The sequence below is a fragment of the Centruroides vittatus genome, unplaced genomic scaffold (genome assembly GCF_030686945.1).
Source record: "Centruroides vittatus isolate TY-2023 unplaced genomic scaffold, ASM3068694v2 contig_846, whole genome shotgun sequence".
In the NCBI taxonomy this organism is placed as follows: domain Eukaryota; kingdom Metazoa; phylum Arthropoda; class Arachnida; order Scorpiones; family Buthidae; genus Centruroides; species Centruroides vittatus.
In genome coordinates this window covers 542,054-676,264 of record NW_027122551.1, presented here as the reverse complement: position 1 = coordinate 676,264, position 134,211 = coordinate 542,054, and the positions used below count along the sequence as shown (strand labels likewise).

At 34.0% G+C, this 134,211-nt stretch overlaps 3 protein-coding genes across 6 annotated transcripts; 1 reads left to right on the top strand and 2 right to left on the bottom strand.

Annotated features, from left to right (window-relative positions):
• Positions 1-15,457: 15,457 nt before the first annotated feature.
• On the top strand, positions 15,458-72,644 carry LOC136982481 (ras-related protein Rab-37-like). Of its 3 annotated transcripts, XM_067278973.1 has the most exons (9): positions 15,458-15,800; positions 23,671-23,781; positions 48,453-48,563; positions 49,917-49,958; positions 50,044-50,110; positions 57,422-57,474; positions 60,301-60,423; positions 60,495-60,571; positions 71,477-72,644. In XM_067278973.1, exons 1-9 carry the CDS (start codon positions 15,657-15,659, stop codon positions 71,580-71,582), a joined length of 834 nt encoding a protein of 277 aa, XP_067135074.1. In that variant the 5' UTR covers positions 15,458-15,656; the 3' UTR covers positions 71,583-72,644. The 3 variants fall into 3 exon arrangements, with proteins under 3 accessions (XP_067135074.1, XP_067135075.1, XP_067135076.1); XM_067278974.1 differs by lacking the exon at positions 48,453-48,563; XM_067278975.1 differs by lacking the exons at positions 15,458-15,800; positions 23,671-23,781 and adding an exon at positions 47,486-47,747.
• Positions 72,645-72,647: 3 nt separating this feature from the next.
• On the bottom strand, positions 72,648-89,292 carry LOC136982480 (MIF4G domain-containing protein). 2 transcript variants are annotated; one of them, XM_067278971.1, is made up of 7 exons: positions 89,103-89,292; positions 87,812-87,983; positions 87,522-87,627; positions 83,083-83,400; positions 82,894-83,012; positions 74,081-74,431; positions 72,648-74,009 (listed from the first exon to the last, which is right to left on the bottom strand). In XM_067278971.1, exons 2-7 carry the CDS (start codon positions 87,899-87,901, stop codon positions 73,776-73,778), a joined length of 1,218 nt encoding a protein of 405 aa, XP_067135072.1. In that variant the 5' UTR covers positions 87,902-87,983; positions 89,103-89,292; the 3' UTR covers positions 72,648-73,775. The 2 variants fall into 2 exon arrangements, with proteins under 2 accessions (XP_067135072.1, XP_067135073.1); XM_067278972.1 differs by having other exon boundaries at positions 83,083-83,289; positions 89,103-89,291.
• A 1,156-nt stretch (positions 89,293-90,448) lies between these two features.
• On the bottom strand, positions 90,449-130,113 carry eIF3d1 (eukaryotic translation initiation factor 3 subunit d1). The gene is made up of 14 exons (XM_067278964.1): positions 129,913-130,113; positions 129,753-129,798; positions 118,511-118,647; positions 112,237-112,325; positions 101,431-101,619; positions 101,197-101,329; positions 92,759-92,857; positions 92,636-92,684; positions 92,424-92,554; positions 92,134-92,346; positions 91,885-92,027; positions 91,622-91,814; positions 91,466-91,544; positions 90,449-90,596 (listed from the first exon to the last, which is right to left on the bottom strand). Exons 1-14 carry the CDS (start codon positions 130,036-130,038, stop codon positions 90,556-90,558), a joined length of 1,668 nt encoding a protein of 555 aa, XP_067135065.1. The 5' UTR covers positions 130,039-130,113; the 3' UTR covers positions 90,449-90,555.
• Positions 130,114-134,211: the final 4,098 nt, after the last annotated feature.

Sequence of the window (134,211 nt, the reverse complement as noted above, 5' to 3'; positions counted from 1 at the left end):
CAATAAAAATCGATGAAGAGAGGTCGAACGTTTAATCAAAATCCCGATTTAAATCCGATAGGGATTACAATTTTTCGGGATCGAGCGATCGATAAACCTTAACAGATCGGAAGTAAATCGATTATAAAAGTTATATTCGAAAGTTATCGTGTTTTTCCTCTCCCAAAGTGACTAGAACAATCGTTCGATAGATAATCGTCAATAAAAATGTAACAGGAGTACGAAAATAGCCGAAATCTAGCCAAATCCAAAAATTCGTTCGTTCAAATTTAGTAGACGAATTTTAAAGCAAACGAATTACGTCAGTTAACCGAAATTTGCAAGAAATATTTGTATGAGCCCTTTCAGAAATTTGGCATTTTGAATGAAAATAACAGGCTGAAATCAATGGAATGAAAGCGGAAAATTTCAAGGACATTTTGCAAAGTAGAGAAATGCCAGAATGGCCGCTCGCCGTCCCGAAACAAATAGTATTTTTTACACTTTCGGACCGTTTATTTCCATCGTCGCCGCATTGTCTCTGTATTCCGACACCCTAAGCTGGTCCGGCGGCCAATCTCTAGTCACGTGATTATCTGCGGGGTCTTTACCGCCCGTTGGTAGAAGGGGATGAATCATCGGAACTTTTACAGACAAATCGGCGCTGATAAAAGATTCGCCGGCAACTATTATGCTTACGTCTTCGTTCCTCCCTCTAACAGATTTCCTTAGAAAGAAACGAGGCCTCTCCGCCATATTTGTTTTACGTTTATGGACTGGTTGAAGCGAAGAAAATAAATTTCGATACGCCATGTCGAGTCGAGTCGAGTCGACTGGGAACTAGTGGACTATAGCGGAAGAAATTCGTTTAAACCCAAATAACGCACGGTTCTCTTCCAAATCGGCGTTATGCTAAAATCTAACATCTCGATATAACGCCGTCGCCGCCATTAACAGCATTCTCCATCAAATTTTTAAATTTCGTGATTCTCGGCGATAGAGAGTCCAACTTACAGGGACAGAGCAGAAACGTTAAAGCGGGAAGCGTGGCGCCGTCGGAAGAGGGAGACGAGGCGACGATAAAATAATGCGGTTGGTTCAATATTCCTCTATACCCTCTTCCTCCATTCTACCGTCTTTTTCTTCGGCGTACGAAGGAAATTTATGAAGGAAAAACGAATAAACCTCTCTTTCACAGGCAGAGGAAGCATTCGAGCAAATTCCTTAACGAATGAGCCAAAATTTATTTTCTTAATTTTTCTTTTAATCCGTATTTCTCGGGCATTTTTTCTTAACAACAAGATGTTATCTTAATGCCAAGGAACGAGAAAGCCAGCCGTTCGTTTTCAGTTCCTTTTCATCCAGATAACATTTTGTTATCCAAAAAAAAAAAAAAAAAACCTCAGAAATTCCCTGATAGGGTTTACCTGTTTCTAAGGACGGGAAGACGCAAATTTTATCAGAAAAAGGAAGAATCTCGCTTTTCAGACAGCCAATCTTCATATGACTCCTCGAGAATTCCGTTTAAAAAGTTTAAAGTAAAATAAGAAACTGTTACGTTATTTCGGAAAAAAATTCGTTTTTTTAAACTTCGCCCCCTAGTTTAATTTCTATCACGCGTTTCTATCCATTCGTCCTTCGTTACGCGAGTTCTCCCGGTGTAACGCATGCAATTAGCGTAACTTCTACTCGAGAAGGGAGAATTCGAGTTAGGCTATTCGGACTGACGAGAACATTTAAACAAGAGGATGGCGTTACGGCGTCGAATTCCCTTAAAAGGGCTTATTTATGAGACCCGATTAGTATCGACGATGATCGGTTACGTCATTCCGTCGAATAGGCTGGGAGGGGAGATCAAGACCTATTTTCTGTGTGGGTGCACGGCGTGGCCAAACGCTCTTTTGCAAAAGAGAAAAATGGGACTTAAAAAAACGAAACTGTCCAAATTTTGTTGGTACACTTTTAAAATGTCGAGATCTATAAATATTTACCAAATTAAATTGGGCCTAAATTTGTTTAAAATTTCCTCGTTTAACAATTAGTACCGATATTGAACTTCGGCCGAGAACAAAGGAGAATATTAATTTTGTTAATGTGATTTTATAAGAATTTCTTTCGTCGAAAATTAAATAAACATCGATTATTAAATTATCAAATTTACACTTAAATTTTCTTTTTATCTCTCTGTTAACAAAATTTACAAAGTATCCGTTCAGAAATTCCGAAAGATTGAAATGATGGGATAAAGCAAACTCAATACGTAGGCGATCTAGTACATAGGAATGCCTTCCTGGAGGACTTTCTGTAGGAAACTGACTTGTGTTTAGGTGTTAAACGCTCGAATTAAACCCGGAAAACTCCACGTGGTTGGGCGCGAACCCGCGATCAATCACTCAACGCATTCTTGCGATGTGGACCGAAAAAAATGAGCTCGAAAGTGAAAATTCCAACTTTCTACGAATTTATTTCGTAAACTAAAAACCCAATTCTAAACAATTATCTGAAAATATCCAGAAACCTAATTAGAAATCGAGACGTGGACAGTAAACATATTTTTAAAAAAAGTGATTTCGTTTTTTCGAATCGTTATCTTCGGGAAATCGCTTCCTAGTTTTTTCTGCTTACAAGACAGAATGATAATCGCAGTTTCAATATTAATGACAAATAATACGTCATAAAATACATCGTAAACACGCGCCGGAGCAATAAGAATTTCAGTGGAAAGCGCGATAATAATTTCGCGCAAATTGGAAAAACGCGTTATTGTTATAAATATTTAATCCAGGACTTTCTACTAAACGAAAATAAAACACAATTTTAGCCAACCGAAGCGGATGTTTGTCTCCCTTTTTACATACCGCAATTGTTATTACAATCTCCATTTATAAATGCTCATTTCCGTCTTACCCCCACGAAATTCCCCATATTTCCCTTTATGCCAGCGATAAAATTTGAGTTTACGTCGGCAATTTTATTATTAAGAATAAAAAAGTGGTTATATATCGAGAAAGATTCTAGTGAGACAATAATCAGAGTACAAAGTTCCGATTAAACGCGGACGAAAGGCAAGCGATCGTTTAGAATCTCTAAATACTGTTTAAAACTATCTTCGAAACGATGTTTCTATATAAAATCTGTCTAAAGCGGAACTCAAATGAAACGTAAACCTATCTAAAAGGAAAAAGTTTCGGAACAGAGAGTTTTGTATGTTAAATCTTACCGTAGGCCGAAACCTGTGTAAAACGAAAATTGTAATTTAAGCCGAATAAAGAGAAAAATTAAGATTGCACTTGAGGTCAAATAAGTAAAATCGCCTCTAGATATAACGGTCACCACAGAGAATAGCGCATTGTATTCAAAAAACATGTTCGAATCTTTTCAGAAAAACGGAGGTCACGTAACGAGGGACACGTGGACACAAGGTCCTTTTACTAAAGGACACTTTGTCATAGAATTAAACAGGACAGAATCGAATAGTTTCCGAGTTTCCGAGAACAATTAGTTGAAAACATTAATGGTAACACGTGCTGTCAATTTTTATCCTATGGATTTCGGAGTGGTTAACAGCAAACTAGTACCGAGTAAGAAAAAACTTATTAAAACCTGTTCAAAACGGAAACTTTCTAAAGCTGGATAAGATTCGCTGCGGTTCAGGTTCACTGTACTTGCTTTAAAATCGACAATTAATCTTTTTTTATCGAAACATATATCGGTTTTAATGAATAAATATTTATATTTACAATCATATTTGATGAAATAAACGATTTTTTATTCGGAAGAAAGTTTCGTTGGCGCATCTTTCAATTGGGATGAAACGATTCGAGCGCGAAACATTTCGTTATTTATACGTCATTGTTCTGGTTACTCCATTAACTTGGACGTCAGAGCGATGGGCGCGACCGACGCCATCGTGGACACAATTCGTAAGGAAGGATATTTAAGGGTCAAACTCGGAGAGAATAAATCTCTCCGAGTTTGGCCCTATGAAATTTTTCAATCGGTAGTCTAAAGCCTAGAGCAGAGAGTCTGAAGCCGTGTATACGCTAGCCAGCGAATGTGAGGACATCAGATTATGGCGTTTCTCGCTCTCGCTAACATTGTCATGCAATAGAGTGATTTTCTCCCTTTCGTTCGACACTGTAGAAAGCCGTAACCGAATTAAATTCCCTCTAAGAAAACAAGGTAGGGAACTAATGCGGAAGCCAAGTATAAAGAGAAAACGCGATAAAAATCAGTGCGAGAGCGAGATTTTTCTCTCTTGCCAGCAAGATATTCTATTTCTTTCGCTTTGAGAGAGCGACTTGGCTACAAATTTCTCGCGTCTATATGGCCGCAGCTTTAATGTTATTTATTTCTCACTTATCCCCACCTTTATCAAAGGACAAAGGGATGACGTCGGTCGGTCAAACTCAAATTTTTTCTTAATTTATTTAAGATTATTTGCGAAGGGAAGGGAGACGGGTCTCCTGGTTACGCTACTAGTGACGAGATCCCCATATTTGCTCGTTATGGGCTCGGATATTAACAAGATTTGAAGTGCAAATACAGGAATTAGACGAGTGGAATTTCACAATAAATAAAAATAACTTTATTTTACAACATTATCATTGAAGTTTTCAATTAAATAAATAAATAAATTATGGCCAATCCTCCGAACTATGGTCACCGAGGAAAACGTAAAAAATGGCCTTTATTTTTGGTAGTTATTTTGTATACACTTTTGTTCAAAAAGAAAAAAGTTCCTGAAAAATAGCCGTTATTGGAGGTTACTGTATTTCGATTTAAGAGCAGATAGGTCAATTTAAACCTATTTAATTTCTGTGAAATTATGTAATAAGTGTGGTTTAAGACAACTTTTGGTAAACAATCTCTTATTTAAGTAATTGATGCAATTTTATCAATTTGATTAAAATTACACAAAATGTATCTCGTAATTTATCTTATCAACTTTCCGACGACGACGAATTTATCAATTTTTTTGTGGTGGTAAAACCTGATAATAAATAACTACCTTATCTGACCTTGTTAAAAGGAAATTTATATAAATAAACAAATACACAATTATTCGAGGAAGAAAAAAATAAGCATACGGTCGAACTTTCAGGCAACGGCCACCTCCGTATAACGGCTATTTTCTCAGAAACTACTGTATTTATTTTGGAACAAAAACTGAATACAAATTAACCTCTAAACCAAGGCCACTTTCGAATAGCGGTCGTATTTTCAAGAACTTCTGTTTTTTTTTTTTTTTTTTTTTTTTTGGTTTTGAACAAAAATGAATATAAAATAACCCCAAGACAACGGCTATTTCTTACGCTCCCGGATTTTATTTCTATTATAGAAATAATCTTGAAACCCATTTTCCGTTCCAAAATTATTTCTAGAAAAAGAAAAAAAAAAAAAAATGTATATATACAATCAGAGAAATATCCTCTGGGGTAGAGAATTTCGCTAAACGTGACCTCATATACAACACATTTATTTCAGTCTATTTTCCTTTTCAAATCTCGTTCGCTATTTTTACTAATCTCTTAATATAGATGGACAAAAATGGCGTCGTATTTACTCTAATATTAGCAAATTTTTATCATTTTTATGAATTCAAACGTTTTATTCTAGTTTAATTAATAAATCAAACACGAAAGAGTTGTAAGGTGACGTGGCGTTGACGACTAATTCGCTTATCTGGAGATCCGTATGACGTATTTTTACACGTCATACGGAAAACCTGTACTTGACGGAATTTTATCGATTTTAATGCAATAAACTGTTAAAAAGAACGTGATACGCTCTGAACTTTAACGAAAGTCAAACAAGTTATAGAAAAATATATAAAATTAATTTCCGGATAACCTTCGATTCGTAAGCATATATAGTTACTTAAATTCGATTCCTTTCAAATCATGTTAATTTGTTTAAAATCGATTCGTTACGAGTTGGTGGGGAGAGGAAGGTCGAAAGGATTTGGGTCAGCGAAGAATAATCGCGTCCTCGATTCTACGTCCTAGACACGCATCCCCCATCCTTTTCACCTTTACTCGCGACTACGTCGTCCTACTAAACGGCGCGCCGCTTTCCCCTTTAGATACTAATTAAAAGGTGTTCGACCCCTATGGATCGACCTTTCACCTCTGTTTTCCGATCGGTTCCTTTCAAGTTTCAAGCTAGGACGGACAGGCGTTTTAATAGAAACATACTTTGACGCCGAAAAACTAAAGATGCGTTCAGGCTCTACTTACGTTACGTTACGTCACGTCTGGCCATTCAAAAAATGTCATTTAAAGCAGTGATTTTTAACAGGGGAGCCGCGGCCCTCTGGGGCGCGGGAAGCATAAGAAGTTTGCCGGGGGCTGCCAAATTATGCAAAATTTCCTTCAGAATAAAATAAAAAGAAAATTGATGTATAACCGAATATCGTATTGAAAAGTGAAATAAGAAAGAAAAAGTTTTCCTATTTAGTTTTATTTATTTATTTTTTATTTCTTCCTACATACAACTTTGTTAGTACAAGAAGAAATAAATGCAAATATGCTACTTACATCGCAGTATTTACTTCTTTTATTCCATACTATTAATGCTTGGAATTTTAAAAATAATTAGGAAAAATAGTAGGCTTTGTAAATTTAAATATTTTTGCAAAAGATATGCAAAATCCTTACGACAAGTTGTGGGTGTTTTAGTTTTACTTTAGTTTTAGCATCGACTTTAGATCGATTTATCGAAGTGTTTCTTATTTTATTTTTTGTTAAAAATTAATGAGTTTTCATGCTTAATTGTGAAGTTTGAATGCTATTTAAATACATAATGAAATAATAAAGTTATGATTTACATTTATTATATAAAAAATAAAGCAATAATAAAAAAATCAATTAATTATAGATAATTTAACAAATATAAATTATTATTAAAAAAATTGGGGTCACAAAAAAATTATGAAATATTTGGTGGGCTGCGAGTATAAAAAGGCTAAGAACCACTGATTTAAAGCGTTACAAATAATGTCTTCTTTGATTGGCCAGACGTAAAGTAACGTAAGAAGAGACTGTGTGAACATAGCATAACGGACGTCGTAGGCTAAAAACCAGTGTTTTAAGGCACGTTTGTTCTAAATACACTTATGATAACGTTAAATTAGGTGTACACACATATATTGTGTACCCCGTCGACAACATTCGCTAAAGTAACGTCAGTCGCCTTTAGGACATGGTAATTTACGCCCAGATGTTATAGGGAAATACTGATTTGAACCCTATTGTTAGAGGGCTGTAGATTCCGGATAATGAATTTAACGATGATTATACTTAGTTTTAGTAACTTATTTTAATATTTACCTCGTTTATCGATTCCAATGCCGTTACGCCGTTCAAGACTCTAGAATAATTTTATTTAAAAGGGAAAACTATTGTTTCGCATCATACAGCAGAGACTATTACACGAAATTGGAATCGAAACTGTAATCTGTTGTACCGTACTGTACGTAACAATGTGGTGTCGAAGAACCGAGTGACGGGAATAACAATGCCAAATAAAATATTGCGCGCGGGAAAATATAATAATAGTAATATTATTACACTCTCCTCATATATTTATGCTTTAATGGGGAGAATTAGTTACTCTTCCGTTCGTCCTTTAATTCGATTAATGTATAATAAAAGATAGTTTGTAAGATTTTAATAATTAAAATTCAAATAGCATAAAAGATATTATAATAATTAAGAATATCAAAGGTGCCAATTTACGACATTATATATCATTTTACCGTCCTCGACCTAATTATATTATTTCTAAGCAGCAGTCATATTGATTCTCTCCTTCGCCCGTCTCCAAGTTTCCAAATTTATTAGACCTTCCGGACGAGATTAGGCTATGTTAAGCTTAGTATAACGAGTAACAGCTAATAAAACAACAGAAAATACATGCGACTTATAATGAGTAGGGTGAATCGAACAATACTAAATTTATAAAGATTCTGTTAGAACCACAAACCCAGAGCGAAAGTCTGTCTGTACAATTACGCTCATTAACAGAGTTCAATTGTGCCTCAATCACGTGATAATTAAACATAATTATATCTTTTATAATTTACTCCCCTCTAGAAAAAGTGTTAAGTGGACGGTAGCCCGAAAAAGAGCCCTAAAATTTAATAGCCTCGAGCTATAAAGCTGAAGATTTATTGGTCTGTGGATATTCGAAAACGGATTCGTTTCGTTCTTAAAACAGGATAATTCTACCCCCACATCGTTTACTAACATTGTCTCATTAGAGGGCTTCCTATTTGTAGAACGATACTCCCCCACCAATGCAGAACGTTGGTCCAAATGAATGGTAATTTACAATTCGTGTTTTTATGTTGATCACATACCAAAAAGGAGTCCAATAGGACCAATCTTAAAGCACTGACGGTAAGAAATCTGCACATTATACAATAAAAATGTCTTCGGAGTGAGTCCTTCTTACATGCGCGCTCGACGTAGTTTCATTTACCGTCGACGGTTTGTTCTACTATTTTGCTTATTAATTACAAAATAATGAAATTTGTCTCTCGATATTGCGCGATTTCATTAGATGTGCTCAATAACGAAATTCGCCTTGTCCGAACGTCTTAGAAAATCATTGACTCCTCTTCCGAGAAAGATGCGCTTCTAGTGTTAGAGCAACACACTTTTTTTATACACGAAAGGTAATTTTTGAAATTTAAACAGTTTTAGATAAGATTAGAGTATTTTCTGGTGTCGAAGAAGACACAAACCATGTATAACTGTTTCGCTTATGGCGAAAGACTAATAAACATTTTATCATTAAAATAAACAAGAGGGGACGACCCGCGATTTTTAACGCGTACCGGAAATGACCGGGACTCTTTCCGGTCGCACGTCTTCTCTGCATGCGCGCGTCGACGTCACAAATGTACGCGAACATTCGGAAACCCGCATTGCGTCGTCTTTAACTGTTAAATCAATACGTCATCTTTTGTAGTGTTTGCGCTTTCGAAAACTACGTCACATAACGTTTACGGAAAGGTAAACAGTACCCCCTGTCGGTCGATACGACAAATAAAATATATATACAAGCGCGCGCGCGAAAATAATAATAATAATAAATAAATAAATAAAAAGAAAAAAGAATGCGAATAATAGGATTTATAAAATAATTTTAAATTATAATACAGTATTCTCATTATTATTATTATTTAAATTTACGCTAGAAACGGAGGGGGGAGCAAAAATTTCGTGTTATATTCTCGACGGAGTTATCCTCAGACGTATCGATTACGATCGTCAGCTAAAAATAAATTTCTATTTTTTGATATTTTCTTAAATTAAAACCGATAAAACGTAAGCAAGACTCCCTCGCCATTTTTATTATTATTTTACAAATTTAATTAAAAATATGCATGCGTCTCCCTGGCCTCATTCGTTGCAGTTGCAAAGCGTCCGTAGTTTGTTTAACCGTAAACAAAATTAAAATTGGGGAAATTCTAACGGAGTCGAGGATGAAAACCGGAGAAGTTGCCAAAATCCCGGGCAGCGTCCAATTTTACATCCCCATTTGCATACGAACGTCGAGGTTTGCCGCGCGGTTCTTAATTGCTAAACTCTTTTCCGGGATCGACGGGAGGCGTCCTACTTCTAGCCTCGGGTCAAACAAAACCAATGACGTCAAATCCGGAGTAAGACTGCGGGTGGCGCCTCCTCTTCCTCCCGAATTCCGCCGTGTGGCGCGTGCGTCTTTTAATTATCGCCGGTAGAATAGGTAGGAACGCTATCGACCGACGGAACAGTAGCGATAGAAACCGCGGTTGGATTTAACCTTGACAGTGACCTTGTACGCGTACACTTGTTTACGTTTCTACCATTCGATCGACGAGCGCGCGCGCTCGGTGCCGCGTACCGGGTTAATTCTTAAACGCTAGAGGATAGCGACCTTCGGCGGCGTAACCCGACCCCGAGGAGTTACGGCCGCCGACCTATATACCGTACGTTCGCGCCCGACACTCGACCGAAGGTCCTTGACACCGAATTTATTCCTTCCCCGTGGTTACGTTCTTGCTTTTGAGAATCGCCGTTAAGATTTCTCTGCTCCGCCGTGGTAACGAACCCCGATATACCGGTACTTCTTTTTAATAATTAAACTTAACCTTTGGCTTAAAAATTGTTTCCGAGCCGCGTTTCTACTTTTATAAGGTGTGCGGGGGAACGCTTTAATAGCCCTAAGCGTTACCGGTTACAATCGCGTGATCCAATGATACGTGGCCGTTGCTGCCAAGCTCGAAGGGTCTTTCGTAAGCGCGCGTGGATTACGTAAGAGAATGGTCGACGAGAAAGTTACGGGTTTGGGCCAGAACAGAAGCGGTTATAAAAAAGAAGCGCGAGGGTTTTCGCTCGTTAACCTTCCGTCGCCCGACTGCCGAAACCAAGGACGACCTTGGAAGACATGTGACCGGTCCGGCAGCTTTTAACGTACGGAAAGCTGTTTTAACTATATCATAATCCATATATACCTATGTGAGTCCTATTTAATGGCAAGTGCGCGCGCGTTTCTTTTATTAAAGAAACTTTTCCCAACTCTCGACTAACGAAATCGTTATAAGAATTTAATTTAACAGGGAAATAAAAAATGCGTTAAAGCTATGTACTGTACCCTCCGGGATTTTCGATTGCGGCGTTTTGTTTGGGGGTAGAATGCATCCGCATTCTCGTCCACCGGAAAGATCCCAATAATGTATCGAGACGAAGGCGTCGGTCGGTGGCGTCAGCAAGCGCCCCCCACACGGAATTTCGGGAAAACTTCTTTTCCGGTCTGGCCGGAGGACAAGCTCTAAACCGACGTTTGCTCGACATCTTCTCGGATCGAATTACATTTAATCGGTTCAGTCGAACGGAAGCTCGATCCGATTTTCGGACGGTAGCCCGGAGACGTCACCTAATACTTTTTTTTTGAAAAGAATGTTACCATCGTGGCGCTATTTGGATTTCCGACGAGGAGACACCAACACTAACTCGGACCCTTATGCAAATTCGATATGAGTTCCAAAATCAATTATTTGCGAATTTTTTTAGCCCATTTTTGAAGGAGAGAGAATACAACGAATTAGAAGATTACAACGAATCGAAGCGAAATTAAGGCCTTGACCGATAAGGGAATTTTCACTTTCCATCTCCACATAGACGGAGAAAAGTATCAAATTCGATAACTTCCATCCGAATTATTTATTTCTTGCATAAATTATTATCGAAAAAGGAAATAATCGCGCCGTATTGCTAGTCGTTCAATTAAGAATAGTCCCTTTCTACTCGGTACCCCCATTTACGCCAGTTTATTTACTTTTTAGCCACTGGAGCCAGTGACGTCACCGGCCTAAAGAGCGAGTGACACGTGGCGTCAAATGCGTTCTATCGTTTACCGAATCCAAATTCGTTCCGTTAAATAATAAAGGGGCGAGTGGGACGCGAGCGAACTGCGCCGTTCCCTAACGAATTTCCGAGTCTTCCGTCCCGCCGACCAATGGCCCGACTGGACGAGAATCACGTGAGACGACCATCTGCGTTGGTCGAGCCACCATCTGGGCGCGCAGGGGACGGCCGTTGCATTGTTAGTGGCAACGGAAGCCCAGGGCACAAAGAATTTATTCGGCCGCGGATTACGGTCACATCTGTCCAAATATTCTTCGTAAACAAACCTCGGATGCGCGCGCCTTGCGCCGCGACGCAACTTAACCGAGACCCGTCGATCCCGCAAAAGCCACTCATGTCAATCAATACAAAACGGAGCGCATTACTTCAATCGTAAAAAAACGGTCGAAGCTTTTGCCACCAGGCGGCGACAAGCGTGGCTTTCCTACGTTATTTATAATGGAAATTACGTTTCGATCATCGGCTCTACATTTTTTCGCATCAAATCGAGTGTTAAAGCAGTTTGAACGCGCCATCTACGGTACAAAGTCGAAAATTAAATGCCATTCCACATTCGTTGGCTGTACTTTTAAAAACCGCGCGGCCCGATATTTAAATACAAACTCCATCGGATGGGAAATTTCGTGGCCCAGTTAAGGGAACAGACGGTAAAATTCCGCACGAATTGAAATAATTAAACGATAGTAAGAGGGAACTCTTCCTACCTCGCGCGTGACGTAATCGATGCCACCGGATCGTCGAGAACACTCTAATTGCTCGCGCATCGCGCTCTGACGTAATCGAGCGGAATAACGTAGCCAGCCGCAGCGTGACGAGTTGCCAATCTATCCATCCACACGGGAAACGATTCGAAAAACTAACCGCCAAGTGATGCTTCGAAGGGAGAACTTTCTTCAAATTCGGCGGCGTCAGCGCTGAGAAATGCCGTAAAAACGGTTTCGAATCGGTCAGCTCATCCATCTTCCCGTCCAAAAGTTAACGGAACTTTTCTGCGGTGTCCGACCCATATAAAAAACAAACTTGCAATTCACGAAAGGGCTAAGATTACTAGAAGACTCCTCCCGCTTCTAACAATTGTTTTGTGACTTGGAGATAACTCCACAATAACTCTACGGATAGGCTTGGTCGCGGTTATGTTTTACAAAGGGTAGGAAAGAAAAAGTTTTTGGAGATTACATCAATGTTTAACGGAGACGGGAAGAAGGTTCTCGGTCAGGTGTCGAGAGATAAAAACGATCACTTTCTCTCCGCACAAAGTCTTCCGCCACGTACTCGTCACTTCCCGTTAGTAACGAAGTTAGTTTCTTGACGCGCTTGGAAAAAAAATAGAATATTTAGAATTATGGATCATTCTCGAGAGAAATAAGTTTTGGAGAAAGATCCAAATCGAAAGCGTGAAAGGAAGATAAATCCAGACTGTAAGTGTGTCTAACCAAAATTTTATGAGGAGAATTATCACCACGGTTATTGGAGATGGCCCAGCGTAATTGGCCGAGAAGCAACTTTTCTAACCCATGTAAACGGGATTAAGTTTCGAGACATTCGTACTTACATTTAATCAATCAAATTAAACGGAAGTTTATCATCGTCATTTATAACAGGTGATACCTATTGATACAATAAGACTTTGCAATTGTATGTTGGTAATTTGCAACTTGGTAATTTTTGTATTGCTGTTACGGGTATTGGTTAATGGTATTCGGATTCGGTTACGTTGTTTCTCCTGTTATTAATGCAGGCTGATTGTCGATATTTGAGGACCACGGTACAATACAGTTTATTAGTGAAAACTTAACTTACATTAACGGGATACCATGTCAATAGCTTCTTTCGGGTCCCAAAAAATTAAGAAACAGTGGTAGGTATACATAAACATCAGAGTAGATAAAAACCGTAGTAACATTCTACGGCTACGGTAGCGAGTGTCGTTAACACAGTGATGAAAGTACTGTACTTGTTACCGTTAGTAACGCGCAGCCCGACCAGAGAGAAAAGTTTGGTGGATCCAAGATGCGGAGAGAGTCCAAATTTCTTGATATCGATTAATAATTAGTAATCACGGAATAATCCTTCGAAATAATTTCTTTCGGCTCTTCAATATTATTTTCATTTAAATTCATTATTCGGAACCGCCTCCGATTTCAGTTGACTGAATTTCCCGCCAAACGCGTTTACTTTCAGGACGATTCCAATTTCGATTTCCTTGATTGTTGCCATCCCAATTCCAAACCGTTGTCTCGTCATTTTTTGGAGATGACAGCTTCGACGTCTGGCTTTTCTTTTCTTTTTCGCGCCACCCTACGCCTTCGGGATCGAATCCGCCCTGGAGTAGAGAAATCTAAGACATTTTCCAATACGATTGGAGACCCGGATGCAAAATTAACTTCCGTATGAATAAAGAGTTTCTAGAATAGTGGTTCCATCTAGGGACTATATCAAATCTGTTTTCGGTGGTGGAATTTGGATTTCGAAGCGAAACCAATTCATTGGATTCTCGATTTTCTTGGTTTAAAAGAGTCGACATTTGCCCCAGAATTTCGAACGAAAGCGATTTTCAGCAATTTTGATAGAGACGTCACGATTAGGACCAACCCGAAACGGCCGAAAATATAAAATCGACACTTTTTGTCAATCCCTTTTCAGTCTAAAGTTACACCTATCAACTCTCATAGATCGACTCGGAATTGTTTCCGAGGATTCTAATTCGGTCACATTATATCGAGATTTCCCTTTTCCCTTTGTAATTCAGTTTCAACGTAGGATCAGAATAACAGCAGTGCTTCATATGATGAATGATTATTTTTCGTAACGTTTCGGCAATTTTTTTCTCGAGAAAACACGGGCATACTCTTAATACACAACATTAACCCATTAGCTTTGTTTTCGTTCATTACATCCGAGCAGGTACGACCTGACGTCATAGCTAAACCTATCCATTAAACAAAAGGCCGTCTTTTCGCGTTCTTTCAAGTCGGAGGCCCGATGTCTCTAGGTGAATCCGTCCTGGAATAGTTACAAGCCATCAGAACTCGAATCCGAATTTTCAGTTGTTATTACGAGACTTCCGTTTAACCGGGACTTTTCGATAAAGTCTTACAAAAATTATGAAAATAATGATTAAAATTTTGTAGAAAATGACTCTTTTTTCGAAAGGAAAGGACAGAAAGAAAATCGTAGAAATAAGTCGTGGCAAAGAAACGAATATTTAATAAGGAATAGGATGGAAGGCGTCGTGGTCACCTGTTCCTTCCTCGCGGAAGAGATCGAAAAGGACGACGGGACGAGGACAGGTGCGTTCCGATGCTATTTTTTGTCCTTTTCGGGAGGTGGAGAGATCTTTCGGCGCCGGGACCCACCGGCGCCGCGGGCCTTTCTCTCTCGTTGAACCAGCTGTCGCCCGGCATCTGCTCTTCTCTTCTTCTCCTCCTCCTCCGCCTCCTCCTCTCCGTTGTTGTTGTTGTTGTTGATATCGTCCGGGCCGCCTTTTCCGGCCTCCCCCGACACCTGGTCGCTCTACCACCCGCCGGATGCGTCGTCTTCCGATCAATTATTTATATACTTTTTAAAATGCCCACTTCTTAGTTTTCCAGCGATACAAATAAAGTCGCTTGGCTGAAATTTTTCGAAATTCGACCCCTCTTTATCGATATAAGTAAAAATGAATAAAAATGAAATATGTAATAATATTTAAAATTTACGAAATTAATTAAATTTCCGTTCTTGTTCGTTTCAGTATTTAAAAAAACCGCAGAAAAATAAACCCGCGAAAAAGCCATTCCTTTCAAATATATGCTTCCATCTAGTGAGAAACAAAAGAGTTACGAGTTTTTTCTCCATCTGTCATCTGGAAAGCGCTTTCTTCGTTTTTTTCTATAGTATTTAGTACGTAACGTGCGATAGTTTTTGATTTGGATAATATTCTCTCGGTAAATATCATAAAATCTTCACATTCTATTGACGAATTTCTATAAAAAAGTAATAGAATTTTCGGTAGCGCAACAATTTACCAGATGGCGGTAAGAATGGGAATTGGTACTTTCGTCTGGCGCCAGATGGCGGTAAGAATGGGAATTGGTACTTTGGTCTGGCGCCAGATGGCGATGAAATAAATAAGTTGTGTCGGATCGGGGAAAATAGGAAACGTAAGAAGACCGGGATATTTTTAAAAATTACGAGGAAAGAGGGGGGAATGGTCGGAAGGTGGAGGGCGTCGGAGGTTGCCCTTAACCAGCATTTTGCCCGAGCTTAGCGATCGATAGAAAGATGGCGACGACGGAAACTCGACCGGCAGAGCAATACGGACTGCGTATAGCGGCCGACGGAAGAGAAAATGCCAAATCGCCGATTAATCCGGTGAGCAACGCTTACCTGGATGACAAACCGGAGCACGAGGATCTTATTCATAAGGTGAGCATCTCTCTGTCCCACCAACCTCCTTTCTCTTCCGCCTTTTGTCAAAATAAATTGGATGAACGACCGCGGACATTCCGACTATCCTTACTTGATCAGTCGATGGACGAACGACGTATTTTCCATTGATTTCCGCCCATAAAATCTAGGTCAATTACGTACAATGGTAAGCTTTTTCCTTCCGGGACATTCTTAGATTTTGTTTTTGGTCGTAAAGATTCCGAAAGGGTTTGGAAATTCGTTGGGATTAATTATGATGTGGCGATTCCGACTAAATCCGCTCGACCAGGTCGACCGCCTACGCTCGGTAACGCTTAGACCGTCGAATTTCCCAGTGGAAGAGAGAAATATCCTCTCTTTCGTCAAATCTTAAAAGAAAGCAGAGTCTAACAAATTGATTACCGCCTTCTAACCACGCTTATTTGACGTTGGTGTTTATTACGTCAAAGTATCCAATCGATAATATTCTGTCGTGGTTTAAATAATTGTAACACCCAATGCGGAAATAACTCCACACTTCCGGTCAGCCGATATTCCACCCTACCCTCGGTCGATTGAATTTCCTTTGCCTTTCCGGAGATATTTCCCTTCGTGCCCTAGGAACAATGGTTAAGTCCGTCACTCGGCCGAGGGATGGACTTAATCGACGCCACCCTGGAAGTCCATTTCGGGGTTCGTTGTCCCGGTCGAAATGGAGGACCGGGAAGATGGGCGTGGCCGGGAAGCGAATCCGAATCGCACCTATTTCATCGGACTTCCGTCCTTCTTGGCGTTGGGTAAGTTCTAGTTTCCGGGAAGAACGGAAGAGGCGCGCTGATGTCACTAGTAACGAGCGCGAAATAGGAACACGATGAATTTAGCGCCCGTTACTAGTGACGTCAACGGGCTTGGACGAAATCTTGTTATGGGTGATTTCGTTTCTTAATCTCGCAATTGGGCGTAAATTCATGCAAATTCATCTATAGCGCGTTTCTTTTGTTTATCAAAAGCCACTTTCAAATTTTGAATATAATCCTGTGACTTAATTTCGCTTCCTATGACTAACTCTTTTAACGTTATTGAGATAAAGTATCCTTGTGTCAATTGTATGGCCTTAGAAAATTTTCTTTTCTGCGCTGGATTCATATTAGAAAAGTATCTTTCGTTGTTTATTGCAAAATGTAAACGGATGGTTAGACGAGAGTGATTAAACGTGATTGGAAATTAGGTTGACTTTATATTGCTTATTTCGTGTCTGATGCCGAGATTTGAATTACTTTTTTCGATTCATCGATTTAAATTTTTCCATTATACGAGTATTTGGATTTTTCCAACAAACGAATCTCCAATTTCCTGTAATCTTTCCAGTAAGTAGGTTACTCTGAACTCGATCTCTGTTTCTACCACTATCGCAATATGGTTGACATACATCAGAATGTTAAATCTAGTCTCATTAATTTTTATTCTCTCGTTTAAATTTTCTAGTGTAATACATTGAATAATTTCTTATCCATAAAGATCCACAATAGCCGAGCCGATAAAACCACTAAACGCTGGTAGTTGGGCACGAGTTTGCTTCTCACCAACAGGCTGGTCACGTGGAGTTTTCCTACTTTTCTTTACGTGTCTAACATCTAAATAGCAGACATTCTCAAAGAAACCTCCCGGGAGGCAGCCTATTGAAAGATCGCCCAAGTGAAGAGTTTCTCCATGTTTTTAAACTTTCTGATTTTAAAACGTACCTGTACTAGGCTGTCTTTAAAAGCAAAACTGAATATCATAGAGTTATTTTTCATTTTTTTCTCTTATTCTTAGTTTCTATCCTCAAATCAATAAAGTCTCCGAGTCACCTGAGTCAGTCACTGGTCAGAAATGAATCCTTTTCACATTTTGGGGCTTTTCACTGTAACTCAATGCAACAAATGAAGTGAAATAATTTGTGACACTCCTTCTTTAGGCACAAGTAATATAAATTGACGAAAATCAAGTCTGTAAAATGTAAAGATCTTATGAATATTGTCAAAAGTAAAATTATGAGTTGGTAGAATATAATATGCTGTATTTTGTAGGCTATAAGTTTCGTTACGTTTCACGCGACGTTGATAAGGTATGTCATAAAAACACCGCTCAAGTCCGTAATGACCACGGCTCGGACTGACAGCCACATCCTGACGTATGCATTATTTATTATTTCATCACAGAAGCTTATTCTTTGGTAGCATTATCGTTTTGAAACTTTTTGTTTTTTAATACGGAGATAAAGACAGTAGAAAATCTGGAATATTTTGTTCACCATGCATTCTGTTTGAATCCTCTGTAGTATTTCCATTCCTCTTCTATCATGTCCGACATTTTGCTTTTGAGATTTTCTCTTTAACTTTATTAGGATCTCCGTTTCTTCTCTTGAAATGTCTAAAAATCTGATCCCGTGTTTGTTAATTTCATTTTTTTTCACGTTTTTTTTAATCTGCACGTAAAGTGTTGACGTAATCTTTTGTTTTTTTTTCTTTTTGTTTTAACACTTCATTTTGCTTCGTTACGATATTATTTCTGTCATCTCTTATTGTTCTAATCCAGTGAATTTTTTTCCTGTCCAGAAATTAGAACAAAGTACTGAAGTTAAACAACAAGGAAAAGTACTAATCATTGTACATCTTTTTGCAGAAAAAACGTTAATACGGCATGTTACCTCCTGCAGGCGCACACGCTGCACAGCGATTGCCATACTGGTTATAACGTTGTTTATCTGCCCTGTCGAAAGTAAAATGACTTCTCGAAGCTCCTGGAGTTTTCTTGCTGAAGGCTGAAGGAATGTAACTCGTCTTCCGAGATCATCCAACACATATTCTGCAGGATTTATAAGGTCTTCCCAACCATTCTACGCGATGAATATCTTCACTGTCGAAAAATTCATTCACGAGTGCATTCCTATGTGAGCGACATTAGCATTAATGTTGGAAAAGTTTCATGGGTTCCAAAACCTCGTCTCTGCACCTAATTGCACCCCTTGCAGAAACGTACAGCTCAATGCGGCATTTAAGAATAATACTGCCCCAGACTATAACACTATTCCATCAAATCGGGCTCTTCCCACGATATTCATGGAATTACATCGGGTTTCCCGCTTCTCTAGGATTTAAGCCAACGAGAATCATTCTACAGACTATACCTGGACTCGTCAGTGAACGGAACATTGTCCCATTCATTCAATGTCGTTGTTTTTGACATCATCTTAAACTGACTCTTCTATGCACGGGGTTCAATTGAACGCAACATATGGGAGTCTGGCAAAAAGACCATTCGCTTAGAGCCTTCTGTAGATAGTTTGTCGTGAAACTTACATCAATGGCTGTAGACGTCTCTGTAGAGTGCTATCTACTAGACGCGTTGCTAACGTGAAATAGCGGTGCTGTTGCGAGGTGGTAACTTTTAGATGTCCATTTTCCGGGTAACGTCCATCATATTCTCTCTTTGAAGTCTGACTCAAATGGCCTGTATGTGACAAAAATTATCTACGTGTTGTCTTTGTGACATTATCATTGCCAGTATCGTACAATAAAACATTTAAACCACAACAGAAACAATGAACGCGTTGTCTGGTAAAGCATCTGTGGCTCACCAGTGGCCGAGTAGATAAAACCATTGGTATTTGATCGCGAGTTTATGTTTCATCAGCGGGCTGGCCGCGTGGAGTTTTCTGAAACTTCTTCGCGTATTTAAAACCTAAATAGGAGCCAGTTTCCCCATAAAAAAGTTTTCCCAGGAAGCATCTCCTTGTCATATCGCCCGCTTATATCCCATCAAACTAAACTAACTTTTCTATCAGGTCGTAAAGGCAAAATTTAGACATTTCGATTTTTTTTACTAGAAAGGACTGGAAAAAATGTTTCAGGACGTTCGATATGGGTATTTAAGTAGAATAGCCAAGGGTAATTTCATCACATATTTCATTAGAAAAAGACACATTAGTAATGTCTGACAATATAAAACTTTCGAAACAACACATTCGCGCGCTGTTGTTCTATCATTTGTCACATTCTATCACATATCATCAAAAGTGACCAGAACCTAACGAAGACTCACGATCTCATCTGCAAGGCATTTGGGGAGAATACAGTCAACAGGCAGACCTGCTACAATTGGTTTTTCTTCCATATAGCTCATCCAGGCAGCTATTCCACCATTGATGATGACATTATCCTGCAATAGATAAACGCTAATCCATTGTTGATCGTCAGAGAATTAGCACAACTTGAGTGTCCCATACACTCCAAAAAGTAACAAAGTCCGACACCACCACGATAGAGAACTAATCTAGGCTGTTTGTTCTGCCTCATCCACCTTAGAGCCCAAACTTGGCGCCAACCAGGGGTGGGCGGAAGCGGCGGTCTACCCCGTACGGTATTTTTTTCGGTTCGGCATGTTTGGCATTAAAATTTTTTAAACACTTTTTTTTATAATAAGAAGAGTAAAATTATCAACTATTCCGAGAGTCAACAATTACAAAAATTACTGACTGTTGTTAAATGTGTTGTCTAATGTGACAATGCCGGAGCTGTCCCTATGCTTCGGCACCACGGGACCGAAGGGTCGACATCGCGTCGGCGAAGACTGCAATGATTAATTCGTCAGGACTAGCACCACTGTCTTCTGGGTAGACACAGAGACCGTTACGTTCGCCTTTACGCCCGAGCAGTCGCGTCTGTGGGCGTTTGGACTCGGGATGGAGACCGATTAGGCAAAAAAAGTGCACTTTACAAATCGATTATAAAAAATAATACCCGTTTATTGATTATATAAACTAGTTACACATATGCTTTAAGCGTTTACAAACGTTCGCGCGTGGTATTTACCTGAAGATCGCTCTTTTGATTTGGATCCTTTTTCGGTGGAGGCACTATAGTCCTCGGTGGGTACTTGGGGTCATCGGCTATCGGTGTACATACACGACCATCTTTCGCAGACGGACGAACTTTCGATTCGGACGAAATCCTCTGTCGGACGAACTTCTCTGACGCGTCATCGGACCTTCTCTTTTATTTGGGGGTCCTCCCCTCGCAACTCTTGTCCTTTTTGGATAAAATCATCTTCCATGTCCAATGGCGATTTTAGCATTTGATTCCTGGTGACACATTCGATGTGTCACCCCCAAACAAGGAAGCAAGTTCGTGAGAAAGGATATAATCATATCCATAGCGACCTTTCTTTTCTTTCGAAAAATTTTTGAATAAAATTTTTTTGTCAAGTCCGATCTCTCACACTAATGTTCCTAATCCGATCAAACAAAATACTACTGTTTAAATTTATCTTTGTATACTAAGTACTGTACATTTATCAATTAACAGGACTTATTATACTAGAAAATTATGGATGCAGATATTTAGTTTTACTGATCAGAAATCAGTTTTATTTAGTTCAGGTGAACTAAATAAAAAATACAGGTGAACTAAATAAAAAACATTGTTTCTGATCAGTAAAACTGAATATCTGCATTCATAATTTTCCAGTATAATAAGTCCTGTTAATTAATAAATGTACTTAGTATACAAAGATAAATTTAAACTATGATAAAGGACACAAAGGCATAATAATTGAATTAAAATACTACTGTTGATGATGTTATAGCCACGGAGCACGAAGTGATGGAGTGATTATAACAGTGTTTCTTCGTCAAGGTCAAATGTCTCAGAATCTCGGGGGCATTCGTCGCAACTCTCTTTTGTATGTTGCACTGTGCGTGCAACTCCTTATGATTAGAATACAATCACTTATAAAACACCTTAATTTTATGTTTTGTTTATATGGTGATGCAGTCGATTTCTTCTTTTCGTTATTTTCTTGTCAGATGTCCTCCACATACGAAGCCTGTGAGGATTTTTTTAAACCAAGTATTTATAATTTATTCATCATTTCTCTGAACTTCATTTGGAATACGGTAGACTCCCCCTATAACACAGTAGATACGTTCAGTGTTATATGAACCCGTATTATAGGGGGGTCTACTGTATCTTAATCTATAATTTCTTAATCTATAAAATTTCATGTGGTAGGTATAAGAATAACTATAGAACTATATCTTTAATTTTCTGTTTTCTTCAATATTTTATTATAATACACAATACCTAATTATTGTAAATTATTTTCCTTACTTTCGCCGTAACATTTTCTTTTTAAAATGAAACGAATATGTGGAAAGATTATGTTTTTATCTTTTCGTTAAGGTTTACAAAAAACTAGTTGAATGACAGTAGCTACAATCCTGCCAGCAAAAAAGAAAAAGTAATAATAATAAAATTTAATTAATTAATGGATTGTTTATATCTGTTCTGAGGAAACATGAGACCAACAAAAAATGTCGCTGAAAACTTCAAATGTTTTCAAGTTTTCACGTTTATAGTCGTATTTCAGTAAGTTCTTACAAACAACAAACGTTTATAGTTCATTCGAAAATTCGATTGGATTGAATTGATGGAGTAAGACCAAGCAACACTTGGCAATCTGTCAAGAGGGATGCTTTCCGGGAAGACTTTCTGTGTGAAAATTGTTCCTATTTAGGGTTCGAGTGGATAAAATCACGAAACATAGTATTTGGTCGTGGGTTCGCGCTTCGCCAACGGACTGGCCACGTGGAATTTTCCTGATTTTATTCACATTTGTAAACGTAAATAGGGACAAGTTTCCTCTCGTGAGGCATTTTCCCCTTAGCAGATCGCCCATGTGTCGTGTTACCATAACCAAATAAATCAAACGAAAAATATCTCGTCATTCTAAAGTTATTCCCAAAGTGGAAGAGATTCTGAATTTGGGGAACGAGAGGGTTTTGGACATGGACAAGGAGGGTCTATAATTTTTCAGGATCTCTGGACAACAATATTATGCTGGATGGAGAAGGGATGGAAACCATGACGAACGCATTAACTAAGATGCTCACGATAACTTAGGAAATGATTGTTTAAGGAGTGGGTCCGACTATTTCAGTAGATACTGTGGGACAAAGATATTGTGGCACAACTTTATGTAAAAATGCACTTTATATTTATACAGTATAGGTAAATTTCTTTTTCAGTCTTTTAGATATGGTTTCAGCTTTTGACATACCGAACACTAAGATCTACTGAATGCCATTCGTTATGATGAACACTCTCGTTTCCATGTATTTCTATCAAATAGTGTCTTCGAACGTTTTAAATATATTAATTTTCTGATAAGTATAAATTGTTTCGTGTCTCAGCCGGGAATCCTCAAACTTTGTTAACTTTCGACCCCCGTTTTTCACGGACCTTCTATTGACTCTCTCATTTGTTTTTGCTAATGAAGTTAATAAATAAATGAATCAGAGCCAGTAGTAATCTACATAGCGTTTACACAAAAAAGTGCTACTTAAAATGTGCAAATTTATAACATTCTGAACTGTCATAGTAATGAATCACTCCAGGCGATCGGTGTATTCGGTAAACTACACCGGCGTTGGAGAAGAAATTTGCACGGTTTTACGTGGTAACTGCTGACACTCAACCCTCGCGTAAAACTAGAGCAAACTGTATTAATTAATAACAACTTTTGAATATTTATTAATTATAATTATTTTAAGACAAGAAACAGAGCAAAGCGGATTCTTCTCGCGTTTCAATGAAACGATTTTGATGTTCTCGCTTTAAATTTATTGCGATTTGTAATATTTAATTTAAAATAGCGCGTTCGACCATTTCTCGAAAAATAAAACTAAATTTCATCCGCAGTAGCTAAATGAAGTAAACATGGCGGCGTCGTTACTCTCGTTCTAACTTGTGGTACCGGGTTTAATTTCGTAACGATTTTAGATTTTGTAATTTATATCGCGTATATAATATAATTGTGTAAAAATATATAAATGCTGTTATAATTACAGACAATTTTGGTAGGAGACAGTGGAGTTGGAAAAACTTCTCTTCTAGTTCAGTTCGATCAAGGCAAGTTTCAAACTGGATCGTTTTCTGCCACCGTGGGAATAGGATTTACGGTGAGATCTTTTGTCGTTTATTAAGAAACTTTATATCGATAAATCGTAATTTTCGCTTTTATCATTAATTGAAATTTTTCATTGTAATTTTGTAAAATTCCGTACTTTTTGTTGGTCATCTCGAACACTATTTCCAGGAGCGTAAGTTTATTTATAAAACCGAATTTTTAAAAAACGAGCAATTATTCATTGTTCTTATTCATTAAATTTAAGTAAATTTAAATGTAAAAGTATGTAATACTTTTCCCGTTAACAATGAAGTCATGCAGTCATGTATCTAACTCTGTTCAGGAGAAAGTGTTTGAATTGAAATAACGCGACTTTCGGCCCAAAATGGAAGTTTGTATATGGTTTATCGGTGGCCTCCTGTCCCTAAGTTTTCCATGTATGGTCTTCACTTTCATCTATCTAACACTGTTTTCGAGATTAAGGACAGACAGACGACAATGGGAATTTATAGGTTGTTTTCACCAGCGCCGCCCTAGCTTTTGGGGCAAATCTGAACTTGCGGAGCCCTTTCTAAAAATAATTAGTTAGCAGTAATAAAATAATAATAATTAGTAAAAAATCTAATAAGTAAAATAATTAACGTTAACTGTTCAAAAGTTTATTTAAACAAAATTGCGGAAATTATAAAACAAAAAGTGTAAAAAGAAATATTTTTTTAAGATTGTATGTTTGTTTTTATTTATTTTTATCTTAATTTTTTTTTAAATGAACCTTTCCCACTATTTTATGTAATATTAATTTTGCGGGATTTTATTTCAGCAAAACCTTTTATTAAATCATCGCATTTAATTTTTCACATATTTCGTGCTCAGTAGATAAAAGTGTCAGATTTGTTAATCGTTCCTGTGACATTGTTGTCCGTAAATAATTTTTAATTAGTTTTAATTTAGAAAAACTTCGTTCTGCCGATACTGTTGAAATCGGAATTGATGATGATAATCCCAAATGGCCAGATTTGGAAGAGAGTCGTGCCTATTTCTCAGCATATTCAAGCACTGTACTGGAGTTGCATTTTCACCATTAGTACAGATCGCACAAAAAATTTAATTTCTTCGTATAAACCGGCTCCATTTAGATCACAATTATCATGCCTTAATTTTAATTCTAAATCCGTGCAAAACTTTTTAAGTTGGTCGTCTTCCATTGTTCGTAATAGTGGAATATTGAAAAGAAAACCGAAAATATTAATATGGTTTTCAATTTGTTCAAATCTTTCTTGAAATGAAGATATGGCTTGATCTGTTATTGCTAAGAAGTAATTTCTGCAGAAGTTTCTTTCTGGATCATTTACACATTCATCTGCTCTTTCTCCTTCGTAATCAAATAAACGTTTACATTTTCTTATTCTTACGGTTTTCAACTTGTTTGAAATATTAGTTTTTTCACAAATATTATTTGCTTCCATTTTAGATTTTAAAAAATTTACTAATGCAAAAGATGATGTTGACAATTGGTTAGGACATAAATAGCAGTAAAAACAAAATACCTTATCTTTTAGTTTTGAATAGAGAAGAGAGTTTCTGCAATCTTTTTCTCTGTTTAAATGTACTTTTGTATAATACGATGCATTAAATTTTCTACCTAGTTCATCTATGGGAAAATCGTAATTTGTTATTTGAACAATGTTTTTATTACTTAATAATAATCTGATTTTCTCAGAGGGGTGTGATGGCCATGTTCCAGGATCGTCTTCCGATATGGTTGATAATTCTTTAGTTTTCTCGTTTGCGCTAAGAAAAAATCTTCTTGACCTTCTTCATCATTTATAGCTCCATCTTCATTCAATAATGAAGGTAATTCTTTGTATATAATTTGTAACTCTTCTTTATTTTGTACACTAGTGCTAGCTATAGCCAGATCGTTTTCTTCGTTATCAGTTTTAAAATATTTTAAAAGACTATGTTTTTGACGACTTTCTAAATCTTTTTCATTTTTGGCACGTTTTCATTTCTGTTACCACTTAAGTAATTTGTATTTTTATCACGATCTTTATAAATTAAAAAAAAGTACCATTAAGCAGCATAAATTTGTTCAATTAAAACATTTTTTAGCTTACAATATGCTCAAGTGTATAAATGTCCTATGCTATGCTAACTACACCAACCTGACTTGGCGCCTAGTTTTGTTGGTAGGTTACATCTGCCAACTTACAATTTATATTATAAAAACTATTTTTTTCTTTATTATTATTTTGATTAATTTTAAGGTAATTATTCTTTTATAAAAAAACTACTAATAGAACACTAATAAAAACAAATATATTTGAATTTATACATTAAACAGTTATTCTTTTTGTAGATCATAAAATTAATTAGTAGCAAAGTTGTATCAAGAAACCAAGATTTGTGAGATTTTTCCAGTGTACCCTACAATTATACTTTAAAATGAAGTTTTACTTTGAAATACAAGTTGTTACATTTTAATTATAAAACGTTATTATGCTGCATCCTCTTAAGCGCGGGGCTCAGAGTGGTTGCCCCAGTTGCCCGGCCCTGGTTTTCACTATCATTAGACTGCAATTTTTTTAAAATGCAGGCCAATGATGATGAAAACGGGACCCTACTGTGTAATACGTTACGTGTACACACATTTAAACGCATGGTGTAATTAAATAACATAAATAATCTCTGTGAGATTTATGTTTCACGAATATATCTGGAATATTCAATATTTTTAAAAATTCGATTTAATCGATATTAGCGGATAGTAAGTAATGAAAACAAAACTCATATCTTTAACACATTACAAAATTTCAGTTTAATATCGTCTCCTTCGTAAGACGTATTCGTTCTCGATGCCGTTTTATTACAGTTATGAGAGTTTTTCGGAATGATTATTTTCTCCGCATTGGTCGCAACTTCGAGCCTTACAAACAAGCAGTTTTCCGGGCTTTCTTCTTAAATGGGGACCATTTAATAATAATAATATTATTACTTTTTAATCTAAACAACGCGTAAATAATCTTAAGAACTGATGAGGTAAGCTATTGAGAGAGCCAAGAGAGCATATGCACAATCACGCCCTACAACTCGACTTAAATTTATAAATGTTCGAACGCACGCAAGCTGTTTGCAATTTAAAGCTATGCTCATAATATGTTTAATTCGAACATTTGTTTGTTTCCTATTTGAATATTGTTCGTAATAAACAGTAAAATAACGTCGAATGGCTGAAAAATTATTAAACTTGTTTCTTTCGAATTTAGACTGCTGCTGAAGTTGAAAGCGCATCTTTACGTTGGAGGCAAGTACTGATCATGTGATCAAAACAATGTTGCCAGAAACTTTTTCATTTTTAATTAAATAAACTAGAAAAATTCTATCGAAATAGACGATTTTATTTAATTAAAATATAATAAATGAACTCATTTAAAATTTGGTGTTATACACAAAAATCATTACAGTAAGTTCACGTCAACCTGTTCTCCAGTGCCAAGATGCTTCTTTTAATTTTGTATCTAATTCAATCCTTTTTTTAGTGTTAAGATTCCTGGCCAGTATGACTACAGCTCCGATCTTTAATGTTTACTTACAAGGTGGAAATCCATTCATTTCAGTGGCGTGCAGAAATTCTCAGTGCATGCGCTCATTCCGGTCATTGGAAATAATGCTGTCTGGGCTCAAATACGTTTTCTCTTCTCCAGACGAGCGTCAATAATTTTATCATTTGTCTCTACAGTGCAATTTAGTCTGTATTTAGTCTCTAGCTACAACCTCTATTATTCCTCTCTCTACAGTTCTTTGGACACGAAATGGTTCGACACCTCATTTAATCGAGTGTTAGTAAGTTGTTTGAGCTAAAAATTTCTTCTAAAAAGATCGCTTTGAAACAGCATGTGGACATATGCTTGATCTTTAATCATTACTTACTCTTGTTCTTGCTGCTCAACCTCTACAATCATTCTGTAACAGCGTGCTAAGGACCTCTGCAATCGTGTCATGCACCATTATCATCGGATCTGGATTGCGAGTCTCATTTCTAGACATACGGCATCAGTCCAAGATCGAGATAAGTTGGTTGAACGTTCGGGTCAAGGGTTATTTTGAGAAGATGGAGCCTTGCGTTTGTGGCTAAAGGAATGACTCAATCTCGCCCGCAAAATCAGGCACAGTCTAAAACAACAGCTTGCAGTAATGTCTGAGCGGTTCCAACTTTAACCTATTCTAGAGTCTCTGCGGTATCAAGAATTTGCGTTTATCGAGAAGAATCAACGACATCTTCAACCATTGTTGTCATAACGTATGTTCGCTCGATTTTGTTCTTCCGATTTCGGTTGAGATCTCTAATACGGATAAAGCTTTTTCTTTTTCACTTTCTTGCCTGTGGAGTTTCGTCATGTTGAACTAGAATAAGTTTCATTTCACTCTCCTGTCTAAATGTTGAGGGTCGCGAACTGTTGGTTCTTTTGTTCGTGTTAAATAAGAAAATGAATCGTTAAATTAAAAACATGCTAATTGTAATATAATTAGTATGATAATTAATATTGATAACTCACCTTAAGGTAAAATTATCGATTATATGACGAGAATAATTCGAAAAAAAAGAAATAGAAAAATAAAAAGCATGTTTATAACGGTCAAAATAATAGTCAGAAGTGTCTAACAATGGCAGCATTATTATAATTATCCCATAGACTTAATTAACATTGTACAGTATCTTTGCCTCTCCGCTACGCCTGAACCATTGCAGCTTTCTCAAATCTCTTTTCAGAGGAATCATGTACAGGAGGGTAAGAGTTTTAACTTGATATTTGAGCTATATTTTTAGCTCCAGCCGTTTACTCAAACTACATTGGACAAACTGAAACACTTAATTAGTATATGAACGAATTACGCGTTCTTACTTCGTTTTACCTTGTATGGAGGCATCATTGTCGACAAGTTTTATTTTGTTGTTGGACGCTACTTTCTGGTCCAATGTAAACAAAAGACAATTTGATCATTGAACGACACACTGTCATATTAATGTGTCGATTATCCTTGCCATATGTTAAGCATCGGATCTGGTTAATTCTCGGTGATGATAGCAGGAAAATAGTAATATTTCAGTATGTTATCCTAAGCAACACAGCATAGCATACGTAATATGAACCTCACTGTTAAAATAGCGTATTAAAGTTAATATACCATTTAACCAGGCACGGATTAGATGGGGCATAAAGGGCACGTACGGGACACTATCGTTTAATATATTACAAATGCATTGATGCAACCTAACTTTATAACTTTTTTTTTTTTTTTAAATTAGATTTTAAAATTGGTCCATATTGAATAGAATTACATATTCTAAAAATATGTCGTTTTCTTCGACGTATCTTGTTCCCATTTGCAGTTCTTTTCGATTTTGGCATTTGTTTTGGTGATTCGATTAACGAAGGAAAACGAAAGTTTTTGTATTTAAAGTTAAAATGATGAACGAAGACGAAATCATTTGCGTAACGAAAACAATTATTCATCTACATTCACAGTGGTACGGGTTTAAATGCAGGTTTGCGCGTTTTAATTCGGGCCTCCTAATATCGATTCTAGTTGCGCTACTGAATTTAAGCTTTAATAGGAATACGTTCGTACCTGTTCTGTGCGAAGCTGTAACAAACAATTTTGTTTTAATTTTGCAAAAAAGTTTTTAATCTTAACAATATCGGAAATTTATTCATAATATTGCCAGTTGAATACTTCGAACAGAATTGCATGTATTTTTTTTTTTTAAATTTTAGCCAAAGGTGGAGATTTATCTCTTAATTGATATTTAATTGCGCTTTTATGTCGTCATGTCACAGAACATTTCGAGTTAAACATCTCGTTTATATTTTAAACAATTTCTTTTGTTTTTTCGACGAAAATTCATAGATTTGTAACTGTAGTCTTATAATTCTAGTCTGGATGTATAATAGACGAACAATTATTCATTGTGACATCGTCACAATGCCGGGCTGCAATTTTTAATCATATTCTCAATTTAAAATAGATGTTTTCCATCTCAAATTTGTAGCATCTTGCCCCTGTACATTTTACTTTTTCTGATAAGAACAGAGCCCTACCGGTCATCTATGTAACTCCATTTAGGGGGAAGTTTTGAATTGAAATAACAGTACTTTACGGTTGTATCGGAAGTTCGTATATAGTTAATTGGAGCCTCCTATTCACATCTGGTCTCATCTTTCATCTATGTAACTTCGTTCTCGAGATTAAGGAAGGACAGACGGACGGACGACAATGAGAATTTATAGTTCTACAATTTTTTTTTTCAAATTTCAGCCCAATAACGAATTGTTCACAAACCACGTACTCTAATAGTTTGCAAATTTTGACTCCCGGGAGTATTCTAGTGATTCTTTGTGGCCAGACAAGTGATCCTTAAAATATGCAGTCTAAAAGCCGGGTCCTCAAATACTTTTATTTATTTTAAACACCAAGTAGGAGAATAGCAAATTATTTTTGCAACTCCCAAATAAATATAAAAATAGACAATAAAACACAGACACACACACACACAGATCAGTTACAAATAACAATTGTAGTAGTCCGAAGATGAGTGGCTAACGGTTTTACTTTCCCGACAGTTATAACATAGCACGGGAAAGTATTATAATCAATCTGAAATTTGACTCCGGATTTTTGCTAATTTCTGTTTTGAGGCTGTATGAATCCAAAAAAAAAAAAAAAAAAAAATCAGAAAACTGGGAAAAATTCCGGTGTTTGCATGTGTTCACGTCTATTTCATTTAGTATCTCAGGATGTTGTGGTAACTTGTATTTAAGGGACATTGATGCTATTAAATTTTGTGGTACGGAACTCGAAGGTTTGGGAGATAGGTTCACGTGTCAAATCTCGAGTGGGGTTAGACTTAATGAAAATTTTACTTGTTATTTGCATTTACAATATTTTAAAAATTCCTCTCTACCTTCAAAATTAAGTTTTTTTTTGCCTTTTTATAATAATTAATAATATAAAAATGAAAGTTATTTTTAAATATAATTTTAATTTAACTTTATTATAACGCCACCCACAATTATAACTTTGAGCTAGTGTCATAGTTTTTTTTTAAACTTAAATATTTTTTAAATGGAGATTTTTCTACAATTCAACAAATTTATTCTTTTTGAGCTTTTGTTATTTCTTAAATTTTATATTGTACTATAATTGAATATTATTAGATTTCCTAATGGTCCCCTTAACCAAGCTCCTCTTGGTCATCCTCTCCTACAATTTTTTTTTTTTTTTTTTTTTTGAATGTTTCGAATAAATACGTTGATGGCCATAGGGTGAGGTGGTCAAGGCGTCAGTACACCGCTCTAGGACACTCGTGATCTAATCCGGCCGCAGAACTGCAGAAATTTTTAATTGGCGGTCTTCGTTCCTCACCAGCCGGCCGTCCCATTGCGGGCTTTCTGAACCCACGATGGTATGATTGAATATACCCTCTTAGTGCTCAAAAATGAAAAAAAAAATAACTGGTGGGAAAAAGGTAGGTAGCCAAGTTTTAATTGATTTCTTTCTTTCTAGCGGTTTTATCCAATTCACCACTAGTGAATTGGATAAAACCGCTGAACACTAGTAGTTGGTCATGGATTCGTGTCTCGTCAGCGGACTGACCGAGTGGAGTTTTCCTCGTGTTTTCTTATGTTAACACCTCACGGGAGGACTTTTTGTGGGAATTTGTCCCCTATTTAGGTTTTGGACAATTAAAACCTAAAACCTAAATAGGGGACAATTTCCCACAAAAAGTCCTCCTGTGAGGTGTTCCTTGGCAAATCACTCGTTTGTTGTGTTGCCAATCCTATCAAACCAATCAACCAACCTTCTTTAACTGTTCAAAAAACATTATTTTCAGTTTACTTATTGAAATAAATCGAATTGTTTTTCCTTCTTCCACACACTATCGAATCCAATCTAATATTCGAAGTAAACTTCGACTGTCGGTCGCCGTTTTAACACGATAAAGTCTATCGTCTTTTTCTTTCGTCGCCTAACTTGTTAAACTGTTCAAATTTAATTTTATTCTTGTAAATAAAATTAAGCGTGACTAATTCAGCGAGAAAAACACAGTAAAATAGTCAGAGCCGTGTCCAACAGTTTTGGCGCCTGAGGTGAACCTCATACCTGATGCCCGTTTCAATGTTAATTACATAAAAATATATAATTAAGCATTACTTACGCATGATTTTTCAAACAAATTTAATCGCATAAACGTTTAGAAGTAATAACAAAAAAACTAGAATAAAAAATACTTATGAATTTTTAATAGAAACTTTACACTTTTTATTTATAAGACAATTGTTACAAGTTAGAGTAACAGCATGCTATTTGAAATGTTCTAATGATTAATCTATTAGGTTAGAAACTTTAATTATCTCTTTTTAAAGTTCACTTTCACCAATATCTCCATCCTCATTCTTAGTCTTACTTCCATCTCCAGTCTTACGCTAAATATAGGTCATTGCAATATTTACTAAGAATACTGTAGACTAAATATTTGAATTTATAAATATCATATACAAAGTTAAAAATTCTGATATGTTAATTGATTTAAATCCCTTGCCATCTTGCAACGTCATACTTCCGTTACGTTGTGGAAAAACAAGTGATGTCACGGCCATTTTTGTATTGTTGTTACGATCGTCCATAGAAAAATAATGTAACACCTAAAAGTTTCCCATAAAAGTCCTCTCGGGAGGCAACCCCTTCGGAAAATCTCCCACGTATTGCGGTGCCGTAAACAAATAAACCAAATAAACAAAAATAACGAAGTATTATAGCTAACTTTTCCGTGGTTATTTATTTGTCATTAGAATACATTTCTCAGTTAAACTTATGCATTTGTATATTGGCAATTTATTGTATATATAGAACCATAAGCGACTAATTGTGAAACCAAAATTTTCAGACAACGGGATTTGAAAATTTAATATTTTACGTAATTGTTTGGAATTTTGTACATCTGTTTACGGTCCCAAATAGAATGTGCTGGATATACATTAGTAAGAATGCTCTATTATTGAAAAATTTTCAAATTTTGAATTAGCCGCTTATGGAAAGGTCGGATGACCGAGAGGTTAAGATGGTAGCCTACTGCTCGGGGAGATCCGGAAAATTCCAGGAATTTTTCCGGGGAATGGTCTGTCCGGATATATCGGGCCTCAACTCTCGTCACCCGGCCACTATTATGGGCCGAATTCATAATGGGCTTGCTAAAAAGGTCCTCTTAGCGCCCACAGAGCGGAAAGAGTTTTGAAAATGCCGCTTATGGTACTGGTACTTTACCCATAAAATAGCTATATTTATTTTTAGTAACTCTAACCAATATCATTGTGTCATAGAGAAACATTGACTCGTTTTTCTGATACTTTTTTTTTTACAGAAGAACTAACCTCAAACTGTCTAACCGGTTATTAGGACTATAAATAACTTCCCGAGCTTCTAGTTTCAGTCATGTAACAATTAGTTTCTATGAATGTATGAAATCGAAAGTTTAGTCGCCCTTTTTGACGTTCTCTAAGTTCTGCCATTTGAAGCTGTTGCCTCTTTGCCTCCCCTAACGACACGGCACTGAACATAGCCATGAAACTTTTCGATCGAGCTGAACATTTTTCGAGAATAAGTGGTAAAACCAGATTCGTATTGCCCATTCATTTTTTTTTTTTTTTTTTTTTTTTAAAGAAAGAGATTTCGGACAAAAGAAGTCGAGAGTTTTCTCTACTCCAGTTCTGGTCAGTGTGGAAACGTCTAGTGTAAATAGCAAACAGTTCAATTTCTGTACATAGAATCCCAGGATTATTTTGACGAAATTTCATTAAAGAAGTTTTGCTTCAAGTCGCTGGCTGTTTTGTAGTTCCTGGACTGGAATAAAAGGATATTAATAGGCAAAAGTACTCAAACTTTGTTTTGTATAGTCTAAATTTTCATTAATAAAAGTTCAATTTCTGTTTTAATAGCTATAATATTAGCTTTTCCGGGCTTTGAACAACTCCGAATCTGTTATATTTCAGGAAAAAAATCTCATGTATAAATTTATATGAATTATCTTCAATTTCTAAGCAAACAAATGAAGAAACCTAGTTTATATTTTTCAAAAATAGTTAATATTTTTAACCAAAATATTTAAATTTTGGTTGTTCTATGGAGCGGAGAAGGGAGATTGTTGGATGAGATTTTATTTTTTAAAGTTCTCACGATTTCTCTGATAAATTGGTGAATAATAATATATTATTCTAGAATTTACGAATGAAACCATGTGGTCTCTTATCTTCTGATTAATCGTTTAGAAACATGAAAAACGACTTTGAAAATAACACACAACGAGAAATTTTTAAGAAGCGTTTTAAATTGTTTTTTTTTTAAATGTTTAATGGATTGGATTGATGGATTAAGACAGTGTTTATCAGTTTTCTAATAGGTAATCTTTTTTCTTTGGCAACCCTACTTCTTTATCACCGTAGAGTTACTGCGCTCTTCGTACTTTTAGTAATACACGTAAGAAGTGTTAGTGCTATTTTGTTACCCTGTAGTGACTTTGAGCACTTCCATCGAAAACCATTCGGTTAAGGTAACGCGAAACGCAACATATGGACGATCTACCAAAAGAGAGCTTTCTATGGGAAACTGGCCCTATTTAGGTGTTATACACGTTAAGAACTTCTGGAGGTCACATTGGTAAGGCTCGAACCCGCGAACGGTTGTCAGTGGTTTTTTCCAATTAGATCGTTGGTGACTCTGACCGAAAACATTACAACTTTAATAAATCGAGAATTTGTTTATTGAACAAGTAGTTGATTTATCGTATTTTTATGTGTCAAATCATAATTTAGGTTATTTTTAAGATACGTAAATTGCGTTTATTCCATCTTATTGTTATAGCCTATATTAGTCGAAAAGAAATAATTTTTATGAAAACGAAAAACTTCGGTTTGACATGATTAATGCCACTATTTATAACCAAGGATCATAAATTTAATATTTTCATAATAATTATTATATTTTATGTAATTACTTTTACGTTCAATTTTTCAAACTGTTGAATTTATATTAAAAGTGTCATATTATTAGAATAAATTTATACATTATAATTCAGATAATTTTTCCGACTAATAAGTTGTTGTTTGGGTCCAGGATTGTTTGTCTTTTGATTATGGGGTACGTTCGTAAAGTCAAAAGAGTTAAACGCCTTAGTAACGAATCGTTCGAAAAGTAGTAGTCTCGCTCACTGCGCATGCTCTGCGGTGATGACGTTTCGAACGAAACTCTAACGAAGCTCACGAAGGAAAGAATTAGTTTACTTCGTTAAGAAAATGGCGCCCGACGATATCGATGTTTCTAAATCTACTCGAGTGCTTAAATTGTGAATTAAAAGGCGAAATGATTGAAATAACTGTCCACCCGAAGCAATCTAAGAAAAATATTTCGGATAAGGCTGCACTAGCAACATTCATAGCTTCGATTTTAGAAACAGCCATTTAGTTATAAACGAATCGTTCGAAAAGTCTAATGAAATACTCGTAAGAATGATGCCATTCTAGTTTAACTCGTTCGACTTTACGAACATACCCTTAATTAGGACAGTCGCAGATAACACACAACATTTTAAGTACAAGCTGTTTAGAAAGTACTGTAATACTTTATTTTACTTCTGCATTTATATTCTACTCCGCGACTTTATCAAACTTACAGCAACATAAATTGTGTGTGTACGTACTGTACATTGCAATTTTTGAAGCGTTCTCGCTTCAGGAAAGTCTTCCTGTAACTGTTATTGTCTGACATCGGTCGCATCTAGCCCCGATAAACCAGCCAATTATAATTTCATATTGACTGGTATCGTGCACGACGTCATCTTTAGCTGTGAAAAAAGCACAATGATTAGTATAAAAGAATGGAAATGTTTAGAGATACCCGAGGGAAACAGCATTGATAGATTTTATAAAGTTAATAAGTGAATTATATCACGTGCAGTTTTTAATGCCCGATTTGGCGTTCATTTAGTGCATTACTAACGTGAAAAAATTCGGAAAAAACTCCACATGGCCAGACCGTTGGCTAGGAGTGAACCCACAACCAGTGTTTAGTGGTTTTATCCACTCCGCCACTGATGGGCTGTTCACACAACTTAAGTCGTACGCAGTAGGTCTATATTTATGCCCGTTACGGCAAATAGCATATGCATCTTATCAATACTCAATCTTCATTTCAAAAATTTTGCAGCGTGTTCGGGACCTTAGGCACTGGTCGCAGATTTGCGCCTGACCACGTGGATTTTCTTCACAAATGAAAAAAAGCGACGTTAAAGAAATCCCGGAAGATTTTCTTCGTGAATTTGCGATATTCTCGGAAGAACTTGCGTTTAATTAAAAGACTTCTCTTTTGTAAATAATAATTACTTCGTATTACGTAATTAGCATATTATCTAACCATCTATAGAACTTTTCGGTATTAAATATTAAAATGTTAAAGTTGGAGGAGGAAATAAAAGATAAAATTTAATCTGTAAAATATTTTTGAAAATCTTCGTCTTGGAGATTTTGTTTAAAATGTAATAAAAGCTTTTAAGGAAAAGAAAATGGAGAGTTGAAAGCTTTCTAAATATAGTAGGTCACTCGACACCGTATCGGATAAAATAACGAAGAGATAAACGTGCCTCCGCTAAGTACGTTTTTTTCCCCCTCCAAAAAATTAAGTAACTAAACATGAATTTGTATATCAATGTTTTCTAATAAAAATTATTTTGCGCAACGCACTTATCTTCGAATTAACATCGATGATTTATACAAACGATTGCAAGATAAACTAATAATTTATTTTGCGTAAAAATCGCTAAATATTTATTTCTTGAAAACTGTTGATTTAAAAATATTGATCGGTAAAATGGCTTGTTTCCTCCTTTTTTGCCTATCTGCTGAGTGCAGGGTAGAAAGAATTAAAAATCGCTTGGCAATAGAGCAGGGCTCTCCTCAAACTTTTTTGATAATCGGCAAATGTCATGGATTCCTCGACATTTTATCGCCTCCTCTTTTCTGTTTTGTTAATACAGTTAGGATAATACTAATGATGATAATGTTAAATGAATCTGATTAGCCAGTATTAACCTCTGCATCGCATCATAGAAAAAAATGTGTTTACAGTGTACAAATTTGCATTATTCCGAACTGTCATCAATGGACTAATAATTTCTGATGAGCCGTTTTCAATCGATCCTGAAAATGCCTTATCGACCACTTTGGTAGCCTCTATAGAGTAACGAATTCAAAATGTAATTCACTGTTTTGAGGTATATTTACGAAACACAATGTTGTTTTTATCTGATTTTTTAATAATATAAATCAGCTTTAGTTTAGGTATTTGATTTATAATGTAATAAGTTAGCGATTTTGCCATCGATCATTGGGGATGCAAGAAAACCGAGATCGACGTATTATACATGTTTAGTTGGACAAAGATTACACCAAGGGCACCGGGCGTTTATAGTATCCCGTTAAGAGACCACAGATTCCAAAGGGACCTAGTATATATTGGTTCTACCAAGAGATCCCTCCAAAAAAGGGTTTCTGAACATAAGAATGACGTTGCCAAAAAAAGGCACACCACCGCCCTGTCGACGTATGCCACGGACCCCGATGTAAAAGCGGACTTCGATAACGCCACCCTCATTAAGAAGTCGTTCAAAACGGACCACATTAGGGCATTGGAGACCCTGGAGATTTACAGAGCTACCAAATCGGGGAAATGCATTAATTACAAAGACAGCAACGTTTTATCGTACGCGTGGCGATACATCTCGGAGGTCAATCCACGATGGTAGACATGGTTTTATTTCCTGCATTGATATTTTGCGACGTTACGTTAGTAGACTCAGGTCTATTATATCAATCTTATGTTTTGCATCGTCATCGCACGCTGGAGATGTTCGATTTTTTGAACTTCAAAAGAGTTCTATTCTCATGACATTCCATTAACGAACCTGAGGAAGATCTCGATGGAGATTCGAAAACGTTAGTTTTTTCTGTTAATTTTCGTCGTTTGTACCGGAAATTTAAAGGTTGAAGTTGCTGGATTAGACTTTATATGTACCGGTAGTCACGGGTGAAGTTTGTTTTCGATTACACCAAGTTTCTTAAGAATATGTGCCTATTTGTTAATTTGGGAAACAATCTCTTTTGACAATAATTGCCTAAGAAAATAATTGATTTTATTTATCTCGTATTGCATGGTAGTGTTTTCGCCTGGGTCGACAGTCATCCGAGTAGAAGGCATTTCCACTCGCAAACGCATTTCTATTTTGAGAGGCGAATAAAGTATTAAATCGATATCTTCTAACGCACGAAAGCGGGTATTACACGAAAGAAAACGCTTTAATTAAACACTGGTTTGTTCTTTTGCCTACAATCTTTGTAAATGCTTTCTTCTCTCTCGCACTTATTTATTTTAAATTATTTAAAGTAAAATCTGTTGTCCAGACGAGATAATTTTCGGCTCGACTGCGATCGTAATTCGACGTCACTTTAAAGATAAATATAATACGGAACTTACATTCCCAATGAAAAATTTGGAGGAATATGTGCGAGAAATGATTAGTATTTTCTAGAATATCTTAAGAATACCTACAAGTAGATCGATGTTTTGAATGAAAATCATTTATACGTATGGTGGTTTGATGAAATAAGACAACGCAATAAGCGATCTATCAAAGGGGGAATGCCTCCGGGAAGATTTTCTATGGAAACCGGTCCCTATTTAGGTGTTAGACTCGTAAAGAAACACATGCGGCCAGCATATTGATCGGACGACAACCAGCGACCAACTGTAGTTTTATCCACTCTGCCATTCGTGGTAATTCATACGTATGAATCGCTTTTGTAATGTTTCGATGTAGTTTCATTAATGAAAATATTTTGTGTAGAAGACATTGGACTGAAATTTATTACGAATATTTCATCGACATTCTTAGATATATACCACATATCGAGACTTAATCTTTTTTCAATATTTACGGATACATGTTCCATTATTTTGTATCATCATTCAACTGATTGAAAAAAGGATAGAAGTGAAGCGTATTCTTTCTACGGATATTTTCTGAAATGATGTTTAGAGACTTTACAAAATGAAAAGATTAAGTTTTCATTTTATTACATTTTAATTTGATTTTCGTAGCATTTTTTATGTCGAAAATTTCTAACTTTTTTTTTATTTTTAACAATTTGTGGTGTGAAACAAATGAAAGTAAGTACCGGTCCGATTTTAAACATTTTTACTCGTATTTAGAAGTTGTTTTTTATTGTCAGAATATATGAACTTCAGTATTTCCGTAATCAATTTTCGTAATAATTTTCTAAAATTTATTTGTTGCGAATCTGTTTTTATTGGAACAATGTTAATCCACAACTTTATGATAATTGTATCAGTTGTAATACTGAATCAAACCGCTGAACACTGGTTGTTGATTACAGATCTCGTCACCCCTCGCCAACGAGCTGGCTGCGTGGTTTTTCGTGTTTTCTTCACATGCCTTCCAGTTTCACATAGAAAGTTTCCTCGGGAGACGTCTCCCCTTGGTAGATCGTCCATGTTTTGCGTTACCTTCTATCCTTCCATTCCACTTGTTTTCCTCCTGGTGTTTATTTTCCTGGTTGTTATATATAGCAGAGGGCGATCGATAAAAATGACCCCTCCAAGATTTTTACATTTTTGGGCTCAGGGCAGCTTGAAACGTCGATAAACAGAAATTTGGGTGCTTTTCTGTGTGTGTATGTATGTATGTGTGTGTGTATGATATAATATGATTTTGTTCATCCACTTTGACGCTTAAACTCCTATGTTTTTTTGTTGAAAATTTCTGAAATTTTGCTGGAAAGTTTGTGTATTTGGGAGACTGAAGCTATTAAATTTTGGTGGTTAAAGATCGAGGAGTGGGGAGAAAGAGGGAGATAGCGGAGTCGTATGCCATATCTCGAATGGGATCGGACTTAATGAAGATTTTACTAGTTATTAGCATTTATAATTTTTTTTTTTTTTTTATAAAACACATCTCTACCCTCAAAATCAAGATTTTTGCCATTTTGTTATAATTAATATAAAAATTTTAAAATAAAATACTTTATACTCTTCAAAGACTGCGTTAATTTACACTACAGACTCTTGTACACCTTTTAAACACAGCCGTTTATTGCTATCATTCAAACGTTTTTGGTTATTTTTAATAACCTTTCTCAAGAACGGTTCTTGAGAAAACGTTTGAATGATAGCAATAAACGGCTGTGTTTAAAAGGTGTACAAGAGTCTGTAGTTTAAAATAAAATGCCACATATGGCGCCACACGAAATTTTAAATGTTTTTGCCGGAAAGTTACGCAACTCATTGATGGATTTTCTTCATTATTTTTCTTTTGTAAGGCAAGGATAATGCTGGATTCTACATTTGTGTAATTTGCAGATTAAGAATTCGTTATTAAATAGAGACTATGTATTAAACATACAGTTAAAAATAAATCTGTAAGAAATGTACTGTACCTGTATTAAAGAAAACTTCCAATGAATTAAGATAACGATCGGTTACTTCCGGGATTCATAATTTTTATGAATCGGTAGGCAATAATTGATACGGATATTTTTAAAGGAATACAATAACAAGTATTGAAATATTTAGACCTGTTTAACAAGTACAGTCGAATCTCCAATAAGGCCATCTTTAAACGGCAGCCATTTTTTATGTTCCCGTCAGTAGCCATCATTCGTAGATTCGCAGATTGCTATTAAATCTGTAGTACTTATTTGAAATTGGGCCAGGCACAAACTTAAGTTTTTGTGCCTGCCCCAATTTCTTAAGTTTGTGTGCAAAAATATATTTAAACTATTTTTGTGCAAAGCACAAAATAGTTTAAATGTATTTTTGCACACACTTAAAGTAATACAATAAAAAATACAATAGAGCAAAAATACACTTAAAGTATTTTTGCTCTATTGTATTTTCTATTGTATTATGTGTAATTTTGCTCTACTAAGTGTTTATTCGCTCTATGATACTTTGAATTTCTATAGCATAACCCTCCCTAACTGATATTCTTTTGAAATTCGAAGACAATAAGTTACTATTTAATAAGTTTTTAAGTGATAGACTATAAAAAATATAACAAATGAAATTAGGCTAATAGATACAAATGTTACTCAATATCTCAAATAACTAAAACTCACAAACAGATGAAATAAACAGGATACAAATAAATACGACATGTCTCAATAATTCGACTAATTAAACACAATAATGAACTTGGCTTAGTATAGGATTGCTCAGTATTGATAACTCATAACTAAACACGCTATGAAATACGATGATTTCACTCTATTTTCCAGTTCTTCAGGACATAGTTTTTATATTATCTCGTGAATTTTAACTGAATAAAACGATATAACATGTTATATAACGGAAGATCAGATCTTGTTCAACAAGTTTAATCTTCCAGTTATAAAACGTTTCATTGTTAGAAAGTTAAATTAATTTGAGAATAATACGTAACGTGACCAGTAAATGTAACTCTTAAAGATAGATGCAAATTGAAAGCGACATCGAGCGTCAACCATGGTTCTCCCTTTTCCTTGACAATTAAAATGGGTGATTGCTTAAACCTGCCGTTGATGTTAAATGCCCCCTTAATTTTGCCGCCCGTGTGAATCAGCCTTTAAACGAATTAGATTAGAGAAGTAATTAAGTAATATAAGAAAGTTTTTACTCGAATTTAAAATAATAATAGATTCTCGCCTCGAATTATCAGTTGATTAATTTATAAAATTTAAAAATTATTTAAAGGAATTACGTGTCATTTCGATCTGAATAAAATCTTACACTGAGAAAAATATCTTTTATTTCAAACTTCCACTGACTCATCTACATTGATATGGATTTCGGGATTCGGGCTCTATTCAGTTTGTATTTAATATAAACACATTAAATTGAAATCAATTTTTAATATATACGATGCTTTGAGAATTTTTATAATTATAAAATCGAGTATTTTACACTACTAACTCGGTAAATGCTTTAATACCTTCATGCAATAGTGTAACTAGAACTGATATTAGGAGGATGGCCCGAATTACAACGTGCGAATTATGCTCATTTCTGTACCAATGTGGATGTGTAACCCCTACAGCAGCGTTTCTCAACCTGGGGGTCGCGGTGATATTAAAGGGGGTCGCGAGACAATAATGAAATCATTTAATGAGAAAAAATCATTTATTATATAAACTTATAAACGTTTTACTTACAATAAGTACACATGTAAAGAAAAGAAATTAATGTGATGGTTGCATTTGTTTTTCATTTAAAATTTTCTCCATATGTGGATCAAATTACAAAGAGCACACACACATCAAATTGGAACTTGTAAATTGCTCATGTACAGTATGTACACGTCATACATGCATGTTCATTCCTGTCGCTATAAACGCAGCAACATAAAATAATAGGAATAGCTGTATTACATTTTTTATACTGTCGATATTTTCTTAATGTATAAAATTAGTGCAATGTGATTATATAATATTTTAAAAAATTTACATTTATAATTATAGTCAAAATTCAATTAGTAAAGGCTTACTGTTATTATTCCTTTGGGTGGGGGGTCACGAAATATTAATTTTATTTATATTTAGTATTTACTATTTGGGGAGTCGCAGAGCTAAGAAGGTTGAGAATCGCTGCCCTAGAGCTATGGATGAACAGTAAACTCTTAGATATTGTATATACCAGTGTACAAGTGCATATACATTGTTGTACTTATTTAACTTTTTCTTCATTATTTATTTACAAAAGGTATGGGGAAACTGCCTTTATGTTACTTTTTCTAAATTTTTAATATTCAATTCACTGAGTAGCATCAATTTGTTACAGACTAAATTATTATTTTCTCAGTTGTTATGACGTAATACGGAAAAGTATTGTAAGCGAGTCAAATTTCACTCTCCGTATATATATATATATATATATATATATTATATATATTTTTTTTGCAAATCTCGACGTTTGGAGACCCATCTACCCAAAAAACGGAATAAAATCCGTGGATATATATAATTATAGATATATATATATACTTTTATATATATTTGTACGTGTGTGTTGGCGTCTATTTCATTTAATATCTCATGAGGGGATAAAGATTAAGAAACGAACTTTGGCATGATATAAAAGAAATTGAGGCTATTGAATTTTGGAGCACAGAACTGCAGAGGATGGGCAGATAGAGGAAATTCTTATGTCATATTTCGAATGGACTTAATGACAATTTTACTCGTTATCGGCATTTACAACATTTTAATAAAGTCATCTCTACTCTCAAAAGTAAGTTTTTTTTGTCTTTTTATAACAATTAATAACATAAAAGTTATTTTTAAAATAAAGTCTCATAACAGATGGCGCTTGTTTTTTTCATATCCCACCCGTTTTAAATATGATTAAAAATTAAAATATTTTAAACTGTAGACTAATAAACAATTAAAAATTAAATTGTTTAGTAGTCTATTTATTCATGAGGAAAAAATTTTCGAAGCCATTCAAAATGACGTAATTTACTAAAACAAATTTCTCGTAATGTCTTAATATTGAATGTAGTCTACGAGGATTTAATAAAACAAAAAAGTATGTATTAATAGATAAAAAATATATGAGTTTAATATTAATTACTAATTTTTGATGCAAATATAATAAGGAGTTAGAATTGAAATTGGTTAATTTCTGGAGAGACGAGTTGTGTCGAATTGTCAAAAATACCAGATCACTAAATGCTTTGTATTTTCGCATAAGTCGTTACGTTATATGCGATCCGAAACGTTGCAGACAATGCTGTACACTTTGTACCAGGGCATGCTGCTGTATGTTTCTAATGAGTTCATGCCTATAGGTGATACAGTGCATGTTTATAGTGTTAAAATCGATCGAAAAACCTGCAAAAACATTAATGAGCACTTTATTGCACAAAATCCACATTTGCAATGATTCATGTGCAAATAATAATTTTCCAGATATGCAGTCTGCTGTTTCCGCCTGGACATTTAATGCACCACGTGCCCAAATTCCGATTAGCGCAATATTAGTGTGCCGGATGGGTACTTTTCATAGAGCAAAAGATTACACTGGACAACAAAAAAAAATGTTTTTGAATGTTTCCTTTATTTCATGAGTGGAATCTTACTAATTTTGGGGTGATAAAATCGAATATGACAAAGAAAAATTTTTATTAGCTCTAGTTTCTGTGATATACAAGAGGTGGCAGTATGTGATTTTAATGGCTTAAGAAGAAACGACACATTTTAATTACATGTGTTAACAACATTGAAAGTGCTTTTGAATTTTTGAAAATGTTTGAATTTGAAATTCAAACATTTTCAATAATTCATCAAGCCATTAACGTCACAGCAAACAACCAGATTGTTTTTCTTCTCAAAAAAAAAAGGAATCGGATCCCTCTGACGTTCTCTGTACTGTGATATCCTGACATCACGTTGGAGAAGATTCCGTTGCTGTAGTCTTAGACCCTAGAAGTTCCGCTTTATTCTTTGACAAGACTAGATCTTGAATGAGATCACTCAATTTCGCTTAATTCAGTCTGCGGCGTATCATCTTTTATCTCAAAATCAGGGTCATAGAATGTGGAACGCTTGTTGGGTTCTTCTTCTCTCACACTTTCTTCATTTTCTACTTCAAGCTCATAATGTTGGAATGGAGTAGGAACTGGTAAACTATCTGAATGTGGAATAGGTCAAATTGCAGATGGAATATTTGGGTATTGAACTGTTTCTTTTTTCTTCATTGACAATCCTGCCTTTATAAGTGAAGTCAAGCAGAAATAGCAGTCATCTGTATGGTTTGTAGGCTCCCGCCAAACCTTAGGCACGGCAAAAGCCATAGATCATTTTTTATTTTTCAGTTATTCTCGTAGTATAACTGAACAAGAGTTGCAACGTGGAGCCCATGACTTATCCTGCCCCTACCTTTATACCCAAATAATGGTGATAGGCATTCTTCAGAAGAGGCGTCAGATTGTGTTTCTGTGATGAAAATGTTATTTCACTACGAATATAACAAAAATTGTTTACTAAATTTACACATTTTTGTGGCATTTTGGTATAACCAGTATTACAGTTCAAAAGTACTCCAAAACCAGAAATTTTAACCAAGAAAAACAGAAGCAATATTAAACTCAAAGTTATAGCTACATTTATTATGTTTATAACCTACAAACATATGGAGAACGTTTTGCTATTCAGTGTGAGAGGTGTGACAACTCCCAAAAATTTTCTCCAAAATACAAATGTAGACTTTAAAAAATAACATATCACTGTATCTCTAAAGCAAGAGCTAATCGGTCATTTTTATGGAGATTTTTGAATTCAGCAGATGAAAATACATAAGAATATGCTAATTTTGAGCCCTAAACAAAATCATTGTTGTCCAGTGTTATCAGACATTCCGGATTATCAGGTCCCGGATTAATGATCTACTCTATTTGGAAAGACATTTATCAAGTAATGCATTAAAAATGATGTAAAAGCAACTGATGAATTGATTATTAAAATCAGTAGCAAATACTTTAAGATATTAAAACATTTCCTACTCTCTCGTTTAATATTAAGAATTTTATAATTAAAATTTTTTGAAATGTTGCGTAACCTGTATTATGTAAAACTAATTTTAAGCTGATATGAAATTAAAATGGGTAAAATCTTCCCTAAGAACGCAGGAGACTGTTTTAAAGAAGTGGAAAATGTTGCAAAGCACATTTAGTACGAAAACGGATAACAATCTTTTTTAGGAATATAGCTTTTAATGATAATCAATCAAGATGATGAAATTAAAGAAAATTATAACTAATATAATGTTTTATATTATGGGGATTGCCTTCCGGGAACTTTCTACGGGGAAACTGGTTCCTGTTTAGGTAATAAACACATGAAAACTTGGAAAACTCCACACCGCTAGTCGTAGATCGGGCACTACTGCCGACTACTAGTGTTCAGGTGTGGTTTCCGGGTTTTCTTCAGTTGTGTAACAACTCAATAGGAGCCTGTTTCCCGAAGAAAGTCATCCCGGGAGGTAACCTATTTGGCAGATCGCGTTACTTTATTCCATCAATCCAAAGTAAAAAAAAATCTCAACGAATTTCACAAAATAAGTATCACATCGGACACACTGAGAGTCCATTTGATGCATGCAGGTTATGTTTTTAAACAAATCATCAAAAAGACGCAGATAATTATATCTTTTGCGAGATGCGATAATATTGTCTCGAGTTATTATATATTGATTAATGTTTTATCCGTTTTATAGATTATCAAAACTTGACCCTTAAGAGATAAAGCAAATTTCGTCAATCGACAAAGATGTTTAGAACCGCTGAACTTTGACAGTCGGTCGCAGGTCCGCGCCTCACCAATGGGCTGACTGCTTGGAATTTTCCGGGATTTTTTTTTATGTATCTATTACCTAAATAGGGGCAAATTCCCATAGTTAGTCCTCCCAAAAGGTATTCGTCTTTGGCAGATTGCCACTCCTGTCGATAATAATCGTAGAGAATTTTACTCCCAAAACTTGTTTCATGGTTTGGTACATAGGACAATGTAAGGTCGATCTGCCAATCTCACGAGGGTTTTACATGGAAAACTGGCTCCTATTTAGACACGTGGAGAAAGCCCAAAAAGTTTGATCCATTCGAAGGCTCTTTAAATGTCAATGACAAAGTTCAGAGAAGTGATTAGGACTGTCGAATTATTTATGTTTTAACTTCTGTTCGTTCTTTCTATTAATAATTTTCTGGATGTTGCAATTAGGTGTAGTCCGCTGGTATCCGAGTAGATAAAGCCAATGAACGCCGATCACCGACAACGTGGGGTTTTCTCGGTTTTCTTCACCTGCCTAACATAAATTGGAACCAGTTTGTTTCCATTAGAAGTGCTCTCAGGAGACGGCTTTCCTTCGTTCGAAAGGGCTTCGTTTCTAAGTGATAAAGTTTTACCTTTCTGAATGAAATAAATTGAAAAATTATTGTAATTTGAACTGTGCATGGCGGAAGCGTTGCTTGATAGAAGTGTTTGTAATTATAAACTTTAAGAGTTAGAAGGCGTCACTTAAGTATCAGCAAGTCTATCTGTACAGCAGAGGTAGAGTACTACAGTTACGTTTACGGTGAAGCCTTTATAATCAAGATAGTGTATTCACTTACAGATTTGCCTCGAAAAATGCGTACCTCGGTTAATCGAGACTCGGAAAATCGGATTTCTACTGTGTATAATCGCGAATGAATATAAAGTATTTTCCCGTTTTATTTTATCCAAAAACTCCGAAAATGTTTAAAATTTGTTAACCAATTTAAAATATTTATTATTTTATTAATTGTCTATTAATTTTTTATGTATAAAAATAAGGTTTGTTTTAAATATTTTTAAAGGAAAAAACAAGTTATTACATCTGTAATCAATTAAAAGATAATTATTTTTTAAGGAAAGATAAAGGGGGGAAAGTCTGTTTCTTAGAAGAATTTCACAAATTTTTTTCGTTTTGCGAGAAATTTTTAAATTAAATGAAGATATAATTATGAAAAGTTCGAAAAAATGGAGAACGAAAAACGACGAACAGAATTATCAATTTTTATCAATTTAAAATATTAAAGATAAATTATCGACAGGTAAAATTCCAGATGGCGCTAGCGAAAACGAAACTCTACTGTTTTAATCCCCCCTCTTTTATCTTGGAGCAATGTGTGATTTCTCGTAGTTTGATTATTAGTGACGTCGCCGTTGTACGGAGTATCTTTTCTAAAGAGAGAAGGGTCGAGAAATGCCCATATTAAAGAATAACAAACGCGCCAAAGAGCAGGAGTATTGCGACACGTGGCCACCGGAAAGGCACTCCTTCCATAAAAATGGTTACGTCAACAGTCCCTTTCAGAATTCAGAATTGTTTGACGTTTCTTTTAAGGTGAGTTTTTATTCCAAACTTTGACTTTTCCGTTGCTGTTTTCTTAATCCATCGAAGTTGACGTAAAACATTCTCCCATTTGCAGCGATATTTTACTTCCAAGAAAATTTTACTTTTTAATTTGTCTCCATTTTATCTGAGTAACTTTTATTGTGCAGTGTTGATGATACTAAAGTCGGCAAAGAAATTTGGAACAATTTTTTAATTGTTTAATTGAAAAAAACCACGTTTCGACCGTTGATACATTGCAAATTCAGTAAAATGTTTCAGTTAAATTTTAGGAATTCGATTACGGAATGCCAAGTATTTAATTATTGTTTTATTTGGATTTTTTGTGCTTAAGTTTACGTGTAGACGTATAAAGGTCAGATGAATCTGACGATAGCAAGCAGTGTGCGTATCTCTAATAGCGCTTTAATTAATTAATTAATTAATAATCAATATCTTTAATTCGTATCATTAATAAAAGGAGAGAAATGCCGATTTTGAACGAGTTTGGGGATTTATCTTTGACAATATTATCTAAAATGGCGAAATCTAACCAAATTATTGAGTTTAACGAGAATGATTTACGTCAACGATTATTTTCTCAGCTGTCTTTGTTTAATCTTTTATTTATCGACGAAACGGGTTTCGATGTCGCAACATTTGTTACGATAAGAGCATAATTTATTTTTTCCATATAATAATATAAAATTTTTTCAGGTGATGTTGGTGGGCGATTCGGCAGTCGGAAAAACTTGCATGTTAATTCGTTATAAAGACGGCGCGTTTTTGTCTGGAGTCTTCATCACCACCGTCGGAATAGATTTTAGGGTGAGCAATAGGAAAATAAAAGCGGTCGATCCGTTGGAAAATTCATCTCTCTTTCATTAAATATTTTTTTTATGACACTTTATCATGCACTGCAACAATACTTGGACTCTTCGAATAATTGGCCAGGATTCGCTGCTATGGAAACCGTAGAGAAAATCAAATAGCTGCTCTAGAAATTCAAAAATTTCATTTTAACTTTATAAATTAACAAGATTTATAATCAATGTTGATTTTTATTGTATTTTGTCTCTTCTTACACAACCAATCTCCAATATCGTTACTTGTATGTTATCAGATGTACGGATTCATTTGTATTTATAATCCGTGCTGAATATATTATCGCGGTTGACCTAGTATATGTAAATGTATAAACTATATTTCCTTTCTTTAATAAATTGAAATATGTATTGTAGCACGAAATACTTAATTACATAATTTTTACTGTTGCTGAGTAAGACATTTAAAATCGTTCCTTAACACGTGGACTTGAAAATTATAATTTCTTTTCCGAATTATATAATCTTCAGAAGTTTGAACTTAAATGTTCTTTAGTAATCTTAACTAATTCTATTTAATATTCCGGATTTTTCGGAAAATTAATTGCTTTCTGCATTGATTATTTATATACAGTGGGACCTATAAACCTGGAACCATAGGAGTTTTGTTGATCTTTGTTTATTCTTTTGCAGCAAAGCATGGCGTTAAGTAGAGAGGAATGAATTCGTTATTTTGATGGATTTCGACCCACAGTTAGCGAGAAGTCACTGAAGAGTTTAACAGACTAAATCCAGACTTCCCACCAATCTCACTGTATGCAACTTGTTAGACTCTTCGGCAACTTTATGCCTACCAGTGGCCAAGCCGGAAGTTCCGTTCCCTGAACAATGGTAGTTCGGTCGTGGGGTCGCGCCTGGCCATGACGTGGAGTTTTCCTGGTTCTCTCCACTCTTGAACGCCTAAATAGGAGCCAGTTTTCCTTAAAAAGATCTCCCGGAAGGCACCCCCTAGACAGATCGCCCAAGTATTGCGTTGCCTTAACTAACAAAACAAACAAAACATTTTTCGGCAACTTCTCTCTGATTTACAGGTTCCCACCATCAAAATAACGAATTCGTCCTCTTGACGCCATATTTCTCTTGTTAGGAGAATAAACAAAGGCGACATAACTCCTATGGTTAGACTTGTGGGACAACCTAAAAACAGTATAGAGAAACCACTAATACACTTCTATTAAATACAATAAATGGATAATAATACGTATTATACTAATTTTATATTAGTATTATAATACTTTTATTATTTTAAGAAAAAATAACTATAATTGTAATTCGCTTTCAAAATGATATATTGCAGAACAAGATTGTAAACGTAGACGAAACCAAAGTAAAATTACAGGTTAGTAACAAACTATTATCATTTACATAAGAAGTAATAATATCCGCTATAATAATAACTAACAAATTGATTTTATTGTGCTAAGATATGGGACACTGCCGGACAAGAAAGATTTAGAAGCGTAACACACGCTTATTACAGAGATGCACACGGTGAGTAAATTATTTTTGTCTCGTTTTTCATATATTGCGAACACTTATGTCATATTGTTTGGTTAGATTAATCTTATTATCGGTGCCTATACGTTAAATATACTAAGACTTTTCTTTTAAATGGACACGTTCTAAACTCCGTTTAAGTTTAATTCTACTCTTAATTCCATCCTCTTAATTTGCGAACCGTTGCTGTACCTTATATTAGTGAAAAGAACTAAAGATACTTACTGTTTCGAACATTTCATATAAGCCTATATATTGTATATGTGAATGAAGATTATGTCAAAAAACATGTGTTCCGGTTCTTTCTAGATGGAAGACGATGCAATGTCCTAGTATTAGTATCACAGCTTTCATTTTCGATTTACTCTTGTTCGAAACAATCCTTATTATTTACAAAGGAATATTACATTTTTAATTGTGATGGGATTGTCACCTGTGGACATTTTAGATTGTTTTACATAATTTGGCTCTAAAGAAAGGTCGTCTCAGTTGTGGAGAATAGTTTGTTCCTGGTGATTGGACATGGCGAGTAGAGAAGATATTTTTATTATCTGTTTACCTGTTTTAATGTTGTTAATACCTTATTATGTTTCTTCTATCCATAGTCTAAGTACTGTGCCAATCTCTGAGACATTGTACCAATTCATTAGTAGTAATGCCAAAGTTCTTCGCTTACATAGAAAGTTACGTTTTGTACTAGTGTGTAATACTGTAATTGAGTAGTGTAGTCTAGAGCAGCGGTCGGCAACAGGTGGTCCGTCGACCATTGATGTCCGCGAGAAAATTTGGGTGGTCCGTGGACAAATTTGGACATTGATCAACAGAAGGTTACACGAAGTATTACGAAAGAAATGCAAAATGTTTAGTTGCTTTTTTTACTCATGTGGGTGGGTTTTTTATTCGAACCTAAAACAAATACGAAGCGACTGTTATCGGTAAATAATGAACAAATAATAATAATGGGAGTGCTGATTGTCGTCCTTGGTGGAAAAGCGTTAATAATCTATAAACTTATTTCAAACAAGCAGCAACGAACTTTAGGCTTGTATTAATTTGTTATAATTAAACACCCGAGTTTCATATTAATATAGTAAAATTGAACTTTTATGATCATTATTCTACAGATTTTGTATCGTTTAAAAAATTCATGATAGTGGTCCGCGGGATTCAAAATTGTGAATTTAGTTCAGAAAGGTTGCAGACCTCTGGTCTAGAGTATTAGCAATGTATAATAATTGAGAGAGATTTTACTATATCGTTACGACTTCCCGACAGCCACGATTTAAAAATTTAGAATTTTGATAAATTCATTGTTTTTACGAATCTGTGGAGAAAGAAAGAAAACAGCAAGAAGTTGCATAACTTTCCCGAAAATAAAGTTAAAAATTGTCTGTGGCGCCATATGTTTGAGATTTTATTTAAAAAACTTTTAATAATATTTAATTATTATAAAATGGCGAAAAAGCTTACTTTTGAGGTAGAAATGAGTTTTATAAAAAAAATCATAGTATAGTACATAGTATATATTGGCAGCATTCAAAAGCACTTTGTCCAGAGTGATTCGAAGGATCAGAATTGTTTTGAATATATTAATTATTTGCTCAAGAGATAAACTTTTACCTGAGAATTGGAGACAAAATTCAAGGTCGTCCAGTTCTTTCGGCAAACATCCGTGCGAAATATTTCTATGCATTACATTGTGCGTTACGATTTCAACAATATTTTATAGTATTCGTTAATATTACATTATAATTTTATTCTTGAAAATATTTTTAAAACCGGTAAAGACCTTTTTTTAGTGTCTACTCGTAGTCGAGTGGATAAAATCAAGCGGTTTCGTTGGTACTTGGTCGTGCCTCGCCACATTGGCTGTTTCTCTGGGTTTTCTTCTTGTTTAAACCTAAACAGATGTCAGTTTCCCGTAGAAAAACCTTTCGGGAGGCACTCCCCTTGGCATATTAGTCTAAGTGTTACCTTTCTTATTTCATCAATCGATTCCAATTTCAGTCAGTTAATTTCTGGAGGCAATATCTCTCCTGATCTTTTGTTTATAAAAGTAATCGTGATATAGATTTTGAGTACTTCGATAACTTTTTTCTTTTTCCGGCAGAAGCGTCAAAGCAGGTGACCGAATTATGAATATTTCGCGCGTAGATATAGATTTATTTTTCGAATTGTAAACTGACAATTCGAGAAAGCTAGCAGGATATTAAAAATAATTAATGTAGTTTATTGTTAATGATCTTGATTTTATCGAATAAAGGAGGAGGAAACTGAGGATGCAGTTTGAAAACAATCACGATCTTTAAAATAAATATTTTAGTATAAACTTACGTTATACAAATGAAATTTAAGCTGGATAAAAGATATAGTCCTGTCAAAGAGCACGCGATCGTTTTAAAGGAGTGTGAACACTATGATTTCCTTGAACATCATAGCAATTTATGTCGGAGTCGACGTTTGTATATGATAAAAATTGCAAAGATCCGACCGACAAAAATTGTACTCTATTTTCAATTTATGTTAACAAATATCGGAGGCAATTCAAAATTTATCAATCAAAATCAGTATGTTATGTGCCCGTACACAATAATTCAGAATATAGAAAAATAATTTTATAACGATTCTATCTGAAATAAGCATCCTGTTCCCATTTGATTCAATAAAAAAATCTGAAGTGTCAGCTATTGGCTGTTGTTGTAATGATTTCATAACTCATGTGATCGAGATGGAAGAAGCGATTGCAGAATTTTGTTCTTCTGGGGAACAATTCATTTCTCTGTGCTGTTTCTCTTTCTAATGTTCTACCATCATGAAAGATCCTTGGAGTATAGTATCGTCGTCTTCTCCATCACTCTATCCCTCGCCTTAGCTTTTAGCTCTGAATATCTCTTTCTATCTCTAATATCATCCGGTAATAATATAATCTTCTCCTTTTGATCTACCATTCCCCCTCTAACATCTCTCATTAAACAGTTTCTTTTATTTCTTAAAACATTCCCAATCCAGTTTCTTTTCATTTCTCTAATTTTTTCATTTATTTTCTCTTCTCTTCAACCCTCTCCAACATTGCTTTATTTTTCACTTTGTCCACCCAGCTAATTGTTTCCATTCTTCTCCATGCCTATAAGACTCAAAGACTTCCAGTCTCTATCTCTCTTCCTCTTACACGAGATTCCTTGGATAAAACTCTGTAATAGCGTTAAAACATACTTTTACACGATAAAGAATATTATTAGCGAGTGTACCTTCTATATCTGTATGAAATCAACAAAAATTAAAAATGGCAACTACGTAATTTTTAAGATAGCAAACTGGATAGCAAATCATAAGTTCTTAAAATATTTATCATATAGATGAGGATTCCATTGTATCACTAACGGTCATTTATGAAATGAGGTATTTAAATGGATCATTATATTCACTTCCAGTACTATTGTTTTTGAAAGTACAGTATCATCTGTTTGATCTTCACATTCGCAATACAGTGTGATAATTTGGATTCACCAAGACGAACTGTTCGAGATAGCGTCATGTTTTAAGTGCATTCATTATACAGAACTAGAAACGTTGCAGTACAGTAACATCATGGAATGCACGCAGATCAAGATTATGCGATTTAAGTGCGTAAAGACTCTATATTTGATGCTGATGATAACGATAATAGCTCACGACCAACCTCGAACGGTTACGTAGTCAGTTTGCTGCTGTGGGTGCTGCAGGGCTTTGGACACTTCGTATCTTCGATGTTTATATTTAATGCGTAATTAAATGTAAAAGTAGTAATAAAAAAGGAACAATGGCGTATCCAGATTTTGAGAACATGGATAATCAAGGCGCAAGCTCCTTGTCGTTTTTTTCGGAGAATGTTACTCAACTATCTCAGAATTAACTTCTTTAGTTAACTTAGCTTTTAGCTCTAAAAATAAAATTAAAAAATAAAATAAAAATAATACCTAATTGAATTTGTGCATATCGCACAAATTCAATTAGGTATTATTTTTATTTTAAAGTAACAAAACTGATTGCTTTGGTATTAAGGGGGATGCTGCAGCACCATAAACTCCCTCTGGACATGCCCTTGGAAGGTGCAAATATCTCGACTGAGATAACAACAACTCATAGTTAATTTAAAAAACTTAAGTTTATAACGTTTCTGGAATTTCCACATTTAGTTAGACTAAGTAGCCGTTATAATAGGGGTAACAGGATATTTAATAGGATAATACGGATTTTCTATTATCAAAAATATGTAAAATGTTAGTCGTTTTCTTTGTCTGTTTTGTTCGATTTTAAATTAGTTGCTTGGAATTTAATAGAAGTGAATAGAATTGAATTTCTTAACAAAAATATATCGTCAAACCTCGATTTACCGTCTTCCTACATAGCGCTACCTTTGTACAGCGCCAGTACTTGCTCGTAAACGGATGGTTGTAACGATTAAATAGTAATATTCTTCGTTATCTCTGAATTACCAAATGTAGGATTTTGCGTTGCAAAGAACATTTTCACCAAATCACGTGACTTTCAAACCCAAGCTTGCGCATAGATCGCATTATATTTAAATAATTTTTACTTTTTGCAATACTTCGATTTTGGAGGCGAAAACGGTGGTGCTAAATCGAGGTATGACCGTAAATTGTTTAGAATTCTTTTACATCAGTTAGCCCCCTACTTACGACCCATGTTTGACAATAATCTGCACTTAAGATAGCTGAAAATAATATATTAACAACTCATTTTGAGGGTCTCAACAACGTTTTACTCACAATTACTGTTAAATGGGATACTATAATGAGCAATAAATACACACACAACAATACACAATAACTCGTATATTTCCACGCCATTCCCCTCAAAACGCGAGAACGAAATTAACTTTCGATCCGAAACTCGTTTTAATTTTATAATAAGGTTAAGGTGAGTTAATGATAAAGTAAATCTATATATAAACAGTTGAGTCCGCATAAGTCTACACCCCAAGGGGAAGGGAAGTGGAAATGTGTCGAGTTATCCGATGTGACGACTAAAGCGAAGTTGGAAAATAACCACAAAACTACAATTAGGAAAATACAGTAGTGCGTTATACAGTAGTACAGGCTTACAATACATTGTGTCCTCCATTTACAATTACTTTGTAGATGAAAAACTGAAAAATTCGTTTAGTGTTGTTGGTTTTGAACACTTAACTGTCTCGACTTTCTTTTTCAACGATCACGAACGCCTTGAAAACATCATCATTGCAATTGTCAATCGTTGGCAAGTAACGTCTAAGGATTCTTAATGCCTCTAGCGTGAGAAAATGCAAAATTAGATTCTGGTGTGACGTTGCTGTAGATTGTATATTTTCTTTTTGTTTATCTGTTATTATTTTATACATAAAAATATATAAAATGTTAAGGCATTTTTATTAATATGTATATATATATTAATAATAATAATAATAATATATTATTAGATATATTAATTATATATTAATAAATAAATCGACTCCCCCTCCTGAAAAAAATGAGTTCGCATCACACGTGCGGAGTGATTCATTTTTTCAGGAGGGGGTGACGACTTATCAGTGTGTGGGACAGCAAAAGTATGTCGACTTATCCAGTAGTGACGAGTTAAACGGTGTCGAGTAAACCGGAGTTTTTTAACATTAATGCCATATGTACAGTCGGCACACAATACTAACAGGCAAATAATTGTGACATCGTTACAAAATCGGGCTGCAATTTTCTAATCAAATTGTTAAACTTATTTAATCTATATCTTTATTTATATATATAAAAATGGACGTGTTTGTGCCTATACGTCACTCTGCAGCCAAAACTACACATCGCACATGAATGGTGTTTGTGTGTGGTAGCCCCAAGTCTCCCATCGTGCACTATGGTGGTTGCGTCTCCATAGCTATAAGGGTGTGAGAGAGATGGGGTTTGAAAGTGATTGACTTCGAAAATGTGATGCTTCAATGAGAATGTTCCAGTTTTTTCTAGAAAGTTCCAGAACCTAGAGGTGAAATTTGTTACACAGTTACACAGTTAGGGTACGTCATGAAAACGCACACTAAGAAGGGATTTTTCGAAATTTCCCCGTCGGGGGAGAGCATTAAGGCTTAACCGGAAGAACGACTACTACTATACTATTTTAGTTGCGATTTTTTTGTTTTTAATTACGTTTAATCTTCATTGAGTACTTAGGGGTATTAAATTGATAAAATTTCAGACATTGTTATAAATATTTTTATATATTTCGATTTTTTAACCAAATGTTCGAACCGTTTTAAATTCGAATTTCTTTTGCATATTGGTTCGATTATAGAACGATTGTAAACGTTCCAGAAAATTTATCAAATTAAAAACAGTTCGTTTGATTCTCAGCAATTCTCATCATTCTCAGCGGTAGATGTTAATAAGATACCGTAATTAATTAAAATATTATCTTTGTGTTAATAATTCATTTAATATGGCTAGTAAACATAAGAAACGATTGGGTTTTCAATTACAATATTCATATCGTACGTAAGTGGTATTATGCGCAGCCTTGGGAATCACACCCCTTTATCACCATTTTTTTTAAATATTGCACCACAACCGATCCGACTTACGATGACAGGATTATATATCGGTCGTAAGTCGGGGATCTCACCAGTGGCCAACTGGTGCATCATACGGTCGCGGGTTCGGACCTCACCAACAGGCTGGCCTCGCACGCCTTAACACCCATCGCTATTATTATCTTGGCTAATTAATTTTGCATAATAGATGACGTTTAACTCGAAAAAATCAGCTTGCAAAATGATTTATACTGAAAATAAAAAAGATGATAATTTTCTAAATTGTTTATTAAAATCTAAAAATTATGTTAAAAGTATATTTTAAAATATAATTAAAGTACACTACAGCTACTTCCTATTAGGATAGTTCGATATTAGACAAATCGTCATATCCTGTAGACGTAAAACGGATGTGCTTTGGAACCTGGTGTTTTGTTACATATATTTAAATAAATTATATGTTTAAAGATTAAATTTATACATAAATAAATACCGAGAGAAACTTCTAGATGGGCTTAGTTTTAAATGAAATTGTATTATAATTAATAATTACGAACGTATTTTGATATTTTCATTATCAATTCGTTTAAATATTACACAAAATAATAAAAATAAAACTTGATTTCAAAATTTAATAAAATTCCGCTACAGAAATTAATGTTTTAGATTTAATACGAGTATTTATTATTTAAACTTTATATATTTGTATAAACAAATATTTTAAGTAATTTATAGTAATTTTATTTTCGTGTTAGCGTTGTTGTTGCTATATGACGTCACGAACAAGACAAGTTTTGACAACACTAGGGTAAGCGATCTTGGTTTTTTTACATTTATTTAATAATTGTTAAAGTGTGTAATTTATAACAGCTTTCGAAATGCTTTTCTCGTTTCGACAACAGAGTTTTATTGCTTGAAATTTGAATTATTGGCTTTAATGCAGCCTAATAAGCAAACGGATGCCAGAGTCTGTTTCATTGGAAACTGTATCTGTCATTGGCTTGTTCATCCAACTGTATTAAAGCCGATTCAATAGGCATCGCTTTCATTATTTGCTGAATTTGTACAAACCATCTTTTTTTTTCTTTTTATAACTCTCTCCGCCTTATAGGCACTAAGCGGGTCCTTTTGGCAAGCCCATTATGGTATCTGCCATGCCCACAATGGGGCGCCTGAATGAGGAAGGATGGGATATCTGGACAGATCACCTCCGAAAAATTCTGGGGTTTTGACCATCCTGATTCGATCCCGGGTTTCCCAAAGCGGTAGGCTGCCCCTATTTTCCGGTTGTCACAGTAGCGTAATTAGAACCGATATTATGGGAAACCCGAATTATAACGTACTGTACAAACTTACATTCTTTCAGGTGCTAAATTAATTTTTTTTTTTTTGCTACCATGAAGCTTGAACTGTTAGAGGGCCCTCTTCATAGCGAGCAACCGTATGGCACCATACACAAAGTTGCTCCAGACCCTCTGGGATTAAGGGCCCTGAAGCTTAGGCTCCATTAGTTTCACAATAGATTCGCCACTGCATTCACCTCTACTACTACTATGGATGTAACCATTAGCGCTACAGATGAAGAGTAAATTCTTAGATATTATGTAAATGTCTGTAAGTGCATTTATCACTTTCAAATCTTTTTCTTGTAGGCCTACTGATTTGATTTTTTCCGAATTTATTTATTTACAAAAGTAAAGAGAGCCCTCGTTGGTTACGCTACTGTTTCATGTTTCTCTGTATAATTTTATGGCTGATTCTTTTATTAGACTGCAATTTTACATATAATTTCGTGATCTTTGACTGATTTGTTATACCAATAAATGTGGCTGGTGCTTTATTTAGATGATCGCTTAGATTATATAATTCCAAGTATTTTATATAAATAGTTATTTTGAATATTTGAATGTTTGCAGTATCCTGTTTTTAATTCCAGTTAGCAAAGACGAGGTAACGACTTTTTATCGAGGTTTATATTTAACTTGTTTGCTTTCACGAATGAGGAATAAACGATATTTTATTTTAAATATATCAAATAGTATATCATCCACCAATTGACTCACCGACTGTCCAGAATCCACATGTCAGTGAATGTCATTGCTGAATAGAAGATAATTTTAAGAAATATATTTCACATGTTTATGAAATAAACTGATAAAATTATCAGCCGAATATTTATCAAATATTTTAGTTGCAGTCGATGTAATAACTTAATTCTTGGATGATAATTTAGCTAAAACCTGAGTTGATATTTTCGTATTCAAATAATGCTAAGATACCAAGAGTTCGAAACTTTGTAAAAGTCATTACTAGGATAGGGACATCGCCAGACTTTGAATTGAGATACCTAGTAGAATTGAGGCGGAGCCGGAAAGAAACAGGAGATTCTTGCACCTGCTAGGGGACAGATAGACGAACGGATACACTTTCCGCCACAGAGAAATGATTCAAGACCAAAGCAATCGCATCGATTGGTGTGTTTTTTGTTCATTTTTCGCGCATATTTTTCGTTAGGCGCGCTCAATCGCGTCAGAGAGCATGGATTACTCCACCGTATCTCGAAAACGAAGTCAAGGACCCATTTTTTAAATTATATTTTTGGATTTCTCATCGCGACTGTTTGAAAAATGGCAAAGTTTCATCAAAGTCGATGGATCAAATTTTGAGGAAGAAATAATTCTGTAAACTACAAAGAAGTTTCGCTAACGCTCCACCTCAAAAATAATTGTTAATGAATTTCTTAATAATCAGCAAAAGTTTGAGTTCTTTCAGATTACGGACAATAAATGTGATTGCTGTTCAGTGAAGTCTTTTTAATTTAAACACCAAAAAGGAATCCAAAATTTAATTTAAACACCAAAGAGGAATTATTTTTAATTTGCTTGAAAATTAAACTAGTTTTATGAAAGTTTCTATTATTCATTTTCTTTTTACTTCTTTTCCATTCCGTAATCATTTCAACTTTCAAAGCTACACTTGTATACATTTTCGCTAGACCGTATGTTATATTGCAGGTTTCAGTTTATAAGAGTATCTCATAGGAGTTATGCTGATCTTTGTTTATTTTTTTACGGATAAAGCGTGATGCTGAGTAAGGCGAAACAAATTCAAGTTATTTTGATGGTAGGATCCACAGTTTGCGAAGAGTTTAGCTGGCTGCATCCATCATACACAACTGGCCTGTTAAACTCTTCAGAGACTTCTAACTGTTGGCTCCATCATTAACATAATTTGAATTCGTTCCATCTTAGTCAACACACGCTTTATCTGTAAAAGAATAAACAAAGATCAGCATATCTGCTATGTTTCCAGATTTGTGGGTCACCTTGTACTGTACATTCAATACAATATAAATAAAGAGAAACAAAATATCATAAAAATATAAACCGCATATTCGTAGTAGAAGCAACAAAAGGCCGTAGGCTCCCCGCCTCTGTCCTAGAATACGAAACGATTACTTATACAGTATATTCAATACACAGCCTACGAAGAATATCGGAAAAACAGAGAAATGCAATATTTGCTTTTTCCCATTCGTTGGATTACGGTGCTTTACGTGACAAATTCATCTCTAGTTATTAATGACAGAATGTATATAAATGGAAATCGATAACCTACTTTATATGTTTTTTAGGCTTGGTTGGGGGAAATTAACGAATATGCCCAAGACGACGTGGTTATTATGCTAATTGGAAACAAAGCAGACGTTTCGGCAGAAAGGGAAGTGAAATACGAAGATGGAGAGAGACTGGCCAAAGTAAGTGACGCTTTACTGATCTTTCGGCATTTGTTACGCGTTATTTATATTTATAATTTGTGTTTAATCAGGAGTACGGAGTGACTTTTATGGAAACCAGTGCGAAAACTGGAATGAATGTCGACCTGGCATTTATGGCCGTAGCTAGGTAACTACTTAATAAATTATTATGTACGATTGCTCTTAACCGAACAACGAATCGATTTATTGACTTTTATTTATTTACAAAATCAATTTTATTTTAAATTATTGCATTATTTTAAATTAAAATTCGAAACATAAAATAATATAAATAATTACTTATATTATTTTACTTATTAATTTACCACTATTATAGAATGTAACATATTTTGTACATAGAATCAGGGCCGGATTATCGAATAGGCAAAGTAGGCAAATGTCTAGGGCCCGTAATTCGGAGGGGCCCGGCTTCAGTGCAGAAGATTTCTGTTTCAAAACGAGTTAAAAATTATGTAAGAAATTCGATAGGACAGAAAAGGCTGTATTTAACAATTCCTACTAAGCTCCGCTCGACTAGCCGTTGCCTAAAAAAAAAAAAAAAGTCAACAGTCACCCGTGCGTCAGAAGTAATGTGCTGTACGCCACGAGATCTTTTCTAAATCTAAACTTATACGTCGTGACATCGCATATTCGATATAGCGTTCAAGTTGCTCGAGTGCGAAGATATTACAATTCAATAGTGTTTTATAAAAGAGTTAAAAAGGGTGACACTACGGTGTGACTTGGGGTGACACCACGATATCCGCACCGGGTGTCACCCATGCTAGCTACGCTAATGTCACATTATATAAGATTTGTTTAGAAGCAACTTATTTAAATGGGGCCCCAATTTAAATTTTGTCTAGGGCCCGCTAGAGGCTTAATCCGGCGCTGCATAGAATGTAACATCTTTGGTGTCTTTTTGCGTTTGGTTATAGTCATACAAGAAATCCTCGTTAATTCGAATTCGGATAGTTCGAAATTTCGTTAGTTCGCAGTTATACTTTTGCCCCGGTTGGAGATTGATATTTGCATGCTAAGGAATTCGGTTAGTTCCAAAAACAGCTACTTCGAAATTTAAAGTGAAAATTCTGTTTGGACTTTGATATGCTTATGTTAACTCGTTGCGTTTAGCTCCAAGTGCCTCCATAATATAAGAGAACAGTGGACTAAGAACAACTCTAATCTGATCAATATGGCTTTGCTTTTACAGTAACACATTTTCGGGTATCACCATACCCATGGACTACCCTTTTTTTTCTCGTGTCATAAAATATGGCTGGTTTTCGGGATTACAAGGTTAGGCTACGAGTAGCAGTGTGAGATATTTGTAGGGCTCAAGGCTACATTTGGACGACTTATTACTTTTTGGGCAACTTAAAAAATAATTTGGGCTGCATTTCGAGAATTCTGCTTTGCTTTACTTTTTAGGTTCTCACTAGATACGCGCTGTTTACCTATAATTTACTTATATTTCAGGTATTATTATTTATTAGCAAACTGAATACGTGGCCGTATTCCGTTTGCTTAATAAATTACATCAGTTATCTGGCATTTGACATGTACAGAGTTATGTAAATCTCAAATAATTCGATGCCGCGATTATTTCGTCCCTTGAATTTGGAGCTAAAGAGAAATTCCTGTATTAATATTAATGATATTATATATATATATAATCATTAAGATTAATACAGGAATTTTTCGTCATATATATTACTGTAAAGATATAAGCATTGAGAAATGTCGATCAGTCAATCAGAATCAATTTCATCTACATGTGACATTCTGCTGATCTCAACAAGTCTAAAGCCCTGGTCACACTATGCGATTTCCAGCCGCGCAGGCGACCGCAACTGCAACAAGCGCGAGTCGCGCGCGTCTTCTCGTGGTCACACATTGTTCGTTGACGTTGCAACTCGGAACACCTGACCCTATAATAAACTAATAAAATTACAGCAGCTTGTTTTTATCTACTTTCGTAAGTTTACCGATATTTTTACGTTCTACTTCAGAGTATTTACGGAATTTTAGCTACTTTTCTTATTAAAATAGCAAGCAGTTCCTTTTCTGGAATGAATAAAAGAAAAAAGGCGCTAATTTTGTTAGAGCTGGCGAGAATATACGAAGAGAAAAATAAGAAAAAACGTTTATGCTGGGTTAAAACTTGACGAAATGAAAATCAACGGGCTAAACAATTGTGCTTTCACCAGTTGATGAATGAATTAAGGCTTTCGGATGCCGTAGGTTATAGGGGATATATCCGTATGAATACCCATACTTATATATAATTTAGGCGAAACGTTTCGTAGTTTGGCATATCAATTTAGAGTGGCCCATAATTCGATATCAGTCATTATCCCAGAAGTTTTGGATGCTATTTACCAATCTTATAAAAGTGAATATTTGAGGGTAAGTGTTGTTTAGAGGAAAGCTTGAATGATTTAATTCATTTATAATCGATATATTTTTTCTTTTATATAAGCATTTATTTTATTCAATTGTATATTATTAAAAGTAATCAAACTTTTTAAAATAAATCTAACAAATAACTTTTATAAATTCAGATTTCATTTATATCAAATATAGCATTTAAATGTACTGAAACTGAGTTAATACAAATGTTATAATCAAGATATGTTGACAAATATATAACACAAAGTATGACGTGGCACAAAGACGTTTTCTGATTGGATGCGCGTTTGCAACCGTCGCCAGTAGAACAAACTTTTTGTTTCTAGTTGTGGTTGCAGTCGCGCCGGTTTTCGAGGGGGGATTACCAATTAACGGGAACAGCCGTCGCGGTTGCAGTCGCCCGCGCGGCTGGAAGTCGCATAGTGTGACCAGGGCTTAATGTTACACTCCAGCAAACTGAAAGTGCCGTTATTATTATTCTCTGGTTTCCAAGATTTAATGGAAGATTTACATCTTCATATATGTGCGTGTATCCTAAAAAACTGCACAAATTTAAAAGTTGTTAAATACATTATTTTAAAATAAGGTTTTTGGATACAGGCAAGCTGCTTAACGTTCAGGTGAGATGATCAGGATGAATCAGCTGCACTACGAAATTTAGTCTTATTCGTTTCATTAACCTGCGGAAGTTAGCTTTAAAGAGGTGAAGTTTGGCCTCGATCTCCAACTGGTCCTCCAACTCCTTTACGGATCCATCCTTCGCTTCCTAACCTTCATAAACTTTTTGCTTCAGTTGGTACCAATATCGGTGTCAATTGTGGAACTTTGGTTCACGAAAGATGTATCGAATTCCGTAATGGTCCAACTTGACAACTGTGCCCCTAGACAATAGTGTCATAGTAGTAGTTTTTTAAAAAGGGTCTCTTCTGAATGCATTCGTTGTAATACACTAATATCGCTTTGTACTGATTGCCAACCAAACCATGACCAAGATTTGGCAAAAACTTGGAGTGTCGTTTTAATTTGACTTCGGAATCCACATTCAGCACTTCTGTAGTAAAATAGTGATTGTTACCAACACATTCATTTCCGTTAAAAGTGTAACACTCCTAGTTCATAATCATATCAAAATTGTTTGACGCCTTCGGAACTCCATCACGCAGCTTTTGCAGGAGGTTTTTTGTTTAGTAGCAAGCTGCTTCTTCGTGTATTTCGGAGCAGACTTTCGTTTCTTGAGAATTATTTCTTTCTTTCAGAATCCGGTGGACATCTGAAAGGAAGAGAAACCAATTAGAGTAAGAACTCCAGTTGGTTTCACCTCTTTTCAGTTTTTTCCTACTCTTTCGACTATTATCAGTTCTTTCTGCAGGTTTCCCGCGAAATGATGCTATACCCTGCATATCATGGAACCCCCATTGCATAGAAATGCTCGACTGTTTATATCGTTCCCATTTTCGCAATTTTAGTATAAAATTTGCTTATTGCATTTCACCCATTCAAATCATTTCATCCTTTCAGTTTTAAAAGGACTGTCGTTTACGTAAAATTTTTCGACGTAATCAAGAACATTTAGAAAGAATGCATGCGCAATTATTCAAAATTACCGAAACCACTATTGACATGTGTGCAGAATTTTAGGATACGTATTTAATAAATATATAATTAGCTTCGTGTTTGTAGTTGCTTGAGATAAAATCGATTTCTATTCCGGACGATAATAATGGTGCCGTTAAGTATAACCAAAATAAATACAGTTAACATTGCAACGTAAAAAGAATTCAATACAGATGTGTCATATATCTGCGGCATGATTGTGCGCGCTTACTAGTATTTAAAATAAATTGGTGTCCTATTTTTATTGGAGTCGTTGAAGTGTAGTAAAACTTTAATCATCGACTATAATACAATGTTCGTTTTACTGAAATTTGAAAATTCTGACACTAAATTTAAAACAATCCGAAACAATTATATTAAAAGTTCTATTGTCTCGCCGTTTTTCCCGAGACTCAGACGAAAGTTTGAAACATTCCGGAGAATTCCGAATTCAGAAATTCTTCACAGGACAAAAATTTGAAGATATTAGGAAATTATCCCTAGATTCAAACCAAGTTTAATTGGTTCGGACAGACCCTTAGCCAGATTCTTTTTCCCGATGGATCATTCCTCAAGTTTTAGTCGTTGTTTCGACCGTTTGTCCTTGTTTTACTGCTGACTTTCTAATACCCTAGTCTAATACCCTGTGCTGTAGTCTTTACTGAAATTCGGAGAGGGCTTCAGCACCTTGCGAATTTCAATCCTTCCCTACCTATATGCCTGGGTTTCGATAATCACTTTAATGTAAATGTTTCAGAAACATTTACATTAAAGTCGTCATTAAACACTGACCTTGAGCAAAGCAAATAAGAAACTCTAGGAAGATTGTAGACATGAAAATTGGAAGAAAATTGACATACACACGGAATTATCGTGATTGGAATTGCGCCATTTGGAATCAGGGTCCGGATTCACGAAAGCGTTGTAGCGCAACTTACAACGAATGTTCATCTTACGTTGCGATACGACGAAATTTGGTATTCACAAAACCTGTAAGTCAAGACAATTCAAGCTGGCCGATGAGTATTTAGTTTTCTCGATCGACGAATTTCATAGTTCATCGAAAATTTATCCTTTATTTCCTCTGTCTATCGAAGACATCTTGTTAACGAACTTAATCTGGTACTATCGAATGTCAAGGGAAACTATTTTTAGTTTAATCAAGGAGCTGGAACCTCGTTTGGAAAGGCGTACACCTCACGTATTGCAGACTATTCTCTTAATCATGTTAAAATTATAAACAGAATTATTATAATCAATTACATAGAAATTTTACTAACCTTTTTTGTTTGAAACGCTTTTGTAATCTCTCTCTCCATTTGGTAGAATTTCATCTGTGCTTCTACGTGCACGTTATTAACACTATTCACTTCTTTGCAAATTAGGCCTAATCTCCAATAATTACCTTTTCCGCCAGAAGTAACAGTTGATCTAACCTCCCTTCTATTCTTGTTGTTTTTTTTTTTTTTTCGATTCCATCTATCAACTCCTGTATTTTGGAAAAAGTAAAATGACGCCTTGTTTTTCTCTTTTCCCATTTTATCACCGACACTCACGTCAGACAATTCGCGCCATTTGAAAGTTCCCGGATTTTATACCCATTGGACGAAACAGTATACTTTCGAAGATATTTTGTCGTAAATAGTGTCCAGTTACGGTAAACTTTGTCAATTGCAGATACGATATGTCGTAAATTTGTCGTTATATAAGTACGTCGCGAGAATAGGACATTGTCTTTTATTATATATTTTTCAGATATTCGAAGAATTCATTTAATTTTCGCGATATTTTTATAATCTATTTTTATTACGATTTAGTGTTCGATGGCTAATGTAATCGAAAATCTGTTCGAAGAGATCTAAATGTCGTACGTGTTTAAGCATTTAAATTTGTGCATATTATATATAAAGTTCGGTTTTTTGACTATAACCGGTACTAAATTTGTTTAGAAGATATGCTAATTATAAATCATTCAGTTTAGACAAAAATTATCTTCATTCGTCTGTAACATAGACATTTTCATAGAAAGAAAATAATTGACAGGTTTTATTTACTCAGGCGCTGACTAGCCCGATGATTTCGATATTTTTCCTGAAACAGATCCTTCAGGGATTGTTTCAGGAAAAAAAATCCAAGTAAAATAAATCGAATTATATAAGTCACTATAAACGTTTTAGAACCTTTCCAAATTGACAGAAGCAATGCATCATTATTAAATCTCAGAAATGAATGTTACGAATATAAAAATAATAAATAAATAAATACAATATAGTATAAAATAACCAAATAATTTAATTAAATGTACTGTACAATATATAATGTTTCATTTAATTTGATATAATCGAAGGCCAGACCAAACTTTTCGATGTAAGTCTGTGGTGTGCATTGATATTTTATTGATAATGGCGTAATGCAGATTTTACTTCTTTGACGAAGTCTGCTGTTGAGAACCTTCCTTTTTCTTACAGAAAATCATTCTTTTTTTTTATTAATTTCAGAAAGATATTACCTTTCGTTTCACTTTAGTACTTCGCTCTTAGTCGTGGCCACACGGAGCTCGTTCTTGAGTGTGTTCGTATATAAAAGGATGCGCATTGTTTTCTTAGATTTTAGAGACTATCTCTTTCTTTGTCGTCGTCTACTTGTTGGCTTACGTTATATCCAGTAATTAGTGCTCTCATTTTTGAAACCTAAATCTATGTATATGAATGTTTGTTCGCTATACACTCCTAGACCGTTCGACCAATTGCTACGAAACTCGGCAGTTACGTTCAAATACTTCTTAGATAATATCGTACATGCCACCCCAAAATACCGATTGAATTGCTATAAATCAATTAATTTCTATTTACATTCGATTTGCTGAGTTACACGTATCGCCATCTATTGGCAAAAATTCAGGGAAAAATTTAGAATTGAAATAGCACAACTTCCGATTTACGCTTCGTGCCCATAGTATTAAAAAAAAGTTTCTTTTAGTTAAGAACAGTACTTGGCCAGCGACTGATCACACTAGCGGCATGTGACAGACCCCGATAGGCAAAAGTCTCTCGGCAAAGAAGGTGGACGATTCGTGTCTTCGACAGTTGGTGTAAATACCTTTCATTAAAAACTTACAATACAACATTTTGTTGGTCTGGTGATGCTTCTGTAGTCAATTAGATATAGACTGTGGTTCAGCCTTAAGAACGGCTATATCTGTACAAGCATGGCAGCATCCATTTTGTCAATCCCTGTGAGAACGGACAGCTATGTCAAGACGTGCCGGTTTTAGTATATCTTAGTTTTCCAGTACAATAGTTTACTGTTTGAAAGTGAATGTTTGTTTTAATTGTAAATTAAGATGGAATTTCTTGCCAATTTTCTTAAATGTTACAATACCAGACAAAATATTTTTGAATTTTGGCAACCATAGTACAAATGCAGGGCGGTTTTTGATTTCTGTGGTGTACGCGTCACACAGTGCCAAATTTCAGTGTGACTGTGAGTATAATGTGTGAAATAAAATTTCGTTCTTTATTTTTCATTGTTTACTTTAAGGATATATTTAGCTCGCGTCCAGAAATCTGGACCACTTTCGTCCCCAGATTTCTGTATTTGGTTCCAAGCTTGCATATTTCATCTAGTACTGTAGCAGTAGAGAGAAATTGGATAGAGATTAGTGGAAGCGAAGTCCCTCTTCTCCGTACCCAACGTGCATTTGATCAGATCCATAACGGGGTCAGACGAATAGTGAGGAATGGCGCCCAACGTATCTGGAACAGACCACCTTCCAGAGAATCCTGGAGAATTGAAAGTTGCTCTCCTGGATTCGATACCGGGTCCTCAGAAAGGCCTTGACAAACAATACAGGTCAAAAACTTTTAGTTTCAAATATTTAGTCCAAAAAATAAATGATTATGGATGCTAGTTTTGACTTCTGATACTGTAGTGCAAAATACAGAAATTCACCGTCTTAGGCAGAAGTTTTGGATCTTTCATATTCTATGTACAGTACTTATTTGATGGTTTAACGTTGATGTAATAATTAAACATTTCACAGCCGTATATTTTGTAATCAGATTAACTGATTACAAAATATACAAGAAATTCACAAAGTCGAATAACGCTAATAGATTGCTAACTCTTACTTGGGAGGATGGTGATTTAGAGTTAAAATTTAGAATTGATGCTTGTGCAGAGTTGATCTAGCAACGAGTTGCTGCTTTTCAATTTTATTTAAGAAAGCTTTTATGTTATTAATCATAATAAATAAAACTGTTTGTGGCGCCATCTGTTATGAGATTGTTATAAAAATGTTCTATTTTAATTATAAAATGGCAAAAGACTTACTTTTGAGGGCAGAGAAAAATGTAAATACGAACAATAATTAAAATCGTTAAGTCCAACCCACGCGAGATCTGACACGTGACCACTATATGTCTCCCCATGTTTCTTTATGCAGAGCTCGAGAAGCGCTTTACAGCAAACACTGAAACTGGTTGCTCGTGACGTCATTTCGCTACACTCGCTGCGTAAAGAAACGCGGCCTCTCCATTTCCTTGACCTTTCATAACCAAAGTTTAATAGCATCAATGTCCCTTTTATACAAACTATGATGCCAAATTTTAATCTTTATCTCATCCTGACATATTAAAAAAAAATACAGTAAAACCTCGCACAACGAGTATTTCACATAACGAGTGATGAGGAGCGGAAGTCCCGAATTGTACGCATGCGACATGCTCCATCAGTCTGTGGTTAGCACTCATTCCGCTAGCATCTTACTGTCACTTGCGATCACATATTTTTCCAAACTTGAGTTCACACATATTACTTATAAACATCAACAACCATAGCCCGTTATATAATAAACACGCCAAACGATATGCCAAATTCTTGGGTCATTAAATTTAACTATTTATAATTATTAAATTTAACACGAGATGGAAACATAACTGCCTATCTCATGTCAAATTAATTAATTTCTAATATTTAATTATAGCCTTTACATAACCCAAGAATTTGGCATATTGTTTGGAGTGTTTATCAAACATATTAGCTATGATTTTTTTTTGTTTGTTTCTGCGAATTGAATTCTCATTCCAGGATGGTTCGTTCCGCGTTAGAAGAAATAATGATGATGATTAACGCTCCTTAACAGTGTATATTATATAATTTTTTTGATTAAACGTTATACATAAGACATTTGAGAATTTTTTTCGGCGTGAAACGCATTATCGTATTTTACGTTAATTTCTATGAGAAAATTGTTTCGCTTAATGAGTGTTTCGCATTACGAGTAAGACCCTGGAACGAATTATGCTCGTTAAGCGAGGTTCTACTGTAGATACCAATACACACACACCACGAAATTTTTTACTTTTTAGATTCAGTGGGTCTCAAAACGTGGAGATTTGCAAGAAACTCGGAGGGTCAAATTTGACACGATTCCAACACTATCTTGTTATATAAACATAACTGGGAAAGTAAATCCAGTAACGAGTTGCTTAACTTTCAGGCAACAAGAATAAAATATAATAATAGATAACGCAGTTTTAATTAAAAAAACTTTTTGCCACTTTTATAATTAATTATATTAAAAAAGCTTAATTTTGAGGGTAGGAATAAATTTTATTAAAAAAAAATTGTAAATATTAATTAATAACGAGTAAGTCCAGTTAGGTCCGGCTCTTCGATGGCCGAATGGACAAAATCACAAAACATTGGTGGATGGTCGTCCTGATCAACGGGCTGACCACGAGTTTTCCGGCTTTTCTCCGCGTCTGTAACGCCTGGGGCCAGTTACCCTTAAACGGATTTCCCGGAAGGCATTATTCCCCTCTATACGAGCACTATAAACGCATACTACTAGTATTACATGACAATTACGTCACACTTCACTACGGGTCGATATAGGCTAGTAGCTCGTGTCCAACTAGCTTCTACAAGACAAGACATTACCCCGCGTGTCTAGCCGAACAATTCCATCTTAATGCTAATCAGCTTATCTTTAATCTTAAAGGACTAATTAGCATAAAGATAAAAGCATTATGTTAATTTCTTATTGCTTTTAGTATTTAACGCTATATTAATACTCTATAAAATGTGTTTTTGGTATGTATTTTGGAGTGTCTAGAACGAATTAATTGGATTTACATTGATTCACATGGAAATAATTGCCTCGGATTTCGCCGATTGTTTTCGGACGGATTATCGACGAAAACCGAGGTATCACTGTACTTAGGTGCGTTAAATTGATAGCATTTCAGACATTGTTATAAATATTTTATATATATTTCGATTTTTTAACGAAATGTTCGAACCGTTTTAAATTCGAATTTGTTATTGCATATCGGTTCGATTATAGAATGATTGTAAACGTTCCAGAAAATTGAACAGGTTGAAAACGTTCGTTTGAAGCAGTAAAATGATTCTCAGCAATAAGGGATATGTGTTATATAACAATTACTATGGTTGTTAAAGATTACCGTTGATAGTAATAACTTAATTTCCAAACGTACAAATCCATATCGTTTGCCTAAGCAACGCCAGGTTCATTTGTTAGTATATAATAAAGAAGGGAAACTAAAAGGTGCGACGTTAGATAATTGAGACTATCGGGGTTAACAAAGATTTATATAAATGCTTAGTATTCAAAAATTAGTGTCTTCTGTTTACTAAGTGGTTGTTCTATTTACTTAATTACGTAAATAGAGGACGCTTCAATCCCGCACGAGGAGTTCCGTTGGAACAATGAGCTACACTTGTAACATTAAATTGGTAAACAAGTCTACAATTGCTGTATGATACTGAACATAATTTCACAACAAAACAGTACTGCTCCAAAAAGAAACATTACCCAAGAGTAACAGGACACAAGTCATTTCAATGTCTAAGTCTAAAAGCACTTGACAATCCGGCGCATCTCTCTGCAACAAAGGACCGAATTAGCAAGATTCTGGCGTGTATCGGGATCGGACGGGTGGCGCGAGAAAGCGCTTAAGTGGGATAAGATTAAGTCAATTTTCCATATAAGAAACCGTCTCATGTTTTTTTTCTTAAACAGGGAGTTGTTGTACAACCAAACCAAAGAGCCAGATGAGGCTAGATTCAACGTGGCCGAATACGTGCGTCAGGAAAGTCAAAGGGCGTCGACCGGATGTTGCAGTTAAGAAGAAGAGTGCCATTTCCGAAAGGAAAAAAAAAAAAAAAAAACTTTTAGACGCCGACCCGAGACGACAACAATCGGAGAGTCGAAGTTTATAAGCAGAAAGGCGGACTGTTTTCGATCCTCGTTTCTAATTTTAACATTTAAATAGATATTTAATCGTTAGTGACGACGACGAGATTTTCGTCGTTGGCTTTGTCGTCCAACCCGGTTTATCATCATCGTTATTCTTGTTGTTGTTATCGTTATTTGAATGTTGTCCTCTCGGTAGGAATCAATAATTTAATCGTGTTGACTTGTATAAATAATATACAGCTGTTTCGAATCGAGTTTCGCCCATCAAATTCCGGCGAAGCGTCGTCCTTGTTGTTAAGTCACAAAAATATCAAAAATCGACGCCAAACCAGGGATTTCTTTCTTTTCTATTTGGTGTAGTCGCTATTTAATCGGACGGAGGTCCGAAGTTCCCCTTTAGATTCGCTTGGTGCCTTTGTATAGCTTGAGTTAACCTTTAAGAGAAACGTCACACGAGTCGAGTAGAGAAGAAAAACACTAAAATACCGCAAGTCGTTCCTACGCGCACTTCTATTTTATATACATGTACACACATCTATTTGCACTCTAATCGCAAGTCTATATTTAAAAAAAAGAAGAGAAAAAAGTAATTTTATGAAGAAAAAATCTTTAAACATATATTCTCAGTTACTCGAATTGCATTTAAAGAAACGAACCGGCAGACAAATCTAGTATACGTAAAACCGATTTTCGTTTGTCTTTTCTCCAGTCTTCCAACAATACGCTTCAACACGAAGGGTCGGATATTCAGGCAGGAAAGGCGGGAGAATTGGAAGACTGCTGGTCAGTCGTGGCTTTGGACTGGAAACTTTTTAAAGGCTTCACCTCTATCTTCGTTGCCTTACGTTTTAATAGTCATTTATATATTTAAGGCTTGCATTCTTTCATTTTGTATTTTGTAGTAACCGTTAGGAAAGTGAGTTTTAGAAAACCGGTTGTGTTTTGGCAACAGTACCACGTGTATATCTTGGTAATAAAAAAAAGAAACAAGCGGTTTTGGTCAATCGTCTTTTAATATTTCGTGACGTTTACGAACATAAATTCGGTTGGCGTAAACAGAAATTTCGTGGATGAATTACCGACTTGTTAATATCACAACTTCCGGTTAACATAGGAAACATTCAACGAATGGCGACATTCCATTTTTCGTCCGTATTATAACGTTTAAATACACAAAAATTTCATAACTTAAAAAATTTTTTTTCCTCTCATTTTACTTCACCTGGTAATATCCATAAGTTAAGCAAGGCTACACAGAGCAAAATTTCAAATAGGAAACGAATGGCGATAAAAACGTTAAGGGGAAGGAAAGTGCTATGTACAAAGCTAGGCCTTCTCTCGATGACCGGAATATCCAACAAACCAAGCAATCGGCGACAACGAGCTACCGTCGTTTAATCACTTCTAATTGGGTATCAAATTGGGTAGAAAAGTCTCGGCAGCATCCAATTTTTCCCTTTCAAGACTTTTCCATCATCTTCCGTTTCGTCATTCGAGTCACTGGATTTTGCTGTAGGTGCAACGGTAAACGCGAAGGGGGAGAGAATCGTGCAGTCGACATTCGAAAACGATATTAATTTGTTAAAAAAATAGCGTAAAAATTTCACGTATAGAATAAAAACACCAGCGACTGTCAAATTCAACAATTCTAAAATTGAAGATGACTTTGATAATAATAATAATATATTTTACAATTTGTTTTAACAAACAAAAGAAAAATTCATCAAATAATTGATGGCACAAAATATTAACAAAATAAGTAAAAACAATTTATCTATATTATGGAATTATCGTCTATCTTTTGAGAAATAACACTTAAACACATATGTAACCTTTTCTTCGAGTCGACGAATTGTACTATAAACCATCTGCCAGAGATATTATAAAATATGCGCTCTGACTTAACGTAAAATAAATAATAAAATCGATAAATATTACAATACACGGACTAGACTATCTCCATATTGCTCTGGTGACTCCATTTTGTTTCTATTGCACTGTGTTTGGTATGGCGAGAATTTAGAAGAGAAAATGACTAATTAGCCCAACGGAAGGAGAGAAATAATCGAAAAGAGGGGTGACGATTGTGCATTTTAGTTTCACACTCGCGAATTGGCACTGTTTAGTTTCGATCCAGGGTAGTGTAGGGGAAGTAATACATAGTCTGCGGCAGGTCCAGCTGCCATTGGCTGGCGTGGAGCTCCACTAATTCCAGAAGCGTCTTGCGGATTTGGGTGGATATGGACGGATCGATAAATGCATCTCTCATCAGAGCGATTATCTGTTGCATGCGCTGCAGGGAATCGCTTTCCAGTTGTCGTCCTATGGTGGATAACAACGAGCGAAGGCATTCGATCTGAAAATTTCCGTCGGAGGTCTTAATTTCCGGAGAATAAAGCGCGAAATTAGAAGGAACAATTGACTTACCTCGGCCACATTGTTGAGGGAAGGCGGTTTCAAAATGATCTGGCAGCATTCGAAGATGAGTACGGAGAGAGTCAGAGTCTGATTGGCTGCAGCAGGGGTCTGAGCCGTCGTGTTGGAACCGGTACTTTCGGCGTTGTTGGCCAGGGTGACCGTGCGATGGTGACTTTTCAGGCGTAGATACAGTTCCATTAGAAAAGAAACGTACGCGGTCCATCGTTTCGATCCCGCTCCGTTGCCGGAAACGAGAATGTTCGTTCCAGAAATCGGATTTCTCAGAAGTTTGTCTTTCTCGTTATACCACTCTCGACAAGAGTTCAGGAGGCTCTCCAGGAATGTGTTGCCTTTCTCCTTCTGTAATACATTCGTTAAACATCGATGAAAATCGAAATACCGAAACAAATTATTAAAAAAGTGCATTTCACTTGAACTGATTTCATAGAATGGCTCATTGCACTAAAACTCTAAATATATCGAATTACGTCTCTCCCTTTACAAAGAAATTAAAAAATCAAATCCAGACACATTCATTTTGGAAGTTACACAATTCTACTGAAATTTCTTCGTCTTTGCAAAATCTTCAAGCTACCTCTTAACAATGCAATAACTGATCCAGAAATCTTTAGAAGGGATTGTAAAGAAACATTATGCCTTACAAAAGTTTTTTACTACCAGAGGTACCCGGTTTTACTCGGTAAAACCCCCATAAGAGGGGTGCACTGAGCCCTGCGTATCCCCCGTAAATCCGCCCTTCTACATTTGTGGCCTTCGTTTATATAATATTTATTAAAAGATAGTTTTTTCTAAATATTTTTGTTGTTTGTCTGATATTATAAGTTGTTGTTTTACGTGAAAATATTAACAAATATTTGAATTAAAATTTTAATTTCGAGTAACATCAAGTAATCGAGTTTAAGTCATTGTCTGAATGCTTTGTGTAGAATCTAGAGTTACCGGATTATCTGCTAATATTTTTAGCGCAGATAGACAATAGGCACTGGCAATTTTGAATCATTTAGCATTTGTGTTGTTGCTCGCTCAGATTCGATCCAGGTCCCTCAGAGTAGGCTGAAGCTTTAATGATGAAAATAAGAAATACGTAATAAAGACTATTCAGAAAGAAAGGAAACACTATGTATGTATTCTTTTGTTATCTGTGATGTAAAGATGGCCGCCCACAACACGAAGGAATTCATACAAATCAGAAGATCGCGAATTATTTAAATTATATGGACCAGGATATATTTCAGGAACAACGGAATCAAAGTTTTCGTTAATAGAAGGGAAAAGAAATAATTCAAATGCGCGTGTAAAATTATGAAGTTAGATAAGTTATGTATTGCTCTTAAAAACAAAGTTGTCTCCTGTCTTTCTCATCGAAAACCCCCTTTTATACATAGTAAAAGATAAAACCACAATCGAATTTGTCAGTTCTGCGCATGACTTTTATTTTATTTCTGACGTAAACGAAAGAACGATTTCAATTCGATATAGAATCTTGCAATAATATAGCTGTGTATTTATGATTAGGAGTTCATGCCGCCCGGAGCAAGGCATACACTTGACGCCCCTTATCCCCCTACATAAAAAAAATTGTTTTAAAATACCATACCTATTAGAAGTAGGAAGAAATTTTTGAATGTTTTTAAATTTAAATTTTATTTAAAATAGTTTAATTTCACTGACATTACTATGATAGTTTCACTGTTCGTTATTTTCATTCACGAAAGTTTATAAAAATTACGCAAATACCCAGTTTGTCCATACTGTAGCGCCAGCTCTGATTAGGACAAAGATTATAGAAAATAATGGAAGACAAGGAAACTAAACAAAACAGAGGAGCGAAATATCGTAAATGATGACAGGAACTGCCTCTGAGAACCATTGTTAGCAGAAAAATAGCCGGAAGAATGGCCAATCCCAATACACTCGAATATTCATTTTTGAATTTATTTGTAAATAATTGCATTGGAAAAAATAAGCGAATTTCTAATGAAGCATTTTATTGAAAGCAATCTTTTACAATAAGATTTACATTAATCTTGTTCTATGAAAGTGTTGACATTCGTGGCACTTCGCCACCCGAGGACATAAAAACTAACTAATTTTTTTATTCGAAAATTGTACTTAAGGTAACCACCAGTGGCGCGTTATAGCTTCATAGGGACCCAAGCAAATTTGAATTTAGGGAATATGTACAGTGTTGAAATCAAACATTTTTCCCCAGAGAATTTTTTGGAAGGAATCCCGATATCTTCACTCGTTTTTTAATGCGATTAGTGAAAATTAGTGGTTACCGGAAGCGCGTTATCTGTCAAGTAACTCTTTTTTTATCATTATGACTACTGGCAGTTTAATCACGAGTATAACCCTTTGGTGTATATTCATGACAGCCGGATGGCTGAGCAGTTAACGTGACAGCTTACTGCTATGAGGATCCAAGATTGAATCTAGTCCAGATAGGTTAAAAAAAGAATCCCGGGAATTTTTCAGGGGCAGTCTGTCCGGATATGTCTGGCCATGTCTCCCACACCCGATTACCCATTGTGGACCTGGCCAAACTCAATGGTTTCCTTGCACAGGTTCTAGGTTCAAACGTTTATACGAAACAAAAATTCAAGTTTCTAAAACAGTTCGAACAATCCGTTTAAATACAAACATATAAATAAAATTAAATAAATGCATAGATCAACTAAATACTAAATCGAAGAACGTAAACTAACATAAAATGCAATAAAAACTATATATCTATACAATAAATATATTTATATGGGATGAGTGTATGCTGTATAATTGATTATACGGGGTTATCATCAATCATAAATTTCCACGCAGTTGGTAAATTTGCGGTGTCCTTATAGTTCAAACACATGCCTGTGGTGCCTGATCTGTATATTTCAAATTTTTCCATAGTTAATGCTAACGATGGTGAGCATACTTGTTTAATAACCTTAGCTTCATTCCAATTAATTACTGATCCTTCAGTTTGTGCCATTCTAGATAAGGCAATATTGCAGTGTCCTTTACTTACGTCATACATATGTTCTTTAACTCTTTTATTCAAGCTCCTGTTGGTGACTTCTATGTATTCTTTATTAAGATCCAACTAATCATTTTTGTATGATATTTTATAGACCCCAGAGCATTCATCACATTTGATGTTATCCTTGTCATTCCTAAGTGCACTGTAAATGGTCGATGTCTGTTTATAGATCAACTTTGTGTTCCTACAGTTGGCTATTTCCTTCATTATAGCAGACAATCCTTCTCTGTAAGTGAATTTAGTGATTTCTCTGTTTGAATTCCCTTTTGGTTTCTTTTTGTTAGGTATTAGGTAATTGATGATTCTATTCAACTCTTGCATTCTGTCATATATGTTGGAAGATAAGCAAATGCCCTTCTAATAAGGGCCCTAAATGCCGATAGTTTATATGTGGAGGGAATGTATAGTGGGTCATGTGTAGATTTAATGTATACTCTTGTGGATAAAATATCATTTAAATTTTGAATTAGAAATTGATGATTTATAAAAATATTTATAGAATTTTATTTGTAAAATGATTGTTAAGTCAATAATCATTTGAAAAGGACTTTAAATGGTCTACAAACAAATGTCAAATAAGAATGGGATTTTAGTGTTACAGGTAATCAGCAACCTATTGCATACAAAATCATTTTTGTAGCATGCAGTAGTCCCATAGCACAGAAAAAACAAAAAATTATATATAATAAATACAACTAACCCAGTAATTACTTCAAATAAATGAACAGTCAGATTTCTTCATTGAGCTATTAATGTGCAATTATTTATTGTAACATCATCACAATGCCAGGCTGCAATTTTTGATCATATTTTAATTTTTAAAAAATCATCTGACTTTATACAAACTTCTGGTCTAAACTGAAAGTCAATTGGGGTCTCCAGCCTGTCAGCTTTCCATACTTGTCTGAATTTTCAACTAGCTCCATTTTTGAGAAAACAAATAGTGACAGTAGGAATCTGTAGGTCTGTAATTTGAAAATTACAGTCCAACAAGTGATGGCAGCCTGGCAGCCTGCCTGCAAATTGCTTCATAATTATTTGGCCTTAAATATCCTAACTGTCCATTTGGTATTTGAAGTGATTAAAATTAAATTAAGTACTTAAAACTAACACTTACATATTACATTCATTTTGTGCATTTTTGTTTTTATTTTCATTGTAGAATTACACATTTTGAAATTCCACTCAATGTGTTTAGTTATACTAGAAATTTGTTCATCACATCACCAACATAGGAAATTATGAAATCCAAAATGCAACAGAAGAATCAATTACTTTTTCATACTTGTTCACTAACCATAATTATTAATTAAAGAATTGAAATTAACTTGATTTTAAGGTTTTTTTAATTTAAATTTTATGCTATTTCTCTAATCTTATTTTTACTTTCCTGGCTGTTATAGAATATAACATAGGGCAATTGATCAGATTTTTACTCCTCGTTTTTTGCATTTCTTGATGTTTTGACAGTCCATGAGCTGAAACATATAAAATAAACTTCTTACAAAATTCCTTCTCTCTCTGTGTGTGTTTAATTTGTATTATATATCAGGAGTGGCTAAACCAAAAAGTTTTGAAACTTGGCAGATTTATTTCTATATATGGGGCATCGATACTATTAAATTTTGATGGTTAAAGGTCAAGGAAGTGTGGCAATAGAGTGAGTTGTGTCATATTTTAAGTGAAGAAACACAATGAAAATTTTACAGTGGAATCTCGATATATGTCTGCTTTAGAATACGTCTTGTTTGGACGAAACAAATTTTGCTTGGTATACGACTTTTGTTCGGTATACGACTTAATTCAATTATATGTGCCATCTATGAACAAGTAGCACTATCGGTGTACTAGACCAGACTAGACATTTGCGGTCCCACGGTTTATAACTTTGTTAAATTTCTTCTGATTTTAATTTATAAGTAAAATTTTATTATTTTTATTAATCACGAATTGCAAAAAGGCAAATGAAAAGCAACAGAAAACTAAAAAAATGACTAGAATCACAATGGAACTGAAAAAAGAGATTGTTGAGAAATATGAAGGTGGCATGGGGTTCGAGATTTAACTGTTGCATACCATATTCCGTGAACGACGATATCAACAATCGTGAAAAAGAGACATTATTAAATCTGCTAACATTGCAAAAGGGGTTTGATCAATTTCTAAACAGATTATTACGAAGGCTATTTTTTAAATAAGGTCCGTTTTTTAATAAGAAGAAAAATACTGTAAATATCGTTAAAATATATTTTTTTCCATATTCTACATACTTTTATCTACTTTTCTACATAATTTCCATTTTGTTTAAATATTTGTCATACCGCTCAACAATTTTTTGAATTCCGACTTCAAAGAAATCTGCCGCCTGTCAAGAAGCCCAATCCATGACTGCAGTTTTCACTTCTTCTTCGTCAATGAAATGTTGACCACCAAGGAACTCCTTTAAGTATCAAAACAAGTGAAAATCACTGGGTGCAAGGTCTGGACTGTGTGGATGATCGTATTGAGTCAAAACGATAAAGCACTGTTTAATCTTTTTGTTTTGTGATCGTCAGAAAGCAGTCTTGGAACGCATCCGAGAAAACAATTTTCGATAATTCAGTTTCTCCGAAACAATGGTATACAAAACTGATCTTGAAATCTGTGGAAATTCAATTGATAACTTTGAAATCGTGAATCGTCGGTCCTCTCGAATTTTGTTATCCACATCACGAATCAAATCTTCAGAAATCAGAGGTCGGACAGGGCGTGGCTCATCATGCACATTAACTTGCCCATCCTTGAACATTTTTACCCATTTTCGAACTTTACTGTCACTCATAGCATTATCACTGTAAACTTCACAAATCTGACGGTGAATTTCCGCTGCTGCCAAGTTTCTTGCATTCAAGAATCGAATAACAGATTGTATCTCACAGTCGGCAAGAGACTCAATTTTCTTAAACATTTTAAACTTCTACAGCTCGGCATACAGACAGACGATATGGCTGCAAATGGCGTCAAAACGCGCGCCAAGCTTGCTCGGAGCAGAAGCGCATGCATACTGCCATGATTGCGCATTATTCTCACTTTCATTCACAAACAGACCTTATTTAAAAAATAGCCCTCGTAGTATTAAGGAGAGTTTGATTTGATTTGATTTTGACTTAATGATTTAAATAATATAATACAATATACTGTAATAACTTAAAAAATTTTATTATAGATTTTTATTTTTATTAATGTGCTCAAACAGTGTTTAAATTATTTTACAACCCCATTAATATATCATATCAAGAGGGTTTCTTTTTACATGAGAACGGATTAATCATTTTTACATTACTTCTTATGGGAAAGGTTGGAAGTCCAAACATCAGGAACAGATTAAGGTTGTATACTGAGGTTCCACTGTACTTGTTACTGGCAATTACAACTTTTTTAAAAATGCATTCCTAACCTTTTGGGGGGGATAATGATAAGTTTATATATAAGGTTTTATAATAATTAATAATATAAAAATTATTTTTACAAAATCTCATAATAGAGATGGTACAGGTACAAACAAGGCACCATCTATATTTTTTTAAACTTAAGTATTCTTTTTTGAAAATTTTAACTGTCTGACAGACTCTAAACAAATCAAATAAATTTGACTATAGATGGAAATTATAGAACCTCTCAGTTTCTTAATGTATGTCACCTAACAATGATCTTGTACAGCTACATTTTATTTATATTTTTGAATAAAATCAAAATACTTGTATATCAAACAATCATTATGTATAGAGATATAGTCATCTTTGAACTATAAAAAAATAAAAAATAAAAGAAATAATGAGGAATTACTCTCAAGTTCTTTTAAAAATATAAAAAATAACAAAAAATCTGCATTATTGAAGTTCACTATAATAATAATTTTTTTCAAGCTCTTTCAACTTAAGCCTGAAGAGGCTTAAGTTGAAAGAGACTCACTTGTGTGTTTCTTGATGTCTGAAGTTGAACACAAGAAACACACAAGTGAGTTTGGTTATTAGTTGATTCACTTGATTCATACTTTAAAATTAAATATCCATTCAATTCATCATTAAAATGTGGAATTGAAATGACAAATTAAGTTTAATTAAGTTAAATTAAGCAATTATCCAGCATTTGTTTTGAACTTTGATTCGAATATAAATGTTGCCTATTAATAAATTGTAAAGCCATCTCTGACATTGGTCAGTTTGCATCAATTGCCAGACTGCATTTACCATTTTTGATTTGTAACATTTGTCATGAAAGTGTTTTTAACAATGTGTTCTTGTACTGTGATAGCATAATATTTTTTATTTTTCACTACCATTCCACGTGCAGAATTTGATTACTGTTGGATGTCATCTTTAAGGAGCATTAATTTTTTCCAACAGACTATATTTATACTATGAAGTACTACAAAATACTAGATAAAACAAATTATCTAATAGTAGTTATGATAATGCAAGTAGCATATTTATACAAAGTATTAATACTCATTACTCTAACTATCAATAATTAAATTTAATTAATTTGCAATACATGTATCTAAAATAATTACAATTCAATCAATATTGATTACAGAATTAAATAAAAAAGTTCACAAAAAGAGGTAACTATCATATTAGAATATAAAACAGAACTTGCTTGACTAATAACTTTTTTAAGTTTGAATCTAATTACAAAAATTGTTAAATTTTCTTAAATGCTTGAAAATTCCAAAAATATTTTCAAATCATTAGTAACAAAACTGAAATAATATTTCTAATTCCTTTCTTAAACTACACTGGTAACTGATATAATATAGGAAGACTTCTTAAACTGTATGCACATCACAATACCATTTGGGATTGTGTAATTGAATGTAGGAAGTTGCAAAAAATTTGAAGTAAAATTTTGTGCTGTATATTTGTGCAAAGTGGCATTAACACATTGTTGATTATAATATCAAAATGTCAGTCAACTTTGAAAAACATTGAAGATGCCCTGCATCTTGCAATATCAAATATTCAACCAAGATTTGATTCTTTATATGAAAAAAAAAACAAGCACATCCATTTAATTAGTATAAAAATTTGTTTTTGTCTTTAATAAATGGTAAAATACATATACAGTATATATATCAAAGAATTCTTTTATGATTTTATTTGTATACTATTTCATATACCTATATACAGGAGGTCATGTAAAATTGTCACAGGTAAAAGGAAACTATTGATGGAAAAATTTTAAGCACTGTACTAAAAGTGAATTTGATTCCAAATAATTCTCATAATAATTAGGTTTAGTAATTACACTTTGCAGTTCTAATATCTACAAATGAATTCTTACCCAAATGAACAAATTCATTGTGAGAATGGATATAATGATTGTATAAGAAGGGGTGAGAGACTGAGAGACCAAAATGCATTTTGTAAAGAGTAGCAGTGTAGAAAAATAAAGCACTCTGGCAAAAGAATGACTGTGTAGGTTCTATTTTTTGGAATTCATTTTGTTTATATAATTATTATTAGTATACCAAACATTTCCATAGTGAAAAATAAAAATAAATCAAACATTTTTCATTACAAACAAAAACAAACTTTATGAATAAACTTTTAAAAATAAAAAAATAAAATTTTGTTCTTTCTAACAAATATGAAATCTACAAAAATAATTAACTAATGTTAAAAGTATTTACCTTCAATACTCCTTTATGAAAACTATTAATATATTGAAAAGTAATTATTGAATTGCAAATTTGATTATTCATTACATTTATTATTTTACATTTACACGATACCTCAATAATAGTAAAGCACATCTGAGCTGCCGGTTGGGCATTCTGCAGACTCTCCACTGCCTTGCTGCATATTACTCTCACGACTTCCATCAGTTGTCGTGATGGCAGAGAATTTGGATCTGAAACAAATTTTTTACTCAATTAGATTCTTTGTGAATTCCATATTCCCCATTTTAAAACATGACCTACCATGTAGTGCTCTCTTTATAATTCCATGATATTCTAATGGAAAACTGTCTCGTTCAAATCCCACGGCGGCCACTTCCATCAGATCCGTTCCTCCAAAACTCTTTGATCTCTGCAACATCATTTTCAGATCCACCGACTTGGGACTGTGAGTCGTCTGAAAGTGAACCCTGTGGTTTCCACCGCTTTTGTGCGTCATTTCTGTACTGGCTGAAACCATACCAACGGCATGACAGTCACTGACAAGATTATTGCCATTATTTCCCGCTACGGAATACTGTTTGAGATTAAATGTATTAAAATCTTCTGACATCCGGACACCTATGAAAAATGAAATTTTGTGAATTGCCCACTGCAAGCCTAGAAACAGGGGCACCATAACAGTTGTTTCTCAAAACTATCAAACTTATTGCAGATGATTTTATGATCAACAAATTTGACCAATAACAAATCAAAAAAGTGACTAGTCACCAAAGAAATCGTTTGATGTCCATAGGCATTTGTACATTATTATTTTTGATATATTTTATGAATTTGCCCTTTAATTAAGGCAAAATAATTTGAAAAAATGAAAAAAATTACTGAATTTTTCTTGCTATCAAGGAAATATCCTCAAAAGAGTCATAAATTATTTTATTGAAAAGAAATCTTTTTGACCACCAAATTCAAATGTATAAAGTAGAACAGAGCAAAACAGAATGTTGCAATATATGAGGTCTGTCCAGAAAGTTTTCAAACTTTTTAAATTATGCACTAACCAATAATTGAATCTGAATGCAGGTTACACAACTTTCTAGCTTTATATACTACCTGCCAAAACCAGTTTGTTCTATCTTCATTTGTTGTTGTGTTATGTTCCTCTGTGTAAACATGAGTTGATTGTTTTTTGCTATTTTCTTTCATTGAGTGCAAGTGAAGAGTTTCTGGGACAGGTAGGTCCAATGAGAATTTCATGAAAATCATCATCACTGGGATGAGAAATGGGTCGATGGGTACAACGTGGAAACAAAACGTCAGTCATCAGGGTGAGTGGGAAAATTTTCAGCGTGACCCAAAAAGGTGCGATAAGTTTGGCCGAATGTGAAGGTCTTGCTCACTGTTTTGTTTTATTCTGAAGGTGTCATTCACCATGAATACTGTCTGGAGGAGATGAAACATCTTCATGAAGCAACAAGGAAGTAAAGACCAACTGTTCAGAGAGAACACCGTCATGAAATGCACATGCCCACACATCAGTGCTGATAACAGAATTTTTGGCCAAGAACTTGATGCCACTTGTTTCTCAACCTGTAAAATTTTAAAATTCATATGAGGACAGAGGAGAAAACAAAATCTCCATTGCCTAAAAAAAGGCCTGAGAGATTTATGGATGCACTCCCAAAAAAGGAGGCTTTGGTACTTGGAGACGTCAGTTCACCGGACTAAGTTTTAGCATACTTATTTTTCTTTCCCAAATTGAAATCCACTCTCAAAAGTCGCATTTTTGAATCTATTGATGCAATTAAGGAAAATTTGCTAGCAGAGTGTGTATCATCCCAAAAGATTTCAGAAAGCATTCTTTTCATGGCAAAAATGCTGGATTCAGTGCATAGACTCAGGAAGGGACTACTTCAAAGACAACAAAACCTACTAACTTCTTGATAAATGCAACTTCTATTTGCAAAGTTTGCAAACTTTCTGGAAGACCTTGTATACATACACACAGGGTCTTCTAAAATGAAGGCTACTGTTTTAAAGTACTGTAATTATGTTAATTATTATCTATGAAGTATGCAATTTATACCAATTGCTAGAGTAACTGTCAATTCAAACATCTGTTGTCTACCAACTCTAGAATGTGTCATAAACAAAAATGGCAACTTGCAACAGAGATAGTCTCTGCAATTAAGTATTTCTGCAGGTTTTGTAGTTTGCAAAGCTGGAATCAATCATCATTGTGCAACACGAATATCTTCAAGAGCTATAGAATTGTGACTGCTGTGAGAAGAATGACAACAAATTTGCTGTGGAGAGCAAGGGAAGAATTTGAGTATTGGTTGGATGTGACAAGAGAATATTGAGAAACTGTAATGGAGAAATTTGAAACTTGGATAGTTTTTCAATGTATTGTACAGTACATTGCAATGTTCTTAGACAATAATTAACATGAATACAATAATTGAAAACAGTAGCATTCTTTTTGGAAGACTATGCATATAGAGAATGTATAAAATTTAAAACAAATATAATAAAATCATAAATTGTCCACATTGTTTATATTTTTCATTTTAGCAAAACATGAAGTAAAATTTCTAAAATCTAACAGAATGAATCAAATTCTCTGCTATTTAAGTATTTCTGTACGTTCCTTTGATATTGGCTTCAATAGACTAAATTGAGATCAAACATATATTTGCAATAAAACTAGCTCATTTCTCTATGCAAGAAGGATACAAAATGTAAAGTAGAATCAAGATAAGATATTGGAAAAGTTTAAGCATCTCACTTCAACAAATTCTCAGAAATATGTAAGATTTTTAAACAATAGAACACAGACAAATTGATTTATAAACAGCAGAAATTTGAATTCGTTGCCTAGAACCATTATGGCCAACCTACAGCTCAAAGGCCATACTGCTCTTCTACATCCTTATTGTGGCTCCTGTATAGTTATAAAATTTATTTTTATAAGCTTGAGACATGCTATACACATGCAACATTATATAATTATATGGAAGTCACAATAAGGGTCTGGAAGAGCTGCAGTTTGGCCACCAAATGCCTATAACATAGAAGTTGAGATTTAAGCAATAATTCACTGGCTTTTATTTCACTTTTTATATTTAAGTATTAAATATATATTTCAACATTCTGTTCTACTTTTTATTTGTCAGTAACAAAAGTTTTAAAAATTTAAAAAATTATTTTGTTGTTTATTTTTTGTAATAAAGAATTCATTTTCTATAAATTTTAATGTTAAAAAAAATCATATTTTTACTAATATCAACACTTTATCTCAAACCAGTCTGTTTGCAATGTTTAATAAACACTATCACTGTCCAAAATTAAAGTCAAAAATCATTTCTTGCACGAAAAACATTTCTTGACTAATAATGTATGGTATGCATTTACCCAATTTGACAAAGTGGAGAGTTGCATACACAGGAACTGTTGATTGCAGGACACTATTAAGAGGCTACTTTCAAATTGAAGAAATAACTTTGAAGACTGGATCAATATCAAGGCCTGGACATCATCATATAAGGATTACTACAGCACATTACTCAAAGAATATAGTGATGGTTATGAGATACTAGACAATATTCTAAAGCAGTAGTTAACAATTTTGAGCTAGTAGCACCACTCAATTTTTGGTAGTACACCAACAGACCAGTATCACATTGAAGATGCTCTTCTTGAAAAGTGATTCTAAAGATTGCTTGCTTTTGGGTATATAAAAAAAAAAATACTATATTAAAAAAGTAAAAAATAATTAACATTTTAAAAATTAATTTTTGAAATTTAGTGGCACATCAGCATACCACAACAGAGAGAATCACTGCTCTAGGGTAATGGCAACTAAACAAGTTTTTTAGAGGCCAATTTCAAAAAACAAAATGTTTGTAGGTCACAACCGGATGGGTCTCGATGCCAACAGACCACGGCCCATCTCCCAGAATACTCCGTAAACGATAATGGCCAAAAGACAGATCGGCAATCCCGAGACCAGACCGGAACATCTGGCCTCGAGTTACTGAAATGGTAAGTAACCATGGACTCGTCCAAAAAAGGATCCACATTTCCACGGGAATAACTTCGAACCCGGCCAGATCGGTCGGTCACCAACAGAACTAAAGAACAACCAGACAACGGGCACAATCAAATACAAAAAAATTTGACTCCTACCACAAAAAGAGACCACCACTATCACTTTCTCCGGTCGTCGGACATTTTGGGTCCATTTGGGGAAATCTAGAGCTCCGACCACCACGATGGATCGGAATCGAAGCCCAAGGCATCTAACCATAACGTTTTTCAGTTTTAGGTGCAGCGTAATGCAACCGTCAGAAGCAGAAACTGTTAGAGTGCATTTTATTTATTTTTCGGAGGATTTTGGACTTTAATTTGAGACACAAACTTAAAATTTACTTTTGAAGTATTTATAACAAACACGTAGTTTAGATAAATCGTCATAACAAATAAGGAGATTGGAAAAAAGCTTCGATCCATAAACAGGTTCACCGATAGCGACTAATCGGAAGGTCGTTCCAGATTCGTCGACGACGTGTCAATTACAGTAACTAGCGTCAAAGAAACCTAACTTTACTTCGTTTACGTAACACAAGAAAGTAGAATAATAAATTTCGGATAACGAAAGCGCGATTGAATACGGTGGTAATTATATATAACAGGTTCGTCGTCGACGTTCCGAGATTAAAAGAGGAAATAGAAAAAGTACGTACTTGGAGGTCGGTACAGTTCCATGCTGGGTTTCGGAGTTTTATTTTGGAAACCGACGCGTCTGACTAGCTTGGCGGCTTCTTGTCTCTTCACCGAATCGTCTTTGAACTGCATGGATAATCGGATAGGATCAATAACTCGCCGGGCAATCGTAACGCGAAGACATCGTTACGCTCGTACCCGGAGGAGGAGATTAAGGAAACGTAACCGGTATGACGAGAGTCTCGCCCCGGGCGAATCCAAAATCACCCGGACGGATACGGAAATGGAGAACGTAACAGGTGGGATTTACCTGTTGCTGTCGGAGGTGCTGATTGTGTTCGATTTTTTTGACGAATCCGTGTTCCATGTTCAGACCGGGAGATCTGGCTTCTTGATTCATTTCTAGACGGACGAGGAACCACCAAATAAAATCGAACGTCGGCGTCGTGTACGAAGGCCGTGTACCAAGATTCTTTCTTTCTCTACGAATAAACCGAAATTAAAAAGAATATCCCAATAACGCATTCCAACTATTACGTGGCGTTGGATTTTTTAATATCGAAAGGCAAAATTTGTTGCCCCATGGCTGACATATTATTAAGCGGACGGCAGGCAGAGATAAAATACCCGGAAGATGGTCGAAAAAAATAAAAAAAGGAACGAGAAAACAATGGCAAGGTCGACGATCTCGGTTCAAATCGCATATGAAAACAAATAAACAAAAAATGGCGGCCGAAACCGGAAATAAGAAATAAAAACGGGAAGGCTTTCCGACATTCCAATACAATAAATTCCCCGCATTCTTTTCGTTTTACAAAACAAAAACATCGGAGGTTGGTAATTTTCGCGTCGGCGCGTAACTAGAAACGGCAGATATCGAGTGGGACGAAAATAAATTTGGTGACTCATTTCTCGTTACGTAAATACGGAGAGTCGGAAAAGATGCCTCCAATTCCCTGCAAATTAACTAGTTTAATCGCTCGAGTCACGACAAGTCCTCCTTACCAACTTATTTTATTTTGAGTCGAATGATCCGTGTCCAGAGACTAGAATGCTTTTTTATTATTATTTATTTTTTGTCGATGGGCCAGACGAAGCGTTAAAAGAGGAGACGTTTCTTTCGAAGTTTACCAACAAAAGTTGCGCTGACTCTGCAAAGCGTATGTCGTCACTCGTCTAATTTTAGTACGTTGGTCCGACGCCTTCCTCTCTCCCTCCGATACTCTGACTAAAAAATGGCGGATTTTCTCCTCTTTTATTACGAATTTACGCATCGGTATTTATGGAGTGATTACCGATTTAACGAGTAAATTAAAAAGGTTACGCCGTCCTAATTCCACATTTTTCGGAGTCTAATAACACGGCCGGGTCGTCTCCGTTGGCCGCTAATCGAACCACGTGACTCGGAGAATCATCGACGTCACGTGGTCCGAAGCTGCCACCCTTATTTCGTTATATAAAAAGGGTGGCTATTTTATTTATTTATAAATTTACGCGGAAAGATCGCGTGATTTCCAACATCGGAAAACGTACGTCGCGATTTTAGCGTGGGGTGGGGAAGGTAGAAGGTAAACATTAAGCGTTAAATGGACGTCACTCACCGATTTAGTCGTTACAACGGAAAATAAGTCGAATGTGAAACAAGAAGAGAATGTCGTTACAGAGCCTTCTTCGTGTCGAACTCGAGCGTCATCGTCGAGCGACCGTCTCTTCGTCTCTGATGGGTTCTTCTGATCCCGGTCCAGCCACCAGCCGAGGTGGCCCATTGCCAACTTTCTCGACGCCTCTCCCCACTTCCCGCCCTTTCCGAAAGTCGCCCTCTGTCGGAATTCCAATCCTTTCCCCCGATTTAAAACAAAGAAAAATTACACGTACTTGGTCTTTCCCGCTCGTGTTCTAAATCCGCAATCTGTCGGAATTTTTTAATTTTTCTCCGACTCCACTCTAAAATATTACGATCTGGTACTTGTTTCGCCGCTTATTAGCGTGTCGTCATTATTGAGTAACTTATTTTGTTCTTAACGTTGCCGCAAGTTGGAATGATTCAAAACTTTTGCGCAGTGTTTCGTACGATAATTAAAACGCGTCTATTCTTTAAAATCGAATTCATTCGTCGATTTCAAAATTTATTTTCCGAAGAACTTAGTGGCGTAACGACGAACGAGAAAAATTCGAAATTACAGTCGAGTCGGCATAAATCTACACCCCAAGGGGAAGTGGAAATGTGTCGAGTTATCCAATGTGACGACTAAAGCGAAGTTGGAAATAAAACCACAAAACTACAATTAGGAAAATACAGTAGTATAGGCTTACAATACATTGTGTCCTCCATTTACAATTACTCTGTAGATGAAAAACTGAAAAATTCGTTTAGTGTTGTTTGTTTTGAGCACTTAACTGTCTTGACTTTCTTTTTCAACGATCACGAACGCCTTGAAAACAACATCTTCGCAATTATCAATCGTTGGCAAGTAACGTCTAAGGATTCTTAATGCCTCTAGCGTGAGAAAATGCAAAATTAGATTCTGGTGTGACGTTGCTGTAAATTGTATATTTTCTTTTTGTTTATCTGTTATTATTTTATACATAAAAATATATAAAATGTTAAGGATAATGTTAAATATTTTATTAATATGAATATATATATTAATAAACAAATCGACTCCCCCCGCCTGAAAAAAATGAGTTCGCACCACTCGTGCGGAGTGAATTCATTTTTTCAAGAGGGGGTGACGACTTATCAGAATGTGGGACAGCAAAAGTATGTCGACTTATCCAGTGGTGATGAGTTAAACGGTGTCGAGTAAACCGGAGTTTTTTTAACATTAATGCCTATACAAGTGGGCCAGGACCACAGAAAACTGACTACTTAACCGATGGTGACGACTTATGCGGACTCGACTGTATTTCCTACCGCAAATGGGTGGTCTCAAAAAAACAAGCGTGATTATCGACTATTTTTTTTTTTATTGAAATCATCACTGTCACCATATTTTTTTAAATTTTACAATGCATTTTTATAGGTTTCAAAATAACGAAAAATCAATTTTCTTCCTATTTATCATCGGTGAAATCGAGAGTCGTCTTCTTCTCTTCTGAAATTTCAACAAAAAAAATTAATTACCAGATTACTTTTAATGAATTAAATTATTAAATTCACAGATTACGACAAAGAAATTATCTCTGGTGTTTTCGATAAACCTATTTATCCCATTTTACACTTTCGCAACGAATTAAAGTGGCTCTAAGCTACAACATACAAAAGGCCTTCCCATTCGAGATATAATAATGCATGTAAAAAACGTCAGGCCCTAAGCTTCAGCTTACGTGTAAATCTGGCCCCGCCCTTTGGTTATACTCTATACCAGTGATTCCCAAACTTTTTCGAGCCACCGCCCCCTTGATTCAATAAACTTATACCCAACGCCCCCACAACCCTATCCCAACGTCCCCTAACACATTTTCCCTTGTTTGAGAAAGGCTTGAAAATATTCTTAGAAAAACTTTTCTATCAATCTCACACCTTGTGTCTTTACTGTAAATTGTTCTCTACGACTGGAAACCATTAAACGCAATGTTTCTTACCCGTTTTAACAGTAGAAAGGGAAAGGTTCAGTGACCCCAACCCTGCCTATGGTTACGGTTCAGTACCCTGCCACCCACTTACTTTATTTCGCTTCCCAGATTTACTCACCGCCCACAAGGGGGCGGTTGGAAATCACTGCTCTACACACATTCTAGTGTTCGGGAATACAACACTATCCAAAGAATTTCGTTATTTTTGCACATCGTTTTGATTCTGGAAGTACTTTTTAATACTCCGGAAGAAATAATTAAGAAAAGTAAATTTATAAAACAAATCATTTGTTATTGCATTCTCCTGATAAACGATGAGGTGTGGTCAAATTTCGGGAACGCGTCAAATTGCATATGGCCCTGAGAATTAATTATGTAAGTTTCTTACCGACTTCTTCCTCTTCGGAGTCGGCTTCTTCGTCGGTTTCGAAAGTATTTTCCGGTATATTATACAATCTAATAACAGGCTGTAAAAAAACAAAAAAAAAAAAAAAAATTTGAATGCGCGGATATTTTACGTCACCCGAGCCAATGACGAACTAACCTTATTGGGATCCTTTAATATCAGGTATTTTCCCTGTTTCAATTTCATGCAGGTATCAATGATGCAACGTAGGACACCCCAGGCGTTGTCCATGTTGAGATTGATTTGATCGGCGAATTCCTTCGGTTTGAACTGCTGAGTGCCGAGAATGGCGTGCTTGGAGGAATCTCGTATGTGAACTCGCGAAACGTAACTTGAAAATCGTGACGATTCGTTAAACATCGTAACTAAACAACAAATTCTCGAGAATAGAGCTTGCTTACCCGAATTTGATCTGATCGGAACCGGCCAAAAGAGCCTGAACGGTCCACTTTGCCAGTTTGCAAGAGTTGTTCTTCAGTTCGTTGGCCAAAACGGCACCTCGCTGCGTGTCTAATTTCTGCCGCCAATCGATACCTCCCGAACACTGATTTTAAAAAGAAATCGGTTTACCCGCTCAATCTACTGTTCTATAATTTTCACTACATTCTCCAGAACGGAGAATATAACGCAACACATGATTAAGAACGTACCCTGGGATCCCATTCATTAAGAGCTTTAATATTAATGAACTGTAATTCGCCATTGGGTCCGTGCATGACGGCATCGTGTTCGCAACGAACAATTAATTCGACGCCATCCCCCAGATCGTATTTTCTGTATCTGTAAGCTACAGACGCCACTTCCCCTTCCTCGTCTTCTTGGATGAAAGGATTCGGATTTTCAAATTCGTTCTTTTCTTCTCCCTTTCGAAAAAATTGGTTGTATTATCGGCCATTTTTTAAATTAAGAAAATAACCGGCAACAATTTCGTTTTCCTTACCATTTTCAGAACCTGCTGGGAAAAGTTGTGATTGATGAAAGTAGCTTCTAAAGCTAAGCTTCTGGGTGAATTAATGTTATTTCCTTCTTCGTGAGGAGGTTCTGCAGCAGTTTCGTTCACAGTTAATAAATCTAGAAAAAAAAACAGAGGTTTACAAAACAGTTTTAAAACTTTATTCGCAGCTTACCCTACGTTTCAATTTACAAGTTTACCAAATTCGGATTCGTCTCTCTTGTCGAAGAACAATTTATTTCCGACGTGCTGAAAGAAAAAATGTATGCATTGTTAACAAATATTTGTAACTAGGTGCATTCGTCGAACCACACAATAATTACCTGAACTACGATATCCCAGGAATAAGCGGACCTAGTAGCACACATGAGAGTAGCCACAATCGAATCCGTTACGAAGACGTTTCCTTCCGTTTTAGTAAGCTGTTAAAATACAAAATTCCATTGTACGGTAGAATTACAATAAAGCAATTAACTAAAGGTTTAGCCATAAACGTGTTAAAAATATGAAATACTTCCAAAAAAAAAGATATTCATTTCTACTAAAGCACAGTTTGGCAAATTCTTATTACAGTATTTATTTAAATTAAGAAATATAATTAAGACGTATTCTGATGTAATCTCTACATTGGTACCGAACACAAATTTGTCGCCAGTCACGAAATGTGAGGTTAATGGGTTATTACTTTGAAGTTTATTTCTAAACAAGACAAGTCGAAAGGCCCGATGCAGGCATCGGGGCATGCTAAATTACGGTTAAAGTGTACCTAGGTAACCCCTATGGCGGCATTTCAATAGCATTTGCGATTAGAAATGCAAATTTTTAATTTTCGTGGGCCCGAGAACGCACGTTCTAACCTAACCTATTCCATTCCCTAATAAATTACCAAATTATTGGTAATTTATTAGACTAGGTTAGGTTAGGTTAGAACGTGCGTCCTCGGGCCCACGAAAATTAAAAATTTGCATTTCTAATCGCAAATGCTATTGAGATTCCGGAAGTGCCGCCATAGGGGTTACCTAGGTACACTTTAACCTAAATTACAAATAAAAATAATAATATACTGAATATTATACTGTAAAAATATAAAGTAAATATAAAATAATTTATATTGTTAATTTAAACACAGGAGAGCATCGATTATCCGACCCCCGATTAACCGACCGCGTTCTAGTCGGCAAATTCAAACGTCCGCTAGTGATGTGGCGCTACAATATTTGGTTATGTCTTACTACTATAATATTATTTTTGTTAAATTTTTGCATGTTTTAGCTGGCAGCAGACCATAAGAGCTTAGCTTACTATGAAAGAGAGGCTAGTATTTAAACCAGGCCTAATACACCATACTAATAATGTATTTTTTCATACTTTTCGGTTATCTGACCAACCCAGTCCCCAATTAAGTCGGATAATCGATACTCTACTGTAATAGCTAGGGGCACCCCTAGGTTTTTGGCTTACTGTGACAGAAAGAAAGAGATTAGCATATAAAGCTGAAAAAATGGGCAGATTCTATGAAGTATTTAAAAGTTTGTCTGTATTTTTTGAAATTTATATTTGAATTAATGGCATTATACCAATAAAAAATTCTAGATACTGTTTATCCTATATTATTTTCATTAATTAATATTCATAAATAAGAAATTAGTTAAATTCTATATTTATATTTAGTTTAAGGAAATGATTTACTCTTTCTTCTATCAATCTATCTCTATGTTCAAGGTAAATTTTTTCATCCCAGCCAGCCTCAATTGCATCAAAGTTTAGTTACTATGTTTTATCCTACATCTAAATCAGTGATTTTGACTGACTGTGTATTTCTTAATAAAACTCTAGTAGAGGCGCACCATGACAGATGATTGTTCTGCATCAGTGGAATTTACTAATTGGCATTTTCATTAGAATTCTTCTGTAAAAGCTTACATCTTTTGCTACAGTTCACTTTTGTGTCTCAGAAGTGTATCAAAATTTAGGAAACATTGCTTTGAAAAAACATTCAATGTTTGGCACTAACCACATGTATGAATATATGTTTACAATAACAGGGATCACACTGACTTTTTACAGCAGTCTCCAATCCGTTTGCCAAACACATTCTTTTTTACAATATCTTCTACTCTGATTACCAGTGTTATGAACACTCTCATTGAACCTTTATCTCTGATACTGCTTAAATTTCGCAAAACAAACATTTTCAGCCTTACCCGAGGTCTGCTTCAGGTTAAATGAAAACTGGATTCCAATCTTAGAACAATTTTGAAACAATTTCAAATGTTGCATTTTAAAATAAATTTGAACGTGTGTGTGTGTGTGTGCGGTATGGAATATCAGCAATGTCTATCATCTTTCATTTCTAGTTGGTACTTAATGTCACAGTAAGGCAACATTTTGTACCAACTAGAAATGAAAGATGATGGACAATATGAAAACATGCAGAGTTTTTATGACTGTTTCTCAAAACTTTATTCTTGTTAACAGTAAATTGTATCAGAACAAGACTGATTCATTTTCTGTGATATTCTTATTCACCATGTGATTTTTTCTTTCTTTCTTTCTTTGTAGACTGTTTTGTAGCTATTTGTCACTCCAATTGCTAGATTAATAAAATTTATGCAAATTGTAAATTTTGTGATACACAGCATAAATAGCAAAAATATTAAAATAAAGAAATAGGTTATATGAAGATTTATTAAAGCCAAACAATTGTTGGATTATATTAACAGTAGCAGTAATAGGGCTATATTACTGCTACTGTTAATAATTAAATACTAAGTAATTTGGCCTAGAGCAGGCATGTCAAACACGCGGCCCGCCAACACGTGTTGCAGCCCGCCGAGACTTTTTAAAAATTTTTAAATATCAAGCTTTGACGCTTGAAGTTGGAAAGTTTGAACTTTTTTGAACTGTATGATTCCCGTCCTTTTTGTGTTTGTTCATTTCGTATTTCGTCCAACCAATTCAAATTGGTCGACGCTATGAAAGATGGTTGGATAACGGCCGTGGCTTTGAATCTATGAACGATGATTGGCCGGCGAACATCGTATGAGAGCAGACGCTGTGGAAGATTGCTATGCACTTATTGGTCCATCAGCGATTGCTACAATCCATATAAAAGAAAAGGTTTTGGCGCAAAAGTCAAGTTTTTGCTGGAACTTCAAGGTTGATGTTTGTGTGCTCTACCGTAAGGTGTTTCGTCTACTATTGCCATGACGAATGACGGGAGGAGTGTTCCGAGTAACTGTATCCGAAGTATACGTCACAAGGTGTCTTTTCGACGGATCTGTTCAGGAATAGTGACTTTTGGAACTTTGACTGTTTGTGTGAATCTACTTTGTAAAAGTTGTAATTTTCGTGATTTGTAAATCTCGTAAACCTTGTAAGTTCATGTATCGTCAAATAGTTGTCATAAACGTTTTGTTATCAGAAAGTATCCATGTGGTCAGAAAAGTTACAAAATGTTGCAATGCATAAGTTATAGTCTGCTTAAAATTGTATTTGTTTTTCAGGCTAAATTTTAACAGATAAATAAAAATTAAAAAGCTGTAATACATGGCATGTCCAAAAATGTAGAGATACATCATGTATAAGTAGAAAGCTGATGTTTTAGTGTTTATGTTACCATTAAAGTATTGAATGCTGTTATTCTATAGAATACTTAGTTATTTCATAGAATACTTGCCTGGTTTAGGTAAAGCGTGGAATGAATTAAAATTTATATAATTTAATCAGTTATTCTATGGAATAGCTAAGTATTCTATGAATTAACTAACCAACGTTAGTTAAAATATAAAATAAATGCATGTTAAACTTGTCAAATTATTATATGCAATATAATAAATACTGTAAAACTATAATAATTTCTATTTATTAGAACAAGGAGTGCTGGAGAGGCATTTGGAATTGGAGAGAACATTATTGTTTAGACAAACACATCTTTTGTTGTCACACTGTTCATATAAGCATTTTTTGAAGCCTGACTTGTACCAACATTTGGGTTGTAGTGACAGACCAGTGTGGTATCTCAATGTCCAATATTTCGTCAATTGATATTGATTCTTGTTCACAAACACTAAATTGATTCCTGCAATATAACTGTTTGAGGTGCCCATTTCTTGTCCCCAATCAATAAAATTCTTGACTAGAATTTTCCATAACAGCAGTAAGAATGATCTGGCATCTCATCCTATGTCAACATCAGTCACCAGAATACGGACTGTCATTCCTACATACACCTCAGAATGTGACTTTTCTGATGGTATTTCCATTTTCTTTTCTTGTATTTCCAAACATTCTTTGGCCTCTTCGGTTTCTTTATGGACATTCAGTTTATTTAAACATATCCTGCACATCTTCTGTAATGTAGCTTTCTAGGTGATCTTCAGAATCCCTTGAGAAAATGTCATATAATGTAGACGTGGCTTCTTCAACCAAAGTGTCCTTATTTCGTGTTGCCGACAGACCATTTTGCAAATCATCTCCATTATTCAATGAATCAAATGCTTCTCTTGGAATGATTGTTGTTGACAATCCCACCTTTGCTCCTGTAACCTAGCTTCATAAGGAAATCTCTTTATACCAGAGTGGAAAGCTCTATTTTTCTCTAACTGAATAAATTTTAGACCATTACTCCATGATGTAGATTGATTGTCTTGCATCTAGGTGGTCAGAATATTTTCTATGTCTTGGTTGGCGCACTCTATACTTCCTTTACTCTGACTGTGCCTTGGTTTCTTATGTACAGTTTTAAGTTCTGGACAAATTATTTTCAAGTCTTCTATGAGTTTATTGCAAAAGTCATGGCCATTATCAGACTGGAAGATGCAGGGTGCACCGAGAAGCAGAAATATATCAACTAAGTGTGTACCAATTTCTTCAGCCCTCTTTGTTTGGAGGAGCCTGAACATGACAAACTTACTCAAATGATCTTGGTACACTAAAATAAACTTGTAGTTTCCATCAGATCGAGACTGAAAATCTATCAGATCTACCTGACATCTTGAATTCATATGTGAAAATATCATTGGCTTTACAATACCTTTCTTCCCCATGTTTCTTTTTTGTTGGCAAGACTTGCAAACACTCAAAAACAACTTGATATCTCCTTGAGTAATATTTTTGTAACAATAATTCAATTCTTTTATCATCTGATCTCTGCCACCACATCCAATAGAAATATATGTTTCATACAGAATATCAAACAGATCATTACTCAAATAATAAAATATTATCTCTGCTTCTATACCTTTAAGTGAAACTATGAAACTATTAAATTCTCTATTCCTTGAACTTTCAGAACATCATAATGTTGAAGTAACCATAATCCCTAGATTTTTTTTCTTGTCAGTCACTCTAGCTATATTCACTTCTCATATAAATCATAATAACTTTTCATGAGTTAGCAAAGAACTATTGTCTTTTACATTACCCTTACTTACAGTAGAAGGAATTTGAATCTTGCTTTCATCACTTCTTTCTTATCCATTTCATAAAAAAATTATACAAAAAATAATTAAAAATCAAAGTAAAAAATTTTACTATTGGCTGAGCACTGAGCAAAACTAGAAATAAAGATGGCAAACAACTTTCCCAAACACCCAAAGCCTGATACACAGAAGAAATATTTCTTCCAGAATATTATAATTATTAATTTAGATAAGAATATTATAATTATTAATTTAGATAAGAGATAGTGACTAATGTCCACCTCTAATACCAAATTACTTAGTATCTAATCATTAATTAATAATAGTGGATTCATAGCTCAATTGTTTAAGGCAATTGTTTAGTTGAACTGATAACTTGAATGGACACTTGTTAGGATGGCTCCAACTCATTATCTTCATCATTGATATCATTCCCTGACCTTTATAATATAAAGAAAAACAATTTTTATTTCATACTTTGATGAAACAGTGATTGTTATTCTATGTAATACCTAGTTAAAGTATAGAATGTTAGACCATTATACACTTTAATGGGACTGTTTAGGTATTCTATAAAATAACTAAATATTCTATAGAATAACAGATTATAGACTTTAACAATAACACACATATTGACAACAGTCGATTTGACCTTTGACCTCAAACTTTTTTTTTTGCAGTTTGTCATTTCTATGCTGAGTCTGGTTTGAATAGTATGTGTTTACAATGGCTGCGCCAATTCAGAATCCTGCCAAACGTGAAGTGTGCTCCACCATACATTTTCTCAATGCAAAAGGTGATTGACCAGTGGATATTCAGAAACAAATTGTTTCTGTTTATGGAAACATGAATACTCTAGAGGCAGGACCAATGTTCATGATGAACACAGGAGTGATAGGCCATCTGTGATCTCTGATAACTTCTTCAAAGAACTGAAGAAACAATTCATGCAAATTGGTACCTCACAATAAGAGAATTGCATGAAATCATTCCAGAAGTGTATAAATTCAGACTTCATCAAGCTGTGACTAACATTAGGGTAAAGGAAATTGAATGCATGCCAAGTACACAAAATATTAACTAACAAACATAAAATGAAACAAATGAGCTTTGCACTCAACATCCTCACAAGCAATGCACATGAAAAAGAAGTTTCTCAACCACATTGTGATGGATAATTAAACTTGGATTTACCACCATACTCCTGGAACAGTTGCTGCAATGATGCAGTATGCATTCTCCAAAACACAAGAAATTCAAAACTTCAATTTCAGCAAAAAATCGGGGCTTCTGTCTCGTGGGACAGAAAAGGCATTCTTCTGATTGATTTCATGATTCTCAGCAACACAATTAATGCTGCTGCTTATTGCCAAACTTTTCAATACCTTTGATTGGCCATTCAAAACAAATGGAGGGGAATGTTGACAACTAGTGTCCATCTGCTTTATGACAACAGTTTATGACTCACACAGCAATTGTTACCAAAATGTTTCTCAAACAATTCAAGCGAGAAGTTTTTGACCATCTGCCATACAGCCCAGACCTTGCTCCCTGAGACTTCCACTTGTTTCTTTATCTGAAGAAACATCTTGCAATACAACACTTCTACAATGATGACAAGATAAATAATTGGGGTGAAATGTGGTTCTGGCCGCAAGCAGTAGAATTCTACAACTCTGAGATACAAACGCTATTGGGAGATGACGGGCAAAGGTATCAAGATATTCGATCCCTCTAGTCGTTAGAACGTTGGGTTCTACTCACTGTCATCTAGAAGGGCCTGTTATTCGTGGAGATCAAGATCTTAAAATCCCGATCTTTGTCAGGACTGACACCAGTTAAACTATTGTTCTGCAGTTTAACTTGCAATCTAATATTAGTGGATAAAATTAAGTAGGAGGGCTCTTTAACAAGTGGGGAAGATACATAGGTAAGCAATGAGGCTGAACTCAGAGACAAAACCATATTGAATTAATGTAACAAGATTTAATAAAACTAAAAAATAAAAATGTACAACAACATTGAGAGGATGATAACTACCACTTTAATCATGAAAATAAGTAAATTCTACCTATTTCTCAAGAAAGAGAGCACTTACAAATACATCAGATATATACTACCTCGACTGTTGGTCCTGACACTGTCTTCTTTTTAGTAGTTGAAGCACGGGAGGTGGATATGGATCTTGTGGGACAATTTTCTATTCATATATATCGCACAAAGTTAAATATGTCAAAGGGGACTTTTCATTATGGCAGCTGACTGTAGTTTAAGCAGCAATATCACATCATGGAGATCTGCCTCCTATGGCATCTTAGGGTCTTTGAGAACTGCCGTAATTCATGTGTAAATTCCTTTTGTTGTGGACTACCCGTTGTCTATATGGCACTTTCCTACTTTTTGTGGACTGCCTCAAATGGCAGGAAAATCTCCTTTTTAACCCCTTCTCTGACTAATAGCATCCAAGGACACATGGGATGTGTAACTAGTGCAGAGAGGGTAAACAGACATATGGCCGTCCGAAATATAGATAAAGCTGAGTGGGAAAGGAAGTCGATTTCCCTTTTCTTCAAAAAAAGATGAATGTAACTTCCTTTCTTGTGAATAATGTTTAGAGAAATAATATATTTTCTTATAATAATTAACTTAATAAATCCCAATTCTCACACTATATCCAGAAATAACTGTTTGAACAATTTGTGGCAATTTTGTAGAAAAATAATGCATGTACTGTACCAATAAATAAGGTGTAGTGGATGTTTGGTCAAATAAAAATGTTTTGAATGAATACTAGTCATTGTATCTACTTTTCAGACATATCTTGTATAAATCCAGCTACACATTCACTTACAAATTATATAAAAGTGAAGTCAATTAAGCAATTAAGCAGTTTACCTGAATTAAAAATGGGAATACATTTTTTAAATCTTATATTAAATATACTTGTTATATCATGTATGTCAGAAGAGGAGACAAACCAAATGAATGGAATAACTGATGTATCTATCCATTTGTTTTGTCAATTTTCAATCTCCATGCCAACTTACTTTTTTATGGGTTTCATACAACAGTAGTTTCAAGGTCAGTAATTGGCAATATTTCTTTACCAGTAGAAATTTCAATATTTAAAAAAATTATTAGCTAAAGTGCTTTTATGTTTGGAAAAAAAAAAGGCATGATATATCCGAATGAGTGCTATAGCAAGAAATTACTGTAAGTCAATGCTAATTTTAATTAATAATTGGCCATTTCAACAAATATAAGTGATAATAAGTTTCATGTAGTTTGAATACAATTATCGTTTTCTGAAAAAAAAAAAAAAAAAAAAAAGCACTTACTTTGCGAATAATAGGATCATCAGTTGTTGTTACCTTATGGAAAATGCGATTAATACGTTGAAGTTGCTTTTCTAATTTACAAGTAACACGATCATATGATTTATCATAAAATTCTAAAGCTCCGCAAGTATATCTAAAAAGATACCAAATATTTATAAATTAATTTTTTAAAAGTAATTATTTCAAAGTGTTAATTAAATTAGAAATATAATTAATAAAACAATTAATACTTACACATCTTTTCCATCACCAATTCCAGGCAAAGATAATTTACTTAAACGAGGAAAATCCATTTCTTCAATAACTTCCCAATCAGGTCTAACGGCAACAGAAGCATCACGATTCTTTACAGGAGCTTGGCCTTTTTGATCAAACTTTTGGCGAAGTTGTTTTTGCCATTTCCTAACTTGTTGTAAACGATCCCTATAAATATAAAAATATTTCTGTAATAACTATATATTTACTGGATTTACTGGCATATAAGACAAGGTTTTTATTCATTTTTCACTGCTTCAAAAACCTAGGTCATCCTATATGCATGAGCTAAAGATTCTTTGCATCTTTGCAATAATATTTATGAACCGCATGTTTGCATTTTTTACTGAATGCTCACCCTCTAGTGTTTAAAAAACGAAAGTATTTTATCTGGGTCATTTGAATCATTCTTCTGTATTGTCAGGAGTAAAGATGAATAGCAATAGGAAAAAGCAAAGCTTTTGAATTGAATTCCAATTTGAAATTCCAAAATCACACGGGAGCTTGATATAAGTTGTAATCGATTCCCACGTGAGAACAGATGATTATTTGAAAATCAGAATTCGGAGAAACTCATAAATGTAATAGACAGAGAGTGGATTCGACTGTTAAGAATTAGCAAAAAAGGTTCCCGATTGTACAGCCTTACATGAACAAATTATGTTGGTGATTTTAACAAGATTTTTCCTTAAAGTTTAAAATGCTAGTAATTTTTGCGGGACAATGTATGTGCATTTATGTTCATTTGATATTTTACTTACAATTAAACTGTGAAATCGGGGGGGGGGGGGGGTCCGAAAGAGTCAAAACCCCACTCGATTGAAACCAATATGTGAGATCCCGAGGAAGTAAGAGGGAGTCGTACCTCTTTTACTGGCGACTCACTTGTCAAGGATGGCTGTTACGTTGACGGCGCGTTACGCGAGTGGATTAGGAGGAAGGATGGGGTCGACGATAAGACGAAGCTGACAGTCAAGAAAGACACCATTTTATAACAAAACAAGATTTATTAAAAGCCAAACAAACAAAACTACACTTCTAACCTCATATACAAAAAGGGGCCGGAGAGAGAGAGTTTACAAATATTTGTTCATACCTCTATAAATTACGTAATAGACGGAGTCCAGCGAATGTCCCTTAGGTAAATATTCACTCCGAAGTGATAGAAATCGTCAGGATGACGGAGAGTCACTTAATTGGCCAGTGGCACGCAGAACCTTAGAAAATTCGAGGCGGGTCAGTGGCACTTAGAAACGTAGAAACTTCGGGTTCGGTCGACGGCGCAGTACGATTCGTACTGGAGAGACGATCGGAGAGCCCTTTAGGGGGGAAGGAAGCGTCTTTTATAAGTTTTTCTTGACGGGAAAACCTGTCACGTGATCGATAACGGATCGCAATTTGGGCCATAGGTGTTCCCGGACTTTAAATAAACGACTAGCTCGGACGCTAACTGTAAACCATCGTGCAAGATAATCTACTTGCATCCGAGGAAACAACGGCTTGTTGATAGTTAGGGGGCGATCGTTGCCCGTGGAGGGTCAACAATTTCCCGGGTATGGAATGTTGTTGATTAAGTCGTTTATAACTGAAGTGAAAAAATTCAGAAATTTCTAGGTTTTTAACTTCCAGATTTCACAAAACAAAATAAAATTGGAATTGTATTAATAGATCTAATTTTCTTTATTTTGATCTTTAAAGTCACGCCTTGTCCTATATGTGAGATCATCTTATAAGCAAGTAAATACAATATAATAAAGAACAAAATGAAGTTAAATAATTAATTTTGGACATAGGACTTATATTTCTTATTTATATAGGAACTAAAGCTTGATAATCAGGTTTTGAAGTTAAAATCTTCAGCAAGCTATGAGTTAGCTAAATATGCAGCTTAATACAAAAATAATCAGGTTGACTAATTCAGAAACTAATACCAGAGGGGAAAAAATACAGTATTTGACTATAAACTGTGTTCTCACATTGCAAGGTTTTTTTCTGCATAATAGAAATATCTGATTTAAAAATGTGCACCTCAACATCAAGTTTTTCATCAAACTTAAGAAATTCACAATAGAAACTTTTCAAGTATTGAATGAGCTTTACAATACAAGTGTCTTCTTTGATTAAATTAAAAAAATTACCTAAAGACGAAATTCAACAATTAAAAGTTTTAAAGTTAATTCATCACCAGACGGACACCATCAAAATCTACATTAAACAGCTCTCTCTAAGGGATATAAAAGTCTGGAATTCCCTTACTGGATAGGATAAAAACCTGAAGATGTCTGTAAGATCTGCCAGTTCCAAATTTTTTACTCTTGTTTTAACTTTAAAAAACACATAAAAAACACCAAAGGAATGACTTTACCTGGCGACCTAGCAGCCTCAAAGGAAAGGTCCGGTCGTTGAAAGGTGTTCTGGAACACGTAATAAGAAATAAATGGTGAATTCAAAACTATTTTTGAACAGACTGTGTCTTCTTTGATTAAATCAAGTTTTTCATCAAACTTAAGATATTCACAATAGAAACTTTTCAAGTATTGAATGAGCTTTACAATATAAGAATTTTATTTCTCATGTGCAGGTTTTTAATTTTCAACAATTCACAATTGATTTTCAAAAGGTAACAAAAGTGTAAAGATGATAATCACTCAGGTCATCTGTGGACATCAATTATTAATCACATTGAAAAAAACAACATATGATTCAAAAAGACCATAAGTTGGATATTGTAATAGATGAGACAGCCAGCATCAACCAGAGCACTGGTGAACTGCAATGTATTAAGATGTGTTCTGATATTGACTGATGAGTTCATTGGTGTGGCAACCAATGCACATCACACTCAATGAGTTAACTTGTTCACTGATGCATCAATTATGATTCAGACTGATTCATACTAGAATGTACCCAGTTAATTTAGACAGAAAAGATATTTGATGTATTTTAATAGGAGAATTAAATGTTGAAGAAGTTTTACAAAGAAGATTCCAAAATTGCTATTGTCTAACAAAGAAATGTGTTTTGATAAATTACAGACTTGAATCATATACCTTGACATAATTATGTCATGTCTGCTTTGCACCAATTATAGTCCAAGCAGTGAAAGAATAGATATGTGATTAAGTGCATGAGCAACGTTAGAATTAAAAGTAAGTAATAAAATTTGTAAAATTTTTTTTTAAATTTATGATAAAGGTGGTATAAAAATATTTTAGAAATGTAAAAAACAATACATCTGAAAGAGATCAGGCCCTGTCCTACATGTAAAGAGGATAGCCACAGTCTCCTTCCATCTCTTTAATCTGACTTGAGTAGACATGAATCAACCTGACTCTTCTAGGTTAGGTTGATTCATGTCTACTCTTTTGCTGAACAGACTATAGTAACTATTGAGATGAGACTTTAATATCTGTACATGATCTAGAAACAAAAAATCAATCAACATATTGGAAATAAAAATCTCCAAGAGTAAAAAAAAATGGATACAATAATCATTTGAAGTTCAAAGTCCTGCTTATTTTTTTTCCTGATATCAAGGTCCTGCAACAGCAATGTGAGTGTTCAGTGGTCAAATTATCAATCAATACTGTTATATTGAGATCTTGGCTAAATTTCTTGAAATGAAAAATAGTCAGTCAGAATTAGAGAGAAATAGATGGATTGTGCCATACCATATTTCTTTGTCTGTAAAGCAGATTTTATTTAATAAAGCTAATGATGTTTCAGGTATAAAGTAATGAATTTATTCTTAAATGCAAATTGGCCATTTAAATCTCAAGTAGTATTTCTTTTTATGTTTTTAAATGAAATTACAAAAAGCTGTATTATATGTAAAATTTTGAAGCAATTGAGCAATTCAAAGACATTGATGAGCAGGAAACAATGAATCATCACCATTCTTTTTCTCTCACAAATAATAAAATATAAATGCAGAATAAATTATGTATTCAAAAAATTATAAAAATATAGCATATTTAAATCTAAAGGTGAATGCACATGACTGGCAAAATTAAGGCAAATTTGAATGATAATGACTGTTGCTATCAGTTGTCGCTTTCAACCTCGAAGATTACGATAAATGATTGGTTGAACCTGTCATTAATGTTCAATTTCACTTTAATTTGCTGCCCTTCTGCATCTGCCCTACCTATATTATTTGTATTTTAATGTTCATGATCTCATTAAAATAATAATAATAATTTCTTTAACTCAAGAATTTTTATGTATCCCGTATACTTAGAGTTATTGAGAGTCAAATGTAAAAACAGGCATATTTCACCAACTATGGGTTGTTTCAAAAACATGATGCAGTTGATAGAACTGTGGTTTCCAAAACAAGCTATAAAAGCAATGATAGGTTAGAAAAAAAGGATAAATGCAACATTAATAAAACCTTCAATTTTACATCAAAAATACAATATAATGGAAATTTTTGTAAGTCACAAGAAATAAAAAAAGCTAAGAATTGAAGACTTTCTCATTTTATGTTTTGAAAATCTTTATAGGGCACCAATGATATTTCCAATATGCATTTAAAGTTTATAAATACATTTAGTGAGTGGGGCAATAGTTATAATTAGTATGGTTGTATGCATCAGTAATAGTAGAAAAAAGATATTGTTTTGGGATTAGTATTATAAGTCATTCTTCTATTCTAACCTTGTGTAGCAGTGGAAATAATTTGTGTCAGAGCATTCATTCAAATATCATTACACAGTCCATAAAGCAAACATAATGTTCTTCTGTTATCCATAAGACATTTCCAATTATTCTCAGTATGTTATTAGCCTCTCTAATGCTTTTTCCTTTGCAAAAGCAAATTGCTTTTCCCCAAAAACCCTTAAACATTAGTTTCAATTATTCTCATAATATGAAACAATCTTGAATGCATGCAATATCAGATTAATTGTTCTATAATAATCATATTTATTAGCATTGGTTTTCTTTATAATATGAACTATAATACCTTCTAAAAATATTATGACTATTTTCCTTCTTTATACATTATTTTACATAGATTTTAAAGATGTACTAGACATTTCTTCGGAAAACTGCCAATGTAAGGAATAATGATAAAAATTTTACATCATCTTGAAACAGCAAATCCTATTGGAATTTAGGAATTTAGTTTGTAAGTCTCATAACATACTGATAAAAATGAACAAATAAACAAGTATATTAAAAGTGTGTTTGATATTTCATGTGTTTTAAGTTAAAGAATATCTACACTCTAAATTATTGTGAAAGTAATATTGATTGAATCAATCATGCCTTATTTTGATGTAAACATTTTTATGTTGTCACTGTGGTATCAAATCAGTTTGGTACTAAATTATTTTAATGCTATATTATCTAAATATCTTGATATTGAGTTAATATAGCACATTTTAGAATTACAGGCAGTCATCAACTTATAATTGATCAACTTTATGACCATGATCACAACTACCAAATGATATGTCTGGAGACAACTTGATTTGGCAACATCTATGTCTAGTACCACAAGCTGGGTGTGTGATAATTTGTGACAATCTTTGATGTTTATGTTTTGTATAAAATTTTATTTTAGTTTTTACAAAGTTATAACAATAACATACATGCCAACCATTCACCTTCGGGCAAACAGTTTGTCTTCTCTTCTCTGTTTGCCTTGTAGCTCACACTCCAGAAATCTTCACACTTATCACTTTTGAGTATTCTTAATAATTTCATGACTATTTTCTTTTAATATTCCTTAGTTTTAAACAAGTACTACTTCCCATTGTATGTAAAAACTACACTATTGTCCAGTCAGTGGTATAAACAAAAATCTTAAACCATTTGAGACAACAACAAAACCAGATTAAGATGTTCCCAAAAGACTTATCCCACCTAAGTTATTCAAATTCTGCCATCCTGTCATTTCACTCATAAGACATGTGTTAAGAATTCCCAGATAAGATTGATGAGCATAAAAACGAGAAAATTGTATTAAAATGGCATAAAATGTAAAGGCTGACTCATGACCAAATTGGTTTATGATTGGTTCCTTGGAACCAATTACGATCATAAGTCAATGACTACCTGTATATCAGAATGATTTCAGTATTACAAAATGATAAATGCTAAAATATACCTTAACTGACATTATGATGATTCAGCATTTGTCATTTTGATGACTAGCTATTTTGATATTGTATAATCCCTAGGATAAATCTGCTTAATATACTTGAATATGTAAATAGAAACAGGCAAACAGATGATAAATCTGTTTTTTATTGTCTCCATATAAAAATGATCCACTTTTTTTGTAGTTGTTATCAATACATAACCTATTTAACATAGATACTATTGCAGATGTTTTAGCAGAAAATTTCACATGAATATTTTTTTTTGTATTGTTTAATAAAACTTACATGACAGTTTTTTTTTAACTTGGTGATGATAGTTTATATATTGACAATATTAGTTTCAATCAAATGTTTAAAACAACTATTATACTGAATGTGATGCAAAAAATGATGGTAATATATTTATTCTCATCTATTTATAGCTTGAATTTAGTAAATTTATATGTATATTTATCCTATTTAATGAATAAACGTGTTCAAATCCAGCCATAAATCTTTCTAAAAAACAAAGTACTTGCAGTTATTGTGGTACTTCTGTAATAAGTAAAAAAATAAGTATATAATCAATCATATAATAGACTAATAATCACTTATTATAGTCCAGTTATTATAATAGCGTAAATAACATATAAATAGAATCAAATATACATCATCGATAGAAAAAAGTGTACTGACCTAGATTTTGAAAAGTAACTGCCCCCCAAGCTGACTGGCATTATACACAATAGGCTGTATTATCTGTCTACATTAGTTTAGGAAGCTAGTTTTTTTATTTTTGAGAATACAAACCTATCTATATAACATATATAACAGATAAATCAAAAATGTTTATATAAAACAAAGTTTTTTTTGATATTCTGAAATCTTGAATTTTATAACTTTTTAAAACATACATAATATTTTAATGTCAACAATCATAAATGCTGATATGTTTGTGATAAAAAACAAAAAGGACATAAAATCTAAATTTCTTAGCAGAATATTGCAATTAAGAAATCATTCTAACTACCACAAATTGCTCTACACAGCTTTGATAGCATTTCTGATTTTCAAGCCACACAAAATAAAGGTTAGATACTTATAATACGTTTTAACATGTTTCAGAAGATGTAGAATTTTTTAATTTTAAGTTATATTCAATAGTTTTAGTAATATGAAAAAAAGAAAGGAAAAATCCACTATTTAAATCAATTATAATACTAAACATTATGTGAAAAAAATGAAAACTATTGGAAAGAACTAAGTAGAAACAATTATAAAAAATTTTATTTTCAGAAGTTGTATTTATTGTAAATCAATTTTTGTAAAAGGAATTGAAGAAGAGGCAAAAAGCATCCTTCATTTCTCAAAAAAAAAAAAAAAAAATAAAAAAAAACAATTTAGTTGGTTATTTTTATTTCTTTCTTAAAAGAAACTATTGTACAAGCTTTATAAACAATTAATATGAATATATTCTATTAAAACTTATTTTATGTAGTTATATGAAAAAAAATGAATAGTCAAGTGATGTAAAAATATTGATCTGCAGTTCTATCCATAACATCCTCAATTTTATGAAGAGGAAACGAAGATGCAGTGAATGGAAGCATCTGTCATATGAACACATGATATCTGAACTAGAAAATATATTAATAATTCCTTAATAACAGCAAATGCTCCACAATAGATAATTAATTTATATATGATAGTAATAGAAAACAATTGTTTTCTGTTTGATGAAGATTATTACACTCAAATAGAAGGAATACCAATGGGAAATGTATAGGCCTGAGATTGGCAAAAATATTTATGATACCAACAGATTAAAAAATTAGTAGTATAAAAGGAATTCAATTTTATAATAGGTATATAGATGACTGTATAATAATTTTTGACAAAATGGAGACAAATGAGGAATCAATATTGGAACAAGCAAATCAAAGTAAAGAAAATATACAGTTTGAAATAGAAACAGAAAAACAAAATAGTACAAATTATTTAGACATTATGATACAAAAAAAAGAAGATTAAACTAGAGTATAAAAAATATGCAAGTGTCAATACACAACTATAAATATAAAATTTAATATATTTAAAATGTCTCTTCTCTATCTGCACTTTAAAATCAACAAACTACTTTAGATTTTGTTCTTTATAAATTGAAATTTTTTAAATTTTTCCTAAAGATGATCAAATCAACTCACTGAAAGCATTAAAAAATTTAATAAAAAGACTGCATATTAAATGGTATTTTGTGGTTTGTTTATTTAAAATGTATACAGATAAAATTAAGTGTAGAACTGGTAAAATAGAAAACCAAGAAACAGAAATACAACAAATTGTAAAAATATTTTTGTATAACAATTATCCTAAAAAATTGCTAGATGAGTAGGTATATAAGATTATTACCAACAAAACTAGAAATAAACAATTTGATACTGATAAAAAAAAAGGGAGAAATTAAATTATATTCCTAAGTTGTTTAAAAGACAATTATTTGAACATATTTATATAAAAAATACAAGGTAACAGAATTAATAATAATTTAGGAAGAGAAATTCACCAATCATGGAATAGCATCATTTATAGAGGGAGTAATATGTAGAAAGGCATTTAAAAAAGAGGAAGTAAAAGGGAAAAAGATTATAGAAAAAGGAAATAAATCCAATAAAGATAAAACAACAGTGCTAGATAAGTGAGTAAAGCCATTTTTAAGAGTTTATTAAGAAAATCTTTAAATATTAAACAAATTTTTATCCTTTTATAATAAACAGGCACATTTTAAAAAATAACATTATGTTAAGAACCTTTTTGTGTCTATATGGGTGTGTTGTTTTTAAAAAAAATTTTTAAAAATTTGTTAAACATTATTATTGCAAACCTGCTGAAGAGGGGCCTTCAGGCCTGAAACACAAAAACAGAGTGTACAGATGAAAATAAAGATATTTTGTTTTGATTTTTTGACTAAGATCTCTATATGCTAAATGGAAACTACACCAGTGTAATATGTCCTATTAATAAACAAAGTCCAAAGTAGACAAGGAATCAAGTACAAACATAAATCAATAAAAGTAAGGACAGAGAGACAAAAAGAATTAAAATTTGAAGCAATTCTATCAATTTCTTTACTGTTGACATCTGTTTAAATAAGATGTTTTACAAAATGGGGTTGGGGTAACTGAACTTCATGCATTTATTGAAAAACATGCATTTAAATACTGATTTGGAATATGAATGGCCTTGAATTTAAATCATTCCAAGAAGCCGTTTGAACTCCAAATCAATTTTTCTCATTAGAAATAATGGAAAGTGAATAATCCATGGGAATGGATTAATTCACTTTTGGACATGGCATTGGTTTTCTGGGATGCTGAAGGAATCATTCTAATAGATTACCTTCCTAAGATAAAACAATAATGGGAAAATACTATGCTAATTTTTTGGAAAAAATATTTCAGAAGTAGGATTAGTAAAAAAAAAGTCATCTTTCACTAACAAGAAATAACACAGCTGGTTACCCACCAATTTTGATCAGCTTAGACATAGTAAAACTACATTGAAAGTGAGTGGATAAATGTATCCATTTCATCCAATGCACTTTGCAAATATTAATTTTTGATTTAATAAAAAAGTAAAATTACATTACAGATGGATACTATTGCTATCTTCACTGCTTGTCATGTCCAATCACCAGGAACAACTATTTCCATTGCAGAGACAACCTTTCTTTAGAGGCTATGCCTTTGCACAAATATGTAAAAGTTTAAAATATAATTCTGCGAGCCCTTTTTACAAAGAAATAATATATTTTTAATTGTGTTGGGATTGTCACCTGCAGACATTTTAAACTGTTTTACATATTTGTGCAGAGGAATAGCCACTAAAGAAAGGTTGTCTCTGCAATGGAAATAGTTGTTCCTGGTGATTGGACATGACACACAGTGAAGATAGGAATAGTATCCATCTGTAATGTAATTTTACTTTCTTATTAAATTGTAATTCTGCCAGCCCTTTTTATAAATTAATTTTTGATGTTTGAAAATTTAAAGATTTGTAGCAAATAGTTATGTCATGATGAAAGACATATCTGAGAGCACCAAGTAGCATATTTTGTTAAAGTGTTGTTAATGCTGTGTTCATTTTAGAAATATTCTAAATTGTTATTGTTATTAGCACTAACATAATATTAAATGTTTTGCTATTATGTTATTAGAACTGTTTATTATAATAATGATAAGTTAATAAAGATAAAGATAATATAATAAATTCAATAAGTTTTAAAAACAATTAACAATTTAAAATTTTTATTTTTTTATCAAGAATAAGCAATGTAAACAAACTATTCTCAAGTGATTCTAAAATTTAAAATGAGATGCAATTTTTATAATTGAATATACTGTTCTGAGAATGCAAAAAACTCATAAAAATAAGCTTCTTAACTCATCAAATTAAACTATATAAACAAAATCTTTGTTAAAATATATTGATGTGTTTTTTTTAAAGATTTTTAAAAACTATTTTCAGAGTAAGATGATGATAAAGTACATGAAAATATTTCTTGGGTTAAAAAATTCAAAATATAAAATTATTTGGCTGTTTGTGAATTGCAAAGATTTGAAATTGCATCTACATTTATTCTTCTTTACTCTTCTGTAGTCCCAAATTATATATATATATATAAAAACAACTACAATACCTTTCTCTTCCTCTAGCAGTTTTGGAGAGAACTTGAAGTTGTTGTTGCTGAACTAATTTTTGTCTCTCTCGGTTTCGTAGATTGCGTTGCTGAAAATAAAATTTAATCACAATACACTATTAATCGTAAAATCAACGTAACATTTCATAAGAAACATATATATTAATATTAAATTAGTAATATCACATTGCTAAATTATTACATATTAGATTTGTCTTATTTTAAAAACAACTGGAGCAAAGTAAAATTCACAATAAATCATTATCTTATCATAACATAACCTATTCATATCACAAGATTCATCATATAATCTTTATCATGATTGCACTTGCTTTACTATAAGTTTGTTACATAATTTTCTTAATAAAATATTTACAGATAGATTATTTTTAAAAAAAGGTTCTCATTTATTCATCTATATATTGAGTCCACATATTACAAAATACGTATCACCTAAGATTCCACTGTATAGTGAAACCTGTTCAACATGAAAATGTTATCTTCTTCTATGTGCAACAGAAAGTTTTTTTTTTTTTTGCTATATTAACAGCTGTCTTTACTTAAAATATATATGTCATTTAATTATAAGAGTTCTGAAATTTAACACATTACTGCTAAGATCAGATTGTATTCTTCGTTTAGAAGCTTAATGATTTTATTCCAACAATGGTACACTTTGTTTGAATAAAATTGAGTCAAAATGTCTGCAGTTAAAATGCATATCATACATAGTATGCTTTTTAAGTTTTTTAAAGGATATAATGCTATACAAACAGTAAAAAAATACTCATGTATGGGGGTGTGTATGGGGAAGATACTCCTAAACTTCAAATGTGGTTTTGAAAGTTTTGTTCAGGAAATTTTGAACTGAAGGATACAAAACATAAGGAGTACTCAAACATTGTCAACAAAGAAAAATTGAGAGTAGAAATTGTTAAAACTAGATAAACAACAATTTGAAATTGTGCAAAAAATCTTAGTGTGTCACCAACATGATGATTGTGTTCTGCACACATTAAGTAAAAAAAAAATGGATTGTGTATAATTTTGTCTGAGGAAGGCATGCAGCTGTAAGGTTTCATTTTATTTTTAAATTATTAATAGTTACTCATTTTTATCACAGAAAAAATTTTTATGGATGACAAAATTAAATAATAAAAATATTGTGTTCCAACTGCATATTCTTTTTGTGGAATGTCTAACAAAATTTCAAAATAAAAAATTATCCTAATGTGCATTCGTTTTGTAGAATATTGAAATTTTTTAAAAACTTTGATTATATGACAAACGAATCAAGTTATACATTCGAAAGAAATTTTAAGATCTGGAGAGAGACTAATGTTTTCAATCATTCTGTTTTTACAAAACGGTCTTATTGAAAGAAATTATTACAAAAGTTGTTTCCAGCCCTTGGTATAATTATATTAATTAAATTATGGCATTTGTACCCATCATTGGTATGATAAGCCCTCACTATTATTTGCCTCACAGTTGTTGATAATTTAATTAATATAAGGTTTTATTGGAGTTAAACAAGAGTTCTAAAATATAGACATGTTATGCACAAAATCTCCAATCTATAAAGAGCTTATGATAAAAATATTTGCTATTAACCAAAAATTTGTTTTAGCAGGTGGTGATCATTTGGTCAAGTACTGAGATACCACTGTATTTGAGTAATGCAATTCTGATGTACACAGTAGCATTGAGGAATTAATTGCATTAATCAAGGGATGCCTGTAGTAGACAACCTATATGTAACAGAAACATGTCTACTACAGAAGAATTGCACAGTCCTGTGGGATTCTGTTATAGACAGGTTTGACTATATATTATATATAAATTACTCTGTTAAAACAAAGTGTTGAGCTCTCCCTTTTGATAAAATCTTTGTTTTATTTCATCTTTGAAACAGTGTTTTGTTGATTGTTGGACTATGAACCCAAAGTTGAGTTTTAATTAAACACTTGGCTTTATTTCCATCTTTATTTAGTTAAGACTAAACTAAATAAAGATGGAAGTAAAGCCAAGTGTTTAATAAAAACTCAACTTTGGGTTCATAGTCCAAAATCTTTGTGCTTCTTTACTCTTTATTTCAATAGATTTCTTGATGTGAAATAGTATCTCTTGTTACTAATACAAACTACAGGTTGAAATCAGATCATATTAAACATTTTTTACAAACATACATGTCTCAAAAATCAACACCACAAATTGATTATAGTTTATCTGCATTCTTTGCTTTTTCATCTTCAGAAGAATTAGCCCCTTATTCTATTTGCATACATAATGGTGCAAATAAACCATGATCATGACAACATATCTATCATTAGATCCTTTAACTCAATGTATTTGAACAGACAATAACAAACATTTTATATATTCTAAAAGGAGTTTCAGTCGGTAAAACAATCCAACCAATATCCAGAACTTATCTCATTTTTTCTACTGATGAGATATTAACAAGAAATTAAATTTAATAAAACAAGGTGTAATTAATAGTGAATACTCACAAGGGGAGGGCACGACCTGGGAAATTCACTTTGGGATGAGACTTGGTATATAGGTAGTACTCCTTTGGGATGTTCAATCCTCAAAACAAGAAAGTGCAATAGCCAGCCAATTTTAAAAAAAAGGCCTTTAAAAATTTGAGCTCAGCTTATGTACTACTAAGTTTCGCTAGGTTAGCAGCTGCTGAGCAGCTCAGTTGACATCGTTATTGGCTACCGCCAAGTCATTCAGGGTTCAAATCTCTGTCTCGATTAGTATTTTTTTTTTTCTTTTTAAAGATTTTTAAAAAAAGTATTTTGAATATATATAATTATTAAAATTTTATTATAATAAATAATTCCATTTAAAAAATGTTTAACACATATTACATGTCATTTTAATTATAATAATACAAAATAATTAATAAGTATATTAATAATCATCATCATTAACTGTTGGTAAACATAGTATCTTCATTCACAGACATTTTACTGTAAAATATTGAAACTATTTGTATTATGGTGTGATATATTACGGAACACTATGATCTCTTCGAAATCCAAAAGTAAACTGACACTCCAAATATCAGGTCAGTCCATAAGTCCATGCGCATTTTTATGACCTTGAGAAAAATCTTGTTTTGCTGTTGAAAATGTCAGTCTAATGTGATACTTTTCACACTGAAGTGTTAAATTGGATCTCATTTATATAATACTGTTGGAATTGGAAACATTCTAGTTGTTTATTTTTGTTAAAATGGAAGTAAAGAATGAATATAAAAGACATGTTTTATACTTTTTATTTTTAAGTGGTGAGAATTAATAAGAGTAGTAACCTTTGAAAAATTTGATACAATAGAATAATAAATGAAAACTATTGTTTCATAACTAATTATTTATAACTATTATTATTAATTATTTTGTATTATTATAATTAAAATGACATGTAATATGTGTTAAACATTTTTTTAAATTATTGAAATTATTTATTATAATAAAATTTTAATATTTATATATATTCAAAATACTTATTTTAAAAAATGTTTAGAAAGAAAAAAAAATACTAATCGAGACAGAGATTTGAACCTTGAACGACTTGGCGGTAGCCAAGAACGATGTCAACCGAGCTGCTCAGAAGCTGCCGACCTAGCGAAACTTATTAGTACATAAGCTGAGCTCGAATTTTTAAAGGCCTTTTTCTTAAAATTGGCTGGCCATTGCGCTTTCTTGTTTTGAGGATTGAACATCCTAAAGGAGTACTACCTATATACCAAGTCTCATCCCAAAGTGAATTTCCCAGGTCGTGAATTAATAGTGAATACTCAGTTTCTAAATTTAATTTTCTTAGTAATAACATTATAAAATCTCAATCCAGTATCTAAATTATATTATAAGAATAAATATATGATAACTCTCCTACTCTTCTAATTTATTACATAGAATTTATGTATTATTATTTAGATGTAGATTTATAAATAAAATATATGGAAAGCTAAAACAATCCAAACTTTAGGCAATTTTAAATATTACTATTGTAAATAATTAATTGATCAAATGAGCTAAATCCTTATCAGGTTACATTAAGGTTAATTAATTATTCATGAACTAAGTAATTTGGTTACCACTCATGTCAAATCTAACAAGTAAAATGGCAAGGCTGTATTTGGGACAAGACTGTCTCAGAGACTCACTACTAAGTGAGATCACTTCAATGCTCACAGCGAGTCTCGTTCTCATTCTCGAATCATCTTTGGTATCGCTGGTTTTGAGTGCAATCATTCAAACTTCGCTGGCCACAGCCACGACCACAAGGTCATCCACGATGCATTTTCAGTGAAATTAACCTATCCAATGTTGAAATTTCTCTCCGTTACATGAAGCCCCAGGTTGAAGTTTTGTCAATGCAAAAATTTCCCATTTTTGAAAAAATAATGGTGGCTATTGTATCGTTTGCAATTATTTTTTTATTTTGCACAAACAAAATATATATTAATAAATGTAAAAAGAAAAAAAATAATTATATTTTGGAAGTTAGTTTTAACAGCCAGTGCATATTTGCTAGCACTTTGCAAGAGCAAAATGCTAGTAAACATGCACTAGCACAACCGATGATGTCAAAGGTTTCGCTCCTTTCTTCTTGCCCGCATGGTTTATCCTTTGCTAGCGCAGCAATACAAGAGTACACTTGCTGTTCACAGAATTCAACAGCGCAAGCAGTCATGCTAGCAAGAGAGAGTGGGCAAGATGGATGACTACATGAACATGTCACATGTCGAAAAAGAAATAATAGAATTTTATCAATGTACGTAAATTACATGATTAATACATTCAGTATTGAAAACAGTATAAACATTGTATATAAATAATAAATAGTTATATATAAATAGTTTTCAGTTTATAGTAGATATGTTTTTCCCATGCTGTTTCAAAGTTCAGAATGAAAACTGTCTGATTACAAATATAGGTTATAATAAAATCTTTGTTCTATAGCCAGTCCACATCTGTGGAATTCATGTCATGTGGACTATGTTATGCTAGCAAATGTTGTGTAGTTTGTGGCTGCTTCATGCCCACATAGTTTACCTAGCAAAAATGGCTCATAGCCTCATGGGAAAAAAGGCAGGGCTTGGAAGCGCGACTGAGTGGACACTAGCTCCTGCTTCCTGTAGTTTGTGGCAGATCTAATATAAATTATAACAACACGCCATCTAGTTTCAAAAAGTTCCAATGATGAAATGAGAAATCTCCGGTCAATCAGTCAAGGTCAGCACGTGGCAACCAGAAATATGTGGGGAATAACACAAGACAGGTAAATGGGTTTTTTCAAAGATTAGTTTGTCAAAATTTGATTTAGCAACATTCACTTTTTGAACTTCCCAACGCATGCATTTGTCAAAATTTGATTTCACAATATTCGTATTTCCAACTTAACAACGAGCAATGCATGTGCAAATCTCACATACTGCCTGTATGTAGAGAGTCGCCATTTTTTATTTTATTTTATCTTGGGTCTTGGTCTTCTGACTACCTAAAAGTCTGGTTTTTTTTTGTGTGTGCATGATTTGGGCACCTAATACTCTATGCCAAATTTCAACTCCTGACATGTACTCCTTCATATCTCTAAGCTGGTAATACATCAGGCAGTACGATTTTATAAACAAGACATACTCTTATAATAAATATAATTACAACTTTTAACAAAGATTAAACTTTGCTTCAGTCCTTCATTCCATTGTTTGCACCATCCACAGTTCATAAAATCACAAAATTCACGGAGACAACCTTTCCTTGTAGGCTACTGCCTCTGTAGTAAAAAATGTAAAGTAAGACGAAAGCGTCATCCAGTGTCCTAGCCACAATCACAAGATTTGTGATTTTATGAACTGCAGATGGTGCAAACAATGGAATGAAGGACTGAAGCAAAGTTTAATCTTTGTTAAAAGTTGTAATTATATTTATTATATTATTAAACATAAAATACCGTTGGCCATGTTAAATTCATTTTTAATTTTACTTAAAAAGACATACTCTTGTCAATAATTAGAAATAATTTAATTTAGATTACTCTGAAAGAATCCAACTGTTTGATTAATTAATTAAATTAATTATCAAGTTATTGTATAAGTTATTACTATCCTAAATTTTACAATTTTCTTGCATTGAAAAAAATTATGGAAAAATAAATGTTAAGTATTTGTTATTTAGAAATAATAAAATATAAATATTTTTTTGTAAAGTAGTGTAGTTTTAATTTATTCTATTTAAAAGTACATATTTAAGTTTACCTGATTCATTCTAAAACGTCCTCTTTGATGAAGAGGTTTATGCACACGAGCTGTATCTACCAATTGAAAAGTGCTCTCATCTTCTTCATGATAATAAGCATATTGGTTTCCAGTGCCAAACTGTGATACGTATTTATCTAAAATTATATAAAGTTTATTAACTGAAAATAAATGAATTGAATTAATATTAATTTAAAAAATTCAGTGAATACTCTAAACTTGTTATAAATTTAGAGGAAATTTGAAATCAAATGAATTAAAAATAATCATAAAAGAAAATAAAAAAATATGACATTTTAGATAAATTATTTCTCAGAAATTATAAAATGTAGACAAATAAATAATTTTTAATTTAAAAATTCAATTATCTACACTCAACCTTGTAAAATAAAAGTTTATTAAACTCAAAAAAGATCATGTTTTCAGACATTTGAAGCATAAGAATCAGCTCATATTGTAAATAGCCATATGTTACTTAATGTCATGCATAGAATGTTTTCTGAAATAGATCCTTCAATTTATAAATTGTCTGAATAAAACCATTATATATACATACACACATACACTTAGCAAAGTTATATACAAGGTAGCTTCAAAAAGTTCTCAGAATTATGTTGGAACAATTAAAGGCAATGAAAAAGGAAACATGTAATGCATGTCTTAGCTAAACATGCCAGGAATAGAGAAAGGTGTTCAAACAAATCTGTACTCACTGCAAAGATGACAACAGTTACCATTCACTGAAAGTCATGTTAGTGAGACAACGTAAAACAGAGTCTGGCAAAAATATCTGTGGAAGAACAACATGCAAATATCAAATTTTGTGTTATTGGAGGAAAAACCCTCTGAGATCTTGAAGATGCTTCAGGATGCATAAGTTGAATTTGTGATGAAGCATTCACAAGTTTATGACTAGCAAAAACACTTTTGTGATGGACAAGAAAGTATTGATGATGATTCGAAGCAATGGTCCATCAACATCAATGTCTGAGGAGAAAGTGTCGGTTGTATGTGAGATTGTGAGGTCAGACAGAGCAGTCAATTGAGCAGATCACCAAGACAGCAGGAATTTCAGTTGGAAGTTGTCATTCCATCCTGTGTGATAAATTGAACATGCATCATGTTTGCCAACACACAGTGCCATGAATGCACATGATAGACCTCACACGATTTCTACCTCTTACCCTGATTGAAAGATGCCATCAAGGGATGCCACTTCAAGAATGTGGATGAGGTTATACAGAGTTGTGACAAGTGATCCTTTTCTCTCTTCCCATTTCTTGTTCTATAACCACCAAAATTTAACAGCATCAATGACTTTTATACACAAGCTACTGTACTAAATTTCATTTCTTAATCATTACCCCATCCTAAGATATTAAACAAAATACACATCAACACTCACAGAATTATTATTATTATTATTATGTTGGGTTAAGTGAGATATACTCGGTTAACACCGGTGGCTGTGTACTATGCCGGACCAAAGTCAAAACATAGTAACCAAAACAAAAATTAAAGAAGTGTATCAGTGTGTGTGTCTGTATTTAAAAACTTTCTCACAATATGACATGTATTCAATATAGTGGCCTTCTGTGGTGTGATGTATGTGTTTCTATTCAATTGTAATGTGCCCAGGCTTTTGTGTAGTGTGTGTGGTATGACACCTGTAGAGGAGAGAACAACAGGTACAATAAGCACTCTATCCATCCTCCACAGATGCCTTATTTCCTGGGCAAGTTCTGTGTACTTGCTAATTTTTTCAGTGCATGCGTTTTGTATATTGTGAGTGTTTGGAATGGATATGTCTATAATGTATGTGATTTTATTGTGTTTGTCAATGAGTGTGATGTCTGGTCTGTTGTATAAATTGTTTTATCTGTGATTATGGCTCTGTCGTAGTACATTTTGTGCGTGTTGTTTTCCAATACTGTCTGTGGAATGTATTTGTAGTATGGTTCGTGGATGTCTACTAATTTGTGTTTCTTTGCAAGCTCTTGGTGTATTATATTTGCTACTTGATTATGTCTGTGTAAATAATCTGTCTGTGCCAAGAGCTTGCAACCAGAGGTGATGTGTTGTATAGTTTCTGGCATGATGTGACATTTTCTGCATGTGTCATTTGTGAGTGTTGTATCTTTGAGTATGTGTTTTCTGTAGTTTTTAGTATTTATGACCTGATCCTGTATGGCGATCATGAATCCTTCCGTCTCCCCAAAGAGGAATCCCTGAGCTAACCAGCTGTTTGACGCAGTTTTGTCAACAAAATCCTGGGCCAGATCATAAGGATGCCTGCCATGGAGTGCCTTTCGAGCCCACGATTGCTTAATGGTGTCTATGCTTTTTATATGTTGTGTTGTGTCCATATGATGTGAGTGTAAGTTTACTGGTGTGTTATTCGAGTCTGCTAGAGTTACTGCTTTATGTAATTGTGATGTTTCTTGTTTTTTGTAGAAAAACTCTCGCAGTGACTGTATTTGTTTGTAGTGAAGGTTAACTATGTCAATCAGGCCACGTCCGCCATCTTTACGTGGAAGGGTTAATCTTTCTGTGGCAGATTTAGGATGATGTTGTTTATGCTTAGTAAGTGTTGTTCTTGTTTTCCTTTGGAGTTGCTCAAGATCTGTGTGAGTCCAATGTATAACTCCAAAAGAATATGTGAGTACTGGGATGACATATGTGTTTATTGCTTTAACTGTGTGTTTTGCATTTAACTGTGTTCTGAGAATAGCATTTAACCTACTTTGGTATTCTTTAATTAATCTTTGCTTTATTTGTGTATGTTCTGTTAGTTTGGCCTGTTGGAATCCTAAATACTTATAGAACTCGCCCTCTTCCATGGATTCAATAATGTCTCCATTTCCAAGTGCAAAATCTTCTTTCTTCAGGATTCCTTTTTCTATGTGAAGTGTTTTGCATTTATCTAGGCCAAATTCCATTTGTATGTCCTTGGTGTATGAATGTGTGATTTGTAGGAGTTGATGAAGTTGTTTTTGTGTGGATGCATAAATTTTTATGTCATCCATGTACTGTACATGAGATGTGACAGTGTAAACTGTGTTGTTTTTTCATGTCTGATATTGTAACCATATTGCGTGTTGTTTAACATGTTGGATAATGGGTTCAGGGCTAAGCAGAACCAGAGAGGACTCAAGGAATCTCCTTGAAAAATTCCTCGCCTAATAAAAATTTGGTTTGTTTGTATGGAAGTGTTACTAACCCTGAGATGTAGTGTTGTTCTCCAGTGCTGCATAGTGTTTTGAAAGAATGCAATGAGTGATGGATGTATTTTGTACATGTGTAGAATATGTAGCAGCCAACTGTGTGGAACACTGTCGAATGCTTTTCTGTAGTCTATATAAGCCATGTGTATGTTTCTGTGTTGTTTGTGTGCTTGCCGTAGAATGACTGAATCTATGAGTAACTGTTCTTTGCATCCCCTGTGATTTCTACGGCAACCTTTTTGTTGTTCTGTTAGAATGTCGTGTTCTTCAATATGTTTGTATATTTTGTTTGCGATACAGGATGTCAATAATTTGTAGAGTGTTGGAAGACATGTAATTGGTCTGTATTGTGTGGGGTCTGTGGTATTGTTGTTTTTAGGTTTCATGTAGGTGATGCCTTGAGTAAGAAAATTTGGCATGTCCTGTGGATTGATGATAATGTGTTAGGTGTTTAGCTAGTTCCTGGTGCAGTGATCTAAACTTTTTGTACCAGAAATTGTGAATGTTGTCTACACCAGGTGTCTTCCAGTTGTGTGCTCTGTTAACAGTGTATTGGAAATCATGTATGTTTATTTCAGCACAGGGCATAGTTGGTATGTTGTGCAAGTTTCTGTTCTCCTCCTCGATCCAGCCTGCATCAGCATTGTGCGTGACAGCACTGGACCAAAGAGAAGACCAATATGTTGTGAGTTCTTCTTCTGTTGGTGTGCCACTGTGCTGTGTATCAGTGTTTGCTTTGTTATTAATTTGTCTGTAAAAGAGTTTTTCATTGTTTGTAAATAATTTATTTTGTTGTTTTCGTAGTGTACATGTTTTGTATCGTTTGAGTCTACGTGCTTTGGCAGCAAGTTTTTGTTTTAGTGTATCAATGTATTCTGTAATGCGTGTGTTGTGATGTTCGTGTTTTGTGTGTGTTTTTATTTTCTTGAAAATGTTTTTGAGCTGTTTCCTTAATTTGGGTGTTATGTTGCTTTTAGTGTATTGTGTCAGCCTGCCTAATTGCTGTCTAATGTCATTTATTTGTATTTCTATTCTTCTCTGCCAGGCAGGCTTGTGATAGTATTGTGTTTTCTGTGTATTTGTCTGTGACTGTACTTTCAGTCCATGGTGTGTCACTACTGTGACTGCCCCAGCATAAACTAATGTATGAATGTCTGCGAGTGTAGAAATTGAATGAATGTAGTGTGGTATTAAGTGAGTGTTTACATAATTTAGTGTTTTTCCTACTTCCTTTGACGTGTTGATTTTTGGTATTCGTGGTCGTTGTGTGGGATCTGTGCCTGTATATTTAGTGAGTGTTTCCTGAAATATAAGTGAGAGCGTATTAACTAAATCCATGTCTATGTTATCAGTGATGGACGAGGAAGTGTCTGTAGTATCATTAGTGGTAATTGTTGTATGTGTGTTATTATCAATGCTTGTTGCTGGATTATCCTGACAGGTTACATGATCTTCATTAATGTTAGATGTTTCTGTCTGTTGATGTATTTGATCAGCAACCTGTTGTTTGATAAGTTCAAGTGTTGTTTGTGGAATAAGGTTGTTGTGTATAATTGTTCTTTTTTGATCAACAACCCTTTGTTCAGTGACAGTGAGGTGAGGATATTGTTGTGTGAATTTATGGTGTAGTTGTTGTCTGTATGCTGTCATGTTTGTTTCGAGTTTTGTGATCGTGTAATAAGTACGGATGATAAACTCGTTCATTTCTACTGTCCATTTCATCCGTTGGCGTGGTTTTCCAGCCTTTGTGGTCTGTGGATGCATTGCCACAGAAACACCAAGGCTGGGTTGGTTCCTCACATCTGTTGAGGGCATTGCAGTAGCCATGCTTGGGCCGGTGCTGCTTTCGCCACCGGTAACCAAGGGAGACTGTGGCCTATTTTTCGAACGTGAGCCTCTGCCTAACCCACGAACGCGGACCTTGTTAACCCGGGCGACGTCCGAGCCGGTATCACATTTAGATCTGGTTACTACCATGATATATATCTCCACAGAATGTGGGTGTGTGGTCACTCTTAGCTTCATTTCTCCCCATAGACCTTACTGGCATGGGTGTCCCTACCAGGAGCTTATGCTCCAGCCTGCATTGCCCTATGGATCAGTAAAATTACTGGGCTCTCCCACCACGACCAGGTGGTGACCACAGGAGAGTTATTATTATTATTATTATTATTATTTTGCCTTTATTGGATTCAGGAAGTCTGAAAATGTGAAGATCTGCAAAAAAACTCAGAGGATCAAATCTGACACGATTCCAATATTTTCCTATATACATAACAAGCTGGAAAAGTAAAACACTGTTTTCATTTATTATTTATCAATAAATCCTGTGATATGTTAAAAAGCTATAAATTTATTAAATTGTCCCTTAATAAACTTTCCAAATTTATAAAATATTAACAAACTTGAAAAAAAAAATTTAATCAGTAATTTTGTTACATTATCAAAATCATTAAAACAAAAATTGAAAAATGAAAAATAGTAGTTTAATATTATGTTTATTTATCATTATTTGCTCTTGGTTTTCATTTTGGACTGGTTTATTAACACCTGCTCTCAAACTGAAGGTGTAAAGGTTAATTGTGAGAAGCTCAGAAGGAATTAAAATACTGCACTTCAAAAAAAAAAAACTTTTGTCAACGTTAAAAAACTGTGGGAAAAAAGTCCTCTTAGTGCCCAGTGCATTATAATATTATGATATTGTGTAACTAATATTTTTAAGATCTAAAAAGTCATGTAATAACATTATGAGAATTGCAATATAAGTATTTAAACATTAATTAATGAAGTAACATGTGATAGCTTGGCATTACAAAAATGTCCTTGTCCATAATGGCAGAAAAAGTAAGAGATAATGATATATCATCGAAATAGTTGAGAAAAAGTGACTAATTTTAAAATAGTGAGAATAGTGATCCATTCCAAGGCCTGAAAATTCAATCAGTTTTAGACACCACTTTCATGATTCTGAAATATATCCCCAATTATATCGTAAACATTGTGATCGGTCTAACTTAGAAGCTTTGGCTAAAAACAAGGAAAGTCATATTTTAGTTGTTTCTATATGATAGATAGGAAGCATCATTGTCAGAAAAAACATAAGCTGATTTTGTTCTCCTAAACATGGAATCCTCTATACTACTAACATTTAATAATTTTTTGTGGTGACTCTAAATTTGTATCTATAATAAACAATATTTTGTTGCATTTTACACAAATTTATATAAATGTGGAAGAACTTGGAGATTCCTTTGCAACCGATTAAGGAACAATAAAAATAACTTCTACTTAGGGTAGTGACAAAAAGCTTCAGAAATATAAATTTAACAAACAGATGAGATCCTAATAACCATTCAAAATTAAATTTGTATCCAAACTTTCAATACAATAATGCATAAAATTTGATATCTAACATATAATTAAAATTTATATATAGCTAACTTTTTAAATTTTATATATGAGAATAATATGTTATTTATAAATATTTAATGTATAAATCATAGAGTTATTAATAAACTTAAAATTACTTCTAAACTTAAAAGAATTTATAAATAATCTTTAAATAAGGATAATTCATTGGACAGAAATTTAAATTGTCAGGTAAAAGTAGGTTGTCATTCTACATACAAAATGTGCCATTTGTATTGCTACATTAATGTAACCAAACTATATTAATTTAGATACAAATGCAGCTCTAAACAAGACAGTTAAGATCTTATCAAAGCTGTAGAACATGCCCATATGAGTAAAAAAGTCAACAAAACCCATGGCCTATGCTTGGGATGTCCAACTCGTGGCCCATTTAATACTTTTTTGCGGACAACTGTACCCTAAATTTTTTAGATACATTTTCATTTATTTTAGTAAAATATGTTGTAAAAATTATTCTCATTTCACTGGATACACTTTGATGTCATAATGACATAATTACTACTAAAAATTGTTTTATCTAGAAAACTGTTATGCACATGGGGTAGAACACGTTGTTGCAAACAATTCTTTTCGTGAATGAAAAACATCAAAACTACTGAAAGAAATAGGTTGAGTGATTCCCATTTAACTAACATTCTTACAATTAAGACTAGTATCATAAAAGCAGATATTGACAATATTATAAAAGGAAGGTAATGTCAAAAACCTCATTGAATTTATTTTTATTTTGTGTGAGTATAATTCCTTTTTTTTCCGTCAATAAATAATACAGTACTTTTGCAATTATAGTGGGTGATCAGTTAACGAACATAATCTGTTCCAAGACTGTGTTTGCTATCTGAATTGTTCGTTAACCGATTATCAACTTACCATAGATTTTTATGGGAATTTGATTAATCTGTTCTGGAGGCCCCCAAAAATTAAAAATATACTTTCTTACTATGTTTATATGTATTTTTATTATTATATATAAATATACACAGTCTTGCATTTTTATTTGTCATGTTTTTTTCGTTTGTGGGGGTTAAAGAATCTGTCTAATATTGATTGCTTTTCTCTTCTTCAGGATTTTTCGGAAGTAATCAATAGCATTATTGTTGTAGAGATCCCTAAGCCTATTAACCTCAACCTGGCTTGGATGCCATTCTAAGACCGTTGTTCTGACATCCTCCCACTTCTTCAAAAGATCTTTAATAGCAGATGTTGGCATTAATCCTTTTTTTCAGAAGAAAACATATCTTGCCAAGTTTCTTGACGTTCTTCTGTCATCAGACCAGTTTCAAGTTCCATTATGAGCTCTTCAATGTTCTTTATTTCTTAGATGTGATTTTTGTTACTCCTTTAGTAGCTTGAGTCTTCTTAATTATACTGTTTTTTTCTTAGATAATATTGAACTGTGGCCTACTGTAGACCTGTTTAAGTCATACTGCCCAGCAACATCAGACATCTTCTGCCCACTCTCTACCTTTGCTATTATACTCTCACCTTTCGAAAATAAAAACCGCCGCAAAACTTAACGAGTGCCCGCCCAACAGTCTCACAGATACTATAAAAGAATTGTTTCTGTCAGAAAAATAAAAGGCTGCAATTACAAGAGAGAGTTTCAAAGTTCAGAGGAATACTATCAAATCAGTGTATACCAGGTTGAGTGTCGATGTCTCCCGCACTCTGAAAAGTTTCAAATTATTGCCTGAAGACAAAGGGAAGACCAATTGGTATTCATTATTTTACGTCGCTTCTTCTTATGTTTGTTCTGTGAGGTGTTCTTTGTCCAAGCATAAAAATCTTTCACAAAAGCATTTGTTATCCAATTTGTTCATTAACCGTTCACCCACTGTATATATATTTGTTATTAAAATTTAATCATCACATTTTGAACTTTTTTAAAAAAATATTTATATAAGGTACCTTTGTGGCATGCTGAATATAAATAAATTTCTAATTTGGCCTATTAGGAAAAAAACATTGGACAACCCTGGCCTATCGCCCGTAGTCTGTGAGAAAGTTTGGTCTGTGGAGAAATTTGGACATAGATCAAGTCAAGGTTACACAAAGTATTACAAAAGAAATGCAAAATGCTTAGCTGCCTTTTTCACTCATTAGGGATTTTTATTAGAATCTAAAACCAAACACATAATGACTTATCAATAAATAATAATGTCAATAAATCAATAAATGAAGCATCCAGTGCCATAACGTTGTAAATGCCAAAAAACAAACTTTTCAGAAGATGTAAAAAACACTTTTTCTAGTAAATAATTTCATTTCAAATTTACAATAAAATGGTAAAATACTTACTAGGTTACATATTCTCTGGATTATAAAAATGATGTAAATATAAGATATAATGTTTTAAGCACCAAAAGTCATCTGACTTGCACGTTGATGCTTTAAACATTATGGCTTCAAATAACTTCAACTTCAAAATATAGCCACTTACAGTGCCACTATTACCATAAAATTTTTCTGCAACAGAAAACATTGCATTTAAAATTCAATTCTTCAATAAAACGAATTTAGAGAAAAATGATATTTTTAACGTTATGGTATTGCACGCTTCAAATAATGTGAGTACAATTGTCATCCTTTGTGGAAAAGAGCCAAGAATCCATAAACTTATTTTAAAAAAAAGCAACAAACTTCACACTAATTTGTTATAATTAAACAAGTGAATTTCATATTGATAAAGTAAAATAGAACTTTTATGATCATTATAGATTTTTTTATCATTTAAATAAATTCATGATAGTGATTAGCAAGATTCAAAATTCTGAGTTCGGTGGTCCACAAAGTCAGAAAGGTTGGAGACTGCCTGTCTACATATCACCCTTTGCAAAATTAGCATATCTGGAATTTTGAAGACCTTTAAAAATGGAATAAAATTTAATAGAAAAAAAATCTAGAACTATTTCTCAAAACAGTGCTAAAAATAAACCATTTTGCAGTTTACTAGAGACAGCTAAAAGCTCTTAAAACACAAGAAATATCATCATGCCAACTAGGTTTATATGAATATTATGTATATATTTACTATAACAGTGGTGTGCGGTGACATTTGATCACAGGAAAGCCATGCCAGCCCCAGACAGAATTATTGGAAGTGTTATATGATATTTTGGTGCATAGCATCCATGAGCTAAACTGCGCAAGGTCGGTGCTCTGTAAAACACACATACGAATGCGTATAATCCGGCAGCTTTACCCTATTCAAATATTTTTGCCACAGAAGCCGTCCTGTATTCAACAGTACAGCGCTTCCATTGGGAATACGGCACTTGTGCAGTTTAGAAGGTACAGCGATTTGAGAGGTTTTCTTCCATAAAATTAATCATTTCTAGACTAATTTGACTCAATCATGTCCAAAACACATATAATTTGTTGGAAATTAGCGATATAAAATATGCTACAAACAAAATATTGTTGGAATACTTACCAAGTGTACCCGTTCGAAGACGCCATTGCTTAAGCCTGTTTTCATCGCGGAGCGGCACATCGGAAGGCGGACGCGTACAAAGAGTGTCACGTGACCAAATAGCACCAACACATGTCACTTGACACTCTTCGTACACGTCTGCCTTCCGATGTGCTGCTCTGCGACGAAAACAAGCTAAAGCAATGGCGTCTTCGAATGGGTACACTCGGTAAGTATTCCAACAATATTTTGTTTGTAGCATATTTTATATCGCTAATTTCCAACAAATTATATGTGTTTTGGACATGATTGAGTCAAATTAGTCTAGAAATGATTAATTTTATGGAAGAAAACCTTTCAAACAGTCATACCCCCTAAACTGCACAAGTACCGGGAATACGCATATATGAATGTATATTCAAATATATAATAGCAATCTTATTATTTTTTTCACACCTAGTATAGAAATAAGATACATAATGCAGTTATAATAAAATATTAATTTTAATTAATTCAAAGTATGTTAAAATATGAAAATAATTGCACAATACAGTGGTACCTCGGTATATGTCTGCTTTAAAATACGCCCAATTCGGAATACGTCCTGTTTGGATGAAACAAATTTTGCTTGGTATACGACTTAATTCAATTATATGTGCCATCTATGAACAAGTAGCACTATTGGTGAACTAGACCAAACTAGACATTCGCGGTGCCACAGTCTACAACTTTGTTAAATTTCTTCTGATTTTAATTTGTAAGTAAAACTTTTTATTAATCATGAATTGCAAAAAGGCAAATGAAAAGCAACAGAAAACTAAAAAAATGACTAGAATCACAATGGAAATGAAAAAAGAGATTGTTGAGAAATATGAAGGTGGAATGTGTGTCGAGATTTAACTGTTGCATATCGTATTCCAAGAACGACGATATCGACAATCGTGAAAAATAAATACATTATTAAATCTGCTAACGTTGCAAAAGGGGTTAATTGGGCTACATATAAAGTGGAAAATTTATAACTTAACATCAATTGGAAAATTATTCTAATACGATATTAAATACACCGAATGAATAAAAAATGAATAATTAAAAATTCGGTATACGTTACTTTTAGCCTGTGTTTTAATAATTGTATTTATACATAAAACATCTCTACCAAAACTTTACTCACTGGCATATCTTCTATCCTGGTAAGTTGCACCAGTCCAATCCGCTACCTAAAGAAAATTATACATTTTAATACGAAACCTACTTTTATATTTTCAATTACCGTTTTTAACGTTAGCTTATTAACAAAGCCATATGTTTGTCATTAGGCTTAAGTACCGTACCTTTCCTAATCGATCGCTCTTCGAAAAGGGTTGATAGGGCATTTTTTTGTATTGTTCTGGGACGGAGCACGGTCCCCATCCACTCGGGTTATCTTCTATCACAGGAGGAACAAAATGGATAGGCATTTTTTACGATATTTCTTCAGCTCTCGAAATTTACCGAAACGTGTCTACCTGCAGTGAACCTATCCTTGAATATATAACGTTGCCAGATCTTTTTCTCTTCTCACTTCGAGTTCGTTCTCTATTAAATTAACGAAATCTCTTCTACGAATATTTTTCTACAGATTAAAAATTAAATAAAAATTAAAATAATTATTTTCATTTAATTTAGACTATTGTTGAACTTTTCACCTCGAGGGCGCTAAGACGATTTCATAAGTTGATTTCATACGAGATCGTAGAAGGTATATTCTAGGACCTTGGATTTTATAAGAGATTTCGACAGAACTGACATGTTCGAAGAGATTAAGATGTTCCGATCGATAACGCAAACCACTTATTCGGCACTAGATGCGATGAAATACATTATAAAAAACAATCTTTCGGAAGCCTACTCAAATTTATTAATTGCGTTACAAATAATGTTAACTACGCCAGTAACCGTACCTTTAGCTGAACGTAGTTTCTCGCGGTTGGAACTAATAAAAAGTTATCTTCGATCATCAATAAGTCAAGACCGATTTACATCTCTTGCTATTCTTTCAATAGAAAGCGAAATAGCAAACTCAATCAATTTTGATGACGTAATCACAGATTTTGCGGCGAAAAAGGCGAGAAAAATTATGTAATATTCATCTTACCAAAGATATATGTAACATCCTTTGTACTTATAATAAATAATTCCTTATTGTGAAATTTGAGTATAGGATTTGAATGTGTATTCTAGCCCGCAAAATTTTTGAACCGGGCCCCGCAAAAGGTCACGCCAGCCTTGTCTAAAATGATTATCATAATCATCGAAGAAGGCACATTAGAGACGATCGGATGGTGATAGACTGGTCCTGACGTATAAAGATATAAACTATTTCTAAATTTGTTCTCATACTCTTGATTCAAAATTGAATCTTGGTCCCCAAGAGCAGCAGGGTGACACTTTAACCCCGGCTGCCACATTATATATATGGCCGAATGCATAATAGGCTTGCTAAAAAAAGGGTCATCTTAGTGCCCACAAGGGGAAAGAAATTTTAAAAATAAAAGTCATCCGACCTAAAAAAGAGTCGGATTTAGTTTTTTTTTAACTATAGTTTAATTATTGTAAATTTTATAGTTAGATCCTAAACTTTTGATCACCACTATATATATTCTATTGTAGGTTTTATATTCTTACATATCTGTAATGCCTGATTTTATACAGTAACGAGCTAACGATACTATAACTACAACGAGCTAAAATATACTATATAGAGTAGTTGGAGCGGCGCCACGTTAGAAAAAAAATTGAATACACGTCCGCCATTTTCCTTTAAGTCAAGGAGCTGTGGTATTTGTGTACCGTAAAGATGACGAGCTAGAATATTCTAACTCGTTGTGTAATAGTGTGTAAAAAAGGAAGAGTTTTAACTTTTAATTAAATAAGATGGCGCGAGTCAAAATGACCCTACTTAATTTTTTTTTTAATTTTGAAAGTAAATAACCAGGCATTTCTTTCTTTAACATCTTTATTTAAACGTTTCTAAACGGTACAAAATATTTAGTAGCAATAATAGCATTTCTAAACATTCTTAATTTTACTTTTCCGGCTGTTATATATACATAACAAGGGAAAGCATCAGCATCGTGTCAAATTTTATCCTTAGAGTCTTTTGTATATTTCTAGGTTTTGCCTAAACCCTTTCCAAAAAAAAAAAAAATTCCGTGTATGTCTGTGTTGGCGTCTATAAAAAACGAAATTTGGCATGATAATTTGTGTATAAGGAGCATTAATTAATGCTATTAAAATTTTGCTTTAACCATCAAAATTTATTAGCATAAATGCTCCTTATCCTATAATATAATCGAGATGGGTTGATGATAATAATAATAAGCGCAGAGCCCAAACGGCTAGGAGTTGAAAGTTGAAATTTGGTACACTGGGTACGTCACGAGAATGCACACTAAGAAGAGATTTTTCGAAATTCCCCCCGCGGGGAGAGGGAAAGGTTTAAAGCTTATCCTAAAGAACTCAGCTTCTACTGTATTATTTTAGATGTGGCATCCCATCCAACAATAGACAGAGTGAAATACGCCGAAAAAAACCCGAGTATCCCTACTTCTACTATATACTATTTCTTATATTTTCTTAAATCTATCCTTTTCTATCTCTAGTATATAATATATAAGATTATAGTTATAAGATTATATAAGATTATTTTTTAAGTATATAAGATTAGTTTTTAAGGTTTCGGGCTTAATTATATTGTCGCAATCGGGATATATATATATATATATATGTGCTTTGGATGTACCAAACTATTGTTCGTGCTGTAATTTTGTACAATATAGTATTGTACCGTGACGTTGGAATACCTAATAAGAATCTGTATTAAAACGCGAAACAAATTACGAAAATATACCATCTTATTGTTATCGTATCTTGTCTACCTTTGTGGTTAACTCTAATTTCGCGTGAACATCACACTAGTAACTTTGATCTATACGTCATGTTTTAAACTCTTTCCGTCCTGTGAGCATTAAGAGAGGTTTTTTCTAGCAAGCCTATTATAGGTTCGGCCATACCTCCCAATGAAGCGGCTGGGTGATGAGTGTTGGGGCATGACATAGCCAAACGGACCACCCCCGAAAAATTTCTGGATATTTAAATCCGTCCTTTTTTTAATATTCCAAGAGAGGCCGGATGGCTTGAGCTCAAGGTGACAGCCTACCACTTTGGGAGACCTGGGATCAGCGCCGGATTAAGCCTCTAGCGGGCCCTAGACAAAATTTAAATTGGGGCCCCATTTAAATAAGTTGCATCTAAACAAATCTTATATAATGTGAAATTAGCGTAGCTAGCATGGGTGACACCCATAACTTTTTAACTCTTTTATAAAACACTATTGAAATGTAATATCTTCGCACTCGAGCAACTTGAACGCTATATTGAATATACGATGTCGCGACGTATAAGTGTAGATTTAGAAAATAAATCATAACCATCCATACATCAGTAAATATGGCATTTTCTGTCCTATCGAATTTCTATTCAAGTTTCTAAATCAAAACAGAGAAATCTTCTGCACTGAAGCCGGGCCCCTCCGGATTGCGGGCCCTAGACATTTTCCTACTTTGCCTATTCGATAATCCGGCCCTGCCTGGGATCGAATCCGGACAAGTCAAAAGTGTTGGAATAAATGATTGAAGTCATTGTTAAATATTATATGACATCGATACGTACAACGCAATGTGTCGCGTTGATGTTTGTAAATACAGTCGAGTCCGCATAAGTCGATACCCCAAGGGGAAGTGAAAATGTGTCGAGTTATCCGATATGACGACTAAAGCGAAGTTGAAAAAACCACAATACTACAATTAGGAAAATACAGTAGTACAATGTGCCTCTCTGATCATCCATCACTAGCACTAAAGTTGGTTTCTACTCCAAGTACCCCAGCAATTTCCATCGTCTTTTGTTTCAGTATCTGTTCCGAAACAGGAAGATTCGATAAACGAATTTGCTTTAGCCAACGTATGAGAGCAACTTCGACATCTTTGTACGGCGACTTTCTCTGGCATTTTCGACAGCCGCGACGAAAATCCAAGAAAAAGTTTCTTAATTTCCTCTTTTTTTTCTTCAGAACTCCCACCAATGTTATTTTTAGAAGGTTTTTTTTTGTTTTGCAAATTCGGTTTTCGAAGTTTTCTTACATTCAAATTCAGAAACAAGTTTGTATTTTTCCTTCAGCGTAAGCGTTGTTAGCTTTCGGACATTCATTTCTAACAGAAATGTAAAACACGTGCTACAAGTAACACTTGACTTGAGAAAATACAAAATCGGATTCTGCTGTGACGTTGATATAAATTGTATATTTTCTTTTTGTTTATCTGTTATTATTTTATATATAAAAATACATAAAATTTTAATATATATGTTACAATCAAAACCCGTTTTTAGTTAGAACGCGTTTTAACTAGTTTATACTGGATGTCTTTGTTAAAACCCGTTTTGTCTAGTTAAAACTAGTTTTAACTCAAATTCATTTTTGACTAGTAGTAAATTCTAGTTTAATACATCTTACCTGGTTTTGTCTAGTTAAAACTAGACAAAACCCGGAAAGATGTATTAAAAACAAACGTGTTTTTTTTTTCAATAAAGAT

What these genes read in the sequence shown, in the direction of transcription:
- LOC136982481 (XM_067278973.1), top strand. Translation starts at nt 15,657, where the DNA reads ATGGCGACGACGGAAACTCGACCGGCAGAGCAATACGGACTGCGTATA. An exon ending in ACGAGGATCTTATTCATAAG is followed by an intron (nt 15,801 to 23,670) that starts GTGAGCATCTCT and finishes TTATAATTACAG; the next exon opens with ACAATTTTGGTAGGAGACAG. An exon ending in TTATTACAGAGATGCACACG is followed by an intron (nt 50,111 to 57,421) that starts GTGAGTAAATTA and finishes TTTTCGTGTTAG; the next exon opens with CGTTGTTGTTGCTATATGAC.
- LOC136982480 (XM_067278971.1), bottom strand. Translation starts at nt 87,901, where the DNA reads ATGAATCAAGAAGCCAGATCTCCCGGTCTGAACATGGAACACGGATTC. An exon ending in GGAACTGTACCGACCTCCAA is followed by an intron (nt 83,401 to 87,521) that starts GTACGTACTTTT and finishes CATTTTTCATAG; the next exon opens with GTGTCCGGATGTCAGAAGAT. An exon ending in TGTGCTTTACTATTATTGAG is followed by an intron (nt 74,432 to 82,893) that starts GTATCGTGTAAA and finishes AATGTATTACAG; the next exon opens with AAGGAGAAAGGCAACACATT.
- eIF3d1 (XM_067278964.1), bottom strand. Translation starts at nt 130,038, where the DNA reads ATGCCTATCCATTTTGTTCCTCCTGTGATAGAAGATAACCCGAGTGGA. An exon ending in CCAGGATAGAAGATATGCCA is followed by an intron (nt 118,648 to 129,752) that starts GTGAGTAAAGTT and finishes ATATAATTTTAG; the next exon opens with ATAAATACGTATCACAGTTT. An exon ending in TCCGATCAGATCAAATTCGG is followed by an intron (nt 91,815 to 91,884) that starts GTAAGCAAGCTC and finishes ACGATTTTCAAG; the next exon opens with TTACGTTTCGCGAGTTCACA.